This window comes from Elgaria multicarinata, chromosome 13 (assembly GCF_023053635.1).
Source record: "Elgaria multicarinata webbii isolate HBS135686 ecotype San Diego chromosome 13, rElgMul1.1.pri, whole genome shotgun sequence".
Classification (NCBI taxonomy): domain Eukaryota; kingdom Metazoa; phylum Chordata; class Lepidosauria; order Squamata; family Anguidae; genus Elgaria; species Elgaria multicarinata.
In genome coordinates this window covers 27,854,323-27,962,051 of record NC_086183.1, presented here as the reverse complement: position 1 = coordinate 27,962,051, position 107,729 = coordinate 27,854,323, and the positions used below count along the sequence as shown (strand labels likewise).

Genomic DNA, 107,729 nt, shown 5'->3' with positions numbered 1-107,729 from the left:
TCCTGGAGCTGCCACTCAGAAGGCATTGTGGGGCTGCTGCGACTTTTCCTCCTTGACAGATTTTGGGGGCGTTAAGAAAAAAAGAGAGCCAGTGTGGTGTAGTGGTTAGAGTGTTGGACTGGGAGTTGGGAGATCCAGGTTCTAGTCCCCCCCGCAGCCATGGAAACCCTCTGGGTGACTCTGGGCCAGTCACAGACTCTCAGCCCTGCCTACCTCACAGGGTTGTTGTTGTGAGGATGAAATGGAGAGGAGGAGGAGGATTATGTATGCTGCCTTGGGTTCCTTGGAGGGAAAAAGGCAGGATATAAATGCAATAATTAAATAAATAAATAAAAAAGATGGAAGGAAGCAATGGGAGGATTTCACATGTCATCTGGATCCTCTGAAAAATTCTATGAAAGGGGCAGGGAGCTTGCTCAATAAAAGACACCCGCCTCAACCATCTGGAAGCAGCCACAGAAGATCTGTTAATGGGGGAAAGAGGCAATGCTAGTAGCTGTTCATCTGGAAACACCAAATCTTGGTCCCCACACACCAATTCCTCATTTCTCAGGGCACACGCCCACCCAAGTTCTAACAGGCAACCCCCCTTGCTGCCCCATACTTATGTGCAACCTGGGGAAGGAGGCAAAGAATGCACCAACCGACATTCATTCTTCTCCTGAAGCTGCCTGCTGAATTCCTGTTCGGAAACTAGCAGAAATCATTTCACTCGACGCTGCTTCACACAAGATTAAATTTCCTGCATGGAAGATGCTTATGCTTAGGTAATTGGATGAATCCTACCCATCGTTTGCAATGTGAGATAGATGCACACCTGTTCCATTGTGTGCACGCATGGGGGGAAGCCACAGCTGATGGCACCTTCTCACCACTTGCCCCACGCAGGTCAATGTCGACACATGGGAGCATTCATCCAAAGGAGAGTTCAAGCATACCTTTACTGTCCGATTAACGGCAGTTCATAGATTCAGCAGTGCGACATTGAAAGATATCAAGCAATGGATACCTAGGTCAGAATTGGACATGATGAATGACATTTGCAATGCATAGGGCACTCTAGCCTAGCATTGTCTCTCCAGCAATGGGCACAGATACTTCCAAGAAGCCCACCACATAGGCATGATAAAGGCAAAACACTCCTTCTCTCCCTCTTGCCTCTAGCAAGTGCCATCTAAATCCGGAGGGGCCATTTTGCTCTGAGAGCTAATAGCAGCTGATAGAACAAGAAACACCCACACAGCATCTAAATCTCTCCCCACCCCCCAGCCTGATTTTGGGTGGACCAATGAGGAGGATCCTTTTGTGCATGTTCATTTTGCAGAGACTCTGGCAGCGCTGCTGATGTTGCAGCTGCAGAATTTTGCATTGCTGGAAGGTGCAGGAGGTTTCAGAGGTCATGGGGGGATGAGATGGGCATGGTGCTGGTCAGCCCCCAAGGAGAAGGACGGAGGGGTGAATTCCTCATGAAGGGATGGGCAGGATTCCCTAATGGGGAGGAGAAATAAACCTGTGGTACAGTGGCACAAACTCAAAATGCTGCAGTTAATGTCCTGTGGGGCCCTGCTCTTTAGAAGGTCATGTGTTGGCTCTTTCTACTGAGAAGATGCCCTGGCATTTGCCCAGATCTTGCCTTAATGGTGCTGCTGGGCAGAAGAAAGACAGGCCCCATACAAATATGTATGCGTGTGGGGTGGGGGTGGTGAGTGCATTACGACTACCTATGGCAGCCCATCAGTACAACTCTTTCCCATGCTGGTGGGTCTGGTTTGCTTCTTCATCCTCTTTTTGTCTCAGTCTGGGTGTTCCTCTTCCTTCACCTTGATTCGTCCTTCCCTCACTCCTGCGGTTGCAAAGCGAAATCAGGTGGCCAGCCGGAATCCCAGCCTCTCTTGGCTGGAAAAGGCAGAAAGGAAAACCAAATCTCTCAGAGGCACACAGCCCCCACGCAAACCATCACCTCTCCAAAATGGCACATTTGCAAGCTGCCAGTCAAACATACACACGCACATCTACACGCACGCGCCGTGGGTTTGCTTTCAGCCCTGGAAGCAGAACAGGGCTGGTGAAATCGTACTCCGCTGAGAGCATTATGCCTTGGTCTTTCTGTGCATAGCTTTGGAAAGGAACAGAAGGCAGTGTTCATCATCAGAAATGGTTATTGAATGGGGGTGGGACAAATCTGATCCTGAGGACGGATCCCAATGTGAACGTTGAAAGTGGAGGATCTGTCAAGCTAGGGGAGATCTGGATCAGAACTTTTAGATTCAGGACAAGGTTTCAAAGGTCCACTAGTGCAGTTAGGTCATGTTAGATTCTGGACTTAAGGTGTAAATCTACACATGTTTAGGCCGGAAAAATGCTCCCAGCATTCCCCAGCCAGTGATGCTAACTCAAGTTCCATTCATTTCAATGGATCTCCTCTTAAGTAGGACTAATATTGGATACATCACCAAGGTATTTAACTCTTCCCCCACAACACCTCCTGTGTATTTGTGTTGCTGTTTTTCCAGTGTTTAGTCGAGCTCACCAACAGCAGGAGAATCAATGAGGTCGACACCCAAGTAGAAAGTGGTGTGTCCTGATGGAAGCCTGGGACCAGGTCAGAGTATTTGTCCTTCTAGCTCAGCCTTCTCTAGCCTTGCTCTGCCTAATGGCAGAGCCGGCCCTGTCTGATGAGCAGCAGCTCTCAGGCATAGGTCTTTCACATAACCTGCACTGCTACCTCCCCCATGTATATTTTAAACTTTGTAAGGCCGCCTTGAGGCCCAGCATTGGGCAAAAGGCGGGATACAAATAAATAAATAAATAAATAAATAAATAAATAAATAAATAAATAAATAATAATACCTGACCCCTTTTTAAATGGGAAATCCTGGGAAGGGGCGTGTCAACCTTTTAGATCATCTTTCTCCAACCTGGCGCCCTTCCAGATATCTCAGGACGACAACACTGATAATCCCTGACCATTGGCCATGCTGGTGGGGGCTGGTGGGAGTTGTAGTCCAAAATCTCTGGAGGGCACAGCATGTGCTCTACCACAGAGCATGGTGTGCTTCCAGGCAGCCTGATGTGTGTGAGTGCGTGCATGTGGGGCAGGGAGGAAGGAAGGAGGGAGGCTCTCTGCAGCACCTTTCCTTTGCCAAGAGGATGACACAGGACGCAGCTGAGGAACCTATCTTCTTTGCTAATACCCCAGGGGAAGCAGCAAGGAGAATTATAAATAGTTGGTGATCCTAGTTCTTAGCCGCTGGGAGAGACGGAGTGGGACTGAGCTAAGGGCAGCGCTGCCGCCGCCACCAGCAACAACAGCTCCTTCCAAACATGAATGTTGCTTGATCCTCACTGGCCTTGGAAGACCTGCCTCCTAATCCCAGATGTGTGGGAAGAAGTCAGGGTTGCTTAGGGCCGAAAGACACTTTGCACAAGCCCAAGGACATTTCTGTTGATACTTTTCATTCCAGTGGGTATTCGGCCTGGGCACTGGGTGAGTCCTGCCACAGGTTAAGTCTGGGGTCTGCAGCGTGATGTCCATGGAGACTAACATGCCAGCAGTCCCCTGCCCCTTTTAAATTCTATTTTGTTTCTTAAGATTTTTTAACTGGGAGGCTGGTATGCTGCAAAGGGACAGACTGGCCTCCGGCACCATCCTTATTTAGGTTCAAAGCAGTGGTGTTTCAGAGCACTGTTCTGGTTCTTGTACTTAGTTCTTTGACAAGTTACTTTTCTTTTAGTCTCGCCAATTTGCCTTATGGGAAATGTGCTTTGTGACTAACCAAGCCTACCATGGCAGCAAAACACATGTTTGGTTGTTTATTAAGTTCTAGGAGAGCAGAAACTGCTGCAGCCAATGCAAGAGGGGAAACAGCATTCCCCAAAATGTCTACCATCTAGGGAAAACCTTTATTATTATTATTATTATTATTATTATTATTATTATTATTATTATTATTAATTATTTCTCTTGCTCATGGCAGTTTTTCAAGATGGACATGACGGGCTTTGCCAGGTCATGATGTCTTTTACAGATTCAGGAATTTCCTGACAATTGAGCATGTTTTAAGTACAGCTGCTTTCTGGATGTTGGCATGGATGTATTTTGCTAAGCCCAGTTTCTGAAGGTTTTCTGTATAGTTTTATGATGTGATACTGGTGACTGATGTGACTTATGGATGATGATGATGATAATGATGATGATTCTGCCCTTAATCCAAAGATATCAAGCAGTAAACAAAACAAGAACCCAAAATAATCATATAACACTAAAATACAATAAAGATGGACATATAACATTTTTTTAAAAAAAATACAATAAAAAAACCTAACCTGATAAAATGTCCAGACAAAACAAAGTTTTAACCTTCACCTTGTTCACACGATCCTAGTGCAAATGAGTTATATATATTGTAACCATCTTTTTATTCATATGATCAGGTTAAGCTTTCAATCCTACTGCAAAGACCTCCAACTCCCAGCCTGCCTCAGCCTGCATGGCCGGCCGAAGCCTTTATAAAAAATGCAGTGGGGTTCTTTTAATCTGTATTCAGCTGTCATAGTGACACACTAGGTTAATTATATTGAACAAAACAGCAACACTGGATCAACACGCACAGTAAGAACACTCTTCAGAACTGAACGTGGAAAGAATTGCAGTTGGGGAAATCCCCTGTTTAAAAATGCTTCAGGTGCCATGATTTGATTCTAGGAATAACCAGGTTTAAGGCTGCAATCCTGTGCTAATTTTCCTGAGAGTAAGCCCCATTGAACTCAATGAGATTTACATCTGAGTAGACATACTGATAAAGAAATCTGAAAAGTCCACCTGAAGCCCCTTATTCCAATGTGAATAAAAGTATAAACGGCTTGGGGCCAGGTTATCTGAAGGAACACCTCCTCCCATATGTACCTGCCAGGACCCTAAGGTCATCTTCAGGGGTCCTTCTCCGTGAGCCCCTGCCAAAGGAAGTGAGGCAGGTGGTTACCAGGAGGAGGGCCTTCTCTGCTGTGGCACCCCGGCTGTGGAATGAGCTCCCTAAGGAGGTTCGCTTGGCACCTACATTATATGCTTTTAGACGCCAGGTGAAGACCTTTTTATTCTCCCAACATTTTAACAATCTATAAATACATTTTAACATGGTGTTTTAAATTTGTAATTTTGTATTGCTGCTGTTTTTATCTGGTTGAGCTTTTTTATTGTATTTTATATTATGGTTTTATACTGTTGTTTTATATTATGGTTTTAATTTTTGTGAACCGCCCAGAGAGCTCCGGCTATTGGGCGGTATAGAAATGTAATAAATAAATAAATAAATAAATAAAAATACAAAAGCATGCACACTTCTGGCCCTGGTCCCCACATTCGTGTCTCCTCGTGGAGAATAATCAAGTTCCAAGTCTTCACTTGCGGCTCAAGGTTGCCCTACACCCTTTGCCCCACACCCGATAGCAAAACATATCAGAGAAAGAGGGCCTTGAGGACAGAAGCAAGTTTCCATATTCCCCAGACAAAAAGGCATCCAAGCCGTTGGAAGCCCTCTGACAAGGGATTTCTGAAGGGTCGGAATTCCTGTCTCTCCTTGTGGTGCTTATCAAGGAACAGAATGCAACATTTTGTACCGGTCTTAGGCTGCCAAAATATGGCATTGTTTATGTAAGAATGGGTTTCTGTTTCGGAACATGTATGGGACTTGTGATCAGTCAAAGGAGGGAGGAGGGAAAAGTATAACTTCATTAGAGCAACTTGGATGAAGTATACATGTATGCTGATGTGGCTGACGGGTAGAGAGCCTCTGCTGTCAGTTTGTATGAGGTATGGGGCTTTTCTCCTGTGTGCACAGTAAATAAAGTCTCTCTGTTTCTGGACCGGTTGTGAAGTCGTCCTTTCCCTACCAGGTTAGGGGAATTTCCCTAACAATACATAAGACTGAACTGTTTGACCCAACAGTGACAGTGAGGCAAATGATGGATATGCATACAAGAAATGGCCTGTATCCCTGTGGTAGAGCAGATGCTTTGCATGCAGAAGGTTCAATCTCTGGCATTATTAATTACAAGAATCAGGTACCAGGTGATATGAAAGTCTCTTTGGCCTAGACCCCAGGATGCTTCTGGCAATCCTAGCAGACAATACCGGGCCAGATAAATAAACAGACCTGGTATAACAATAAGCAATGTCTCTTGCCTTTGGCTCTCTTAAAAGCTATGATCTATCTCTGACCTCCAAAGAGAGATGAACTGAAAGGAGAAAGGGAGGCTAAAATCCATTCTTTAACCACCCTGGACGAGTTAACAGAAGAGATAACCAGCCAGGCTCATATGGTCTTCCCTTTTGTGTCCAAAGGATGTCTTTTACCGGGGTTTCCCCCCCCCCGCCCCCATCCCCAACCCCGCCCAATTAATCCCATCTTCTGTGTCCTTGGCCTATTTTTGTTAGCTGAAGGTCACTTGTCCTATATCTGGTTTCTATGGCAACCATTGATTGGCAGCCGGATTTCAAGCCATTCAGGTCAGGGGTATTATATGCCACAGACTGCACTGATGACGGATGAAGCTTTGCAGGGAATCACAGGATTTCTTTCACCAGGCAGGTCACAAAAAGGGGAAAGGCAGCGATGGGGTGGTGATCCAGACACACTCCTGGCTTTCCTTGATTGTCTTCACTCTGGGACGCCTGGATTTCCTCCTTTCCAGGACATGAGATGTGGGAACGGAGAAAAGAGGGGAGAGAAACACGTCTCATATATATATATATATATATATATACAGAATATATATATATATATATATATACAGAATATATTCTGTAATATATATATATATTACAGAAAAAAACCAGCTGAGAGACTGAAGGGGATATATATATATATATATATATATATATATATATATATATCCCCTTCAGTCTCTCAGCTGGTTTTTTTCTGTCCTAGATAGAAGACTGGTGGGTGGGGGAGGAGGAAGAAGAGGAGGAGGGAATCCCACAGATTGGCTGTTTGCCTGGCTTCTTCAGCAGCTGACGTAGGGATGTTAATGCATTTCTCTGGGCAACGGCTCCCTGAAAAGTGGGGAGGGGTGGGGGAGCCCCCTCCTGGTTGGAGGAAGAGGAGGAGGAGGAGGAGCTGCGTGGGTGGAGAAGAAAGGGGACAGGTGGTGTGGGCAGTGGGCTATTTCTGGAAAGAGACAGAGAGAGACAGTTATTGAATGATGGGGCCAGGAAAATATGCACAAAACCATGCAAGTCATCACCTAGACAGTTCTGGGGTAGATCCAGGCTTCAGAGCCACATCCCTTCTAAGTTGTCTTTCTGCCCTTCCGTCTTGACCCATGTCGCTTCTGCTCCCCCCAATAACAAACCCTAGGCACCCCTCAATGCTTTCATTCTAAAAGGATCTTTCTCTCTCTCTTAACTTAGCAGTGAAGTGTGAATTGCTTTTGCTCCACAAGCCACTATGAACCACTATACAAATCCTGTCCGCTTTGGAAAACAAGCATCCTAGGAGGTGGAGAAATTGGCAAGGATTCGAGATTCCCGAACAGAGCTTAGAGGTGGAGGAGAAGGGGCTCCCGTCTCCAGGGTTGCCACTGAACAGAAAACCACCCAGGCCTGGCCTGCTCTTGCGCCTTTAACAGGAGCTTGACACTAATACAGAAATCAGTAGAAGAAGCTCTTTTGCAGACCGGAGGTAAAACATTCGCTTCTCTTGCTTATATGTTCCAATCAGGGTGCTGTTAAACGCACACCAACAATGGCAACCATACATATTCCCCCACCCCATCCCACCCACAGCTACAAGGTGGGAGGGGGGGTCAGTGAGGCGAGTAAGGAGCTACTGGGCTAGGATATCCAACCGATTCCTCGTCCCATAATGATCCTGCATTCTTATTTATTCATTTATTACATTTATATCCTGCCTTCCCCACCCCCCTTGCAAGGAACCCAAAACAGCTTACATGGTCCTCCTCTCCGCTTTATCCTCACAACAACCCTGTGAGGTAGGTTAGAGTGAGAGTCAGTGGCTGGCCCAAAGTCACCCAGTGAACTTCAGAGCTGAGTGGGGCCTAGAAGTTGGATGTCCCGAGTCCCAGTCCAACACTCTATTCAATACACCACACTGGCTCTTCTTCTTAAAACCAGTGAGATTCTCTTTTGCCTTTCGGAGGGGAGCTCAGGACCCCTGGGTCCCAAATGGGAGAGTGTGTCTGGGGGCGGAGGTGAACAGAAGGAGGGTCTAGCTGTTAGAACAGGTACCCTTCAGATCCAGTATCAAAGGCAGTAAGCCTATATACACCAGTTGCTGGGGGACATGGGCAGGAGGGTGCTATTTCACCATGCCCTACTCGTGGGTCTCAGCAGGTTGGCCACAGTGTGAACAGTGCTGGCCTAGATGGACCCTTGGTCTGATCCAGCATGGCTGATCCAAGCCTGGGGGTGGTGGGAGTTGCAGTTCGACCATGGCTGGGGTGGGTGGGAGCTGTAGTCCGACCCATATGAAGGGCGCTAGAGCGGGGAAGGCTGGCCTCTCCTTCCTCGCCAAACGTCTGGGCTCTTAGCCCGAGATGGCCTTTTACCTCCCCGCCTCCCCCCCCCCCCCCGCCTGCCTCTCGGACAGCAGCTGCTTCATCCATCGCCGCACGTGTCCCGTCTTGCCCAGAACAGGGAAGAGACTCCGGTTACATAAGCCTGGCATTGGCTGCCTGGCATTTTCCATTTCATGCTAGGACCTCAGGCGCGCGGCGGGCGCAGGCAGGCAGCTGTTATATGGGGAGGGAGGGGACACATGGCTCTCGCCCCCCCCCTCCAGATCTGCTGCATTCCGAGTTAGACCGCGCTGCATCCTTGGCCAAGATAAAGCATGCATTAAAAGGGAGGGGGTGCGTTTGTGCCGCAGGGTGTGGCTTTCTGGGGGGGGGGGGCTGCTGAGATTATGCTCCCCTCCCCTCCATGATCTTTCCACCTTTCTCATCCCGGCCCTGGTCCCGTTCACTGAATTCCTGGCCCTCTTTGGGTTGGGGTCTCCGAACAAGAAGGAGGGCAGAATTTGGATCAGGGTGGGGAGAAACTCCTGGGGGGAGGGGTGGTTTAAATTTTAATGTGGGTTTTTAATAGAAATTGTTTTATGTTGTGTTGTAAAGCGCCGCGATGCCTGAAATGGCGAGGTGGAGATATAATAAAAACGTTTCTCAATAATTCCTTGGGGAGGGGGGCTGATGCAAAGAACGGGGAGGGGTGTGAGAACGGCCCTTCCTACCTCTCCGGGGCGGGGGTCTCAGTCCGGGCTTCCAATCCCTCCCCCTTCCTCCTTCCTTCCACGGGGTAAGGCCTCTTCCTGAATAGGAAAATGAAAATCCCACGATTTGGCCACAAAATATAAAGGAGACTTCGCCACTCACCGGAGAGGTGATACAGATAAACCTCGCTCCTCCCAGCAACAAGGTATCTCTGCCCTGCCCCCCCCCCATATCAGCCAACCTCATCCCTTTATCTCCAACTCGTTATTGGGGTCCTTAGACATACCCCCCCCCCAAAAAAAAACCTAATACTCCAAATTAGGATCGCTCCTCCAGTTCATTATTTGCATCCTCCCCGTATCTACCCTCCCCCACACAAAAAACCCTCCTCCCTTTTTGGGGAGGGGGGAGTTCTCGCCTCCATTCCTGCACAACCAATTTCGGCCCCTTTTTTTCTCGCTGTTTCCGAAGCCCACCCGAGTCGATTGGAGGGCGGCGGTGGTCTCGACGCTGCCCCCGTGCGTTCATTACGAAAATTGCCTCGGTTCCTTCAAGGGTTGTTCTGTTGTCTGTCTCTCTCTCTCTCTCTCTCTCTCTCTCTCTCTCTCTCTCTCTCTCTCTCTCACACACACACACACACACACACACACACACACACACACACACACACACACACACGCCCATCTCTGAGAAATGAAATGAAATTTCAGGGAACGTGTATTATTTTTTTAAAAAGTGCATTAGTACTGTTCAGTTACCGGACACTAGAATAATCCAGTAATTATTTGAATTCTCAGCATTATTGAAGGAGTTGACTGAAAGAACTGGGCATGTTTAGCCCAGAGAAGAGAAGATTGAGGGGAGATATGATAGCACTCTTCAAAGACTTGAAAGGTTGTCACACAGAGGAGGGCCAGGATCTCTTCTCGATCCTCCCAGAGTGCAGGACACGGAATAACGGGCTCAAGTGACAGGAAGCCAGATTCCGGCTGGACGTCAAGAAAAACTTCCTGACTGTTAGAGCAGTATGACAATGAAATCAATGACCTAGGGGTGGGTGGGCTCTCCCACACTAGAGGTAGCTGGAAAACCATCTGTCAGGGATGCTTTAGGGTGGATTCCTGCATTGAGCAGGGGGTTGGATTTAATGGCCTTATAGGCCCCTTCCAATTCTACTATTCTATGATTCTATGAAGAGGCACAAAATCTAATTACTCGTCCCATTGCCACCTTTTGCAAGCATTTGGATAACCAAAAGTGATGCTGCACCTTACCAACTGAGAACATACATCTGAGATCAACACAACGTATGAATTCTGCTGGACCGGACCTAGACCAGCATCTTGATCCACACAGAGGCCAACCAGATGCCTCCACAAACAAGAGATGAACACAATGCCCCTATCATAAGAACACAACACTGGTCGTGATGGCTATATATTACCTCCAGTATAAGGGACAGTATGAATCTCAGTATCAGAGAACACAAGCGGGAGGGTGCTAATGCATTCGGTTTCTGCTTGTAAGCTTCCAGTAATCATGTGGTTGGCCACTGTAGGAACAGAATGCTGCATTAGACAGGCCTTTGACCTGATTCAGCATGGGTCTTCTTGTTTTTAAGAGGAAGCCCACCAGAGGCAGCCTTGGATCATAGAATCATAGAATAGCAGAGTTGGAAGGGGTCTGTAAGGCCATCGAGTCCAACCCCCTGCTCAATGCAGGAATCCACCCCAAAGCATACCTGACAGATGGTTGTCCAGCTGCCTCTTGAATTCCTCTAGTGTGGGAGAGCCCATAACCTCCCTAGGTAACTGGTTCCATTGTCGTACTGCTCTAACAGTCAGGAAGTTTTTCCTGATGTCCAGCCGGAATCTGGCTTCCTGTAATTTGAGCCTGTTATTCCGTGTTCTGCACTCTGGGAGGATCGAGAAGAGATCCTGGCCCTCTGTGTGGCAACCTTTTAAGTATTTGAAGAGTACTATCATGTCTCCCCTCAATCTTCTCTTCTCCAGGCTAAACATGCCCAGTTTTTTCAGTCTCTCCTCACAGGGTTTTGTTTCCAGACCCCTGGATCATCCTGTTACCCTCCTCCGAACACGCTCCAGCTTGTCTGCGTCCTTCTTGAAGTGTGGTGCCCAGAACTGGATGCAATACTCAAGATGAGGCCTAACCAGGGCCGAATAGAGAGGAACCAGTACTTCATGCGATTTGGAAGCTATACTTCTATTAATACAGCCCAAAATAGCATTTGCTTTTTTTGCAGCCACATCACACTGTTGGCTCATATTCAGTTGTGATCTACAACAATTCCAAGATCCTTCTCGTTTGAAGTATTGCTGAGCCAAGTATCCCCCATCTTGTAACTGTGCATTTGGTTTCTGTTTCCTAGATAGAACTTGGCATTTATCCCTATTAAATTTCATTCTGTTGTTTTCAGCCCAGCACTCCAGCCTATCAAGATCACTTTGAAGTTTGTTTCTGTCTTCCAGGGTATTAGCTATCCCACCCAATTTTGTGTCATCTGCAAATTTGATAAGCGTTCCCAGCACCTCTTCGTCCAAATCATTAATAAAAATGTTGAAGAGCACTGGGCCCTGTGGTACCCCACTCGTTACCTCCCTCCAGTTTGAGAAGGTTCCGTTGATAAGCACTCTTTGAGTCTGATTCTGTAGCCAACTGTGAATCCACCTAATAGTTGTTCCATCTAGCCCACTTTTAGCTAGTTTGTTAATCAGAATATCATGGGGCACTTTGTCAAAAGCTTTGCTGAAGTCAAGATATATTACGTCCACAGCGTTCCCACAGTCCACAAGGGAGGTTACCCAATCAAAAAATGAGATCATGAGCTGGCCCTGGACAGAGCTTTTCTCAAATCAGATTTGGAGAATCTGGCTTGACTCAATTATGTGAGTCACTTCTGCCAATATTGAATGCACCTACATTCTGCATGTTGCATCAAGCCTGGGTGTAGGTTGATCTGTGAAAGGCCTAAGGTGGATACCTCGCTGCTATGAGATGTGCATAATAAGGGCAGGCCCTTGCCATATCGGACCATCTCTTTTTAAAGGTAGGAAGTAGAAGGCATCGAGGCCTGCTAATCTCTGAGCTAGGAAGGGGCGGGGATCATGCTACAATTACAAAAGCAATATGCTCCGAGACTTGATCCTGCTATTGATCTGGCTGGTGGTGATTCAAGCCTTCCATCGCCTAGAGGCAGTAATCAGGTTCAAGAAGACGATGCCACCTGGTGCTAGAAAGTGGGAACTACAAGGTCTCCTTTTTCCAGGGAACGCTAAGTATGGATACATGTCTGTTTGAGATATCAAATTCTAGTTTGCAAAACTGTGAGCAAAACAATTTGGTTTCTTTACAATGTTGTTTTAAGAATAAACCTGTTTAAAAATCCATTCTACTTTTAAAACCAGTCAGTTCCTCATATACTATCAGGCTCAAATGTGACCAAGAGACAAAGAGTCCAGGATGGGTCTATACAGATTGGAGGAGTCTTGATTCCAGTTTAAGCTGGTGGCTCCGATGTCAGTGGGGCAGTGAATCCACACCGGGTTTCAGTCAAAACCAGTCAGAACTCTAAGCACCTTGGATAGCTCCTTTAGAGTTCTAACTGGGTCTGACTGAAGCCTGGAGCGGATTCACTGCCCACTGACATCAAAGCCTCCAACCTCCACTGCTTTAATCTAAATAGTTGCAGCCACCAGAGCAGGGAAATAAGTTTTGGCCATGCACCCCAGTGGTTGCCATTCACTCCTAGAGAGCGCGGATGGGAGATTGTGCATACAGCCCAAATCAAGGAGGGAGATCTGAGTTCAAATCCCCATAAAGCCCAGCAAGTGAGCATGTGCCTGCCACCATCTCTCAGCCTAGCCCAGCTGACTCCACAGGCTTGTTTTCAGGACAGGATGAAGACAATCAACATTTATCATGAGCTCCACGGAGGGAAAGCTATAAATACAAAAGTAGACCACTTTGCTTGAGGACACCATGAGGGGAAAGCAAAACCTTCTCTGTTCCCTCTATCACTGGGTGGCCTGACCCTTAATGATGGTTGATTTGTGAGGCAGAGGTAAGTCTCCAGCTACGCACCTGCATTGCTGTTTATAATGACTGGCATTTTGGCAGCCTAGTAGTCATTATCCATGGCACTAAAGGCACCTCCCACAAACTAAGGATCTTTACAACAACCTTGCAAAGTAGGCCAGTAATATCAGCCCCATTTTAGAGATGCATGAAGGTGCAGGGAGGTGGAGGAAGTAGAGCCAGGCCAGAGAGGTAATGGCTTTCTTAAACTTAGCTAGGATTAAGCTGAACTGAGATTTGAACCAATAAAAGTAGTGGCTCATAGCTCAAGCTCTTTACCACCACAGCACTGTCATGGCGAACTACACTGAATTCACAACTGAAGGTGTAGAAAGAAAATGGAAGCATGCATTTATGCCATATACCTTTCCTTATGGGATCAAATCAAATTTAGTTACAACATGCCCTCAAAAGCATAGGGGGTGGGGGATGTACTCTGTCTTGTATAGAAGCATTATTTAATTGCATATCAACATGATTTAATGGCAATGTCAATCAATAATAAGTGTGAATCCATAAAAATGTCCCTCTCGGTAGTAAAGAACATAAATGGGAACTGGCAAGCTGACTAAAATCAATGATTTAAATGGAGGTTTTCTTCTTGTTGATTGAAATCCTCTTAGACAAGATGTCTTGTTCGGAAGACTTCAAAAAAATGCTAAGATTTCCTTATAATCACATTTTGGACATTCTCCCATGAAATAACCCTCCAGTACACAGACTATATTGTCTTTGAGGGTGAGGCCAGAGAAAAGATTGCAGGAAGTAGCAAAACTGAGAGCCTTTTATACACAAGGCATTTATTGTTCACTCTGATCCCTCACTCATGGTAGTTTGAGGGTGGATTACATGACGTAATCATCCTCCAGGGCCTTTCCCGTTGCTTGAAATCATTATAGCATGTGTGTGTTTTTCTAAAAAGGAAAGTCTGGTGTTTCTGTGAATAGAAGCATGAAACCCTGGTGTATTTGTGCAATTCCACTATACCATAGCACCACCTAGTGGTTGTGTGTGGAACATAGAAAAAGGCAGAGAAACACATGAAAAGGAGCCAATCCTAATCCTGCAGAAGCCTCAGTAAAGCCTCATGTAGAAAAGCCCTAAGGGGCTGAAAGTCCAGAGACAAGATGGCTGAATGATGGAAGTAAAATCAGACTGGGGAAAATGCTCTCGGGGGAAGAATATGTGAAGGAAGTGGTAGAGAAGACAAGAAACTGATGGAAGGAGGAGATCAAGAAAAGGCAAATTGAAGAAATCACTCACTGCTTAAGATCAGTAAGGGCTTGTTCTACAGGAGAAGATGATGAGGCGTTGTGCTTCCTGCTTCTTTTGCACAATTGTAATGGGCTGAATTACATGGGCGGAGGGGGTAACCATGTAATGTGAATTGGTGACCATGTGGTCTGTAACTGAAAGCTTTCCCTTCTCTATGTGTTCATATACCTCTAGTGGGTGCTTTGTAGCAGAACTTTGACTGCACATGTTAGAAAATCCCACAATATTTCAGAAGAATGAGGATATCCAGGGGTTTTTTTTTAGAACAGGTAAGTGGGGTAAGATGCAGGAGACATGCAGGATGACAACATCATCTAAAGGACCCACAAACTTCCATGCATGTACATTAATGAATGAATGGGCAATCAGTGCAGCTGATTACCTTAGCCTATTTGGATGGTGAACACTCAGAATATTGTACTCACATGCAGGCTGGTAACAACAAAACTGGCTTGCACTGGCTTAATCCTGCAGCAACACCAGAAAAGAACGGCTTGGAATTTACATGACTGGCCCGATATTGGCATAGAATCATAGAATAGCAGAGTTGGAAAGGGCCTACAAGGCCATCAAGTCCAACCCCCTGCTCAATGCAGGAATCCACCCCAAAGCATCCCTGACAGATGGTTGTCCAGCTGCCTCTTGAAGGCCTCTAGTGTGGGAGAGCCCACAACCTCCCTAGGTAACTGATTCCATTGTCGTACTGCTCTAACAGTCAGGAAGTTTTTCCTGATGTCCGGCTGGAATCTGGCTTCCTTTAACTTGAGCCCGTTATTCCATGTCCTGCACTCTGGGAGGATCGAGAAGAGATCCTGGCCCTCCTCTGTGTGACAACCTTTTAAGTATTTGAAGAGTGCTATCCTGTCTCCCCTCAATCTTCGCTTCTCCAGGCTAAACATGCCCAGTTCTTTCAGTCTCTCTTCATAGGGCTTTGTTTCCAGACCCCTGATCATCATTCAGACTTATGCACCTGTTCTTGCACCCATGCAATACCTGCTGTTTCTGTACCTTTGTAAACAGCACATGTTTCCTCTCTAAAGGGAGCTGACCCAATAAAGGCCTTCATGAATTCTCACCACTGAAAGAAAAGGCAGGGAGAAACAGCATCGCTGGGACTCAGGAGCTGTGTCATTGTTATGCTTTGGCCTACAAAGCAGTGTCCATATTTAAACTGCTCCAATGCCAATCATCCTCCAACACTGGCTCAAGTGTAAAAGTAATCCAGGATGTTACTAGTGTAATAAGCTTGCATCTTGGAGTGTCATCAGACAAGCATTTTATTGGATGCTCGGCATTAGTGACCACTAAATTCAATTAGTGAATTTTTCAGAATTTTCAGATCTTCTCTCATTTTGTCTCAAAAAAAGACTCGGAAAATCTGAGTTTTTCAGCTGTAGCAAAACTTCCCAGCATTTCCTGCGTGTACAGGAGAAGCAGCAGGATAAAAGCGCCCACTGAATGGGCCACGTGGTCATTGTTTACTTCCTCTTCCCCGTGTGAAGGAAGAGGAAGTATTGTGGGACAGATGTGGGGGGAAAGCAATGGTAGGGAAATACGATTCCCCCCCCCCCAAATCTGATGATGCTCTTGGTTTCAGGGGATGACTCAGGGTCAAATTAGATACTATCTTGGTAAATATGTGGTCCCAACCCCACATTTGCCAAGGACTGAAGAAGAGAATCAGTACATTTAATGTGTCCAGCTTTCCTTTAAAAGTATCAGCTGCGTGGACCACCACCACCTCCCACACCATAGCCTTAATGAAAATAATGTGCGTGCCCCCTCAAAAAAAGCTGCTATTCACCCACAAAAGGAGGCTGCGATCTGTTGCACCTGAAAACACTTAAGTAGGGATTGGTGGTCAGGAAGGTAGTTGGCATTTTTGCCCAGCCTGGCTTGCTTCCAGTTTTGGAACCCAGCTGGTGGTGGAATAACTTTAAAACTTCAGGGATGAGGTTAAATTGGCAGGAGTGACACAGCCCCTACACCTGCTTTTTCCTATAAACCTCCATCTCTCCTATTAATACAAGGACAAATCAGGTTGGGGAATACACACATGCGTTTTCTGCACGATGTCTCTGGACGCCTTCAGATTTATGGAAGTAACCGCTACTGCAAAGGAACCTGCAGAGGCTTAGCACCCTACAACTGGGGCTGGAACCAGTTAAACATGGAGACTGTACAGTAGCGATTGTGTTGGGTGCTGTGCTGGAGGCAATGCTAGGACTTCAGGCAGTGGGTCTACAAGCAGCACAGCCACAGTGGCTGGAGAGGAGAACGGTTTCGCCCTCCAGGTGTGCTGGACTGCACTGAAGAAGCCTTGCCTAAATAAACCCTTGCCTCATTTCATGTTGTATCCTATTGGTTTTGTGTATATGTTACATTGGGTATATCATCTGGCACGTAGAATAGAAGTGTTATTTTTTTACCCAAAAAACGGATTGAATTTAAATGTTTCTCCTTAAGCATAAACACTGATTATATGGTAAATTGTTCCTAATACAATTTGGGATAAGAACTGTTAACTCCACTTCCGAAATCTCTTCATTGGCTTCCAATCCACTTCAGAATCCAATATAAACTTCTCCTGTCGACCTTCAAAGCTTTTCACGGTCTAGCTCCTTCCTATCTCTCCTCTCTCATCTCACACTATTGCCCCGCTCGTGCTCTTCGCTCCTCTGATGCCATGTTTCTCGCCTGCCCAAGGGTCTCTACTTCCCTTGCTCGGCTTTGTCCATTTTCTTCTGCTGCCCCTTATGCCTGGAACGCTCTTCCAGAACATTTGAGAACTACAAGTTCAACCGCAGCTTTTAAAGCTCAGCTAAAAACTTTTCTTTTTTCTAAAGCTTTTAAAACTTGATTTTGTTCTGACTTTATACTGTTAGTTTTACCCTACCCAGTGCCTGTTTACCCTACCCTGTGCCTGTTTGCATTCTCTTCCCCTCCTTATTGTTTTATTATGATTTTATTAGAATGTAAGCCTATGCGGCAGGGTCTTGCTATTAACTGTTTTACTCTGTACAGCACCATGTACATTGATGGTGCTATATAAATAATAATAATAATAATAATAATAATAATAATAATAATAATAATTTCTATGTATAGGTTTCAGGTATGTAGTGAGTCTCCTTTTGATTCACAGTGCATCCCTTTACATACCTATTCAAAGGTTAGCTCCACTGAGGTCAAAGTGTAACTTAAAACTCTACATTCTCATTTCTGAAATCAAATATGAGGCCAGAAACAGAGCAGGGCAGAAAATCCAAATGGTCTCTCCCTCCCCACAATCATGGTGGTGAACATACAGTACTACATTAATTGACTATTTGCTGCCCTTTATTAGTACTTCAAAATCAGCGGCCTGAGGGTGGCCCCCCCAACCTGCCTGTCTAATGGTGGGGCCAGCTCTATTTGACGTGCCTTTAATGTGTCCACCTACATACCACTCCGTTTCTTTCTTTTTAAAACAAAAACAATTAAATGTATTTTGTTACAACTGCTCTGTGGATCAGAAGAGAAGATATATTCTGTATTGTAATTCCCATGGCCATGAATCGATTCAGATGTTTAATTATGGTGTATTACTTTCAAGTTTTCCCCTGAAGAATGCAGATGTTTGAAGCACATTGGGAAATCTGAAAAAAACAGATTGTCAGTAGATCTTGGCACACCCACCACCTTTTGTTTTTTTCATCCTTTTTTCGTGTGTGATCAAGTAAAACAGTGATGGATTCAGGAAGTGTGTGTGCGTGTACACATGTCCAACAGTTGGTATCAGGGCATCCCCACCATTACCACAAAAAATAATCCTCTCCCATCGCTCACATAAAAGAATCAAGTATTTTCACGTTTATTTGGGGTTGCCACTAAAGTCTCCAGTTTTTGGCTTCTATAGAAATTTGTCCAAAAAAAGAAAAAAAATTAAAAGAACGAAACAAAAATTAAAAAAAGACAGACAAGACGTCGTGGGGAGGGGGCCCCCCCACAGTCCCATCCTTGCTCCCCACTCTTCTGCTTTTGGGGTCCTGTGCGGTTCGCTTCCCCCCCCCTTAAAAGTTGGGTCGGTTTGTTACCTCTCTTGTTTTCTTCCATTCGCCCCCTCCAGGTCTTGGTCCTGTGCATTCCAGTTTTGTTTGTTAAAAGTGTGGAACCCAACTGGCCCCACGATTCCTCCGAAGGCGGCTTAGTTGACCCTGAGTTCAGCCTCAAGTCCCCATGCGTAGTTTGACTACACCGCTCGGGTAGGGGGGTCCTCACTGTTGCGCATGTTTTCCAATGGGGGTTCCAACCTTCGCCCCACACATACTAAGAGGAAAAACCGCCCCCCCACCCCCCACAAAAGGCTGGGGTGTCATTTCCCAGCTTCCCCGAGGCACATGACAGGGGCAGTGTGGGATGCTCTACCCCCCCCTTTGGTGCATCTGTTTGAGCATGTCCCTCCCATAGGGTGAAGGCATGGGGGAACAGCACAAAGGGGGCTCTGAGGGGATGGGGAACAGCTGTACTGAAGAGCAAGGAGGAGCTGGAGGGGGCAAGGCCGATACTGGGAGGGAACGGTGGGGGAGCTGTCTGCAGGGACGTTCTTCCCACAAAAGTGGGCGCTGGTTCCGTTACCTCTTTACCTCTTTACTAAGAGACTGGCGCCTCTCTCCCCACAACGTCAGAGATAGGTGCCCACGGATCCATCACCCCAATGATGAAGTTCAGTAGCTGGGGGGGGGGTGTTGAGTGTGTCTCTTTCCCACAAGGAGGGGGGAGGAATCAGAAAGGGACTCCCTCTCGTGAATTTCGGGAAGAGTTGTGGACTTCTTTCTCCAGAGCAGTCAGGGAGCTGCAAGGATTTCCACACATCCCCAAGGGCAAGGGGACACTGTGCCGGGGTGGGGGTCCCCACAGGCCTGGTTCCCCAAGTCAGGGCATACGCATAGCGTACATGTCTAATAGCAGTCGCCTCCGCGGGAGAGCGAAGGCAGGGCCGAGGTGGGGAAGGGGCGATAAGCAAGTGGGGGCGTCACTCCTGCTCGCTGAGTTCGCGGGGGGGACCCCGTCGCGGAGTGCCCTCCTCAGGGGGCGGGGGCCCCCGTGGCGGCGGGGGGGCTCCCCGAAGAGTCTGGATGCGCCGGCACTCGTGGCAGATGCGGACGTGGGTGCAAGGCCGGGGGGGCTCCTCCAGGAGGCGCTGTGGGCCCGGCTCCGACACCAAAGTCCCCGAGTAGAGTTTGCCGTTGCTGAGGCGCATCTCGCGGACGGAGCGCAGCGACAGGGCTCCTCGGGTGGCATAGTGGCGGCGGCGGCGGCGGGAGCGGGTCGGCTTGCGGCAAGAAACGGCGTGGCGCAGCTCCCGGAGCATCTCCTGGCACACCGAGATCTGCAGGCAGAGGGTGGGTGGGAAAGAGCAGTGAGGAGACACGTAACCCGCGGGAGGTCTTGCTCCATCGCTGCTACACCAACTCCCTAGCAGGTGGGAAATCTAAAAAGATGGAAGATTGCGTTTTATTTTATTTTAGAAAAGCGAAAGGGACACATCCCTCTCCCAGATAAAGTATAGAGCTACTTAGAAGGGCCACAGCTAGAAGCAGACCTGCTTATCTGGTCCTTCATGTTTGCTGTTGGGGCCATTATATGACCATTCTGTCACTGTATTCCCACCCTAACTAGCGGGTTACCAACCAGCAAGTCTTTACTCATCCATCAGGTAAAATCCGCAATCCGTACGGAGGTCCCCAAAGTTAATGCACTTCACATTCTGCCAGGTTCCACCCATAACCCCAAACAGGTTCTACCTCAACCCCCGTTCCACACCTTCAAGATTCTTACAGGTTCTGCTCTGGTTCAACCTTCTAGGCCCACCCAGAAGAACAGAATTATTGCAATTGGAGAGGTTTTAGCAAACCTAACCCCACGTCCAGTGTACCAGAAACCGCCAGCTCACTTGAACTCTCACTTCTTAGAGAAGACAATGCTTCCAGGTGGAGGTTGTTCTAGGCTACCAGTAAGAGGGCATTGCTGCAGTTATTCGGTCTTTTTTAAATGGATTTTCCGCAGTAAAAAAAAACAGGTGGAGGAAGCAGTGGGAAAACACGGAAGGGAGGCAATATTGTTCGGACCCACCATCAAATTCTGTGAATGTGGCAGGGTTAGGCTAAAAGCCTCACCTGTAAGCACACAGTGTGTTTTAAGTCTCTAGGTTGCCTTCAAACCACAAGACCTAAGACCATAAAACTGCCTTCACTGGTGGCCCCACACCTTTGGAACTAACTCCCATCGGAGGTCTGCCATGCACCATCCTTGCAGGCTTTTAAGAAGGTCTTGGAATCATTTTATTTTCCCGTGGCCTTCTCATGACTGTTGTTGCTGCTATTGACAATGTTGTTCTTGCTGGCTTTATTGTTTTTAATGGCTATCTTATTGTGTTGATTTTTTAAAAAAATTCTTTTAAGATTTTAACTGTTTTGTGCATTTTATTGTTGTAAGCTGCCTTGTAAGGGATTCTGCCCTGAAAGGCAAACAGGAAATACTTTAAATAAGTAAATAAAATAAATAAATAAATAAATTCCTGCCAGGCTGGGTGAGACCAAAAACCCACTTCTGCACTTGGAATGCCCCAGACAATCCTACAGGGCAAGGGGGTGACACCCAATCCCTGCTGGACTCCCCAGTATCTGGTATTCATAGGTAAACTGCTCCTGAACATTGAAGCTTGACTCCTAACTATCACGACTAATAGTTTCAGTAGAATTAGCCTCAATTCATTTACTCCTTTTAAAAAAAAATCATTTCTGCAAATGGCCATCATAACAACCTGTAGCAATATAAGTTGACCAGGCATTCCTTGAAGAAATACTTCCTTCTATCCATACTGAACCATGCTGCCTTGCAGTTTCAATAAAGTACAAGCATTGGTGCCGTTCCAGAAATGTCAGCCATATTGTGATGTTATAACATGGCAGCCATTTTGGCTTGAGCAAAAAATGGGTGGGGAAACAGCAACACTCTGAGTCTCACAACAGAAAAATCTAAAAATATAAGACCCAGCGATATAAAAGCCAGGCTTTGGAGGGCTGCCACCCCACGCCACCCTGTTGCCAACCCTGAGGCAAAAGAGGGAGTGGCTTCAGTGAGAAAAGGCCTTGCTAGCAGGTCATTTGTGGCAGGTCTTAGCCATCACCTCCTCTTCAAACCTTCAGGAAAACTAGTGACTGATTAGGAACAGGGACATTTTCCCACACTCATTTTACACTTCCTTTTCATTTGTTCCACTTACAACTCAGCAACATTCCCTCGTTCGCTTTTGGTTCTCCTTGTCACCCACTGACGACTTTGGTGCCTTCATTCTTACTAATTCCATCTTATACTCCCACTGGGGTTAACAGAAACAGTCTTTCTCCCATCCCCATCTCCTGCCCTTCCTCCCCACTCCCCTCTGAGACCCATCTCCGCCCTCCCTCACCTCTTCGTGTTCAGCCGAGCGGCGTGTGGCCCATACAAACTCCATGACAGCCACGAAGACGGCAATGATGAGCCCACAGATCAGCACCACAAAAATGCCTCCAATGTTCTCCATGCCAAGCCCTGTTGGGGGGGGAAAAACGATGGGAGCCAACAGTTGCCCTGCTGTGGCCACCTGCAGAAAGTAGGTCAGCTTTTCCAACAAATTACCTTGTTTACACCCCACATACCCACCCATGAAAAGGCCCTTGCTCCACCGCTAACATTGCTTACTTGCCCAGCATCAGAGGTAAGCTGGGATGTATTAGACTGGAGCTGCATTGAATATTTGCTTGTAGACATCAGATGCCTCCCAAGAAAAAAACTCAAATATTGTTTGAAGATGTTTGCAGGTACTCTGTTTCTCCCTCTCTGCTGTTCCCTTGCTGGTTGGCATTCTTCAGCTCTTCTTCCTCTGAACATGATCCCAGTCAATCAGGGATCATGTTGTACATGTGATGATGTCATGGACAACAAAGGGAATCAGATTTGGCTATGGGGCAATGTTCCTCTGAACATAATCCCAGTCAATCAGGGATCATGTTGTAAATGTGATGATGTCACAGACAACAAAGGGAATCAGATTTGGCTATGGGGCAATGTTCCTCTGAACATAATCCCAGTCAATTAGGGATCATGCTGTAAATGTGATGATGTCACGGACAACAAAGGGAATCAGATTTGGCTATGGGGCAATGTTCCTCTGAACATAATCCCAGTCAATCAGGGATCATGTTGTAAATGTGATGATGTCACAGACAACAAAGGGAATCAGATTTGGCTATGGGGCAATGTTCCTCTGAACATAATCCCAGTCAATTAGGGATCATGTTGTAAATGTGATGATGTCACGGACAATAAAGGGAATCAGATTTGGCTATGAGGCAATGTTCCTCTGAACATAATTCTAGTCAATCAGGGATCATGTCGTATGTGATGATGTCACAGACAACAAAGGGAATCAGATTTGGCTGTGGGGCAATGGTATTGAGGGCAACTAAACCCTTACATCGCTCTCATACAGAAGGTGTGTGTGAATATGTGTGTGCGTGTGGAGGGAAACCATATATATCAGCTTTCTATCAATTCAACTGTTATGTTTTCCTCGCAAAAAACTGGGAATTGTAGTTTGGCTAGGACACTCAGAACTCTTAGAAAACCTCCACGCCACAGCAATACATTTCTCAGGGTTCCATGGGGAGAAAGAATGACTATTAAACCTCAGTTTAAGTTTGTGACAGATATAGGCCGGGTGAGACAGGCAAAAGCTGCAGTGGACGGACGGACACAATTCCTGTCAGCAATCTTAGTGGTTATGTTTTTTGCCTCTAGAAAAGTGTGTCACACAGAAACCCAGAAGGAAAAGCAGCAGGCAAAAACAATCAAGTGCAGTATTATTTAATAAATAATTCCTGGCGCGTTTCTCTGATCTTCATCGGGGGAATCTTAAAAATCAATAAAACACAGGCTGAGAATAAAATCCTTTGTATCCAAATCAAAAGCAGAGGTTCACTTGCTCAACAATTAGTTAGACACATGTTACATCTCCTTCCGACGGCATAAGGCATGTGTTATGGGGGGGGGGGGGGTATCTCTAGCTGTGCCTTATTAGATTTTCTTACAGCATCCAGTCTTTTCTGCCTGCAATCTTCCCTGTTGCCACAAGAGGCCGCTCCCCCAAAGCTTACTCCTAGCTTGGAAACAAACGTGAAACCAGAGTTCCAGACAAAGGCCGTAGCTACACAGGGCGTTATCCCAGGGCAATCCCCGGGATCGTCCCTGTGTGTTCACAGGATGCACAGGGGATCCCAGGATCAGGAAGAGATGATCCCAGGATATGGCCCTACCCTTTAGGCTCGCTTTTTCCAGTCTCGGGATGATCCCGAGACCACTGAAAGCGTGGCCCATCGTCACGGTTTGTCACAGCTCCTCACAGTTACTCGTGAGGAGCCGGGACCCGCGCATGGGGCGCAGAGCTCCTCAGGAGCTCTGCGCCCATCAGGGGTGGGGTGGGGGGAGCGGGGAAATGTTTTTTTAAAAAAACTTACCTTTTGCGCACGAGCGCTTGTGCGCTCCTTCCTCTTTAAAAAAATGGCAGACGCAACCTCCTCTCCCTCTGAGGTCATCGCGTGCTGCGTGTAAACAGAGGGGGAGATATCCCTCCGTCACGCTAGACCAGTAGGTCTAGCTGAGCCAAAGACAAAAATGGCCCCATAGAACTCCCAAAGACCAGACCTCAAATGCATATACTCTTGGAACCCCCAACAGCTCCAGAGCTTAATTGAGGCTTAGAACCATTTTCTCACCCTGCTGGTTTCTTTTTTCAACTCTAGTTTTAAAACTGGCATCCTTGTGTCTATTGGCAATCTCGGGCTAGGAACACCCATCACTTCCCCTCCTCTAAGCCTCAACCTCTCACCTTTGGCACGGTGGTCTTCCTCTTTAGGGCACTTGCTTCCTTCCCACCATTTGCGTTTCAGGATTTCCAGGCGATTGTTTTCCTGAAGCTGCAGAATGGCGAGAGTGATCTCATCCCGGAATGGGGAACCTACAGAATGTCAAGGAGGCAAATACGGCACAGGGTTCAACTCCAGCCTTTGTGAAATAGTTTACACCAATAAATCAGAAGGTGTCTGATATAGTTCCCTGCTGCCTTTAATTCTTATTTATTTCCTCCAAGTTAGCTTTTGGTTGCTCAAGGCTTGTCCATATTGAAGATAAGCAAAATATGCAACTCAACCTCCATGCAATAGCTCAGCTCCTCTGCAGTATATATATTTGCCTCAAGTCCATCACTTTTTTAAAAGTCCCCCTTAATACTGATCTCCTGATGAATTCCTTCCTTTTATTTGCCAAAGTTCATCCAAGTGAAAACCGACATGTCTAAAAAATCTAATGGCAGACCAGATCCATGCTGATGAAATCAGGGACACAAGCATTCTTGAGAGATTATTCCTCCCTGTTTGCGTATCACATTTTATGTTAATTGACATCCACTTCAATATATGCATGCCGGTGTGAAAAAAACAAGGGAGCATTCTCTCTTTTGTGCTGTAACTCACCAGCCAATAGAAAATGAACAATTGTGGCTCTCAACTAGAATTCCTTATGAACAGTTCAGAATGTCTTAAATTCCAAATGTGCTTCACAACTTGACACCCAGCAGACCCCACAGTTACTTGCATCTCCTTGCTTCCAATAACCATCCACGACCCAATCAAGAGGGTACATGACCGAGCCCTACAAAGGCCTTTTAAATTATAAGCCTGCATGATAGCACCTTGTCTTGATTTTTTTTGTACAGTACCTAATTGATTATACAGCCTTGAGTGCCATCTTTGTTGGAAATATGGGATATAAATCAAATTAAAAAATAACGCTGTAATGTTTGGTCCATGCTTATCTGTCCCCATGCTTTTCATCCTTTCAGTTTTCCTGGTCCTGGCACCTATGCCATTTGCAGATCTGTCCCACTTACTGCCACTCACCCAGCGGCATGCCAATGCCATAGCCCTTGGTATCGAGCAGCCCACCAATTTGTGTGAGGTTGCAGTTCAGCCTCCGGTGATACTCATTCATAGTGCTCTCAAGCAGGAAGGCATATTTTGAATTCAGCACCCGGGCGATTCCCTCTTCTGTGCTCTTTACAAAGACACTAGGTTGCTTCGAATGCATGTAATTCCACATCCGCTGATATGTCTGGTACCGAGAATTCTGGGTGGAAAGGGAGATGGGCAAAGAGGGAGGGCAAGAGGAAGTCAAGTCTTTACAAGCCATTCACAGTTTGGTGTTCTTCACTAGCAAAATGTCATTAGAACAAGCAGTGTGCGTATGGAAGTGGAGGGAGGACCTGTACATTTATTATTTATCTATTACATTGGTATCTCATACTTCCTCCATAGAGCTCAGGGCTATGTTCATGGTTCCCCCACCCCCATCCCTGTTTTATCCTCACAACTACTCTGATAGGTAGGCTAGACTGAGAGTTAGTGATTGATGGCAAGTGACTCAGAAAACTTTATGACTGATTCAGGACTTGAACTGGAATCTTTCTAGTTCAAGACTCTTAATAAGTACTGCATCATAATGGTTCACTAGTATGTTGCCGACACAAACTACACCAGGGCAACAGATCACATGTGGTCCCTGTGTATATACCCCAAATCAGTGGCAAGTTGCTACAGAAAGGTATAATGGCCAATTTTAGCTTGTTTTCAAGCTAAATTTCACCATAGCATTCCGCCCCATAAATTGGCAAAAAATATTTTTTTTATTACTTTATAGCATGTGGGGGGGAGGGGGGAGAGAGGATCAAGGGGGAGTACTTTTCCACCCACTCTTTCCAAAGCCTACCTATAACTCAAGGGGAGTTTTTAATATTCCCCCAACTTTAGGGTCTAACAAGTGCCGTTCATTGGCAGGAAGGTACGACATAAATTCAATAAATAAAACAGAGCCCTTTCCTGCTATTTTCCTCTAGTTCACACACACCACTGAGACCTCAACATTCTTTAGGTCCTGGAAGCTCACAAACCTTTATTGGGATCTTTTCGTTTTCAGCTTTTTCTTTTAATTTTGGAATGAATATATTTCTTCTGCATATTTGAATATGAAGAAACTGCTGCTTTGTTTTCACTTGGCCCCATTTTGCTTCCAAACTGAGAGGCACCAGGCCAACAGAGTTCGGAATCAGAGAGGGAATGAGATGGGCAACCCATCCTTTGGGAGAGGAAGGGGTTTGTTTTAACTAAAGCCAAGCTTCTCAATATATCTGAGGGCAGAAATGGACTCCATGTTGAAAACGAGTTTGCGGTGCAACTGCAGCCTTGGCAGCCCGCGGCAAGCCAGTGCCTACATGTGGCAAGGGCAGAGCTTCGACGTGAGGAGGCTTTGGGTCAGGATGGAAAAGAAATTGTAGGGCCCTGAGAAAAGCCAGACTGTAGACTACCAGACGGCCTGCCACCTTGTTTGCTGATTGATTTCCCTTCATTAACGTCTCCTGGAGCAGAGACTGCTGTTACTGTGGAGACAGGTTGCCAGAGCAACCAAGAGCAGGATGGAATTAGACAAAAAAGAGAGAGAGGCCTGAATAGACTGGTCACCGCCACCTTAGCTACTGTTGCCATGGAAACCTCCAGCCCTGACCACCACCACCATCCCTGGCCTAGTGCACTATGAATAGTAGCGAGGACCACATTCAGGCCGTTATGTCAGGCCTCGTGCCTCCGGTCTTCAGGGATGCACACTTTGAATATATTTTCTGAGGAACAGGCAGGCCTTCAGCCCAGTGCAAAATCAGAGAAGGAGCCAGGCCCTGAACAAGTCCCAGGAGACAGGAGAAGGCGGAGAGACCACTGAAGGTCAACTCAGCCAGGCATCCACCAAGTCACTGAAGTGGCTTTGTGCAGATTCTTCCCGCTCCCTGAGTATTTCAAGGAGGCAAATTTTTAAAAAATACTCAGCGACAGGAAGAGGAGAAGGAGAAAAAGGGAAGGCCTTCTTGTAGCATAAGATTTCCGGACACAAGATTGGACGGGGCCCCTGTACCTTTCACAGTGGTATGAAAGTGGTTGGCAGGGAGTTGCTTGTCTTGTAGGGATGAGAGAAGTGGCACCAACCCAAATTCCCTCTTTCTACATCATCCACTAAAGGCGTTGGCCATACTCACTGCACATCACCATGGCATCCACAAAAATGAATATATAAAATAAAATTAAAAAATAACAATAATATAAAAATAATGATTATCCTTCACACCTGGTTACATTTACAAAACAAAAGCTGCAGGGGCTCAAGCATTCTGCCCTGCAAGCCTCTCCCAATTCCAGGTGTGTGTAGAGATTAGCAATGGTTACTCAGTGGTGAGGGAGAAGGCACTCTCAACATGCTCTCTACTTCACTGTTTCTTCCTACGTACCGAAGCCTTGGTGTTGGAAGCGGAATTGCACTTTGTTGAATGCTGGTTTAAATTTACAATATAACTACGCATGTCTACGCAGAACTAAACCCTATTGAGTTCAATGGGACTTGCTTATGGGTAAGCATGCATAGGATTGCAGCCTCAGACTTGGAATGATTCCTGTGAAGCCAGAAAGGTGGAAAATGCTCCATTAGACCTGAATGTCTATCTGAGTCAAAGCCCAGCAGTCATCTAATATCCTGCTTCAAAGGATGTATACATTGCCTTCCTAGATCACAGCAAAAGTGGCTAGCCAGGTGTCCCCAAGAAGTTCACAGAAGTCATGGCAGAGATTGCCACCTGCTACTGTTTGCCCACAGCACTGGGCATTTAAGGGATATACTGCCTCTGAATAGAGAGGTTTGGCTATCAACAACAATATTTTATGCCTTTAAAAGCTTTACCTATATTATCTCTGCATCTAAAAGCTATCACTTATATTATCTCTGTAATCTTTACAAGAGGAAGGTCATTATTATTGTCCACACACTGCAAATTCAGGAGGGGAGGGGGTTCAAAGCTGAGGGAGAGCAGCTTGCTGAAGGTTCACCTAGTATATCCACAGCAGAGGGAAGATTTGAACGGAGGATTTTCTAGAAGCTTAGCCGCCACAGCCGTAGATGGATATACCTATCCTCTCTGCATTTTTCTAATGCTTAGACACATTTCATGGAAAAATCTCTTTGACTTTGAATTCAAACACAACATTTTCACATCTTCAGGGCCTGTTACAAATGCTCTGCCATCCACTGACACTGGAAGGGCAAAAATACAGCAGCTTAGAAAAGGCGGACATCTGGGAGAAGGGTATGTCTCTCACTTGGAAGAAGGTCATGGTGGAACCGGCATGGATAGTGCCATATTCAATGTTGGTTTGGTCAGCTAAGTCATCTGCTGATTCAATGGGCACCTCCATCCTCTGCACGGTGAGGAAGGCAGCAAGGTTGGCCGTATAGGAAGAAATGATGATCAGAGTGAACGCCCACCTACAACCGAAGCAAGATGAAACCCTCAAATCACACACAAAAGTACATGGAAAGGATGCAGAGGTGCCCTTTCCCCCGCCCCGCCCCGCCCCCCAGAGAAACAAAGAAAAAAACACATGTGATGGTTATAGCCATTGCTTAATTTATAAAAAGTGAGGTGCTGGGATTCAAAACCACTTGTAAGCTGTTATTCCTTCAATCTAGAAATGTGGCTGCTCTTTATGAAAAGGGACAGTGGAAAGAGAACGCCATCCTGAACATGCTCAGAGGCATTCCTCTCCACCTTTCCTGCAGATGCAAAGAAAAGCAAATTGAGACCGAATGCCAATTTCAGAAATAAATTCCAGGGTTGAACACCAACAGATCCCAGCCTGAAAAAAATCCCAAACAAACTTAAATCTGATTCATAGACTTGTTTGACAGTTCCCATTCCTTCACTTCCCCAAGCAGAAAGTTTACCCACATAGATAACCCTGCTCTTTAAAGTAAAAAAGCATGCATTCACAAGCCTCTGCAAAAAAAAAAAACCACCCAAAAAATTAAGAAAAAAGCTGCTTCTTGTCTGCCAGAGAGCTGCAAACAACCCAGGCTTCTTTCTCTTTTTCTGGCTACATGCCAACTGTCAAATGGTTGTCTCCCAACACCCACCCAAGCAGGTGGTGTATGTCAGGTAAGTAGTAGTCACCAGCCATTGAAATCCATCAATGTTCATTTAAGCACTGATGCTCATTTAAATCCACCTCAAAAACCATTAAAGAAACAATCTTTAGCTAGAGAGAAGGTCATCTCCTCACCTGACACAAGCCAAAAGCACGCCAGTTACACGACGAAGAAAAACATATCCTAGTCGCACATATTCAGATGAAGGATCTGTTGTGTTTCTCTGATGAGGACTAGCTTTAGGTAGGCTGACCATATGAAAAGGAGGACAGGGCTCCTGTATCTTTAACAGTTGTGATGAAGAGGGAATTTCAGCAGGTGTCATTTGTATGCATGCAGCACCTGGTGAAATTCCCTCTTCATTACAATACTTAAAGCTGCAGGAGCCCTGCCCCCTTTTGTATCTAGTCAGTCTAGTATATCTCCTGCAGCTTTAACTGTTGTGATGAAGAGGGAATTTCCCCAGGTGCTGCATGCAGACAAATGACACTGGCTGAAATTCCCTCTTGATCACAACTGTTAAAGATACAGAAGCCCTGTCCTCCTTTTCATATGGTCACCCTACTTTAGGACGTGTTAACTCTGTTTTATATTTTTGCAAAATCGGCTTAACAACCTCTAGAAAAGGTGGTAATGACAGCCGGGACCACACAAAAATGGATCCATTTTCAGGCTGGCAATTGATTCAATAATTTTTAGTTAATTAATAATCTGCTTTTTAACTGACGATTCAATTAATGAATCAAATAAACTTGTATATCATCAAACCTTTGAGTGCCTTTCTGAGATATTGAAGGAAGTATAAAACAACCTACAATTCAATAAACTCAAACAGCAACTCCTTGATAGAAGGAAAAGGCCATCTTTCTTATTATTTTCATTTTTATTCTCTATTACAGTAACATGCCAGAACCAAAGCAGCCTCCAAAGACAAACAAATATGCCCTTAATTCACAGTCCCACAGATTAAATGTTGTCTTCACCAATTAAAAATGCCCCCCACCGATTAATCAGCAGAAGCTTTAGTAGCAATTATGCTACCAATTAAGGGCTGTAGACCTAATTAATATCTCATCGAAATAATCAAATTGGTAGGAGCTAGCATCACATTTTTAAAGAGGCAGGGCTGGAACCCATTACTAAACTCCAGCAAAATGTTTCTATGTACCTGGTGGATGAGGTGCCTGGAATTTTTCCAGGCCTGCCCTAAATCTCAGTCAGATCAAATGGGGGGTGCTTCCTACCAGTGATCCCTACTCCCTACCCACCTCCCTTCCCCAAGCTCACATGGCGCACGCCCCATTGTTGCTCACCAGACTCCACTGACACAGCGGGTCGAGAGGGCCCGAGGCATGATCTCAGATCCCTGTTGCATGAAACCGCCAACGGGGAACCAGAGGCTGTTGCCAAGGGTGTACTGGTTTTCCAATATGTTGTGCCGCTCTCGGAGACAGGGGTGAGGGTTGTACCATTCATACGGGCTCAGCCTACAAAAAGAGGAGAAGGAGGAAAAAGAAGGACGGCTGACTTACTTCCAAGAAAACATGTGAGTGGGAATTCTCGACACCCTCACTAAACGACCAATTCCCAGAGTTAATTGGAGGAAGCCATGAAAGATACGCCAGTTTTGAAGTGATATTTTAGATCTAGCCCTAAACAGCTGTAGCTATGAACAACCATCACAGGGTTTCAACTATGACATGTGTTTACCCTAATCTGGTAGACCACAGAAGCTGCCTCATACCAGGTCAGACTGTTTGTCAATCTAGCCCAGGACTGTACTCTGGCTGGCAGGGTTTCTTCAGTCTTCTACATCACCTCCTACCTGATCTTCTTTTACCTGGAGATACCTTGGTCCGAACCTGGGACCATCTGCATACAAAGAATGGACTCTACCACTGAGCTATGGTCCCAACCCCAAGCATAACATATTAGCACTGTGGAGGAAGCATCACAGCTAACCTATCTCATAAAGTAGGTTAATAGCCTGTGGATCAGTTGCAATCCTCAAAACAATCTTTATCTTGCTACTGGCAGCACCAGCAGTTTTAATCAGGATATGGTAAAAAGTTTCACCCATAAGGAAAAAGGGGAAGAGAAATGTTTACAAGCTATAAGGAATTCAGATATTCCAAACTTGACTTTAACTCTTCTATATATCATGTATGTGATATGTGAATGTACATATTTACATGTTGGTGCTATGCCTGAGCACATGTGGTCCGTGACAATGAAATACTAATTGGTAGGTGATAACTTTATTAGGAGGCTGTATAGTTCTGCTCAAGGAAGAACACAGAAGCAAACTATCCCTCCTAGAGAGGACGCAGCAAAATGCACCATGTAAGCCATCCTAGAATGAATCCATACTTACCGGGCAGCTAGGAAGAGAACACAGCTGACAGCAAGGTAGGCCAGTAGCATGAAAAGCCAAACTGCTGGGGAAAAGGGATCCAGGAAGGAGAAATACCCTGGTTTGCGTCCCTGTAAGGAAAATCACCAGGACAGAAGAGAAGATACACTGAATGATTGCTCTCCAGCCCTAGCCAGCCCAAACATAGTTGAGCCATCCCAGTCTGGGGACAGGCAGTGTTCCACTAGGGCAGACTTCCCCAACGTGGTGCCCTCCAGATGTGTTGAACTGCAATGCCATCTTTCCCAACCAGTATGGCCACTTGGCTGGGGACGGCTGCACTAGGGCTAGGGAGCTGCCATAGCCAGCTACATGGCACTCTGATGACGTTGGCTCTATGCACCCTGCAGTTGATACCACACACTCTGCAGCGCATTCTGATGAAACGTTGCGGTGAGAATAAAGCGGGTGTGTGGAGGAGATCCGTGCATGGTTCCCTCAGTGTAATCTGTCCTTCTTCCAAGGAGCTATCACAAATACCCAGGGAATTGTGAAAGGCCTATAAATGGAGCAAGGGAATACATGGCTGAAACACTCCGGCATATCATGGATCAGCCAAAATTAAGCTAACAACCCTGAGACGTCCATTTATATGGGCCTTTCAGAAGTCACCGGGTATTTATGGCAACGTAATCTGTCTTTCCCTCAAGGAGCCGAGGGAACCCTGCCTAGATCTCCTCCACATACCCATTTTATCCTCATGATAACCCTGTGAGTTAATTAAGTTAGTGACCTGGTTCACATGACACAACAGCCCACTATGGCTTAATTTATTTATTGTGACTTGACGTAGCTTGTCATGTCATGTGAACTCAGGCAGTGGGGGTTATTGGAGGGTTAAATAACTCAAATAACTCACGGCTTGTTTTAGGGCTACTTAAGGGTTGTTTAACCATTGAACAACCCTTGCTGACTGGTTTTCATGACACAAATAAGCCAGGCACCCATGAGTGCCTAGCACAATAGCCTCCATGGGTAAATTAACCAACAGTGGGTTGTCATGACATGCGAACACACTCAGTGGCTTGCCCAAAGACACTCAGTGAGCTTCATGGCTGAACAAGGAACCTGAGCCGGGGTCTCTGCAGCCTAAATCCAACCATCTAACCCAGCTTTCCTCAACCCGGTGTCCTCTAGATGTTTTGAACCATAATTCCCAGGATTCCTTCCTATTGGCCATGCTGTCTGGGAATGGTGGGAGTTGAAGTCCAAAACACCTGAAGGGTGCCTGGCTGTGGAAAGCTGCTCTAACTACAACATCAAAGGAAAACACTGCGGCTGCCTCTGTATATGACAGATGATAAGCCTACTTCATGAGGACAAGCGCACAACTTGATCCATCAAGCTAAATGCAGCCAAGAGCCATGTATGGGCAGCCTTCCAGTATGATCAAATCTGACGGTTTTTTCTGCCTTCCCAGAAAATAAATGGGGGGGGGGGGGAACTGTGCTTGTGTCAAACATCTGGCAAGCCACAACATGCAGCTACACTCTGCAGAACTACCTGAGTGGAGGAGAGTATTCCTTTAACCAGTTTCCCAGGATCAAGTTTGTTTTTACAAGAGTGCACCACATGAGACGTCGCAAACTTCATCTTCATCTCAGCAATCCCTATTGATTCTCAGCATAGCTTGTGATCCATCAAGCTAACTGCAGCCAAGAGCCATGTATGCTACTGTGCCGTATGAAATGATAAACTGCTACGCTACCCTGTCCTGAGGACCGTCCACCCCTTTGGTCTAATCTCTCGGTCCTGTCCCCTCCCAATGTCACAAAACAGGGTACACATACCATGTGTACACGGTACAGGATGCTGATCCCCAGGGTCATGAAGGGCTTGGAGAAGTCGATGACCTTCTCCCGCTCAGCTGTGATGGTGAACGCAGCCACCGCCAGATCAGCTTTCTGCGGAGCAAAGCACAATGACCCCTGGCTGTCACTCAGAGAACTGAACATCCCAACCTGCACTGCTCTCTACATCGCCCTCTGCTGACTGGGTCCAGGAACAAAAAGCTGTGCCTTCCGCCGCCACCCTCCAACCACTCTAACTGCTCAGTGTGAAAGGCCTCAGCAACAGATCGTTGATGAACAGTGCAGCTCTTTTGAGAGAAATGAAAGATCTGTTTGGCAGTGAGGTGGGAACAAACCAAGAAAGAGGCAGATGGCTTCCTGCATTGAGCAGGGGGTTGGACTTGATGGCCTTAAAGGACCCTTCCAACTCTACTATTCTATGGTTCTACGAATGTACTGTGTACTTTGGCACACAATGTACAACAACAGGAAAAGTGAAAAGTATAACAATATTACTACAACTTAAAAGTGATTAATGCAATAAACTATAAATAGTGGGCACAAATTTTATTTAATCTGTGGGTGTAATTCCCAATTATTTAAAATAAAATAAACAAACAAACAAACAAAACCAATTCTGTGCAGCACCAAGTCATGAAAGACAAATTCTCATAGAGCCCACCACTGGCTACGTAGGAATGAAAAAGTTCAGTATATAGTCCATATGGTGGAGATGATGGAACAGTAATTCAAATCAGTCCTTGCCGGATACTCATAAAATTAAGAAAGAAAGAAAATGCACGACGATGTCAAAATAAAGCCCTAACCTGAGGACGAATGCTAATGAACCACTAAGACATCACTCCAACCACGAAAAATCAGAATGAAAGTCGTCCTGGAGGCCCACTCAGTCTGTCTGGCCCTGCTAGGCCCTAGTGCGGCCGCGGTTCTTGCAAGGCCTCCTCAACCCTAATACTAACTTACGGATTAAGCCTAACCCTAATATACTAATGAGACGTGACTCCTGCCACTAAAAGTTAGAATGCAAGCTGTCCTGGTGGCCCACTTAGTCTGGCTCTGCTAGGCTCTTCCATGGCCCTGGTCCTGCCTAGAGAGCCATCCCTCCTCATCCCTAACCCAATCCCCTGCTCAATGCAGGAACCCACCTTAAAGCATCCCTGACAGATGGTTGTCCAGCTGCATCTTGAATGCCTCTAGTGTGGGAGAGCCCACAACCTTGCTAGGTCTTTGGTTCCATTGTCCTACTGCTCTAACAGTCAGGAAGTTTTTCCTGATGTCCAGCCAGAAGCTGGCTTCCTGTGACTTGAGCCTGTTATTCCATGTTCTGCACTCTGGGAGGATCGAGAAGAGATCCTGGCCCTCCTCTGTGTGACAACCTTTTAAGTATTTGATGATAGCACTCTTCAAATACTTAAAAGGTTGTCACACAGAGGAGGGCCAGGATCTCTTCTCGATCCTCCCAGAGTGCAGGACATGGAACAATGGGCTCAAGTTAAAGGAAGCCAGATTCCAGCTGGACATCAGGAAAAACTTCCTGAGTGTTAGAGCAGTATGACAATGGAACCAACGCCCTAGGGAGGTGATGGGATCTCCCACTCTAGAGGCCTTCAAGAGGCAGATGGACAACCATCTGTCAGGGATGCTTTAAGGTGGATTCCTGCATTGAGCAGGGGGTTGGACTCGATGGCCTTGTAGGCCCCTTCCAACTCTGCTATTCTATGATTCTATGATTTATCACTGAGTCATGACTCCAGTCACTATAAGTCGGTATGCAAGCCCTCCTGATGGCCCACTCAGCCTGTCTGGCCCTGCTAGGCATTGGGCTCTCTGAGAATTTGTCATACATGACTTTGTACTGCACAGAATTTTTTTTTATTGTTTCATAGAATTGTAGAGTTGGAAGGGGCCTATAAGGCCACCGAATCCAACCCCCTGCTCAATGCAGGAATCCACCTCAAAGCAAACCTGAAAGATGGCTGTCCAGCTGCATCTTGAAGGCCTCTAGTGTGGAAGAGCCCACCACCTCCCTTCTTTATTGTTGTTTTTAAAACACAGGTTAAATCGAGTTTGTGCTCAGTATTTTTAGTTTATTGTATTAGTCACTTCAAAGTTGTAGTAATACTGTTATTCCTTTGACTTTTCCTGTTGTTGGCAATGAGGAGCGGGGGAGAGAGGACCTCAAACAAGACCTGGCAAGCAGGAAGGAAGACCGGGGGTCTGTGGACCAGCACGGCCAAGCTCATATGTGAAGGATGGGAGAGACATCAGATTTTACAGGTTGGTTTGAATTAACCAGCCAAATGTGCATCTGGAGGTCTCTAGTGATTCTATACAGAGAATGCATTGCTCACTTATGCAGCTGAAAATTAGGACGTTTACACATTCATTTTTAGAGTTTTCCAACCACCTTGTTAGCAAACCTTTATCCCTGTCCAAAATTCAACGTATAAAGTGTTCCCAAGCAGTGAAACAGTGGGGTTCCTTGTCCCCCTTTCTACAATACCCCCTGGTGGACTGTGGGAGCCAAACACCCATGGCACAGCTGGAGGTCGTGGTATCACCCTGCAGGAGAGGGGAGTTCTTTCTACAATTCGCTCTGGCTTTTTACTGCATGCTTTTCTCTTCTGTTCCCTTGCAGAGTAACTACCAGAGAGCCCTCTTGCAATGTCCCTTGCTGAAAAAGGATTACATATCCACAGAATCCAATGCTCAGATCATTAGTCCAACAAGTGTTAGTTCAAGACCTGGTCTACGCATGCAGCAAAATGAGGCAGCAAGGAGGTGATTATATTACTTCAGACACTGGGGCAAGGTTGTTATTTCTGAATGCTTTCTTGTAAAGAAAAAAAACATAAATAAATAACACCCTGCAAGAAGAAACTAGCACTATGACAGGAAAATATTCTGGCCAGATCCACTCCCTGTGGTGCTAGTTTTCTACTTGCAGGGTGTTTTCCTTATACAGCTTTCAGAAATCTGGCCCACCCACCCACCCAACTGTAGTCAGAAGTACTACAATCCATTCTGCCACCTTAGAATCCTGCCTACCTCATTCTGCTGCATGTGTAGACCAGATCTTTGGTGGGGTGGTGTAAGGTGGGATGTGGGGGGGGGGGGGCGGGGGAGGAAGCAGCATTTGGGCTTAAATTTTAAGAAACCCCAAACCCAATGAGCACATAGGAAGGCTGTAGCGACTCAACTGCAAAGGAAGGGCACTTGTCCTCTTTCAACCAGCCTGCACATCTTGCGGTGAGATTCTGATTCTGGCGCCTAAAATCAGCTGACAGAAGAGCCCCCGAAGTATGACGCCTGAGTCAGCACAGCCTGAGGCTACAGGAGTTCAGGGGAAGGACTGGGATGAGGAGATCCTGGGGTGCGGTAGGGGTGAGGGATTCCCAGCACCATACCCTATTGATGAGTTCTCCCACCATGCCCGTCCAAGATCCATTGGGTTCAGGTGCCCCGTAGAGCCCATCGTCCACCAGCTTAATCTGGAAGCGGAATTTAAGGATGTCGGCGAGTTCGTGGAGCATGTCCACGCAGAAACCCTCGTACTGCTCGGTGCCGGACAGCTCCTGGAAGTTGGCACGGCGCATCACGTAGGGGTTCTCCTGTCAGAGAGAGCGGGGAGCCAGTGGCAAAGGAGGAGTTTAAGCAGAAGGCTACATCCATATCTCTTGTCGAATCAAGGCCTTGTAGAAGTTTTGACCGGGCGGAGGGGGGGAAGGGGCAGATCGTTGTCCCAAGAGAGTACAAGAACAACCCCACTAAAAAAAAAAAAAACATCTCCAGGGCTGAAAGCCACATTCCCTCGTGGGTAATACATCAGGGGCCCTGTGCTGAGGTGGGCAGGGCCATCCCCCTTTCACTCTCTTTCTGCTCACTTTTTCCATCTCTAGGAAAGCTGCCTTATACTGAGTCAGACCCTTGGTGCATCTAACCCAGTATTGTTGACACTGACTGGCAGCAGCTGAGCTTGCTAAAATCCCCTCCCCTGTGCAAGTTCAGGAGACCAGTCCACCCCCAACCACCCCCACTTTGGATCTGGTCACCTAAGCCGCCTGCAAACCCCCTGGCCGCATTGCCCACCGGCCTCTTAATCTGAACTGCACTTCAAAAAGGCAGAGAGAAACCATCCAGGACTCTTGGGGCCTTAACAGATCAAGGCATAGGTCCACCAGAACAGGGAGTGTCCTTACCAAGATGGTGGTGACTATCAAAGTCTTGTTGACAAGACTTTCCGAGACGTTGATGTCCAACGTCGTGGCATTCATGGCAAGCGTCCTGTTGGAGTACCACACCCCGATCTGAAGAGAGGGGAGAGCATGCTACAGGATCTCACTAGGCCGGGGCGTTTCAAACCTCTTTCAACCGTGGGCTGGATTCCATTTCGGTAAAATACTTGGGGGCCAACTTCCAGAGGTAGCTTGGGCTTGGAAACTGGACTGAGAAAGAGGAGGCAGCAGGGCTGGCCCTAGGTAGTTGCTTCTGACAGCAAATGCTGGGAGGCAGCAGCAAGGTGTTGGAGAACATAAGAAGAGCGCTGCTGGATCAGACCAAGCGTCCATCTAGTCCAGCACTCTGTTCACACAGTGGCCAACGAGCTGTTGATCAGGAACCCACAAGGCAGGACATGGTGCAACAGCAGCTTCCCACCCATGTTCCCCAGCAACTGGTGCACACAAGCTTACTGCGCCTCAAGGAGAGAAGTGTGTGCAACATGGCAATTGCCCTGCATCCCCTAAGCTAGGTGTTACAGTAGAGGTAACTATCCCACCAGCATTGCTGAAGAAAGATTCAACGGATGGTCCAGTTGGCTTTTGTGCATTGAATGGGAGGGGACGCCATTTTGTTCTTCATTTCAGGCAGCAAAATGTCTCTGACCACCCCTGGGAGGGGTAGGGTCTGCACAGCCCCAATCTTACCTCCCGGTGTCCATGGCGGGCTTTTTCCAGGATTCGCAAGGTATAATTGGTTCTCTGGCCCTTGCTGTTGAACTCCACGCGCCCCGTCAGCCCATCATACTCTACCTGGCCAGGGATGGAGAGACAGAGATGGGGGTTGGAAGCAGGGGCAAAGACAGAGAAGGAAACAGGAGGAGATTGAGAAAGAGTGAGACATGACAAGATCAAGATCAAACGGAGGCCAATGCTGGACCTCTACATCCCCTAGGTCAGGGGTAAGCAACCTGGGGTTCTCTAGATGTTCTGGACTACAAATCCCATCAGCCCTAACCATTGGACTTGCTGGCTTAAGCTGATGGGAGCTGCAGTCCAAAACATCTGGAGGGCCCTAGTTCGCCTATCCCTGCCCTAGATTCATCTATATCCCTGTTTGTGAACTTGTGTGACTGCCACTTTAGGGAATCCACACACTGGCAATAGAACATCTGAAAGAAGTATCAGAGATGCAACATGCAGATTTACTCTTAAAAAAATGTTTTGCCCAAAGCCTTAAATTTAACTGAGCCTCCCTCGGACACTGGCTGAGTAGATGAAGGGTCAAAGAAGCCCTGAGATCAAAGTTGCCGGAGCAATAGCTTCAGTTTATGGAAATGGGCTCTTCCTCCCATTCACTGGCAAGGGTGTCACGGCGGTCATGGAATGTTCACGAACATTCTAAATGGCTCAGGGGCAACCTCTCAGCACAAAGGGCCAGCTTACAAAAAAAAGCTGTGTACTGTTAGCCGGAATGGGTACGGAAAGACAAGGAGGGGGTGTAGCAGCCACCTCTGGCAGTAGAAAAAAAGGGGGGCAAAGGGCTATAATGATGGGAGAGAAAGTTACAGGCATTCGGTTTGAGATTTTGAGAGGTTTGGCAATCCACATGGCCCATTAGCTCCCTACTGAGGAGCAGAGGCCTAACATTTGGAAGCTAAGCAGTATGCAACACTATCTTCCACAGGTCCAAAGTTTCTCTCAGGGAACATGTATGCAGTTCTCATCTTCTCAATGTCTGAGTGTGTTTCAGGACACTCTAATCGGCACGACATTTAGTCATAGCCAGGACACTCGTGCTCATGTGTCAACGGCTGCATAATTATAAGGAACGGAGCTTCCCCAATATGGGCATAGCCATATCTCACCATGCGCAGGTAGTTCATGAGGCTGGTCCCATGCTGCCAGATGTTCGCTGAAGTGCAGGCCAGGGGTTTGACCCCAATCTCCTGGCTACGGTTCAGCTCCCGTACGGCGCTCACCACCACATGGACCGCATCAAACATCAGCGCTGCTGACAGCTGCAAGTGGAGTGGAAGGCAGGGGAGGGGGAGGAAGCAAACAATTCAGAAAGTGTTAAAATGCACAGAGAGAGGGGGGGAGACATTTTCTTCCTTTCAGTTGAAAATAGTCTGTAAAATGATACATTTCAGGATACAGCGATTAACCATGATACTCTGGGTTCAGAGGCAATAAACCTCTAAACACTAGATAGGTGAGGGATAGTGCCTTCATTTCTTTTCATTTATTATATTTCTATACAGCCCAATAGCCAAAGTCCTCTGGACAGTTTACACGGACTATGCATGCCCTATGTGTGTGTGTGGGGGGGGGATTTCCTGTAGGCAAGTAGGAATCAGGAATACTTGGAGAACCCATGGCTTGATCCCTTGGGGCTCCTCTCACGTTCTTGTGCCTATTTCCCTAGTGAGTACCACTGATTTAAATAACCACTTGCTTGGTCGCCTAGGGCGTGAGACAAGCACCTCCAAGTGAGCAGACAGAAATACTTTTATCAACTGAAGAACAGTCTGGATTGCCTGCTTTCCCCCCTCTCTCCCTTCCTTCTGATGAGTTACAAATGATTAACACCCATGATAGGGTAAGCACTCAATGGAGTGGGCATTCAAATGCTTGTAACCCATTTTGAATCAGCTGGAGAATCACTCAAGTCTCGATCAGACTCACTTTCTGCAGCCTGTTTAATCAATCCAAATCAGCAAAGACACTGTTTCTACTGATTTCAAAAGGCAAAATTAAAGAGGCTGCGTGCCTCGAAACAGCTGGTGGGAGGGGTTGGGGAACATCAACCTACCACTGGGGACATCCTTGTCCTAAGAGACTTCAAGGGTGGGTTCATGATTGACCCCCAACCAGCCATTCTTAGGTAAGCAAACTCCTTTTAAACTCCCACTACTGAAATCAGTGGAGCCATCACATCTCCATTGATTTCAGCAGGCAAAGTGCAAAGTGTGTGTGTGTGTGTGTGCACCATCAAGGATCTCTAAGCACATTTGTTTCCAAATCCCTGGAAGTTTTGTAAGCGCTCGCAAACAATGCTCACAAATCCCCGATGGTTTGTGAAGTGAACAAATGAGTGCTTCCCCACCCGCAAACAGAAGACGTATATGTAGCGACCAGTAGAAGCTACCTGGATAGCTCCTTTAAAGTTCTGACAGGTTCTGAATCATAGAATCATAGAATAGTAGAGTTGGAAGGGGCCTAAAAGGCCATCGAGTCCAACCCCCTGCTCAATGCAGGAATCCACCTTAAAGCATCCCTGACAGATGGTTGTCCAGCTGCCTCTTGAAGGCCTCTAGTGTGGGAGAGCCCACAACCTCCCTAGGTAACTGGTTCCATTGTCGTACTGCTCTAACAGTCAGGAAGTTTTTCCTGATGTCCAGCAGGAATCTGGCTTCCTGTCACTTGAGCCTGCTATTCCGTGTCCTGCACTCTGGGTGGATCGAGAAGAGATCCTGGCCCTCCTCTGTGTGACAACCTTTTAAGTATTTGAAGAGTGCTATCATGTCTCCCCTCAATCTTCTCTTCTCCAGGCTAAACATGCCCGGTTCTTTAAGTCTCTTTGTTTCCAGACCCCTGATCACCCTCGTTGCCCTCCTCTGAACATGCTCCAGCTTGTCTGTGTCCTTTTTGAAGTGTGGCGCCCAGAACTGGATGTAATACTCTAGATGAGGCCTCACACAATTTGGAAGCTATACTTCTTGACTGGAACCCAGGGCGGATTCACTGCCTCACTGACATTGGAGACCCCAGCCTTCAATGGTAGCAACCAGGTAGCCGTTCCAAATGTGTGTGGCTGGTCATTCTGGTAGATTCACTTGCAAGGCTGAAGGCACCACTTTTTAAGACATGGGTGGGCAACCTCCGGCCCATGGAAGTTGCCCATCCAAGCCCACAGAAACCTAAGCTCCCTTTTGTGTACTCCCCACCCACTCCCCTCCCCTCCCCAAGCTCCAGCTTCTGGCCTGGAGACTACTGGGAGTAGGAGGAAGGCAAAGGATGAGCAAAGCTGAGCACCTAGCTTCACCTGCCCACATCCCAGATGGATGATCCACCTGGAGCATCAGGCAGGGACCAATTGTCGCCTGGGAGGTGTGGCCCCGGACATCCAGGCACATGATCATGCCCTCCATGACATCGTTCAGCCTGTAGGAGGGAGGTGATCCAGCTCTCTCACACACCCAAATTGTCACCCACCCCACTTTTCTGCACATTTTGGCAGGAGATTCCCATGCACACTCGTAGCACGCCTCCTCCCTTGCTCTGGGTGGCCACACTTACCGCAGGCCCGGGGTAAGGGTTGAGTTCACAGTTTTCCCGCCACGACATGTTGAGGCTACGGACAAACTCCATGTAGAAAGGGTGGCTGGTGTTAAACATGGAGAAGCCCAGGACGTTGGAGTGTTCGTCCACGATCCCATCCAGGTGCAAGATCGGGAAGTCCTGCAGGGGGTTGTGAGCACAGCAAGGTGGTTAAAAGGCGGTAATGGATCGTTTGTACTACGTACTCATCCTAACTGGGTGCAATTAAGGTCAAGCTGGAGAGCCTATGGAAGAGGAAGCAGAGGACCAAGGGAAAGAGAGAAGCAAAATGGGATGATCTGGACGTTGAACAGAGCTCAGGTATATTTGGCAAGCGGATCGTTAAAGACGGGTCATGAGACTAGAATACCGGAAGGCAGCTGTTGTGGTCAAGGGCCTTTCCTGTATCGGTTCAGCTACCTTTAGCTCTTTAAGTAGAGGTTTGATTTATCACATCCTTTGAAAGAGCCATCAGGCCAGCATAAATGTTTGTTTGTTTGTTTTTTGCATTGTAACCTCACACCAACCCTGTGAGGTAGGGAAGGCTGATAAGAAAGAGTGTGGGTTAACTAGGGCTACCCAGTAAGCATCACAACAGAGCGAAGACTGAACCCAGGATTCTTCAGTTCCGCTGTAACTCTCTATCCATTGTGCCTGAATGCTGAGTCTGAGACCTTATACCAACCTTTCCCAATCTGTTGTCCTCCAGATGTGTCTGACTACAAATCCCATTACACACAGCATGCATGGCACAGGATGATAGGAGTTGTAGTCTGACACATCTGGAGGGCACCAGTTGCAGAAGGCCCTCTCTCCCAACTTGAGCTACAATTCCCCTCTGGATGCTTGACCTGGAACAGATAATATCTGTATTCTTAGGGGTCATTCTGTATTGCAGGGGCTAAGAGTGTATTTGATGCATAAATTGAACCCCTCACAGGATATCCTATTATAGCAGGTGCATCTAACGTCGCAGTTGTGCAGCATACATGCTAAGGCATAGCATCAATTATTAAATTGGTAAGTTCGTATTTTATATACAAAATCCAAAATGAAAATGTGAGGCTGAGCTTTTCTTAGAGGGGGAGGGGAAGCAATCCTTCCTTTGCTGTCAAAGATTTTTCAGGGAGGCTGCAAATAGAATCAAGTGTTTGCAACATTGCTCTCTCCTTAACAACCATTCCGACTGAGGGCAATGCTACCTGTTCTCACTCTAAATTGTCTTTGTGATGTCATGTTATAGCCGGATCTGATTGGCTACATGGCACTGGCTACACAGTGATGTCACTGTGTTTATTCTGTGATTCTTGACTCATTGGATGTAAAATGGTGCCAAATGAAATAGCAGAGAAGGGGAAACACAACTGCAAAAACCAAAATAAATAAATAAAGGGGGCGGACTTTACAAGATTTGGCAGGAAGTTGGGGGGAAAGTGGTCACAATAACTTTAAAACAATTTCTTTAAAGCCATTGCACCAACGTTATATAACCCCTGTAATGTTTATTGGGTTTATGATTTATCACCTAATCAACATCAGCATTGAGGACAACCACATGGCGACTATTTACATACATTGTGGGAATGTGAGAAAATGAAAATATATTGCCTGCTCCATGTAATTGAGCAAATTATAGGGTACAAACTCCCAGATGAACCTTTAAGAATTTTGTTTGCAAGGACGTGCAAATAGTAATGATGTAGAAATTGTTATTACTCTGCTTACAGCTGCAAAAAAAACATTTTGAGGAGAAAAGGGTTGCTTCTCCATTATCTGACTGTTTTCTTCAGAACCCTGGAATGTAGCTATTATAACAAAATATACTTATAATACACATGCTAGAGACAAACGAACGTATGATACTAATTTTGTGCAAAAATGGATGGTACTCAAAATGGGTTGGTACCAGATTACGGAGCAGTCCTAAATGGTAGCTGTGGGAATGAAGTGGCAGGTGATCCACCGTTTGCAAAGCCTTGCTGACTCACTCCAGCCTCGGCAGGAGGGTTGGTGGTTTTATTTTCTTAAATTCTCTGGCAGGATTTTTTTTAATCCCTCACCTTCCATTGAAACCAGTGAGGGAGAAATTAACTATACTTGCTCCAGGCTGGTGTATGAAGAGCTTTTCTAAACAAGGCTATCAATCGCTGTATCTATTTTCCATTTTGCTGCAGAATTGAGATGCGAGTTCTACACAAAGAGTTTTTTCTTTCCTGCTTTTCCACTACATAACCTCTAGGTGGCACTGTGTTATAGCAGAACATCACAATTACACAAGGAGGAAAATACCTTTTCTTTCACTTTCAGAAATAATACTCCATTTTCCTCACTTTGAAAAAAAAGCCAGGAAAGTGCTCTTAAAAAACAAAGTGAAACTGAAGGATGGTGACTTCATCTAAAGAACCTGTAAACAACCCTGAGCAAGGAATCACGAGTCCACAATAAATGTTTGGATCTAGTGGAGACTAGATTGCTCCTGCTCTGCCCCTGGAACACTCCATTCCAGGGCAACTGCCTGCAGAAATACCACTGGTGGTACCCTTACTCCAGATCCCCCTAAGCTGGTGCCCTCCAGATGTTCTGGACTACAGCTCCTAGCAATCCTGACCATTGGTCATGCTGGCTGGGGTTCATGGGAGGTGCCATCCAAAACAATGTGAGGGCATCAGGTTCTCAGAGCTTTCAGCATGCAATCTGAGGGCCTCCATAGCAGCCGTACTAGCCTGCTGGTGGAGCCTCTCCATGGCAGAGAGGCTCTTCTGCCTTATCCTAATCCCCCAGCCGTTCTGGGAGGTTAGGATTGATCTGCCTTCTGCAACACTATTCCCTTAGCTGGGAGTAAGCCCAACTGAACTAAATGGAACATCTGAATGGACATATATAACCAGAATGTGCCGCTCATACTTACATAATTCTGGTTTCCTTTCCCTTTTCTTCTTTGTTAATGCGTTTACGTATTGTCAGTGGGCTTATTATTCTATGATAGTTTAATGTTATGATGCTAACATTATGAAGAGTATTACCAATGCTAATGGCTACTGATTTCTTTTATGTATCAGTGGGTTTTATACCTATTCTATTCCTATGTGTATTTTCCCTTTTTCTGCTGTTTGCAATAATAATTATCATGATGATGGGAACACCAAGAACAACAACAAATAAATAAATCTGCCCACCCCCACAAGGACAATTCATGGCTTTTGTGAAGAACATTTCAAGCTCTTATTCCTTCCCAAAATTTTCACAAGCAAATATTCAGATATTATTATTATTTATATACCGCCCCATAGCCAAAGCTCTCTGGGCAGTTTACAAGAGTTGCAGTCCAATACAAGGGTACCAGGTTGGGGAATCAGCCCTGTTGCTTATAGGTGAGATCTTTTTTCTTTCCATTTTGACTGAAAGTGTAATACACCTTTCTACTACACTTGAATAAAATTTGGTGAAGACACCAGAAGGACAGAGAGGATCACCTTGTTGAGCAGGGAGTAATCATTGCCCATCCCTTGGCTTAGACCACACCGCTCATTTCCAAAACTGCAGGCAGATTGCTGGCAATCAGGGCAGGGAGGCCTCAAAAAAGATCCTTCGCTCAGGATTTACAGCAATTGTTGCAGGAACGGGATCCCGATGCTCCTTGCACATGGTGCAGAGAATGTGGACAGGGAGACCTCTTTCTCCCGCTCTCATAATACTAGAACCCAGTGGGATCATCCCATGAAGTTGATTGGTGAGGGATTCAGGATAGAGAAAAGGAAGCAGAGCTAAACTATGGAATGGAGTGATGGCTGACAATTTCAATGGCTTTAAAAGGGGGTTCATCTTAGGGTGACCTTATGGAAAGGAGGACAGGGCTCCTGTATCTTTAACAGTTGCATAGAAAAGGGAATTTCAGCAGGTGTCCTTTGTATGCAGGCAGCACCTGGTGGAATTCCCTCTTCATCACAGCAGTTAAAGCTGCGGGAGCCCTGCCCTCTTTTGTGTCTGATCAAGAGAGCAGGGCTCCTGCAGCTTCAACTGTTGTGTTGAAGAGGGAATTTCACCAGGTGCTGCCTGCATACAAAGGACACCTGCTGAAATTCCCTTTTCCAGGCAATTGTTAAAGATACCTCCTTTCCATACGGTCACCCTAGGTTAGATAAATTCCTGGAAGAGAAGGCTATCAAACGGCTGCTAGTCCTGATCGCTATATGCTACCTCCAGCATCAGAGCAGTATGCCTATGTGCACCAGTTGTTGGGGAACATGTGCAGGAAGGTGTTGTGCTCATGTCCTACTTGTGGGTTTCCTGCGGGCAGCTGGTTGGCCACTGTGTGAACAGAATGCTGGACTAGATGGACCCTTGGTCTGATCCAGCAGGGCTCTTCTTATGTTCTTATGATAGAGCTCAGAGCAGCTAAGATCTGGAACGGCAGAAGCATCTGTAGGGAAGCTGCAGACTCACTCAGTCGCTCGCACTGTGCACGGCTGAGCTACGCGAGGAACATCTGGTGAGCCGTAAGCCTCCGGCTGGGATCTCGTCAAGTCTGATACAGTAAAAGCAGGGTCAGAGCCGGTCAGGCCCTGAATGGGTGAATAAGTTAATTGGCTCTCTTTTACAGGCAGTGGTTTTGAGCCGCCACTAGGTGGGGGAATTCCTTCTGAATCACCATCGTCATCACTACCACCGTCACAAGTGGCATAAAGAAAACTGTCCGTTAAACACTGGGGCAGGCTTAAACTGAGCTGGGTTTAGTTCCTGGTACCTCCTTTCTAAGCCAGACCTCAATCTTGGGACACACGAATGCATTTCCTTAAAGAAGGGCAACCTCCTAGTCTTTAACTTGCAATTTCAGGCAATCCTACTCTGCAAGGATAGGGTCCTATAGGGTGGTCCCCACACAAGGGAAATGTATTGTAATGCTTATGCTACAGTCAGGGCTGTGTGTAGTCCAAGATAACACCCTGCAAACGCAAGATTCTACACAGAACTCAGAACTGCATAGACAGAGAATCCGTGTCTGTGTGTGTGTGTGTGTGTTTTAAAAAGCTTTTGTTGATGATTTTTTTTAAAAAAAAAAACAACAACTCAGGTTTCTAGTCCTTAACACTGTATGTAAAAAAAAAACACCATTAAAAATACAAAATCACATTGTGGAAGCACACGACGGGGGAGCAAGTTAAATGACACAAAAGGTGAGCGGTTAGGAGCTTTCTTAGAAGAGAAGACAGAGGCTTCTTTTCTTTCCTTCTTTTTACCAAACTTCAGATCAAATGTGGTAACGGCTAAATTTTGCTGGTGGATCTGGTGCTCAGCCTGCTGGTTGGTGGCCCATCCCATCCCTACACTTTCACCTTGAATGGAAATTTATTTTTTAAAGAAACTGACAAGGAAACTGACCCTTTGAAAAGGCTGCACTGAGCATCCCATCGCTGGGAGAAGGAGTCGCACATTAAACATACAAAAAAAGCCAACGTCCCCTCCAGCTCGATTTCTATAGCAGGGTCACCTTTCATCACTGCCAAAACAACTGCTGAACCAGATCCAATGTTCCACTTCAGCCGGGGACACGGCATCCGTTTCTGAAGCGAGGGTCAGGCTTTAGATAGCGACGGCGGAACTAGATGAGAGTTCCGATGCCGGTTTTGCCGCTGGAAACATCATCCCCTCGTCCGTTCCGCCCTCTTCGCCCCCCCCCCAACGTTTAGTTCCTGCACCATCGCATGCCAGGAGCATGTCCCAGAGCGTGTTTCAAGAACTACAAGGGAGAAGGTAACAGGGTTGCCATTTTGTGGGGCATGACATCGAGTTAGGGGCTGTGGCTCAGTGGTAGAGGCCGTGCTTTGCATGCAGAAGGCCCCAGGTTCAATCCACAGCATCTCCGGGAAGGGCTGGAAAAATTGCCACCTGAAACCCAGGGGAGCTGCCAGTCAGTGTCGACAATACTGGGCTAGATGGTGCAGCTTCCTATGTTCTTAGTTCTGCCCACAGAACAAAAGACAAGAACAGCCCTGCCCTTCCCCACGACCCACATACACATTCCATGTACAGAAGCCGACCAGTCTGCCTTTTGAATCTGGTTTCAATCCTAGCAACTGGATAGCATATCCCCCCCCCGCCCTGCCCCCAGCAGCTGAAGGCAGCAGGGTGCAGGGAAGGCCACATAGCTGAAGGCACTGCCTGAAACAGCCGTCTCACTCTGCCTAAAAACAGGGCCGGCCCTGATCCCAAGTCTCCCGTTTTGTCTAAGGGAGCTGGTTTTACTGGGGGGGGGGGGGGCGGTTTCCCTGCTCTGACACATTGGCTGGAAATAAAAGTATCTGAAAGCATGTCCAGAAGGCCTCTCTCACAGCACTGGATAAGCAGCAGCGAGGGAGGGGGGAAACTATCAGGGATCCTGTTTAAGAGATCCCTCAGTGTGAACCAGTACCAGGTCCAGGTTTTTGAGGGCTCTCAGACTAAGACACCCTCAATGGGGTCCCTCCACTCAGTGAGTCTCACCAGCTGCCATTGATCCTCCTCCTCTTTCTCATCATCACTCTTCTTTATTTGACAGGCAGGGGAATCTTCTGCTGCTACGCCTCACCCCCATTGTTTGGGCCAGGGAGAGAGAGGGAGGTGGGTGAATACGTAGGTTGCAATGATGAAGAGGAGGAAGAACTCCAGGAGGCTCTTCTCAGTGGGCCCCTGCTGGTCCGTGGGCCCTCAGCAAATGCCTAATCATGCCCACCCTTGACACCGCCCCTCTCAGAGACGGCAGGCTGGCACTGAGGGTGAGAGTGGCGAAGTGATACAGGGACAAGAAACCATTGAACACACGTAGCCTCAGTATGAGAGCTGCCCATTGGTGCATGTAGCCCGGTATTGTGCACCTTGACTGGCAGCAGTGTTCCAGGCTGTGTCAAGCACAGATCTCTCCCAGCTCTGCACCCGGAGAGACTAGGGATCAGGCCCGCTTTCTTCAGCATACAAAGCAGGGGAGGCTGGCGACTCCGATGTCAGTGGGGCAGTAAATCCACCCCGACTTTCGGTCAGAACTCCAAGGTGCTTCCGCAATGTGCAGTGTACAACGAGGGTGAGCTCTGCATGTGCAAACGCACACACATGCTCCTTTGGCGGCATCCCAGTACTAACCATGGTGGTCAAGATGTACTTGTAGAAGGCGGATGTCATCCCCAGCTCTGAAGCCTGGAAAAAAGAGAATCAGTTTCATGAGGACTCTGTGCCCACTTTCCCCAGCAGCGATCCATCGGTGTTCACACACCCCTGCAAGAATTCCCTTCGAGTCCTCACGAGCCCCTGAGCACTTTTGCAAATGCTCAAAAATAATATTTGAAAACCTGACAATCCCTGTGCTGAAGGGCTGCTTGTAAAAAAAACGTCTACCTGGGGGGGAGCAGCCTCTCTTGGCCTAAGGGTGGGTTTTCCCCATGCCTGCAGCATTTTACTCATGAGGAGCCCTTCAAAGTGAGAGAGGCAAGGCCGACCCCAAAACATTTTACTGCCTGAGGCAGAGCAGCAAAAAGTTCATAGTATCCACTCAAGGTTTATAGTATCCAAAGCCAGCCAAGTTATTTTGGTACATAAGGCAGAACATCCCATAAATATCTTTCCTCACTCCTGGTAGTAGAAATACAACAACAACAAAGTAAATAACTAACCATTTGCTGCCCTTTTATGATACCTAAAATCTGCTGCCTGAGGCAACTGCCTCACTCTGCCTCAGAGTAGAGCCGGTCCTGGGGCAAGGTGAGCGTTTCTCTGCCTCCATCTGCCCCAGCATTCTTTTCCACAGCCTGCAAAAGCTCTCTAAGGATTGCACGTATTTGTTGGGGGTGCCCGCAAAAGCCCAAGCATTTCCAAGGCGAATTTGCCCATCCTTGGTTAAGAAACACTGTTGCCTTCTGGGTTATTAACCACCAGAATGTAATATTCGGAGAGTCATTTCAACCCCAGAATCACCTTTCAGCGGCTCTCAAAAGGCCTTTCTGAGGTTAGCATAGAGCATCCAAAACACTAGAGACGGCCGAAATTGTAAATCTTGATTTCTCTCCGTTTCTCGTCTTAAAGTCAGTTTGTCTCGAACTTTGAGAATTTCTTTCTTTTTAAGTTTGCAGGGAAATATGTAAGTGTCTTTATGCACATTTCTATTAATAAAAGCATTTTTGCCTAATATACACATTTTTTGGCAAGCAAACTTCCTATTGTAATGCATTATGGAACATTATTTCCCCGAATATATGCACCTTTGTACACATTTGTTGATCAGAGAACTCCATTGCAAAATTCGGAGAAATGCGAATTGCGAAAGATAAGTTTCGCTTCGCACAGTGGTTCGAAAGTGCAAAATTGGGAAAGTTCAGGTGAAAATACCAATTGAACAAATTCCTCTTCCGTCCCTACACAAGGTCACTGCCGCCCCGTCCATGGCATTGTATGTCCTGGAGGCTTGCAAACCACAGCTGCCCACAAAGGCTTCTGGGTGAATGGCTGCTTCCGCTTCTAAGCTAGCAAACTGTTATTGCCTTCTGTACCACTGAGCAACATTCCTTTGTATTATGGGAAAGATGGGTCAAAAGCACAATTACAGTGATCTCATGAGAACAGCAGGTGTGTTATCTATGTAGCCTGGTACTGTATCTGGAGGCTCTAATGAGCTGACATTCCAGTCTTGCCATCCAATTAGTAAATGCACCTGGGTGAAGGGGATGCGCTTGTGTGCCAAAGAAATGCCATTATCAACAACAATGTAGACTTATGCTATGGATTCTTATGATGAGAAGAGCTGCTTTGTTATTAAGCCCATGCAATTAATCACTTAAGCTTAACTTGGCAGCAGTGCCAAGTTCTGTTATGCTATAATTGTTCTTGTGCCCAGGGGTGGGGGGTCCAGACTCATTGAAGGGGCTTCTAAGCAGGAAGCTTTCGCAGTCTGGTCCACTTTTATTGGGATATGCCTGAATGTGCTGAAAATATGCCAATAAATTAGTCTCCTTGTAAGCAAACCTGCGAGTGTGACTACTTTTGTCTCCTTGGCGACCCTGAAAAACAACCTGAAGCTCACGGCCGGAGCTAGACAGATTGATACAGGCATCCAGGTTGGGCCTGAAAGTGGCATAAGCTTGCCCCGCCACGGCAGAGCCCTGCTCCTCACCTTCTTGAGGATGAGATAAGAGATGGAAGCATTGGCGTCGATGATGATGGTCGAGACCTTGTCATCTCGGATCTCCTTGAGCAGCGGTGTTGGATCGTTGGTGTCGTCCAGCATCCGGATTGACAGGGTCTCCTTGGAGATGAGAAATTGGCGCACTAACTCCTCCAATCGCAGCAGGCCTGGTGGGTGGGATTAGGAAAGGAACAGGGGGTTACGCCAACATTTTGTTCAAGCCAGAGCCCAGCCCAATCGTCTGGCTTCAGTGCCCAGGACTTGGCCCTGGAATAGTTCGATCAGGACACAAAGGCATTTGTGTTAATATATAAGGAGAACACCTCTCCTTATATATCTTTCTGTGGCCACTCAGATTAGTATACGAGGCTCTGCTTTGCATCCTAATTTTCAAGAGGGTTAAGAACGATGGGCAGTCAAAGCAGGGCCTTCTCAGTGGTGGCTCCAATATTATGGAGTGGGGTTTCCTGACCCCATCTGCAAGGCAGCTCAGCCAACTACCACATCTCTGGCATGACTATAAACTCTAGCTCAATAGTTTTTACAAAAGAACTTAATTGAGGGCAGGGCTGACCAACAGGGAGGCTGACATCCAGATCTGGTCCATTTTTTTAATTTATTTTTTACAAAACAGATCACCAACGAAACCAGATGTAGAAATTTCAGAACTGCACCTGCACGACTTATATCTCTACGAAGCCTGATTAGCTACTACTGGTGACTCCACTATAGAATTGCAGCACTGTATTTCCACCATCCAATCACACACATGCAGTATAATCCCAATTCCCTGTTCCCGCCGAACAGCACAGCCTTATTTTCTCACACTCAGCCTTGGCACAGATGAGGCTAGCTGAGGGGTAGTTGAAGGACTTGAGGATGCGAGACACGGCCAGGCTGACGTCCTCATTGCTGGGGTAGAGGCTGACGGAGGCAAAGCGCAAGTACTGCAGCTTGGGGGTCTCTTCAGGACCCACCTTAACATGGGGGATCTGTGGGAGAGAAAGAAGTCATTCATGTATGGCACAAATCACCCTTTCCTGCTCCCTTCTCCACAGCTGAGAAGTCTGGGATTCCTCATTTCGATCAGATTCTGCAAAACACAAAACTCCAGCATCATACTAAATGCGACAAATTTAGCACATTTTCATAACTTTGACTGCTTAAGGGCGCAATCCTACGCATGTTTAGACAGGGGGGGGAAGTCCTACAACTCCCAGCATTCCCCAGCCAGCCATGACTAGGGAATGCTGGAAGTTGTAGGACTTTTTTTTCCTGCCTAAACAAGCATAGGATTGCACCCTTCAGCATGCTTTTGGGGATGTGTATAATATACTGGGTGGGCTGCAAGCCTGTTTTTCCCCTTTGGATCAGTGGCTGGCCCAAAGTCACCCAGTGAGCTCCATAGCCGAGTGGGGACTAGAACCCAGGTCTCCCACATCCTGGTCCAACACTCTAACCACTACACCACACTGTCTACACTGGTAATGAGCGAACAGAGCATTTATCTCAACTGAAAGCTCCTCACATAGCTCCAACAGTTTCTAAGCTTTAAGAAGATTTTCTAGGCAGCTTCTATTCATTTCTACTTCCCACAACCACGCAGATGCCAAAACCTTTGCCTTCATCTTTGGAGCTGAGATCTTGCCCCAACTGCTAGTCAGATGTTTCTGTGTGCCATTTGTACTGTGGGACCCCAGTGTGAGATACAGGATCGGAGAACTAGCCCTGTACTAGGGTATATATGTGTTTATTGGGCCAGGGTGTAGAATTCAATTCCATGGCCTCCACTAGAAATGTGGGACAACATCCCAGAAACTATTCGTGTGCAGTAATGGAGGAGGTGGCATTACCTCTTTCTCCCCACAGATGTGGCTGACAATAGACGCGGAGGCGGGGCTGGAGGCCGGGCCCATCACCGAAACGACACCTTTGGGCAGGATCTGACACACTGTGTGAAAAAGAGAACAGGAAAAAGTTATGCAAACTCCCAGCTTGTGCCCAGATAACCAAAGGTAGCAGGCTATTCTCTCTCAGTCGTATGAAATCTGGTAGTAAGTATAATTTTATTCATATTACTACTGTATTTCTTTGATTGTAAGATGCCTTCGATTGTAAGACGCACCCTAATTTCAGTACCACCAAGAGGAAAAAAAAGCCGGGAGGAGGGTGCCTGCTGGGGGGCAGGGGCCGACCGGGGAGCACGTGCGTGGGCCCGGACCAAGCATCACCCCGGTGCGGCGGGCAGGGCCTACCAGAGGTCCGGAGCGGCGGTGTCGCCTGCCGGCCTGCACGGCCAGGAGTCGATCCAAAACGCGCGCAAGCGTTACCCTGGCGAGGCGGGCGGGGCCTACCAGAGGCCCAGAGCAGCAGCGGCGCACATGGGGGCTCAGTCGAGCCGCCGTCTTCCGGCCGCAGCCAACACGTCGCACGCAGAGGCGCTCGTGGGCCCAGTCGGGCCGCGCACCTTTGCGGCCCGCATTGCGTGACCTGCCCGAGCCGTGTGGGCATACTCGCTGGGCCCGACCCAGCAGAGCGTCTTTCCACTGTGGCAGGCAGGGCCCGCCCGGCACTTGGGGCCTCTTGGGGGGGGCGTGCTCAGGCAAGGTGAGCCGCGCGTCTTACGGGCGCAGCCCACGAGGCGCACCCGGATCCGCGTGGGGGTGCTAGGCTCAATCAGGCCGCACACCTTCCCAGCCTGCAGCACGTGACCCACGATTCTAAGACGCACCCCGTTTTTAACGATGTTTATATGGGGAAAAGGTGCGTCTTAGAATCGAAGAAATACAGTAATGGCCTACCTTACAGGGTTATTGTAAAGATTGCTGAGAAACACTACGGAAATGCCAGCATATTGCAACCACGGCAAGGCGCATTCTAGTACGTTAAAGACTAAGGGTGACATTAAACGTTATGTTAAACCACACTCCCCTAACATGGCACCTTCTGGCTGTGTTGGACTACAAATCACATCATCCTCAGACAGGGGAAGGCTTGTGGTAGAGCCCTTGCTTTGCATGCAGAAGATCCCATGTTCAATCCCTGGCATCGACAGGTAGAGCTGGGAAAGAATCCTGCCTGAAGCCCAACAGAGTCATGGCTGCCAGTCAGTGTCAACAATACTGGGCTAGATGGACCCAAGGCCTGACTCAGTACAATTATTATTATTATTATTTATTTATATAGCACCATCAGTGTATATGGTGCTGTACAGAGTAAAACAATAAAATAGCAAGACCCTGCCGCATAGGCTTACATTCTAATAGAATCATAATTAAACAATAAGAAGGGGAAGAGAATGCACCAAACAGGCACAGGGTAGAGTAAAACTAGCAGTATAAAAGTCAGATCAAAATCAAGTTTTAAAAGCTTTAGAAAAAAGAAAAGTTTTTAGCTGAGCTTTAAAAGCTGTGATTGAACTTGTAGTTCTCAAATGATCTGGAAGAGCGTTCCAGGCGTAAGGGGCAGCGGAAGGAAATGGACGAAGCCGAGCAAGGGAAGTAGAGACCCTTGGGCAGGTAAGAAACATGGCATCAGAGGAGCGAAGAGCACGAGCGGGGCAACAGTGTGAGATGAGAGAGGAAAGATAGGAAGGAGCTAGACAGTGAAAAGCTTTGTAGGTCAACAGGAGAAGTTTACATTGGATTCTGAAGTGAATTGGAAGCCAATGAAGGCCGCTTCCTGGGTTCCACAGGTTATCGCGGCTGGGGATGACACAAGAATTGCAGTCCCACACATCTAGAAGACACCAGGTTGGGGGAGGCTGTGTTCAACGTACAATTTGGTGCTACATGCTCTTTTAGCAGCAACTGGTATACAGATCAGGACAGTGTCATGCAGGAAGGGGAACAACTTTTCCCACCCCACCCCATTCCACACATACCGCTGCTTTTTACCCCAAAGCTGCTCTTGGCACAACGGCAGCTTCCCTCCCAAGTCAAAACACAGCTTTATGGGAAATCAGTGGAGTATGGCAGTTCCGATGTCAGTGGGGCAGTGAATCCACTCCGGGACTCGGTCAGAACTCTAAAGGAGCGATCCGAACCCCTTACATAAGAACGTAAGAAGAGCCCTGTTGGATCAGACCAAGAGTCCATCTAGTCCAGCATTCTGTTGGCACAGTGGCCATTAGCTGTTGACCAGGAACCCACAAGGAGGACATCAGTGCAACAGCACCCTCCTGCCCATGTTCCCCAGCAACTGGTGTACTCAGGCTTACTGCCTCTGATGCTGGAGAAAGTAAATAGTTATCATGACTAGTTGCCATTGTTAGCCTTCTCCTCCTGGAATTTCAATAACCCCCTTTTAAAGCCATCCAAATTGGTAGCCATTGTTACGTCTTGCAAATTCCATAGTTTAGCTATGCGATGTGTGAAGAAGTTCTTCCTTTTACCTGTCCTGAATCTCCCACCCTTTAATTTCATGGGAAGACCTAAGGTTTTAATGTTATAAGAGAGGGAGAAAAATGTCTCCCCATCCACATTCCCAACGCTACGCATAATTTTGTACACTTCTATCATGTCTCCTTTTACCCTATTTCATTCCAAGCTAAACTGTCTCAGCTGTTGTAACCTTCCCTCATAGAGGATTTGCTCCAGCCTCTTGAACTTTTCTGCCGTTTTTCCAATTTTACAATACCTTTTCTTAAGCATAGCTCCTTTAGAGTTCTGCCTGGTTCTGCCTGAAACCCAGAGCAGATTCACTGCCCCACTGACATTGCAGCCACCAGCCTCCACTGGTGGGAAGGATTTTCTCGGGAGCCACAACACCGGGGGACAGACTTTAACCCCCTTCCCCTCTTTAAAGTTTTGGGACCACAATACCTGAAGGAACGCCTCTCCCGACATAAATATACCCGGTGACTACGTTCAACATCTAAGGTCCTCCTCCAGGTGCCTACTCCGAGAGAGGCTCGGAGTGCGGCAATGAGGGACAGGGCCTTTTCGGTGGTGGCCCCCAGACTATGGAATAATCTCCCTGACAAGGCTCGCCTGGCGCCAACGCTGCTATCTTTCCGGTGCCAGGTTAAGACCTTCCTCTTTGCCCAGGCATATGGCAGCACATCTTAATCACCCACATGTTTAGTTTTTTAACGGTTTTTAACGCTTTATGTGTGTATGTTCTGTGTTTTAAAATTTTAAATTTTGTATATCTCAATTTTAGAATTTCTGTAAACCGCCCAGAGAGCTCTGGCTATGGGGGGCGGTATATAAGTGTAATAAATAAATAAATAAATAAATAGCAACCACATATCCTAAATAATATGTCTAATGTAGCACAGCATTTGGCCCTAACAAAATTTATTATGTAACCAGAGCCCACTTTGCTTGATGCATGAAGTCATCAAAATACTGGGCATTATTATTCTAACTGGCATGGGAGGAATCAGCAGGGTGATCACTCCATGGCACGCAAAGCTGCATCTGCTCATCCTCCCTTGAACCGCGCAGATCGTTTCACCCTCCCCCTTTTGCGCAGGGAGACACATCCCCTCCCCCGCACGAAACACACACACACACACACGCAGCAACGTACTGGTGTCGGTGGTCTCGTACTGGCTGTCCCGTTGCAGTTCAAAGATCTCCACTTCCACACGGGCTTTGGCGGGCACCTCGATGATGCTGTTGATGTGTTCACGGGCCAAGGCTAACGCCAATCGCTCCCCACGGCCACAAACCGTCTGGTCATCCAAAATAGCAGCTGGCCACAGGGGCAGGGAAGTGGGGAGGAAAAGAAAGACGTCAGCCACAACTCATCCCAACCATGGCAGAAAACCTCGGTAGGCAAATACCGTGAGAACATCAGAAGAGCCCTGCTGGATCAGACCGAGGATCCATCTAGTCCAGCACTCGATTCACACAGTGGCCAACAAGCTGTCGACCAGGGACCCACAAGCAGGATATGGGTGTGACGGCACCCTCCTGCCCATGTTCCCCAGCAGCTGGTGTATATAGGCTTACCACCATTACCTGAAGGGGGAGATTCTTCCCGGACATTTCTGGACTCCCACGCCGGCTTTCTCACTCTAGTGCCCCTAAATGTTAGGTATGCCTGATCTTAACCTCATTTTTGTAACCCTTTCATTCCCTTTATATATGCCCCCGGTGATCCTCGCCATGCTCACCTTGCAGTTGCCTGCCTAGTTGTCACATAACGCCTGCCCAAGGCCCATTGTGTCACCTGCCACCTGAAAGAGCAACGCTTCTTTCGACTTGGCCCAATTCTTTCTAGGGAGCACACGGAGCCAGGAGACGCTCCTTATTCCAAAACAGCCCTGTCCCCTGGAATCAAGCTCACTAGCTGCATAGCGAGGCAATGACAGCAGGTTGCATGTTTTGCCAGAACTCCAGTAACGACGGAGGAGAGGTCTATCAACGGCGATTAGTCGTGACAGCTAAACGGAAGCTCCGTCTATGCAGGCAGCCGCTTCTAAACACTAGACAAAAGAAGGAAGGCGCGGCGCTGTCAAGCCTTCCTTGAAAGCACCCAGGGGCAACTGCTACCACCGTTGACGATGGCACCTCCAATATGGCCACCGCATGCGCCCGGGCCTGGCTCACATTTCCTGCAGCAGAGGCAAGCAGCGGGCAAAGCTCTGCGTGATTTGCAATAGATTAGCAAGGCTCTCTAACTCCCGATGGTTGAATGATAGCCCTTTTTAGGTCTAAATTGGAGTGTTTGAATCCCTGGCCTATATTAATTCACCAGGCAATTTGAATTATGCAGGCCACCCTGGCGTGTATGGCTCATGGGGTGCAGTAAAGTTATTGGTTCTGCCCCCCCTACAACCCCTACACAAAGCCACCACTGTGAGTCTGGCTCCATTTGATGGACCACAGGATTCTATTAAAAAAAATAAAGCCAATTCTGCAAGCTGGAAGACTCTTATCCCTGGCCCAGGGCACTCACTTTGGGCAGTACAATCCGCTTCCCCCTACCACACCGCTGCAGATAATAATCATCATCATCATCATCATCATCATCATCATCATCATCATCATCATTTTATTTATTACCCACCTCTCCCTCTGGATTGAGGCAGGGAACAACATCAAATATAAAAATACTATAAAATATATTTTAATGCAAATGTAAAGGTGCCATTGAAACAGTTTCTGAATAGTCACCCATGGAGAAAGGAGGCAGTGGCCCTAGGAGAATGGTGGGCCATGTTTATTGTTCACATTACTCACTGATCATTGATTCAAATTCATCGATGAGTGAATTTATTCTGTTTATATCCTGCCTTCCCTCCAGGAGCTCAAGGGGACATACATCACACTTCCCACACGGTCTCGTACACATGCCCTGACCAGGCCTGCTTAGCTTTAGCCTGGACCTCCAGACCACCCTGTCTGCTCCCTAGAGCAACTGCACAGTCTTTGCCTGGGCATCCCAGCGCTGCCACCACCAGTGAACATTTGCCCACTGACCAGGAAAATAAAAACAGCTGTAACTATGGCAGCTTGGCTTTTAACAGCAGCTGGATTTGCCAAAATCGGCTGGTGATGCTCTTCACAGCAGGAAGCAGCCTTCCCCAAGCTGGGGCCAACCCGCAAAGACATGTCGGACTGTCTCCCATCTTCCCCAGCCAGGGGCTGATGGGAGCTGTAGTCCAACACACCTGGAGGGCACCAGGATGGAGAAGGCTGACAGAGAGTTAAACATGATGACGTTGTTTAAAATACAAGGCACTGCTGGTTGTTTAAAATACAAACTGCTGCTACCGCCAGGCATGTCCTGACCCCATCCTGCCAGGGAATAAGGTGCAGTGAGCAACCTGCGAGGGGTCTGCAGAGGAGAATCATCTGCTGCATCTTCCTTTGGGCAGCAAGTCTGGCTTATAACAGTCCTGGCGCTCCTTCCTTCTCCGACCTCCGTGCCTTTCTCCAACAGCAGAGGCAGGCATCCTCCCAGATCCCTACAGCCTTCCGGGAGGGGACAGAGCATTTAATCATCTCCTCCCGGCTGCGGAAGATTGAAAGGTACAGTAGCAGGGAGAAGCAGGGAGGCAGCGAGGTGAGCCCAGGCTCTTCCACATGGGTGGGCCCTGCCTTCACCCGCTCCAATCTGGGCACAAGAGTTCTCACCCCCGAGGGTGCAGTTCCTTTTCCATGACAGCCCTCCTGAGCGGGCTTCTGTGCATTCCCCAAAAAAAGCCCTTCCATTCCCTGCGCTCTGCAGCTCTCTCCATGCTCCGTCCGTGTCCTGATTTATTCCCCCTGCAGCCGCCTGGATGCTCGGATAACGGATGGAGCTGCCGAGCAGACCAGACACAGCCCCCGTCCCCGAGCCATTCATCATGTCCAGGACCCGGCTGCCCCCCGAATTCCCGGCTCCCTGCCCCCACCGGCTCTGCCGCCTCGGTTTCAACCACCTTCAGCAGCAGCTTCCGTGAAGTTTGGGCTCCGCTACGGGGAGTTTCCCTCTTACCCATGCGCAGAGACGACAGCACCGCTAGGCTCTTGTGGGCAAAGCCAAGCATCAGCAGCATCAGCAGCGCGGGCAAAGCCGGCATCTTCTACCCCTCCTCATGGAGAAAGTTCGGCCGTGGCCTCCGCACTGCCACCTGCAAGCAGGATGGAAAAATACCCCTGTGAGACTGGAACAGGACTGAAAGCCAAGCCAGGATTCGGAACACATTCTCCCCCTGCAAAAATGGGGAGCCCCGTTTTCTACTGTTTCGGGAGAGAGGAAGGGAAGAGAAATTTCGGTGAAATTTTCAGGGGTCAGATGAAAATTTACTTAATTTAATGAGGTGGCCGAGGGCTTTTTCTTCCCCCCTCCTTGCTTTTAAAACTTTTGTTTTAACTCACAGATTCCCACCAACTGCACTTCCCAGAATGCCATGGGAGGAATGCGCTCTGATGTAGTTTCACTCCCACTGCATGCCAGGAAGTGCAGGCCAGCAGGTAACCTCAGGAGACAGACAGAGAGAGTTGTGCCACTGTGAGAAAAATGAGTCCTTCTTAATTAAAAAAGCAAGAAAAAATGGAAAACCTTCAGCCGCCATGTAAAGTTGAGTAAATGGCAAAGACCAGCACCATTATTCAGATTTTCTTTTTCCTCCTAAGATATTTCATGTGGGATGCGGGGAGGTTCCATTTTGACCCTACCCACCTAATAGATGATTGAAAAAGAAATATTCAGCCCAATTTTAGACTATCATGTTGGGTTCAGCACAGTGCCCCCTACTGGACAGAACTATAAACCACCACCCCCTTGCAGTATCATGCCAGCCTTCAAAGGTAAAAACGGAGGCCCAATGCTCCATGAGGCTCTGGCATTTCCCCCCTATAGGATATTCAGCAGGTGAGATTGCCAGGACCTTGATCAAAGACTATGCCTACAATGGGGATGGAATGGGGAGAAGCCTGCGATCCACCAGGTGCTGTTGGACTTCAACTGCCATCATACTTGGCCATTGTCCATGATGCCTGGAGCTTCTGGGAGTTGAAGTCCCACATCTGGCAAGCCCTTAAATGCACTGAAGCCACCAGTGCTGCAGCTTTTGCCCGGTTCCTCTTGCCCCCTCCAGCACTGTCTTCCAGTACCAGCAAGACTTCTTTGGCTCCAGAAGATGGGAACTTAAGAATATAAGAAGAGCCCTGCTGGATCAGACCAAGGTCCATCTAGCCCAGCACTCTGTTCACACAGTGACCAGCCAGCCATCGGCCAGGGACCAACAAGCAGGACATGGTGCAACAGTACCCTTCCACCCATGTCCCCCAGCAACTGGTGAACACAGGCTTACTGCCTCTGATACTGGAAGTAGCACATAGCCATCAGGACTAGTAGCCATTGATAGTCTTTGCCTCCGGGAATTTATCCAACCCCCTTTTAAAACCGTCCAAATTGGCGGCCATCACTACATCTTGTATTAGTGAATTCCATAGCTTGACTATGTGCTGAATCTGTTATCTGTCCTGAATCTCCCACCAAGCAGCTTCATGGGATGATTCCAGGTTCTAGTATTATGGGAGAGGGAGAAAAATGTCTCCCTCTCCACATTCTCCACACCAGGCATAATGTTGTACACCTCTATCATGTCTCCCCTTAGCCTCCTTTTTTCCAAGCTAAACTATCCCAGCTGTTGTAACGTCCCCTCGTTGGTGAGATGCTCCAGCCCTTTTGGAAGAGGAAGATGGGCGAAAGGACCAGTGGAGGACAGGAGCAGCTGCACCTCAATGTCTTCTTGATGCCTTTCAAAGGGTAAAGAGAGAAGACCTTCCAACAGTGTCAACATGCAGCCAAGTCAAGCAGTTGACTTGGGGCCCAGGGATGTTTTTGAAGGGTCCACTGAGCTACAGGTGCCACAGAATCTCTAATCAGCCAGCCCAGCTGCTCTTGTGGAGATCAAGGAGGAGAGAGGATTAAACGTTGCAGAAGTCAACAGCCGTGCAGCGTCTTGCCCACCTCCGCCCTTCACAAAAGCCTGACACCAGACTGGGATTGTATATTCCATACAAGGAGGAACTCCAGGTTCTATCACCACCACCCTTCCCAGTAGTTCACTGCTTACATCTCCTCCCCTCATTTAATTTATTTCTTAAATGTTCTCCACACTCTTTTTCCAAGGAGCTCATAGAGACATGCATGGTCCTCCCCTACCCCCCCCCTTTTTATCCTCACAACAACCCTAAGAGGTAGGCTAGAATGAACTTCAGGTCAGGGATTTGAACCCAGGTCTCCATAGTTCCATCCTACCAGTCCAACTGCCTAACACCAGATCATGCTGGCATTTCATCAGCGCATAACCATCTGCTGCCATCAGCTTACACACACACACACACACACACACACACACACTCCACACACCAAAGAGCGCCCCCTAGTGAACCCTTTTGCTGGCTCCTTCCTACACTTTGCAGGATCTGCCTCCCCACCACTGCTGCTTAGCTCCACCTATGGATCTTTTTGCCATACTACACCCACACTGCAGCCTTCTCACAACCCTTTAACCATGCATGCATCGCCCTCCACATCTGGCACCGGACGGAAAGTGAGACCCTGCCAAGTTGCTCTCTGCAGCACAGCACCCCCTTGTGGCCGCTCAGCCCAACACTCCTCCAGCTCCAGGCATCCTTCCAACAGCTGGTGCGGCAGTGGGACCCAACGTCCTCCTCCCCCTTTGCACTTGACGCCCGTCCTGCTTTGAGCTGAGCCAGCAACATTCACCCGTCCTCGAGCCGCGTTCACCTTGAGCATTAATATTTATTTTCCCCTCAGCTACAACCAGGGAAGCACAACGCATACCAGGATCTACCGAAAGAGGGGAGAAGTGTCCGATACGGACACCTTGCGGCCTTTTTGTCTGAGGACGGAGTGGGGAAGGCGGTTAGGAGGGTCAAGGCTCGCAAGGAGCTGCCACACTTCCAAACCACACTAAAATGTCTTTCATTACATCATTCCAAATAAATGCTATCAATTAATTTTCAGATTATATCCATTCATAAATAAAAACATTAACGAAGGCCAATAAACCTAATATCTATTCATAAATTAAAAATATTAACAAAAATGGTCTATAAACATAATCATTGCAGTCAAATAGCCCCTAATAGTAAATAAGGTTGTATTGAATCCTGAATTTGCTCGTTCCAACATAAAATAAAAAGAGACTCCATCTTTCTATAAAATATTTATTTGCTAACTGTCCTTCACATTTTGAGGGGGGAATTATTCTTGTAGATAAGAAATGACAGCTCTGCTCAGGGGCTTCCCGGAGGCATCTGGCTGACTGAAAAAGGATCTTCTTCTGTTCTTGTGTGAGATGCCAGGGCTCAAGCGGTCTAGGGGCTAAGAGACACAGCATCTCACCAGGGCCCAAGTTCAACTTCTCCCATCACTGCAGTACCATGGCAGGAAAAGCAGCATTTTGTGAAATTCTCCCATCTGTGCTGCCCTTAAAGCAACCTTCCCTAACCTGGTGCCCTCCAAATGGGATGGACTGCAAATCCTAACCTACCCAGCCAGTACGGCCATCGGGATCTTCCCCAGGTTGGCGAAAGCTGCCTTAAAAATACAGAAGCCTCTGCAATAAACTGGCCAGTAACAAAGATGGACTTTGATATTTTCACTATGTATCCTTATTTCAAAATAAACATGACGTGGGAATTCCAGGATTGGAACCCCAAACGTCTTTGTCATTTACAAAAAGCTGTGGGGGGCAGGGTGAGGTGAATGGGAAGGGGTTTAAATTCTTTATCCCTAAGCCTTAACAGAAATTGGTCCCAATCCAGATCGCTTGCTCTCATCCTCCCACTGGCTGCTTTTTGCAAAAGAAAAGGACATCCAGACTTCCTTTTCCTGTGAGACAAAAAGTCAAAATGACTTCCATGCCTCCTTCTCCCTCCTCAGGACTAGAGATGTCTTTTGCTTTGATTTGAATGGCAAACAGAAATGGAGGATGAGGCCACAAAATGGCAGTCTTCTGGAATCTCAAAGCTAGCGCTTCACGTTGCTTCGTGGAACAGCCAACCTTTGACTGGCAAGCTCTAACTCAAATGATCACCTCAAACTTGCGATAGATAAGATAGTACCTTTACACTGCTAGATAAGAGAGTGCCTTCTCCTTCTTTCCTTTTTTAAACACAAATTAATTTTAGCAAAAGCTTTTGAGCTGAGTCCCAGAAACAACCTTTGGCTCCAGCGGCTTTCAACCTCAGGTCTTTTTTAATTTCCTACATTCGCTGGACGGAGAGAAGAGTGCCTCAGAGCAAAGCCCGTAGTTGGGCTGGCGTCAAGGACTGGCATTGCTGGGCACCCTGGCATGAGACCCACTGTTGACCCCAGGCCGAAACCACGTTTCCTGCTACCCCTCCTTTCTCTGGCTGCTTCTTCGTGCCCTGAGTGAGCAGGCAATGAGAAGAGTGACAAGAAGAAGCAACAACCTCCACTCTCCCTTTGAGCATTTGCACAGATTGGGCTGCTCAAAACAAAACAAACACCTCTCTAGTCCTCAGGAGGGAGAAGGAAAATAAGGAGGGGGACAGTGGCAAGGGGATGGGACCACTCAGAGAGGAGGACGCCACTAACAACATCTTGGCCAAGACACCCCCTTCCGCCCCAAATCTGCAGCCAGATCTGACCTGTAGCCAAATGTTTTGTGGTGAGGGAGGGCCTAAAGCCATTGCAGGATCATTTCGGAACAGACAGAACATACATTTAGGTAGCCAGATTAGTTTAAAGTTATGTAATTTTATTACTCTTTACTGAGCCATCGGGCAAAATCCTGTCTAAATACTTGCCCTTCCATGACTACAATCAAAAGGTGTTGAGAGATTTAGGGCGCAATCCTATGCATGTTTTGACAGGGGGAAAAGTCATACAACTCCCAGCATTCCCCAGGCAGTCTGGCTGGCTGGAGCATGGTGGGAGTTGTAGGCCTTTTTTTCTATCTAAACATACATAGGATTGCACCCTTGGAAGGAAGGAAGGAAGGAAGGAAGGAAGGAAGGAAGGAAGGAAGGAAGGAAGGAAAGGGTTCACCTTTAAAAGGAGTATAGAAATAATTTTAGATAGATAGATAGATAGATAGATAGATAGATAGATAGACGAACATTCAGTGAAGAGGTTCTGGAATGTCCCTAAAGGAGGCTGAACCCCATAGACTTCAGCCCTGCCCTGAGCATGTGCAGAGCGCCTTCTTTTCGTCACCAGGAAGTCACAGCCAATCCCCACATATTTACAGTGAGAAGGCCTGGCTCCCAGCAGCAAACACCTAAAGGGCCTGACAGGAAAGGCCGCCTTAGCGCTACCAGGCGCCAGCAGCAGGGGCATTCCCTCATGCCAAGGCACCCTGCTAGGCCCTGCTGTGGGGAAACTCGCAGCACACCTACTGGTTTAGATTAATGAGGGAAACAGCTCTGGTATACCATGTGGTAACTGTTGCCAGGCAACAGGAAGCTGCTAAGAAGGATGCCGCCGTTGCTAGGCGAAGCCATCTGCAACTCTGCTGCCCTTCTAAAACTTGTTGCCCCTTTCCTCTTCCGAACAGACGCGGTTTCCTCCAAGGACGGAAAAAGGGCTCCACCACAAGTTGGCACATGAAAGTAGTTTTACTACAACACACACTCAAACGCTCCTTTCTAAGCCTGTCACCCCACACACTCTTGCTGTCTAAGGGACGTTAGGGAGGAATGGTGAGCAGACAGGGATGCTTTGTGGAATAAACATATATGGGTTTTTTTCTCATTTGCCGTACATGCTCTCTAGTGGTGTAAGTAGAAGATACGTACTATATCTTACTGATACAGTTGGAGTCCTAATCCTTTTGCCCGAACAAAGCCCATTTGGTATCTACAATCTGCTCTACGGCCAACGCCAGGACACCCTCTTTAAAGTAATACGCTAGAGAAAACAGACACAAACAATAAAAGGAGTTCTGTGGCACCTTAAAAGGCTAAGAGCGTTTCTACATGAGGCATTTATTGTGTGCTCATCATTGCCTATTTATTGTGGTTAAGGGGTTCTTTAGACGATGTCATGACCCTCCAGTTTCACTTCTGTATCTTAACCAGCACTTTTTTTTAGAGCAGGGAAAATACAGCCTTTAGGAAGCAATCCTACTATCCCAGAACAAGCATCCCAGGTACTATAGGATTGTTCGAAGCTTCCTTTCTGAGGTTGGAGGGAGCACTTCAACCTCAGAAGGGAAAGTCAGAGATCTGACCCCTTGCAGACAGCCGCACTAGCTGCCTTCTGAGATCGGAAAATCAACCTCAGAGAGAAAGGAAAGGGGGTGTTCCAGTTGGTGGGGAGGGGAAGAGACTGGAGAAGCCAGGATATGAGTTATCCTGAGCCTCTTCCAGCCTCCTTCCCTCCCCCTCCAAAGTGCCCTCACTAGACAGGCTAAAAAGCCAGTCTAGCAAAATCTGCAGAGTGGGAGAATGGGGAGGCAAAAATCACTTCTGCTGCACCTCCTGCCCTGCATTGGATTATCGGACACCTCCGAGTTCAGAGGCTTCCAATTCCCAAGGGTGTAATCGATAGCATTGTGCCCTTAATTGTGAAAGCAAAAGAAAGTGTGTCTTCCTCTTGTGCATTTGTGCTAGTCTGCTATACTATAGTGCCACCTAGAGGTGATGTAGCAGAAAAGCAAGAAAGGAAACACTCCTCATGCAGTGCTCGGATCTCAGTTCTGCGACAAAACCAAAAGTAGATACAATCTTGTGTAAAAAAGCTGTAAGATTTATTCTGGCATATGTCACAATAATTCTGTTAGCCATTTAAGGTACCACACGACTCCCTTTTGTGTTTGTTGTAGCAAACCAAGATGGATACCCCTCAGAATAAACAAATGGGGACCTGAGCACGCACAATGAGCACAATCTTTCCCTCTCTACTGAGCAACTGCTAGCCACTTTCCACAAACCCAGAATGAAGTTTCTTAGGTAGGGCCATGAATTGCCTTCTTTCTCTTACTACAGTCTATGAATCCTGACCAAAGTTTACAGCTTATAGCTCATGATAGTATTCCTGTACTGCCACTAAATCTCCGTACCAGACTGGATGCACTCACTTTTACCTCAACTTCTAAAGTTATGGGAACCCCATCCTCTGTATATTGCCTCTGGCCAACCTCTGCCAGCAGACTTGAATTCTTGGACTGTGTTCTGAAGTACTGCTTAACAGAATATTTAATGCCAAATTCTTCCTCATTGACTTGCATGAGTGTCATTCATATTCACAGCACATTTGGGGGAAAAGATTTGCATCGAAGTTCAAACTGCAACCGACACGTTTCTTCTCCTCCCCTACCTCCCAACACACACACACACATCAAACACAGAGAGAGATTCTAAAACTGCCTTAACTAAGGGCATGTAAGCAGGACTATATAGAAGATTTATGGGGCAAATACGAAGCATCTTACATCTTATCCCTACAAATTCTGAAACTTCAGTCAAACCTTCCTCAGTCCTACTTTGAGCAAATACAGTTTCTTCGCCTCAGGTCTAGTCATCAGGACCAGAGAGCTTTGGCTATTGGGCAGTATAGAAATGCATTAAATAAATAAAGTGTTGCCAATTTTTGTTTTCTAGGACAGAATCGTAGGTTTTTATGGTAGAGCCCTGCTCTAAAACTGACCTTGCTGGATCAGAACAAATTGCCCCCAAACTGTGTTCCCAGGAACACTGGAGGTTCCTCAAAAGCTCTTTGGGGATTCCTCGAGGAAAAGATCAGTAACAGCGGGCAAATTTCCATGAAAGCCAGCTCATCCACATTACTGATCTTCCTGAAATGCCACTGTGGCAGGGAAGTATATTCCAGGGCACACTTTCAGTTTTTTGTGAGGTAAAACCAGTAAGAGGCAAAACAACTAAGAGGCTTGCCCAGTGTCACATGGGAACAGAATGCACCCAGAATCCTTTACAATGTAAAAGGAATCCACGGCAGACATGCAGCTGCTTCTAGATAGGGAAAACAAGGTGGAAAAAGTTCCTTGAGGGCAAGAATTTTGAAAACTAACAAAAGTGCACTATGGTATTTCCAATGTCATCCTACCACCCACCCCAAAGATGGTATTCACACTGGAATAGAACAGCATGTAGTGCAGCCAGCCACCTACCCAAGATTCATAGTATCCAAAACCTGCCAAGTTATTTTGGTATGTGATGCAAAAGTTCCCATGAGCACCTTCACCCATCCCTGGCAGCAGAAATACGATAAATAATTTGCTGCCCTTTTATGACACCCAAAATCTGCTGCCTGAGGCAACTGCTTCATTCTGTGTAATGGTAGGGCCAGCCCAATGGTATCAGTGTCCCCTACATCAATGCAGGGCTCAATTCAGCAACTAGAATCTGCATGGTGCTGACAGAACTACCCCAAGCTCACATTGCTACCTTGTGTCTCCCTCAGATGCTACTAAGCAGCAACCTGGCCCAGTGCCACCTTGTGGGGTCCAGAGATACCTGTCCTAAGGGCCCCTGGCAGCTAAGTCTGGGGAGATGCCATTTTAATTTCCCACAATGCCCCTGGTGTAGTATTGCTTAGGAGAATTGGGTGAAATTAAAATGGCAGTTACAAGCTACCTGAGACTACCAGGTAAACCCAAGGGGACTCACCACAGGGCACTTTGCCAGTCCTGCTGATAACAATCAAATACTGCCTCAGGCCCCAGCCACATGAAAGGGAAAACTAATTTCAGCAGCTATAATTCAAGAAATATCTTGCTGCTGTAAAAGCACAGGATTCCTGCATTGAGCAGGGGGTTGGACTCGATGGCCTTATAGGCCCCTTCCAACTCTACTATTCTATGGTTCTAGAGGAGAAGGGTCTAGGACTGCCAACTATCCAAAAAAACCAGCAGCCTAGCTTGCTCCTGTGCCTTTAACAGAAGCATGATCTGCAGTCATCCGTAGATGAAGATCCACGTTATCACCTGCTAATGCCTGCATATCGAGCTGCCGTTAGAAGGCACAGCTATAGCGGTTGGTTGACAAATTGGCAACCTGCGTCAGTCAACTTTGATAAGAGGCAGAATCAGGTCTGCTCTTGTAGGAGTAATCATATCACAGCATTTTAGTTCTTCCTCAGTTTCACCAGGGCCTGGCGGGGTAGGCTCAATTGTTTGTTTTCTTGACCTCCACAGATTTCCTTGAGAAGCAAATTGAGAATTCAGCCTTAAAGGCCTTTAAATTGTAGCACTTCATCCTTTAAAAAAACACCCAACTACAATTTAAAGTGCTGTTTTAAAAAAGACCTTCTATGAAGGCTCCCCAGGTGAGATTCAAGCTGAGGCCGCAGCAAGAAGGATGAGGCCTAGGTTTACCGGGTTGAATGCAGGACACAGGGCTCCCGTGACTTTAATAGAAGGAAAAGGAAGTGTGCATGTAAAGTTGTCAGCTTCTCTTCTGGGAGGGATCTTTTGCCTTCAGAAGTTGTGTGACAAACAAACAAATCAACAGGTAAACCTTTTACTGGCAGGGAAATGCAGTGAGAAGGAAAGCTGTGTGCTTCATATTCGCCAGTTATACAAGTATTAAATGCACAAGAATTGCTGCAGGGGCAAAGGGACCTCAGCAACTCCATTGCACACGAGGAATAAGACTTGTACACAAATGCTGTTGAATAGGAACCCACAAGCAACAGCACTCATGTACCCCAGCAACTAGTGTATGTAGGCTCCAGGGATTTATCCAACCCCCTTCTAAAGCCATCCAAATTAGTGGCCATCACTACATCTTGTGGTAGCGAATTCCATCCTTTATGTGCTGTTTAAAGAAAGACTTTGTTTTATCTGTCCTGAATCTCCCATCAATCAGCTTCATGGGATGACCCCATTGCATTCTAGTATTATGAGAGAGGGAGAAAAAATGTCTCCCTATCCACTTTCTCCACACCATGCATAATTTTGTACACCTCTATCATGTCTCCCCTTACTCACCCATTTTCTAGGCTAAACAAGCCCAGATATTGTAACCTTTCTTCATAGGGGAGTTGTTCCAGCCCCTTGATCATTTATGAGCCTTTCTACACAAGACTTTTGTCATGCACTCATGATTCCTCACTCGTGGTACTTTGTCGGTCTTTTTCACAACATCATCATATTCCAGGGCCTCTCCTGTGCTTTACAACCATTATTGCAGCCTTTTCTTTTTCTAACAAGGAAAGTCTGGCATTTTTTTCAATGGCATTATAGAAGCCTCATATATTTGCACAATTATTATAGCACCACCTAGTAGTTGTGTAATGGAACATTCAGAAAGGCAGAGAAAGAAAACCCCTGCCCCCCCAAAAAAGTGTAAAGGAGCCAATCTTAATGCCACTAAGAACCCGGAAGCAGAAGCCTCAGTAAAACAATAGGTTAAATGCCTCATGTTAAAAAGCCCTTAGTTGCCCTTTTCTGCTCTTTTTCCCACTCTACAATATCCTTTTTTAGGTGCAATGACCAGAGCTGTACACAGTACAGTAAGTGTGGTTGCATCATAGATTTGTATAAGAGCAGTATGATCTGGGCAGTTTTATTTTCACTTCCTTCCCGATTATGCTCAACATGGAATTTGCCTTTTTCACAGCTGCTGCACAGTGGGTTGACATTTTCATTGATCTGTCCACCACAACCCCAAGATCTCTTTCTTGGTCAGTCACTGCTTGCCCAGGCCATGCTCTACCACCTGTTTGCATAAACTAGACCTCAGAAAGGTCGAGGCAGTAAGAGCAAAAAAGATTATAATTTATGTGTGTATAGGATTAACCACCCTCAGTTCAGAAAGGAGATATAGAAGATGGTAGATAAAACAAAAAACAAAGCACGGAGCTGAACTTTAATGTGAGTAGGTGGGAATGAATTAGGATTCTCTGACATGTTTGTTTTCTATTTATAATGCACTGTTTAAATTCTCTATTTGTTGTTCACCAGCCTTTCCCTCCTCTCCGCCCTTCCACTCCAAACGAAACGTTCTGTATCTATCTATATAACGCATTTTCAGCTCAAGTGTTCCAGGGCAGTTCACAACAAGAAAACAAAACAGTACAATAAATCCCCAAGTTATCAATAAATAGCAGGATAAAACAACATGGAACAGATATTAAAACACAGCAGATAAAGGACTTACACAGCAGCCTAAAAGGTTAAAGAAAAGCCTGGGAGAATAAAAAGGTCTTTGCCTGGCACTGAAATCATATCAACATAGGTGCCAGGAAAGCCTCCCTGAGGATAACATTTCAAAGACCGGGTGCCACAAGCAAAAAGCTTCTCTCCACAATACATTTGACTGTGAGCCCTTCAGAGACAGGAATATGCTTCTGTCCTTTGGCAGAATAATAGTTTCCAAATGTTTTGCTTTCATGAAACATTTTCCCTATTGGTTTGTCTGCTGAGGAACCTATGACTGCTGCAGAGAATTCTGGGACACAACAGCCATTTTCAGATTATTGTATCTTGGTTTACTAAGCTATGAAGGAGCCTTCTGACTGCTTCATTCCTTCCTTTGCGCAAGCCAGGAAACAAACCAGGAAGTCTTCAGTTCACTGTAGTTTTTGTTTAATGTCCTGGCTTGTTCAAAAGCTATTAATCTTAGTTTCCTGGTTCGGACATAACCATAGTTAATGGCTTTTGAACAAGCCAGGCTATTAAGACAACTTCAAACCATAGCTTAATATGCAAGTTTGTTCAGAAACCATTAACCTTAGTTTCCCACTTTGGACATAATGGAAAATTATAGTTAATTGACGACTTCCTGGCTAGTTTATCACGTGTCCACAAGGCCCATTTATACCTCGACTTTTAAAGCCAAGATACGATCATCCAAACGCAGCCATTCTAATGGCACTCTTAGTTCATGCAAAGTATCAGCCAAACCTGTGGGGATTTGGCATTGGCCGATAACAAATGAGTGCATGTCCCACCTAGAGTTCACCTAACACTCTCCTGAGGGCAGCAATGCAAAAACATGGCACTAAAGGCACTACTAGGAGGAGGGCTTTCTCCGCTGTGGCACCCCAGTTGTGGAACGAGCTCCCCAGAGAGGTCCGCCTGGCGCCTACACTGTACTGCTTTCGTCGCCAGCTGAAGACCTTTTTATTCACTCAGTATTTTAACACTTAATTTTAACTTAAATTTAAATTTTACTGTTTTAACTCTGTATGTGTGTGTGGGGGGGTGCGGCACATACCACAGTAAACTGAGGAGAATTAATATTATTTAGTGCATTTTTATCCAGCCAGCCAGCCAAGGAGCTCTGGGGAGCATTCATGTTGTTCCCACCGCATGTTTATCCTTACAACAGCCCTGTGAGGCAGGCTAGTGTGAAAAAGAGTGTTTCGCCTATAGTTACCCAGCTTCATTGCCAGGTGGGAGTTTGAACCCAGTTCACCCTGGACCTAGGCTGACAGGAGTAAACCTTTTGTGGTAGGGGGTTGATGAAAAAGAGAGAGGGGCTGGAGAAAGGCGGCATCCCATAGGAGCAAAAAAGTACTTTTAATAATAATACTTGTTTTAAAAATACTTGTTCTAAAAATGCTGTCCAATTCATCTGAAGCACATTTCTAATTTTTCAAATGATTTTAACATTGTACAATCTAACTTAGTTCTGTTGTTTTAAATCTGTTTTTTTTTAAATCTCTGCATTGCTGCGATGTTTTATTTTTATACTGTAGTTTTAAACTTTTAATTTTTATATTATATTCCAACCACACGGTCCCGCACAGGTCCTAGATCAATGGAGGCTAGTGGCTCTGATATCAGTGAGATGGTGAATCTGCTCTGGGTTTTAGTCAGAACTCTAAAGGAGCTATCTAGGGTGCACCTTGGCTAGACTGACACCTGGAGCCAATTTACTGCCCCACTGTCATCGGAGCCACCAGCCTCCACTGTCCTAGATTGTTGCTGATTCTCACAGCACTCAACCACATCAGCAAGTAGTAGCTGCAAGGGGTGGGGGGAACCCTCACCCATGTCTGTTTGCAGCTGCTTCAGCCCACAGACAAGGCAAACGTGGGTTCTGCACTTTCTCCGCTATGAGCACGAACCCCTCTTTCAGCGCTCTGCAAATGCCAAACCGGTTGTGAGAAAAAGGACCTTAAGCCTGGCTCATTTCCTCTGTCAGATGTTAGGAGGTAAGTTGTATTACAGCAGTTCTTAGTAGGAAGTCCCTGATTAGCTGCGGGCAAAGCCCTGGTAAGAGTTTAATGGGATCAAAGGCCTCCTGCGCATATAGCTGCAATCCCAGCAAGAAGAGGGCTGCGGAGATAATCAGCTTACCGAGATGCTGGTAGTGGCTGTGTCCCCTGCACAGAGTCATTGCCTAAACTGGTGGCCTTCACCCTTTCCAGACCCAACACACACCTGTAACTCCCACCCAGCAACACAGATGGTTACTTATAAATATACCATGCTGCCTTTATGTTGAATCAGACCATTGGTCTATCAAGCCAGTGCTATCTATCTATCCATCTATCTTAATCCTAGGTATTCACCTGGCATTAAGGCATACCTGGGACCACTTTGCCAATGCTGTTCTCATTTGCTCCAGCTCTTACAGAGCAGCTCAAGTCTTGCACAGAGGTTGGAACAGACTAGCAACTCGAGTCTTGCAAAACATGCTCCTCTTTAATAGCCAGTACTGTCCCAAAACACTTAAGGCAAAAAGCAAACACTTACTAAGTGGCCTAATTCTCATGAAAGCAATAAACCCCTGCCAGGGCTCTAGCCACAGGGGTGAGACCAGAAAAGCTAGTTTTGGTGGAGCAATGTCATGCAAAAGGCCATTCAGAGGAGTGAATCCATGCTACATAGGACATTTACTGTGTCTGAAAGCTGGAGCAGAAAATATTTTGAGGGAGCATCTGCTACACCTCACTACCTTTTGAAGTTATTCCTGCCACTTCAGACTGGGCTGTACCGCTTGAAACTGGATGTGGGCTCACATAGAGCATAGGAAACTGTCTTATACAGTCCAATCCTTAGTCCTTCTAGCTCAGGACTGTCACTGACCAACAGTGATTCTCTCCCCCACTGAGCGAAGGCCCTTCCAAAAGGACATGATTGCAAGTTCCTCTACATAAATCAATTCCTTCTGCATAGAAAACTAGCATGTCAAACTAGATGGCTTTAACTCCCCCAAACTTGCTGGTTTTCTTCATGCAAGAATGGAGGAATACGCAGTCACGCCAGACCCCACCTCAGTTCCAAACTTTAGACCAGCACAGGTTTACCACCTCGGTGGAAATTAAACATCTGTTGTAAACTCAAGTAGCTCACCCCCACTCTAGGGGAATAAGGGATGTAGTGCTTGATTTCTAAAAGGAGAGGTACTAAGACTGAGGGCTGGTTTGAAAATCCAGAAACGTTCTTGTCTGTACTCTGATCTCTTTGCAGTGAAAGAGTGTTCTGTACAACTCTTTTTTTAAAAAAAATACTTATGGTTCATTCAAGCAGAAATGCCTGGCATTAAAAACTGATTTGGAGGTTGAGCAAATTAAATCCTAACCCTAAAACACTACTGGTTAAATATAATTTTCTCTACAACACGTGGAGAAAAAACCTCAAAGCCGTCCATGACAACTCTCTCCTCTAGTAACTTCTCAGCATCCATCCATCCTACTACATCCAATCTCTGCCTCCAGGAAAAATAAATGTTAGGATCCAAGAAGCTACACACAAGTCTTCAAGCAAGCATTAAGCCACATCCAACTGTAGTCTGTATGTCCAAGGCAATATGACATCTGAGCCATCTCATTCTACCATCTATTTCTTGCAATCCAGGCAATAACCACTCAGGTCTATCACAATACCACTAACAGACCCTAAAACTTTGCAAGGCATAATGCAAAGCACATCATGGCACTTTGCACCGTTGAATATCACAGGAAACAAATACGTCCTTTTGTTATTTCCCTACTCGCAATCCCAGAGCTAATTGAGAATGTAGAGGATACAACTGTTATTTCACCTCTCCAGTGAAGAAATAAGATATATGTTCCAGATTTCCTTGTTCGTAGTCCGAATTTTTCTTTGATGAGTGCAATTGTTACATTTCTGAAATCTTTTCATCTTTTGAGTGGTTAAATGCTTATTATTTTGAACAATCTTATTTTTTTCTTAAAGCAAAAAAGTTTGTTTTAATAAAGGATTTTATTAATACATACAGGAACTCAGCTAATGCCCAGTTGAGCTGGAATTGTATTTGCAGGGAATTAAGGGAGCATTCACTACCTCCAGCCTGAAGTGAGAGAGCTTAGGCTATTGGGCGGTATAGAAATGTAATAAATAAATAAATAAATAAGTGGGAAATCCATTCTCCCACTCAAAAACTCATTCCGGTCTCATTGTGCTGTATGTGTAAACCAAAAAGGAGGGTCTTATTTTGTAGCACAACAAAACCAGCTCAGCCAAGAGAATCTCTGGGTGCTCCCATGCTCTTTTATGTTCAGGGATGCCACTGGGAATGCTTTCCCCAAAGTCGTCCCCAAATCCTGACATCACCACGGGGGTGAGCAATAGGAGGTAACTGACCCTCCATGAGCAGGGAACCAATGAGAAGGAATCCCCACCCAACGTACACCAATTGTCATATCATTAATTATTATTTATCATCAATGTACCTTCCAGAGTCATATAGGTCAGCCACCATAAAAAAACCCAAAAAATTGCCCCCAAGGAACTTACAACCAAGATATGTTGTTTTTGGGAGAGAAACAAAAGGAAAGAGGCAGGAGTAACAAAGGACAAATAGGAACACAGAAAGTTGTCCAATGTCAGGCTTCGCTGCTGTTTGGGATGAGGACTCAGAGCTTAAGTCAAAACCTCCAAGGCTTAAGGGAGGGATTTGCAAGAAGGAAGTGAGGCACATTACGCAGCAGGATCAGGAGAGCATTTTGGAGCATCCCTGGTAGCCCAATGCCCATATTGGTGTCTTACCTATGGGCCCTTTACTCACCCCCCAACATCCCGGGGCAAAGACACCGCTGTCCCACTATCTTCTTCTGCACAGCAAGGCACTCCCACCCCCAAACAGAATGTACACACATCCTTCTTCCAGATGATCAACAACCCCTGATGTGCAATCCCAGGCAGAAAGCAAAGACAGGAGGTCCCCCGGACCCTGATGGGGCGCTATGCACTTCTGAGAATCTGAAGTTATCTTGGTGCGAGCCTAGATCCTAGGAAGACCTCCTGGCCGTCAGGAGCAAGCCATACAACATGCCATACGTTCCAGGTCTTCATAACAGCCACACCAAGAAACATTCGCATCCCAGAAGCAAGTGCCACAAATAAGTTGACGCCCGAGACTCTACATTTCCATCCTCCAGGCTCAGACATGCTCTCATCTTCCTGGATACATCCATTCTCTTCTTCCCAGGGAACCCCTCCAGCACTCAAAATAACAGCCCCTTGGCTGGTCTGCATCAATACCAAGAGCTTGCAGAAGAAAGAAAACCCTCCAGCTTGCAACGTGTACCCCGTACAGGCACTTAGCCACTTCCCGGCCTACCTCACCATGCAGACATTAAAAGCCCACCCCACAAACCAAAGCATTACAGCTGCTCTCCCGCCTGCCCATCCCACCCTGCCTCTGCCCCACTCCCTCGAAGCCCCAGGAAGACTTCAACACCAAGGCCTCGGCGTAGCTGCGGTGGCTGTCACAGCAATTTGGTTCCTGACTCGGATCCGTTTCCGTCTCTGCCACAGAGCTTGGCGCAGCTGCCAGGGGGGCGGGGAGATGCTAACCGGGACTGGCAGGCCCAGAGTCCTACCCCTCTCCTCACCACCCGCCACCCGCGGCCCCAACAGCTGCTCAGCTCGGATGCTCTGCAGTGCCCTGCCTGAGATGGAAAGGGCCATAAGTCGGCAGACTCAGGCCACTGGGAGGTTTTTTTTTGGGGGGGGGGGATACTAGAAGGAAAAAGGATGCCAAAGACAAAATTCCCAGTAGTCCAAGAAGTCAGAGAGACATGGGAAGATGTCAAAGAAGAAAGAGATTGGAGAAGGAAAGGCAAATCGACTCTGGGGAGGTGAAACGAGGGGCTCTCATTTGGGATTGGGGGAGTTTTCATGTACAAAGCAGAAAATCCCACTCATGTTACCACTTGCTCATTGGTGATTTGCTATCGTTTAATAGCACACCCCTCCCAATTTGCCACCCGAGGTGGGCCACCTCTCCCTGTCTAGTGGTAGAGCCAGCTTTGCTTTAAGGAAAAGGAGAGGGTGTTGGAGGAAAGATTCAAGAAATGAGAGGAAGTCACGTCAAGAAGGCTATGGGAGTCAGGGGTCAGCAGAGGACAGACAATCACAGAGGAAGGCAAAGGTCACATCCGGAGAGTCTGGGAAGCAAATAAGACGGTGCATTTATTAGGGAGTTTGGGGACAGGTGTAACAAGCATTGCACAAGGAGTGGGGATAGAAGGTTGAAAGCAGGGTGGTGTTCAAAGCAAAGAACTACCCAGGTCAGTTTGGTTAGGAGCAAGGAAAAGGATTCAGGAAAAAGGAAACAGAGTCACCACTGGAAGAGGAACAAAGTTATATAGGAGTCCGGAAGAGGTTGCATGTGTAGGGTAGAAGGAAGATATGCAAGAATTGCATCTGGAGGGAAGGGTATGAGATGACAGCACCATGTACAGCACCATGTACATTGATGGCGCTATATAAATAAATAAATAAATAATAATAATAATATGACATGAGGGGATGATTCACCAGTTGGAGATTCCAAGCGTTTACACTTGGGGAGAGGGGTAGGGTGGAGATTCAGGGGAAAAGGGGCCCCAGCATGATGATCAGATGTGAAGGAGGACAAGGCTCCTGCTGAACCTTTAGCAGTTGTGCAAAAGAGGAAGCTTCAGCAGGTGCAACTTGTCCTGCAAGGCTGGTGGTGATGGTGATAGAAAAGCTACAGCAGCTGAAATGCCTTTCTACACAGCTCTTAGTTGTGCAAAAGCTGCCTCCTGTGCAGCTGGCTACCCCAGGTACATATGTGGGTTTGTAAGGATGGGAGGATCCCTAATTCGGTGGTAGAATATGCTTTGCAGGCAGAAGGTCCCAGATTCAATTCCCAGAATCTCCAGTCAAAAAAGGAAGAAGTCACACATGATAAGAAAGTCCTCAGCCTGAAACCTAGGAGAGCTCCTGCCACACTCAAAGAAGACAATGCTGGTCGAGATCAATGATCTTCAACCAGTGGGTCGTGACCCAAAAGCGGGTTGCGAGATCACTCTGGATAGGTAGCGGCAAAGCTGTTGCCACCATGTTGGGCAATTGTGAAAGTGGGTCCCATGTTGCAGGTTGGGAGTCTAAGGTGGGTCTGAGTTATGGACCAGTTGAAGGCCACTGGTCAAGATGATGGACAAGTTGGGTGATCTGGACTTGGGCAGGTTACTAGGTTTTAAAAGCAGCCCTGCGCTTTGCCTATGCAGGATTCAGAGAGGAAGATGGGACTGTAGGTCTGTTTTATGGGGGACTAAAGAAGGCAGGTTGCATATCCAGTATCTGGAGGTGGGGTGAAGGTGACGGTCACCCAAGAGGGTAAGTCATGGGCAGAAAGTCGGGACTGTGAAGATGAAGCTTGAGAAGATACATGAGGCCTTACTTGGGGGAATAACCAAGTAAGGTATCTAAGGGAGAAAGGAACCAAAGCTGCATGAGCTGAAGAAGCTGGAAAGAAAGAGGAAATGTTATGCGACTATACCTAAAGACTAACTTGAGAACCACTGATGTTTAAGACGATGGTGATGGTGATGATAATGGCCTACCTTACAGGGTCATTGTAGGGATTCTGAAGGTAATGTATGCTTCAACACTCCATAGTGGTACGCAAAGTTAAATATGATTGCTAGAAAGGTTCTAATAAGTTAAGTATCCAACCAGATGCAAAACGTGAGCATAAAAACACCCTTCCACTCAAGTTCCCCAACACCTGGTACCGAGAGGCATACTGCCTCAAACACTGGAAGTAATACATAGCCATCATAACTAGTAGCCATTAATAGCCGTATCCTCAAATTTATCCAACCCTCTTTTAAAACCTTCCAAAAGCCATCACTACACCTTATGGAAGCGAATTCCATAGTTTAACTATGCACTGTGTGAAGAAGTCCTTCCTTTTATCTGTCCTCAGTCTCCCACCATTCGATTTTACTTGATGATTCCAGGTTCTTGTATCATGCCCCTTGCTCACCCTTTTTCTAGATTAAATTGTAACCTTTCCTCATAGGGAAATCAATCCAATCCCTTGATCAAGTTGCCCCTTGATCAAGCCCCTTGATGGAGTTCCTGACCCAGAGAGGTTCTCAGAAGGGCTTACCACAGGCAGGAGAGATCATGGATGTGAAAGAGATCTTCCCCAAAATGCTTTGGAGAGTGAAAAAGCATTGCATAGGCAGAAGATTGGGTTTGTTGTAAACAGCAGTTTCTCTATAGCAAGCAAGAACAGCTCAGGGGCAACTGGGCGCAGAAGCTTTTGTAAACTGGAAGAGAGTTCTTTCTTTTCTCCTAAGACTACCATTGTGTCACTAAGGACTGACGTAAGAAGAGGAGAGCTAGTAAAGAACACACACACACACACACAAACAAACAAGCAAAATGAGGGCTGTAGAAGAACAAACAGACTGAGTGGGGGAAGAAGGGTAATAGAGAAAATAAGGCCCTAAGGCCTCTCTCATGATGCCTTAGACCTTCTGTGAACCGCCAAGAGAGCTTCAGCTATTGGTCAGTATAGAAATAAAATAAAATAAATAAATGAGGTTAACAAAAAGTGGGACTGGTGTGTGGATGTGTGTGTGGGTAGCGGGGGGAGATGCATTACTGCTCTTCAGAGAAGGAAAACATTCTAATTAGGCAAAGAACTGTGCTAAGAACATGCAAACTCATCGCCTACACATGAATTCTTCAACCATGCCCATTCTTCAATGGAGAGCCCGTGGGGGCAGCCTGCTTGGCTGGAAAGGCCTTGCATCTCTTCATATCCTTGCCCACCCCATTTTTCAAGATTCCCCTGTTTGGTTCTCATGATGCTAAAACCGAAGTTCCTATTTATTTCCACTACTATCACCCATCCCGAATGTATCCACCGGCCCCATCCCATCTGCCAGCAAGGCCAGGCAAGAGGATGGGAGAACGGAAGGCCCGGTTGTGTGCGAAGGAAGGCCCGGCAGATGGTGCCTGGGCAACAGATAGAGAGGGCCTGGGCCAACTGGGAGAGCAGAAGAGCTCCTTGGCCTAGTTCGAGGGAACGGAGAAGGCCAGGAGAGAAACGAGAGAGAGAGAGAGAGAGAGAGAGAGAGAGAGAGAGAGAGAGAGAGAGAGAGAAGGGGGAAAGGCCCTGGGGTATTTGGCTGCTGTAAATGAGTCTCCTCTAAAGCCATGGTGAACATGCAGCCCAAATGTAATAATTCATAGTTTTGTTCACTGGGGAGAAGAGAAGCGAGACAAGATTAGAAGAGGGAAAAGACATGATCTATGGGAAGTGATGGGGTGGATAGACAATTAGAGAGATGCTTCTAACTGTGTGACAACAACACCACACACACACACACACACACACACACACACAGACATACTCCCTACCCCCTCCAAAAAAGGCACATACCAACCAGTCCCACCAGCAACAATGTCGTAGCTACTAGGGCTTCAGACGCCATGCAGTTGTCTTCCACCATTCAGTCCAACCACAACATCTGAGAGGCAGCCCCCTCCCAAATCTGGCAGCCCCCTTCCGATCCCTGTCCTCCCCCTCCCCCGCAAGACCAAACCGAGCTGCACTCCCCCTCCCCCCCCACGGCCCATTTCCTCCTTACCCTCACATATACCTGTGCAGGCCTTCAGACAGAGACCACATGAGAATGGGGAGGAAAGGGGCTATAGTAAACACACAGGGACACCCCCCCACCCCACCCCCCAAAAAATGTAACAGTGAAGTATTTCAGACTTACGGAATCCGTGAACTGCGCCCCCCGGCCTCCTTCTCCTTGCAACTCCCCCTCTTTCAGAGGGGGGGAGCCCCCTTTTCTTCGTGATCTTCCTTGGGGGAGGACAGCCGGGTCGCCGTTCTCCCCTCCCCTCCGCTCTTTCTCTGGAAAATAAAACCGTAACAACCTCCCCCCCTCCCCACTCCCTCCCTCCGCTGCCTAGAAATCTCCCTTCAATGGAGAATCCGTAGAGAACTCTGGGATCACCTCCCCATCTGGAAACCCCAAATACCGCAAGGCTGAAGAGAAGGAAATGGGTGGGTTTGGGTGGGGGAGCTAAGCAAGAAGGGTCCTTTGCTCCCAGGGGGCCTCGCCCCCGCCCCTCGCAGCCGAACTGTGGTGCACAGCAAGTTCAGGGTCGTGTGAGGTTGGAGGGCCGGCGGGGGGGGGGGGGCTAATCAGATGTCTCAGGAGTCAAAACCCCAGAGGCCCCCGCAGGTCCAGGGGGGGAGAACTGTCCATAAAAGAGGAAACTCCCCATGTCCGCCTCTCCAAATGCTTCCCTCACCCCACCCCCCCTTTGCTGGGGGGGTGGAAACCCCCCTTTCTCCTCTCCCCCTCCAATTGAGCACGGTCGCCTTTTTCCTTTCCTCCTGGTTATGGGAGCAAACGTTGATCTTCCTTCTGCAAATTGGGTGGGAGCGACGCAGCCCCCCCTCTTTTTTTTCCTTTTCTTTCTTTCCTTCCTTCCTTCTCTCTCTCCCTACGGTTCTTCAACCATTCGACGGCGGCACTGGCGGTCGGCTGGGTGGATGGCGAAGATGCAATCCGTGGTCCACGTCTGGATCTTCTCGGGGCGGGCGGAGGAGGAACGACAGCTATCCGGTTGCCCCCCCCCTCCCTCCGTCCCTCCCAGTTGCCGCCACCCACCCCCCAAAGCCAGGCGGGGGAGGACAGAGGCTGCGATCTGGCGGTTGCCAAAGCCGCAGAAGCCCGGATCGCTCCTTTTCCTCCCTCCCCCGCGCCGCTTTTCCAACTACACCCCCGTGGCGAGTGGGGGTGGACGGTGCGCTCAACGTGGCCAACGGGGGTCCCGGGGGGGGAGGGTTGTCGAGGCTGGGAGGGGCGTTGGCCGGCGGCAGCGCTGCCTTTTTTCTCGCCCACCAGGCTCTCCCGCTGCCGGGGGGGGGGGAGGTGGACGGGGGGGGAGCGCGGCGGCGGCGGCGACGTCGGAGGAGGGGGGAGAGGGCGGGAGAAGGAGCGGAGCGCATTGGCATGCGCTGCAGCGCTTCGCCGGCGCGCACAGAATCTTGATGAAGCTCGCTGCAATCCGGACTCACTCCGGCGGCCCGAGAAGAACGCTGCGCCAGCGCGCTCGGTGCGAGTCGTGAGGGGTGTCCGGGCACCTGCTTGTTTGGTGTGTATGTGTGTGTTTTCTCCAGTAACGAAACTCCGCCATTGGGGGCGGGGGCGGAATCGTGAATAGCGCCTCTGAGCATGTGCAAACTGCCTCGGCTTTAATCCCACTCACCCCCGCCTGGCAAATGCCCATCTGCCTAGGGAAATGAAACCGCAGGACCCGTGAGCTTAAACTCTCACTCGGATTCTCTCCTAGTTCCCTATGGCGTCTCTCCGACCTCCCAACACGACGTTTTTCTCTCCACGCTTGTAGGCTCCTAGGGGCAGGGACCTGTATAAAAAGGCTCCCAATAGTGTGCCCCAGAACCTACCTTTTCAGAAACTGAGCACAGGCCCAGCGCTCAGCTCCTTGGGACATGTTATCAGTTGCAGAGTTCAATCCTGGAATGTGTGAAGTAAGGAAAAATAAACATCAGGGTCTCTGAGCATGTGCGAAGTGTCTTTCTCTCACTACCAAATTACCACAGACTGTCTCTACCCATTTTACATGTCAGAGATTCAAGGTTCTTCACCTATATTATCTCCATCAGCTAATTTTGTATGCCTCCTTTCCACAAAAGCAGGTTACCACACACACACAAAAACAGAATAACAATATAAAAAATCAACACATAGCATAATAATGTTCAGAGTGTCCATTTAACTTCACAACAACCTTGCAAGTTAATTTAGACTGAGAGTCCCTTGCTCCAGCCCAGTGAGCTTCATAGGAGAGCCAGGGTTTTGAGTGTGAATCCATCACAGCAGCTCCTGCCCCATACCTTGCTTCTGGGTGACTTCCTCATGGCTATACAATGTCCTTGTTTGCCAGAGCAGCGCTTAAAGCAAGGAGGGGAAGACTTCTGCCCCATGATGTTTTGGCCTACAACTCCCATAATCCATCACCATTGGTTATGCTGGTTATGGTTTGTCGGGAGTTGTCAGGCAAAATAATTGGAGAGCTACAGGGTCCCACCCACGCCACGCCCGTTTGACTAGAAGCAATAGGTTGGCTTTTGATGACTGGGAATTATATTCAAAGCGCTAGTCTTCGGCTGTAAAGGCCTACATTGTACGGCTTTTGGCTATCTAAACATGCATAGGATTCTGCTCTAACATGTTTAAAAAGATATTCACTCATAGAATTCAGTTGTACTTTAAGATCTCATTCATGGATCCTTCTTGGAAACCTGCAATTAAGATATTAGGTTCCATTCTCAAGTATAGGAGAGCATTTACGCTTGCTTGCTTTAATGTGTTGCCATCAGCATTACTAGAAGGACGATTTAGTAAGATCCCGGTTAATGAATGGATATGTCCCTGTGGTTCTGGAGCGATAGAATCTGTTGAACATGTCATTTTGCATTGTAACATGTATGAATGCAAAAAAAGGTTAATCTTTCCTTTATTAACAGCCTTTTCTGGATATAGCCCCACAACGTTGGTATTCATCTGTTTAAGGGATGTGTCCTCCCATATTACTGAAAGGGTCTCTAAGTTTCTCATGACCTCAATGCAAATTAGAAAAATAACATTGCAATCCTTCTGAGAGAAGCAACTCACCAAGCTGTATTTTGTTTTTATGTCACTTTTTATCTATCTTTTGTATGTTTTGGTGTTGATTTTGCTGGTCTGTGACCGTAATAAATAACAATTAATGTTATTATTAGGTTGGTATGCTTATTATTATTAGGTTGGTATGGAGAGCTCCGGCTTTTGGGCGGTATAGAAATGTAATAAATAAATAAATAAATATTAGGTTGGTATGTTATTAGGTTGGTATGCTCGACCGACGGGTAGGGCCTTGTCGGTGCTGGGCCCCAACCGTGGAACCCTTCCTACTGCCAAACACCTCGCCTCTCCCTTCTGTACAAGCATTCAGGCGAGCCTTGAAAACCTTCCTTTCTATTGTTGCCTTTAAATGAGATTGTGATTTGCATGTATTTGTGAGGGCATAGGCCTAAAAAGCAGCTAAGAAATAATTCAGATGAGTAACAATTAAATAAATTATAGCAGTCCAGGGCAGAGTAATTGGTTCTATTTTTATTTGAGTGTGTGTTATGTGTGTGGACTTCATATATATATTTAATTTTTGTGAACCGTCCAGAGAGCTCTGGCTATTGGGCGGTATAGAAATGTAATATATATTTCTTGATCATTTCACTGCTGGAATGTATATTCCAGCAGTGAAATGATCAAGAAAGGTCAGATCACAACCTATAACAGAATTAAAGCACTTTCCACATTCTGTGAAGCTCAAACATCTGGGCTTTTTCAGTTTAGAAAGCAGAAGACAGAATCAGGATTATAAAATGACAAACTATGTGAAGGTGGAAAGAGAGAGAATCATCACCCCTCCGCTGATGCTAGAAGTTGGGGTCACCCAGTGAAATTGATGGGCAGGAGATCTAGGGCAGATAAAAGAAACTACTTCTCACAGCGCATCACTAATGTATGGAATTCACTGCCACTCAAGAGATGGGGAAAGCCACAAGCTTAGATAGCTCTACAAAAGGCTAACACACAAAACTATGTCTATTAGCCATGATAATTACTTGGAAACACCATGGTTAAATATAGCATATCTCTAAATAAAGGCTATTGTAGACATGTTTGGCCACTCTAGGAAGGATACTGGACTGGATAAGGATAGGATGGGAAATCTATCACCCTCCAGGATTTATTGGACTGCACTCCCCATCATCCCAAGCCAACAGAGTCAACGGTGAAGGATGCTGGGAGTTTTAGTCCATCAACAGGAGAGCCACAACTTCCCTATCGCTGAGACAGACCTTTGGTCTGAGCTAGTAGAGCTCTCATTCAGTATTTATCATCCCATTCTTTCCCTTCAAGGAAATCAAAGCTAGCATATGTCAGGGGTGGGGAATTTCAGGCCCAGGCCCAGGCCCAGATCCAGCTTTCCTAGGGTGCCCCAGATGGCCACACCCATTCTTCATGGCTCCACCTTCTTTTCCCCAACCACCAATTATAGGGTGCAATCCCCAATTTTGGGCACCTCCCCACATTCTAAAATCTTGAAATGCCTCTCCAAGGGCTTAGTTTGTTTGTTTATTTATTACATTTATATACCGCCCCATAGCTGAAGCTCTCTAGGCAGTTTACAACAGTTGTAAATAAGAGTCGCTTGCAATAAGAGCTTTAAGCTACAGTATGTTGTCATGTCTGTATTTCCGCTTTTGACTTTGGTCCCACCCACCAATAGAATGTGGCTTCCAAGAGCTTGTCCAAAATTGAATTCGGCCTTCAGGCTGAAAGAGGTTTTCCACCCCTGGCGTATATGGCTCTCTTCCCGCTCCAACTCCCATTATCCTCACAGCAAACTTATTAGGTAATTTAGGCCAAACGCTGGCAGCGAGACCAAAATCACCTTGTGAGTTTCACAGCTAAGTGGGGATTTGAACCTGAGTCTCAGCAGGCCTAGTCCCACCTAACACATAGTGCTGTGGCTTTCTAAGGCACAGAGTACTGGCAAAAGGTGGAGGGTTGAAATGAGAACGACAGTGTGGTCTTTAGAACAAACAAATTTGGCCGTAGAAAAATAGCTCTGTTGTTAGGCAGGTTAGGCAGTGGCCTCTGTAGTGTTGTTGGTGGTGGGGTGTTGTGGAGGAGGGGCAGCGGCTTCCCTGGCTATTCCTTCTGCTGGAGGACAGAATTGTGTGTGCCACATGGGCCTGCAGTGCACCCTCTAAACTAGCCTACAATTTTTAGGTATTTATTGCATTTATTATTGCATTTATATCCCACCTTTTTTTCCTCCAAGTAACCCAAGGCTGTGTACATAATCCTCCTCATCCTCTCCATTTTATCCTCACAACAACAACCCTATGAGGTAGGTTGGGCTGAGAGTCTGTGACTGGCCCAAAGTCACCCAGTGGGTTTCCATGGCTGAGTGGGGACTAGAACCCAGATCTCCCGACTCCCAGTCCAACACTTTAAAGATCCCATTGCCAGTCCAGTTGGCTTTCATATGTGGAACATGGGAGGTTTGGCTTTTGCCTAAGGCTGCAAATGGTCTTGAGCCAGCCCTGGGAGCAATGCCTCATTGCTGTCTGTTGTTGCCGGTTTTTAAAGCGGTGCTGGATTCACACTGACATGGCACACCACTATCTGTCTTGCTGCCTTATTTTAAGGGTATGAAGACAAGCTGCAGTTGCTCATTGATAATAGATATGCATTCTGTCTCTACCCAGCGGTACATCTGTTACATATCACTTCATCCTCATTTCATTAAAGAAAGAGCAGAGGTGGAGGCCATGGTGCAATCAGGTCATTTTAGACCCTGAATTGTAATGATCATACAGTGCAGCAAGGGAGCTTTAAACAGTCCTGCGTATTAAACGACTAACCCATCTCCCACCCAACTGTCATTCCATGCTTAACAACTGTTTCTAGGTTCCTGTTGTGTTAGAAGAGGGGTGCAGAATTTCAGGCCAAATTCAGTCCTTCCGGGGGATCTCCGCCCCTGCTGCCAAATTCATCCCTCTGGAGTTCCCAAGATGACGCACCCTTTCACCCAATGACTGTTGGTTTCCTGGCTTTCATGCAAGCTTTCCCCCCATTTTAAAAGGTGGAACTGCCTCTCCTAGGGGTTAGCTACTGGCGGTAAGAGCTTTAAGTTAAAACATGCTGGTATTTTTCATGCGTTGAGCCTGCCCCATTTGCCTTGCCCACCACTGGAACACAGCCCCCCTCCCTCCCCGAGAGCGTCTCTAAAACAGAAATTGGCCGTCGGGGCTGAAAGAGGTTCTGCCCCCTTCTGATAGAACAAAACTGTCTGCCAACCTTGATTTTTTTAAAAAAATACTCTGAGCATGTCCAGTTTGGGATTTTAAACTCAATTAAATCACAGCACAGCTACAGGTTTAAAATGGAGCTTGCTTCTTCTGCTTTCATCAACTACCCACTCTCTGGGTGGTCATTTGGAGAGCCCCTCTGGGCTGCAGGACCCTGGACACGGGCCTCAAGGTCCAGCACTGAGTGGGAGCCAAAGCTCAAGGGAATGGACTCCTACATAGGTGAGGTTAAATTAAAGGAAGAGAGGTGATGCTTCAAGATCAGCGCCTGCAAGAGATCCCTCGCCCTGCTCTACTACTTTCACTACTAATTATCTGTTTAAAAATTGATCTGCCCTGAACCATTCAGAATAAAGCAGGTTACCAACTTGATTTAAAAAAAAAACACCACATACTTATTTGCACAGAATGGGAACAGGGGTTGCAATTCCTCCAATTTCTGTCCCAGGGCTCTGCAGACAGTGGCAGCTTCCAAACTCCGATCGGAAATCCCATTTGCACAGGTTGCAACAGGAGGAGAGGACAGTGTTTTGAGGAAGAAGAAGAAAAGGAAGGAACCAAGAGATGGCAGCAAGGAAGCCAAGCGAGAAGAAAGGGATGGAAAAAACAAGTTAAAAGGAGGGGAATGTTCGTTCTGCTTCCCTGTCACTGCATGAGATTCTTTTAAGGCATAGCCAGCAAAGGGATTAGCTACTGTCAACGTGTATCTAGGATACACAAGAGAAAGAGACAGACAGATAGGACACGGCTGGATCTGCAGTAGAAAGAAGATGCAAAGATTAAAACAGGAGATATGTATTGGTACTATCCGAGAACATTTAAGAACCCTCTCCACCTAGTTAACACAGTCTCATATGGGGGAACTCTTAGACACTTTTCCCTCCACTCCATCCCCTCTATACCCAAAGCTGCCTCTAGAAACTCATCTGCTATCAGGTCAATTGATACCCCTCACAGCAGAAAATCTCTGAGCCACTATCAAGGAGCCACTACCAAGCTTGTCTCCTAGATGAGCACTCCTGTGTGATACAGCTATTCGTCACATTCACATTTGATACATCTAGGAGTACATGTTAGAACATCTACCACTGAGAGCCAGCATTGGTATAGCGGGTTAGATTACGACTGGAGAGATCCAGGTTCAAATCCCCACTCGGCTGATTGGGTGATCTAAGGCCAGTTACAACTTCACAAACTAACCTAGCTGGAGAATATTGTGCACTGCCCTGAGGGTCTTGAAAGAAAAGTGGGATAACATTGTAATGAATTGTAATTATGCAGCAACCCTCTAGTAAAATGGCCAGCCCAGCTAAACTCAGCTATTTTTGAGTCGGTATCCTATAGATAGCAGATAAAGTTCATTAGGTTTCAATAGGTGCACTCATCATTTGGTTAAATGGGGATAAGGGTTAGTTAGTCGGCCAATATAACATCTGAACTTTTGCTTCTTATGGTGATGCGCTTTCATTCAATGAGTTTTAGTTCAGCTGCTGTCATCTCTCGTCATTTGTATTTTGTGCTGTATTGTATTTTTATGATTTGTTAAGCCACCTTGGGTACAATTTGTAGAAGGCAGCACAGAATAAGTAGTATAAAAACAGAGGAGGTAAATGTAGCAGAGGGGAACCACTTGTTTAATTTCTGGTCCCTTATGAAAATAACCGTATAGGGAGGAACAGTTAAAAGCAAAGACAACAGCTATAGAATGCTGAACATGGAAGAAGAGAGTGAAGGAAGGAATAGGTACATTTACTCTAAAGAAGAGATTAAGACAGGATGCAATAAGAATCCACACGTATTTTAAAGGTCTGGCATTTACAAAAAATCTTCTCACTGCTGCTGATGTTTTCACACATCCTTGCTCTATTCTTGCACTCACTACTGTATGTATTTGCAGGTGTCTGGTAAGAATTTGGTAGTCAGACCATAGAAATTAATACTTCTTCGCATAACACATAATCTACAGAATTTACTGCTGCTAGGGTTAAGAATGGCCATTGTCTTTAATGTCTGCCAGCAACTAAGGCCTTAGCTAGACCGAAGGTTTATCCCGGGGTCATCCCTGCCTGTTCCCAGGATCCTGTGTCATTTAGATGCACAGGGATGACCCCAGGACGATCCTGGGATAAACCTTAGGTCTAACTAAGGCCTTAGTGGCCTCTCTGTGTCCAGAGACTCAGCCAGCAGAACTCTGAGCAACATTGGAGCTTCAGTTAGCTGCCATTCAAGAGGCAGCTGGACAGCTATCTGTCAGGTATGCTTTAAGTTAGATTCCTGCAATGAGCAGGGGGTTGGACTCGATGGCCTTGTAGGCCCCTTCCAACTCTATTCTATGGATCCATCCCTATCATTTTTAAATCATGATCAAAAAGAAAGTGCAAAAGTGGGCGTTCGTGTTTTTTTGATGAAATACAGGTTTGCCCTCATTCAGTTCCTTAATTTCATTTCCCCCATTTTCTTCTCATTCGTCTTTTATTAGCGCCTTGATTCTTGTGTCACTTAATTATCCTCTCACTTGATTTTATACGTGATAATCTATTATAATCCATTTCTAAGTGAACCTCCCCATTGTTAATATTGTATCCTTATATCAAGAGATATGGATTCTTAAAGCACAGGGAGTAGCCAAGAGAATTATTATATAACACTGGAAGGACAAATCTACTCCTGACGTACAATTGTGGGTAGCTGACATTATCTTCTTTGCCAACACTTGAGTTGGGCTTGGGTTTTTTTGTTTGTTTTTGCGGAGTGGTACAGAAGAGGATTTTAAAGCAATCCCAAGGCTATTTTCAAGGAGTCATTTGTGAGAAAATACTTTTATGCTTTTAAAAATGTACTACCTATCAGTTATTGGTTGGCATTCCTAGTTAACGGATGTTACTGTTACTTTCTATGTGTAATGTACTAGATTCGGTATATGTAATTTCCCTCCCCCTCTTTTTGCTGTTTGCAGAAGTTAAAATAAAGTTTGATAGTGTTTTCTAATGTATGCCAATGATTCTGCAATACTAGACATTCAGAAGGGCTTCTCCACCCCATCTTCATCCCAGAAGTCAGCTCTGGGGTGTGTATGTTTTCCCCTTGTCTCAAGCCCCCCTCCATCTCCACCAAATATACACACTGGACAAATTAAAAGAAAAATAGGAAATAAAATTAAGTCTAGACATGAGCAGAAAATAGTACCCCACTCCCATGATTCCTTAAGGGCACAAGAGTCCCTTTTCCCTGTGCTCCCAGACATCTGGCAAAGCTATCCCTGTTCAAGCTGGAGTGGAGCACCACAAAGGCAACAGGGCTTCCCCTCCCATGAAGTGAATGGAAAAGCTATTCCCACAGGAGCTCAATCCATGAACCAGTAGCTTTCTTTCAGTGACAAAATCTAAAGCAGACCCATCCAACTCTTTAAAAAACAACAACCCAGCTTCCAAATCTTGAACCACAGGAAAAAGGCCGCCGTGCTCCATACTTAATATAACATTAGCACATCTTTAATGTGTGTGCCACTGAACTGGAAGGTGAGCTGACGTGCCAGAGGTGGAAATCCAGAAGCACAGCTAAGCACAGGGAGTAGCATTAACACTGCAGCCAGCCAGAAAGATATGACCAGAATGAGATCCTTCCTCAAGCTGTCGTGACAACACTGAAAGAATCTATCAAAAAGCACAGGGGAAACTGCTCTGTGGCCTCAGGACAACGGAACACACGTACATATGAGCATGAAGGCAAATGTTCTTTGATCTGCCGCACATTTAAGTGACTGAACCTTCGCAGCTGATGTCTTCAGCACCACGGCCAGTTCCTTGGCCAGCAAAGCAGGGGAGATAGAGGCAAGAACTCTACCAAGGGCAGCCAAGTGGTATAATAATGCATTGCCCCACCACTCTTGCCCTCCAGGACCTACCTGCATTCACCCCATGCGTGACTGTGTGGAGGTGGCAGGTGGGCATGAATAAGAGAAACGAGAAAAGACACCTGGTCTGAGGGCCGTAGGCAGGCTGGGAAAGAAGATGCAGCTGGGACTCATTTGCTTCAGTGGTCAGAAAACAGCCAAGTGGAAGACTGGGCTAAAAGATACACCAAGGAGGGAGGGGGAAAAGCCATAATGGAGGAAGCCTCCAAATGTGCAATGCAATCTGTAGCAAACTCTCCATCAGCCCTGAAGACATTTAGCTTATATTTTAAGGTGGTGGTGGGGAAGCATTTCTGGTTCTCGTGGCATTTTATTCTTGATTAGAGTCTCTACTTGTCTGGGGATTGAATTTTACTCATCCCTTCCTCTCATTACCCATTTCTTTGGCGGCTCCCACTTGAGGGGAGGGGAGAGGAAATCTCTATTCCGCCACCCAGGTTTTGTGACTCAAGAAATATCATTTGATTCTCAGACGTTTCCTTTCCAAACGACCAGGCCATGAAAATATCAACATGATGGCTAAAATTGTGAGTACTAATGACAGCCAGAATGAAACCTCCACATTCAGAGATAGTAGAATACCCCTGATTAGCAGATGCCGGGGGCAGACACCAAGGGATGGTTATTTCTATTGTGTCCTTCTTGTCACATCCCCAGGGGCATCTGGCTGTCTGGTGTTGGAGACAGGTAGCTGGGCCAAGCAGATCTTTGGTCAAATTCAGCAAGGCATTTTTATGAACATCCCCACCCAGTGGAAATAACGCATAACTACAAGCTCCAGCCAAAGGAAGTTTGAACAGAGAAGCTGGCCTAGAAGGACTACACATAATTGATTAATCAGTGGGAAGGGGGCACTTTTATTTGGTTAAGTCAAGATTTAATGTCACACTTTATTTATTTAGAGTCTATTTCAGTTATCCTGTGACAATAACAGGGAATAAAAAGAAAATGTTAAAGCTATTATTTCCTTCCAACAAAGAGTGGTAGCTTTTGCTTATTACATTTTAAGTTATCCTCAAAAAGGGTTACATGAAAGTTTTAGGACTTGTTGTGCATTTCAAAACAACTCTGTCAGTTAATCATCATGTACATTTCTATTAATGTATGAAATCTGCACAGACTTCTAAATAAATAAAAGATTTCTTTCTTCCCAGATAAAATGCAACAGCAGTTTTAAAAGGTGTTTCCTCCTGCAAGAGGGAGATGAAGAAACGCCCCTTCCAAGGTAGAGTAAGCAATTTTATTACAAATTAAGATTGTTTTAATCTGCTTTCCAACTAATTAAGAAAACCTTTCTAACTAAACAGAAATTTCTAATCAGATTAACTTAGCTGAGTAATCAATTAAACATTGCTGCCATAGCAAACTTAACAGATCAGTCAAAGTAGATTAAAAAGTCACTAAGGGTGCATCTTATGCATGTTTAGACAGAAAAAAAGTTCTACAACTAGCATTCCCCAGCTAGCATGAATAGGGAATGGTGAGAGTTGTTGGAAGTTTTTCTTTGTACCCTAATGTGTTGACAGTCTTACTCAGTACCCAGCCCTACTCAAACACCACTGTCACATCCTGCCCACTCTGGAATTATCTCCTCTGCAATTAGAAACAAACCACACTTCAAAAAGCATGAGCACTTTGATTTCTGTTTAATTTTAATATGAAGTAACAAAACTCTCCCACAGCCATGGGGATGAATCCAGTTAGCAAGAAACCAAATTTAAAGAGCTGTTATGGATTACAGGGGAAGGGGTGGGGGAGTATCTGGGAGGTGAGGACCAACAGCAAACATGAAGAGAATCCCACAGTGAAGAGAGGAAACCCAGTCAAGAGGTATTTACAATCCAGACTGAACCCTAGACAGGAAGAGAAACAAAAAACCATTTAGCATTAGAGGGGAGAGGGGCTCAGCTGTAGAGACAGCTGCTGTTGGGCATTCCTGGGATTGGGGGCTGCCCAAGTCATAAAAGAAAAGCCAAGTTTCATACAGCTGAGTTGGAAAGAAAAGGCAACCCCAGGGGAGATGGGGGATCAGAGCCCACAACGTTGCGGAGTGCCCAAGCAGGTAGCACTACTGCTCTGGTGAAGTGTGTGCGTGTGCGCGCGTAGGACATGGCACCCAGTTCGTCACAGAATCAGGCAAGAAGAAAAATGATGATGCAACCACATTCCAGAATTGGCCAAGTTGTGGACACCAGAGCACATGGATAAAAGCCGGGGAGCAGGAGTTGTTGCAGCTACACCAGAGCCTCATAAGGGGGAGCCAGAGAGCAGCAGCTCTCAGTCCACACAGGCTGACCAGCTGCTGCTCCTTACTCCCCCCAGCCCAACTCAAACTCCCCCAATCTGGACATTCTCCACCTGGATGTTCTCAAAGTGAACACCCCCATCGGTCGGATAGATTTCAATGGTCTCCACCACAGGGATGGTCTCCATAATGGTAACAGTATTGCCATAGACCTGCTCACTAGGCACCGAGGAAGCCGACGACGTCGCTGTCGCCGCTGCGGCGGCGGCTGCAGCGGCCGCAGCAGCCGCAGCGACAGCCTCTGCCATGACCTCTTGCTCATGCTGCAGACGCTGCTGCTGGTGCATTTTGCGGTGTTTCCAGAGGTTGGAAAAAGAGCGGTAAGCCTTGCCGCAGGCATCGCAATGGTACGGGCGTTCCCCTGTGTGGATCCGCTTGTGCTCAGCCAGCCGCACCGCGATCGTAAACGCTTTCCCACACTCGTCACATTTAAAGGGTTTCTCCCCGGTGTGCAGGCGCCGGTGATCCTTGAGGTGGGTGGATTGCCGGAAGGCCTTCCCACAATCCGGGCAAGGATAGGGACGCTCGCCGGTGTGGATGCGGCGGTGAACCTGCAGCGACGTGTCTGTGCTGAACAGTTTCTTGCAATCGCTGCATTCAAAGGCCTTGGGGCAGGTGGGGCGGCGTGGCCGAGGTGGGGGTGGTTCGAGGACCGGAGGCTCTTCTTCCACGCCTTCAGGGACTTGGATGTCCCCGTGCAGCCGTTCGTGGGCTCTAAGCTGCGCAGTCGAGCCAACCTTCTTGCCGCAGACGGAACACTCGAAGTGGCGGCTCATTTTCCCACACTTGTGCTCCTTCAGCTGCTCAGCGGTAACAAAGGCCGCCCCACATCCAGATGTGCAGCGATGGGGCTGCTGACCAGTGTGGCTTAGCTGGTGGACCTCTAGCAGGCGGCGAAGCAAGAAGGAACGGCCGCAGGTCTGGCACTTGTAGGGATATTCCCCCGTGTGGTGGTAGCGGTGCATGAGCAGGCGGTAGGGCCGGTGGAAGACACTGCCACACTCCTGACATTTGTACGGGTAGTGGCGGCTGTGCACCAGGAGGTGCTGCTGTAGGGTGGACGACTGCGTGAAACACTTCTGGCAGATGTCGCAGCGGTAGGGCCGCTCACCCGTGTGCGTCAAGCGGTGGCGCTGCAAGTTGGCCGGCGAGTTGAAACTCTTGCCGCATTCCTTGCAGTGGTACGGCCTTTCCCCGGTGTGGGTCAAGAGGTGGTTGCGCATGTGGGACTTCTTCTTGAACATCTTGCCGCAAGTCAGGCATTTGTGGCGGCGCTCCATCTTGTGGGCAAAGCGCTGATGGCGTGACAGCTGCGTCTGCTTGGTAAAGGTCTTGTTACACATCGGGCACTGGAACACACTGGGGTTTTGTTCAAGAGCGCCGCCGTCGGCCGAGATGGCCGTGTTGTCCACGGCGCAGATGATGGCCAATGGGACCACTTCCTGCTGCTCTTCTGGTTGCTCCGGGGCGTCAGGGGGCTCTTCCTCAAGAGGCTGGTCCTCAGGAGGAGAGGCAGGCAATTCATCGGTCTGTGTTGAATTGGCACTGTGGGAGCGCCGGTGGTAGAGGAACTTGGTCATGTTGATGAAGGTCTTCCCACAAGTGCAGCGGTACAAGGGGTTTGAGGAGTGAGTACGCCGGTGGGACAACAGCACGGCCTCGGTACCAAAGCCCAAGCCGCAGTCCACACACAGAAAGCGCGACTCCCCGCTGTGCTCTTCCCGATGTTTTTCGAGTGCGGCTGGAGATGGCAGCACCTTGCTGCAGAGCGGGCATTTGAAGGCACCCTGCCGGTGGCTCCGCATGTGCAGCTGGAGCTTGTGAGCTGAAGGGAACGGCTGGTCACACTCAGTGCACAAGTGCTCCTTGGCAGCCTGCTTCGCTTTGCGGGACGGCTGCTCCCCAGGGTTGTTCTTCAGCTCGTAGCTGTGATCAGTGGCTGTAACACTGGTTGGGGCTGGAGGGGGAATGGCCCCATTATGCACACCCACCAAGCTTGGCGGCGTCAATTCCTTTGGCTCTGCAGGGCAAGGCGCAGGCAGCTCCCTGGTTCGCGTCCCTGGGGGTGGTTGTATTACCTGGTGCGTGGCCTGATGCTCCAAGAAATCTGCTGTTGACTGAAACAGCTGGAGACACTCGCCACACTCATAGAGCAGCAGTTGCACAGTTCCGCCAGAATCCGCCCCCTCCACTGGCTTACGATACGAATGCTCCAGGTTTACGAGCGCCCGGCTCTGCGGAGGCGGCGCTGGTGGCTCCGGTGGCTTGCGGTGGGTCTGACGATGGGCAAGCCACACATCCTGACTGGTGAACAGGGCCTTACACTCTATGCACTCATAGTGGATCTGACTGGAGCTCAGAGGTTTCAGCAAGGGTTCTGGCTCCTGGGTCACCATCTTGAGGTGCATCTCCTGGTGTTCCAGCAACTGACTCGGAGACATGAGGATCTGCCCACACTCCAAACACTGGTACTGGCTTTCCTGCACAGTCACGGTCTGATAGAGACCAGCCTCCCCACCTGTCACCAGCCCAGCTTCCGCCAGCCCAACCACTTCATACTGCTGCTCTTGCGAGCACATGTGGCTTTGCTGATGCACCAGCGCTTCCTCCAAGGTGCTGAACTGCTGGCTACACTCTGAGCAGACATAGCGATGCTCCACATATAACAGTGTTTCTTCAGCTGATTCGGCCATCATGAAAGAAGGCCCTCAGTCTGCTGGGAAGAACGAGAGAGAGAGAGAGAGAGACAAAATTAGGGAGCTGGATGCTCTAGACCAGCGGTTCTCAACCTGTGGGTCGGGACCCCTTTGGGGGTTGAATGACCCTTTCACAGGGGTCGCCTAAGACCATCGGAAAACACATATTTCCGATGGTCTTAGGAAACTGTATTGACTGAACTATGTCATGTATCATCTTTTGTATTATTAAAGCTATTGTTATGTATTATTTTCAATAGCAAACCATCCCATGACAATGGATCGTGTAGAGAAGTACGAAAATAATTTTATGGTTGGGGGTCACAACATGAGGGTCGCAGCATTAAGAAGGTTGAGAACCACTGCTCTAGACTAAGGCTGAAGTATTTGGTTGATTAATCAGATGGATTGAAATATGCACTTTTTTTAAAAAAAAAAATGCCCATAATGAATAAGGCAGATTTTTAATAAATAAAACAAATACATTTTATTTTTTAATACAAGTACTGCTAAATTTGTGACTTGCAGGTAGATACTTAGAAGCATTCCTCCTTCGCTCAACACAGAGGAAGAAATGCCTTCTCTGATATGATGCATGAATCCATTGTTTTAAAACAAAGAAAACTGCTTCCTTCCCCACTTCAAAACTATTTTATTTATATGCAAAATGATATATTTAAGTAATAAAGATACATTAAATTAAGATTTCTTTTCATTGACCGATCCTATCCTAAGCTATGCCTGCTGATGAAGCAGGCAGGACACAAGTCATTTACAAGTTCCTACAGCAATAATAAGAAATAAATCTGTAAGGTCAGTCCAATGCAGGTTTACCTAGAAGTATATCCCATTGAGTTCTATAGAGCTTACTCCCAGGTAGTTGTATATAAGATCATAACCTTCAACAGTATATCAGTCAACTATAGTGTCAGATGATTAACCAGCTGGGAACAAATTTTAAATTAGTGGGACAAAGTTACAGAGTACACTTGGATAATTTGGGAGGTTACTTGAATATTAGTGCATTACTGCAGCGGGGGAGTGACAAATTTAAAAAATGATTAAAGATGGCCTCTTGTGACAAGGAGTGATAGTTTTTGAGTATTAACATTTCATAAAGGTGCTTATACTTTAATTTTGGCAATACAACATAAGAGCATAGGAAGTTGTCATATCCTTAGTCAGATTGTATGTCCATCCAGTGATATGGGGCAGAAAATTTTCCAGTACTTTATTTCTCCCCAGAAAAAAAATCCATTTCATAAGTTCATTAGGAAAAAAAAGGAATGTATGCCAATTGCAAATACAATATTAGACTTAGCAGTCTCGAAGTTATAATTGTTTTTCAGGTGATTATCCCTATTATTGAAGCATGTCATTGAAATTATTATTTATTTCATTTCCATACTTCCCAATAGCCAAAGCTGTCTGGGCAGTTTACAAAAGATTAAAGCCTTAAAAATACAAAATAAACATTATACATAAACATTTACATACAAAACAATTCAAAACACTCAACAATAAACATTCCAAGACTGGTTAAAATCCTTATATGCTGTCAAATGCCTAGGAGTTGAGAAAAGTCTTAGCCTGATGCCAGGCAGACCTCAGTGGGGAAAGTGTTCCACAATTGAGGAGCCATCACTAAGATCCTCTTCCTTGTTGCCACACTCCAAACCTCCCTTGGAAAGTGGGCAGGGAAGGATGGAGGAGAAGCCCAAACTAAGTGGATTGTTAAGAGCTCCAAAAGAGGGTTTATTCTTAATATTTTTTTTTAAAAAAATGAAATGTAGGCTGTTTGCATTAAACTCCGATTTCATTTTAAACCAATTAATTTAAAGAGAAAAAATATTGTGTAAAAAACCCCCATGCATATATATATTCTTTTTTTAAAAAAACCACACACATTTCTCCCCATCAGCTGTCTGAGACTCTAACTGCATTTCCACTGGCTTCAGGGTGGATCTGGTTTCTCTCACATACCTTCCAGACTTAAGGCCAGCGAGCAGCCCCGGAAGGGCTTGCAGCCCTAGAAACACATCCAATCTGGCTTGCTTCAACATGCACCAAGTCTTGTAGAAGAATGTCCTTTCAAATCCCTGAAACTTGAGTTTAAAGTACTATAAACAAACAGAGAGCAGGCAAGGTTGCAGATCATTCATTCATCTCTCTTCAAAACGTATACCCCACGCTTGTTTCCCCATTATACATCTGAGGGTTCTCCTTATGGACTGACTAGCCCACCCAGAATCAGGCGATTCCCTCTTTTTATCAAGCCCTCATTTCTACACTATGGAGAAAAGCACAGACACCACACTTCTCTTCTCCTGTGCTGGAGAGCAGTTCTCATGCCTCCTTCTTCGCCCTCGTGGACTGTGTGTGCTTCCCTACACTCTTACTTTTGAAGACAGGCCTCCCCTCCTCGCCAACCTCCCACCACAATAAAGAACCTTGCAATAAAGGCAAACACGTGTATTGAAGCATGATTTCGTGAGCCAACGCTTACTTCCTCGGATGCATCTCCTGGACTCTTTCCACCACTGCCCTGCACTGGGTGTACCTCTACCTCCCTTTCTTCCCCTTCCATTCTACCTACCCATCCTCCTTTGCACAAGTGCAAGTGTTCCACCTGGCCCTGCCCTCCCCTTCGACTCTAACCCTCCACTCCCCTCCCCCTTCATAGAGGTCTGACTTTCCAATCCGTGCATGAAGGCTCCAACTCCCCCCACCCCTGCACACCTTTGAACGGGGAAGGGGAGAGAGGAGGAGGCGCCTCTATCTTTCTCTTACCCTCCATCCATTCCTCTCTCGCATGGAGCGCTTTAAGTTCCCCTCCCCCACCTTTGCAGGGAGGGTCTCGCCGGCTCTCCCTCCACCACACCCCCGCAGGGGGGGCTTACTCTCTCTTCTCTCTCCCCCCCCCCGGCCTTGGGCTCCCCCCTGCACTAGGGGCGCTCTCCCCCAGGCCCCCTCCCCTCACCTTTTTTTCTCCCTTCTGTCCCCCACAGCCCAGCCTTCTCTCTCACCCTCCTCCCAAAACAAACCGTCTCTCCATTGGATCGCAGCGCCGGGCCAATCGAGAGGCGCCTTACTCAAAGGCTCGCCCAATCGGCGCCTTCGTTCCTGCCCAACGCGCGAGACTTTGCCCGAACCCTTCGGGATCCGTATAGGGCGATTTCATAGTGACGTAGCGCCGAGGCTAAAACTGAGGCTGCGCGCGCGTGGCGTTAAGGAAGGGGGAGGGACGGGAAAGGAAAAGCGAGGGAACCTGCCGGCTGGGCTGTACCAGTACGAGATTTAAAGCGGGGGGAGAGAAAACGAATGGCACTTGGATCAAACCAAAATGATAGGCTCTTCCAGCGAGATTAAAGGAGAGCTGGGTGGCAGGTTATAGCAGGCTTGGGGAACCTGTAAGCCCTCAGATGTTGTTGGACTCCAACTTCCATCAGCCCCAGCCAGAATAGCCAATGTTCAAGGATGTTGGGAGCTGTAATCCGACAACATCTGAAGGCCCACAAGTTCCCCACCTCTGGGTTATAGGAATATCGATAAAGTATATATTATAAAGCATTCTATAAACATCAGTTTCTGCATTTGCTTGTACTGCTAGGTAGAGCAGGGTGTTTCCTCTGACACAATAGACTTGTGAGGATAGGACTGCAGTAGAATCATGGAATTCCCATGGGACTTGGAATCCTTATTTCTGAGTAAACGGGTAGGACCGGCAGGGCCGGCACTACCATTAGGCCAACTAGGCAGACACCTATGGTGCAGACCTCAGAGGGGCGCAGTACTGACCCTTAAGGGTCATAGTTTTATACAAATTAGCTGTTTTAAGAAAAAAACAAGTTCAAGTTTTGTACTTTGTATATTTTCTACAAAATATCTGTTCTTAAAAATCAAAGTTGGCAATTTTTTGCGGGGTGTGTGTGCAAGTAGCTCACCTTGCCTAGGGCACAAAATAGTCTGGCACCGGTCCTGAGGACCAGGTTGCATGAGACGACCAGTGTGGTGTTAGTGGCTTGAGTTGTTTCCTCACCTGGAAACTCAAATCAGCACTCAACTGCTAGGAAAGTCACTCTTTTGCTTAGGTGTGTGCAAGGGATGTGCTGGGTGTGCCCAGGCACACCCTAATGTCTCAAGCAATAAGTGCCGAATTGCGGGGGACACTGAAGGGGGATCCAGACGCAGTGGGAATGGTCCTCCAGCTGTTCCGCTGACATACTGAAGAACCGCTGCTTCCAAGAGAGCACCTTTGCTCCTGGCAGCAGGAGCGAAATGGAATCACTCTGCTGGGAGCCTCTTTGCTGGAAACCGTGCTTCAAAGAGGCCAGGAGGAGGACCCCGAAGGCTAATATCGCCTCATAAGCCCTCCAGCCAATGTCACCACAAAGTCCCAACAATGCTGGAGCTTGAGAAGTGTCTCCTCATCCCCTCCTCCAACCACCTGCAATGGCCCACCCGTGGTCAGGCAAGCCAAACATGGAGTAGGGCATCGGTGTCTACAGCATTTAGTAAATAAATAAATTAAAATAATGTCCTTTATGATTGAGGATTGTTGTAGAATTCAATAAATGTTCTCCTTTAAAAACAATTCCCTGGGTGCATACCCTAATGAAATGTGCTGTGCACGCCTGTGCTCTTTTGTCCATCTCAGGGTTGTTGAGAGGCTTTGACTTATAGCCATGATGGCTAAATGGAGCTCCAAATATTCAAAGGGCAAGAATATCTCTGACTATGAGTCGTGGGGAGGGACAAATGACAATGGTGAGCTGTTGTCCTTATGGCCAGCTTGGAAGGTTCTAGAAGCATCTGTCTGCCCACTGTTGGGAGCAGGATACTGGATCCTAAAAGGACCTTTGGTTTGTACCAGCAGGCTCTTGCTTTCTCATATTGCCACTCTGAACGTTTAGCAATAAAGGTGGGTTACAGGTAATAATGAATATTATGTTCGCATTTTATTATAATAAAAGAACTGGACATGAAGGATAGCAACGCTTGTCTGAGCTATGGTTAGAATCTACTATACCTGAGAGCTCATCCCTTTTTATGTTCCATTATGACTTGCAATGTCTACCAAAAGGGCTCTTAAATCTGTGTGCCCTGTTTAATGTTATTTCAAACTGTAAGGTTGCCAACTTCTGAACAGACCCCTGTAGATGTCCCTTTCTTCTGCTGAAGTTTAGCAGCAAGTGATTATATCTAGCCACCATGACATAGAAAAGCGTTTACAGGCTGATTTCTACATTTGAACTTCTGTGAAAGGGTTAGGAGCAAATCTGGCTGATTTCTTTTATCAGCCTGGTTGTAAACCTAGACCAAAGTTTCTCAAACTGTGGTCCACTGATAGTCTATAAACTGCATGTAGGAGCTCTGTGGAGAGATTGCAGAATAATCAAGGCTCGCACTCAAATTACCTTTTCGGATGATGAAGATTGAGGTTATTTTGACAGGTTGGATTCTTGAACAGGCTGAAAAGGCCCTGGCTTAATGTCATAATTTTCATAATATGGCAGTGATAGAGGCCTTAGCTAGACCTAAGGTTTATCCCGGGATCGTCCTGGGGTCATCCCTGCCTGCTCCCGGGATATCCTGTGTGTCATTTACATGAACAGGAATGACCCCAAGACAATCCCGGGATAAACCTTAGGTCTAGCTAAGGCCAGAGTCTACTAATTCTCCCTTAAAAAATTGCTGTTAATTCTCAGCAGCTGGCCTAAGGCCCTTCATTTTCATAATACAGTGTTAGTTTTGATTCTGATGCTACTGCTACAGAAATGTTTCTTCATAAAATGTGTTATCTATATGGTTTATTTGTAGAACAAACAAACAAAAAATGAAGTATTGACTCCTTTCCTTCAAATCCCTCTTTGAACCATACTTTTTCTGTGTTGTGAAGACTTTGGCTTGAGTCCTCATCCCCAACAGAAACAGCCTAAATATACAGAACTTTCTCCATCTGTTCTCTCTCCTCCCAACACACACAACCCAACCCTGCAGTTCCCTGGCTGATGGATGAGGCCAGACTGTGCATACCTTCAGCTATGAAGGGCGTCTGGCAGTTGTAACTCTGCGTTCCTTCTAGCGGTATTGATATTATGCTTTTGAAAATAACTAGTCAAGGATGGCAAGGTCACAAAGAGAGCTGGGTTTAGGGTCTGCCTATCAACTGTGAAATAGCCTTTCCAGGAGACTCACCAAGGCCCTTGTTTTCCATAAAGAGAATTGCCACCTTTTAGAGGGTGTTTCCAGATGAGGCTTTTATTGTGCAATCATACTGCCTCATTTTAGGAATTTTACCCAGGGGGTGGTGGTATCCTGAACATTGTTATCTTCCATTTGTACTCCTCCAATGTTTTCCCACTGCTTCTTCCATTTTTTGTACCATTAACCTGTTACAAAATGAAAGACAGAATAGCTGCACAATACCTTTTGATTTATAGCGCTAAGAGCCCTCCATCTGGAACCACCACTAGTGACTAAGTGGCTATGTAGGCTGGATAGACCATATAGGCACATGAGGCAACTCCTTGGATGGAACAAATCAAGATTAACAAACCATGCTAATAAAATGGTGAGAACCAGAACAGTAGTGGTGAAGGTGTGTCAACGTGTAGATGCACAGCAATAGGTTCATCTTATCACTTTGCACATCAGAAACATGCCTCTCAGAATAGCACTAAGAATGATCTTCATCTGTGGTGATTGCACTACTCAATACTGTGACCACTTCCAAAGGAAGTGAGGCAGGTGGCTACCAGGATGAGGGCCTTCTCTGCTGTGGCACCCCGGCTGTGGAATGAGCTCCCTAAGGTTTGCCTGGCAGCTACACTATATTCTTTCAGACACCAGGTGAAGACCTTTTTATTCTCTCAGTATTTTAACAGTTTATAAATTCAATTTTGACTTTGCTGTTTTAAATTTGAATTTTAAAATTGTATTTCTGCACTGCTGATTTTATCCTGGTTGTGTTTTCATATTGTATTTTATATCATGTTTTTATACTGTTTTATATTTTGAATGGATTTAGGTTGTGTGAACTGCCCAGGGCCAGATCTACATCAAGCAGGATATAACACTTTGAAAACGGTGTGTGTGGATGTGGGTGTGTCCTGGCCCCAAACAGTTGTCAAAACCATTATAAACTGTTATAAAGCAATAGTGTATATCCTGCCCAAAGAGCTTCAGCTATTGGGCAGTATAAAAATGCAATAAATAAGTAAATACTGTATCATCATCATCATCATCATCATTAGTATTATTACTATTATTACAAAAGGTATAATTTACTGTAGCCTAAAAGATGCAGGGGGAAAACACAGGAAGATGATTTGATGATTTCATACAGAGAACTCTTAGTGTTGCAATTCTAAATTTTGTGAACCGCCCAGAGAGCTTTTTGTGAACCGCCCCAAAAGCTTCGACTATTGGGCGGTATAAAAATGTAATACATAAATAAATCAATTCCTAATGCGGAAGTACCATAAGACTTTCTTTTGGTTTAGATTTCAGTAAGTTTTGATAGCCAGGAATAGGGCGCATACAATATGAGGTTTAGGCAATGGCGGCTGGTGACTCTGATGTCAGTGGGGTGCAAAATCTGCTGCAGGTTTCAGTCAGAACGCAAAAGGAGCTTGCACCTTGGATTCACTGCCCCACTGACATCGGAGTCACCAGCCTCCATTGGATTGCGGATGCTTCAGGTGAGGTTTTTTCATACCATCGCCACATCTCAGAATTTTACAGGGGCTCCAGATGATATTGTTGTCCACTCATAACCTTTCTGTGCTTTCCCGACATGTGTTCTATTTTTTTTCTTACTACAAAAAATCCATTGAGGAGAAAAGGATGGAATACTTGCACAATGCCTTGTTATTGGCAGTGCTAGTAGCCCTCCATTTGGAAGAACTCTGAGACATTTGAATAGCCAGTTTGGTTAGCCTCCAAATCAACTATGAAGTGATCCCAAACGTAATTGTATCAATTTGTCTGTTCTTCAGTTTGTGACCTTAACGTTACGTTGAAGAGAGAACTTCAACCACTTTTTTTTTCCTGCGCAGCTATTAACGTGGACAAGTTCCAGCTTGAATGTGTTTTAACTTAGCTTTCAGGGATGTAAACATTTAATGGGTAAAATCTATTTGCACTAGAAATGGTAAAATCTACATAATGTTCAGGAACACACCATACTCCCATAATTTTATTCCATGATGGCATTTAAAATGCATCAGGTATTGATACATAGGAATTTGCTGATGCACAGTGCAACTTAATTTATCTGATTAGCCTCTCAACTGCAGAAAATGTATGGTTAATTACACATTCAGCTAAACGAGATGCCATTTATATAGGATTGAACTGGCACTGAGCTGCAAAGAATATAATTAATTCAGGAACAGAGTTTGTGATAGCTGACTTTTGGATAGAGGGGATTCCATAATCCTTCCAAAAGGCAGAGTGATAACATTTAGTGGGTTGCAACTAATGTTCAAACTATTGAAAGATGACACCAAGCATTAGCTGTTTTGTTGCTGCTTCTTTTGGTCTGCAAACCTGTCAATCTTTTTTTAAAAAAAGAATATTGTGGTTTTGAAGGTGTGTAACTGTGGCTCCCCCATTAACAGTACAACCAATATTTTGCAGTAACGTAATGCTGAACAATTAAGCCAGAACGGTCTTATAGCACAAGCTATAGAACAGCTATAGCACAAGAATCTGACTGGAGATACCTTCCCATTCCTTATGTTCACCAATCCATTTCAAACACAAACACACACACACACACACACACACACACACACACACCATATTGTTAACCAGTCTGAGATAATTTTTTCAACAGCTTTGATTCCTTAGAATCAAGCGTTTCCATTTCTTCACATAACCCACAGCAGCTTTGCCACCATGACAGACTTTTGATTCCCTTTGAACTCATCTTTGGTTGCAAGATTTTTATTTTGTTTTTTGTTTTTTTTAATTTAAAAAAAAAGACAGGGAAAAAAACACAAAACCACGACAGAACCAAATAAAAGAACAAATTAAAAAATCACTCAGAATATTTGTTACATTATCATCATCATCATCATCATCATTATTAATTTTTTTTTTCAAGTCACTTCTAAGCCCCACAGTTACAAATAAATTAACGAGACAGGATCAGACCCCGGAAGATTAAAAATTAAAAAAAAAAATTGAATACTAGGAACTAACTACCTTTGGCAAAGTTATCACACGATTTTTCCACTGCTCCCGGGTCGGCTACAGCAACAGGCCAGTCATGTTGGGGTGGTGGTGGTGAGGAGTCAGGGGCTGGTGCAGCATCCGTCATGCAAAGGCCAGCCCATTGGACCCACTCTTCTGGGACTACCAAACCGTGACAGACACCCTCCCTGATGTAGAAGTATCATATGGGATTCCCTTTTCTCACGACCCAGGTACAGGCCAGCGATGACAAAGAAAGCACCCAGGAGAAGAAGTCAGAAGGGCAAGAAGGGAGGGAAACTCTGAGGAGCCTTAAGTGGGATCTATGGTCAAGATTTCTAAAGGACGTTTGTGTTGATGTGGAACAATGCGCAGGTGTGGCTTTCTTTGACACTGGCATGCTCTTGCACCATCGTAGTAGTAGTACAGATGCCCTGCAATTTACACTGGTGTAAAAAGTGCCCAGTACATTACGGCAGAATCCCCTTTATGTAAACAAGGCTCGTCGTGTTTCATCCAGCTCCCAGGGACACTCTCTGACTTCTCATGGGTCCAGTCTTCTGTCCTTTACCCAACCACTAGAGTCTCTTTTTCCAAGATGATAGTGAAAGAGTCCCCATGGCATAGAAGGATGCAATAAATTTAATGGAAGGGATCACAATTCCTGGGACCAGGGCTGCCCTACTGATTTCCCTTCATGGGGGTGAAAAAGGATGCTGCACCTGATCCCCACCGCCCCAAACAGACCCGTCCGGCACACACCCTTAATAAAGCTTTTCTATTTGGTTTATCATTAAAGTATATGAGGTATATGGCGGGCTATCTCCAAAGAACCTTGTGGTGGATGTCTTGGCACTATTAAGGGGAGGGAGGGGGTCTAACCTGCCCCCTCTCCCTTGTGCCCTCCCAACCCTGGGTCGGGCACCGGCACGGAGGCGTGTGAGCAAATATTTGGTTTTACAGCTGTACTTTAAAGCTTGTTTCCCTTCCTCCTTCTAAAACTCCTAGGAGTGGGGGAGGTTGGCGGAACAGAGACGCGACTGCTTTTCAAAGAGAGGGATGTAGCATCTGCCAAAACTTGTTTGTTTTATCAGCCACTTGGGGAAATATATGGACCAGTTATGGATAATGAACCATTCTGCCACATAAAAAGAGCGGCCAAATTAGAAACAAGTACCAGGTAGTTTTGTTCTGGACGCCAATCAATGCCAACATTTCCCTTCCCAAGCCAAGAATCGCTTTAGCGCTACATCTAGCCCTGAAGAAACTCTTATGAAATACAGTCGCCAATTTGGCGGGGGGAGGGAAATGGGTCTGGCTTGTCCGCAATCGCAAAATTCATAACCTCCCATATCTCCATCCATAAAGCTGGAGACAGATAATCGCTATTAAGAGTTGGAAGTGATTTGAAACAGACATTGCTTCCTTTGGTTTACACCCACCTATTCTTTTGTTCTATTGCCACTTCTGGTCAAATAGTTGGCTGGTATTTGAAAGCAAAAACGGAGAATGAGTGCCCTCACCACCACTGTTCCAAACTACTTTCAACTCTCTGAAGAAACAAATGTCCATCTCCAGCTTGTAGTAACCTTTCCTACTTCCCATCTTCTTTACTTGCCCTATAAATCTTGACTGTTCCCCTCCTCCATGCCATTCACCCACCACTCAGGTTCACACATGGAGATAGGGTCATTTTTGGTCTAGAATCAATTTTTTAAAAAAACACGTTTTGGTTTTTGTTTCTTTTTTTGTTGATTTTTTGTTTAGTTTTTTTTCCTTTTTTATCTTTTTTTGTTGCAAACCTTTAGCGTTTGTTTGTTTTTTGTCTTTTTTTTTTAATACAGTAAGAAGCGATAAAGCGGAACATAGAATTTTTCTCTATAAAAAAAAAAAAATAGAAGATACCCCCCAAAAGAAGTTCTTTTAAAAAAAGAAAAGAAAGAAAAATAAAAAGAAAGAATAACAAATATCACTAAAACAGTTACATTCCACCTAGTAACACGTTCAGTAGCACATGAGAGAGAGAGAGAGAGAAAGAGAAATTGGACTTCCCAAATGTTTTTCTTTTTCAGATGTCCACCATAATAGCATGATTGGAATCTTAAAATTGACGGATAATCACGTGTTGGTTCTCTCTCACTCACGCACATAATGGGATGAAAAACCTTTTTTCAAGTCAGTCTTTTAAAACTAGGTGTTTCCTGTTTTTTTGTTTGTTTCATTTTTGGAAAGTTTCACAGTATTTTTTTCTTTTGTTATCTCAAACCCACCTGAACGCTATAACACAGCAAAAGCAGGAGATAAAATGAGGTCGAGGTTTTTTTTTCCTTTAAGAAAGGTTTCAAAGTCCTTTTTTATGTTTGTTTGCTTGTTTTATCTTTTTTTCACTCTGTCCTTTTGGTTTGGTTTTTTTGTTTTCTACCAGATCGCAGTATGCCATGGCTAAC

The 107,729-nt window shown here is 46.6% G+C and overlaps 2 protein-coding genes across 9 annotated transcripts; both read right to left on the bottom strand.

Annotated features, from left to right (window-relative positions):
* Positions 1 to 19,251: 19,251 nt before the first annotated feature.
* GRIK5 (glutamate ionotropic receptor kainate type subunit 5) lies at positions 19,252 to 81,034 on the bottom strand. 2 transcript variants are annotated; one of them, XM_063140777.1, is made up of 20 exons: positions 80,980 to 81,034; positions 60,037 to 60,172; positions 57,139 to 57,303; positions 53,457 to 53,554; positions 52,430 to 52,595; positions 51,592 to 51,770; positions 49,572 to 49,625; positions 42,438 to 42,599; positions 40,004 to 40,156; positions 38,844 to 38,948; positions 38,118 to 38,225; positions 37,326 to 37,529; positions 33,898 to 34,011; positions 32,069 to 32,178; positions 31,008 to 31,181; positions 28,869 to 29,034; positions 25,578 to 25,803; positions 24,509 to 24,637; positions 22,052 to 22,173; positions 19,252 to 19,969 (listed from the first exon to the last, which is right to left on the bottom strand). In XM_063140777.1, exons 2-20 carry the CDS (start codon positions 60,119 to 60,121, stop codon positions 19,613 to 19,615), a joined length of 2,877 nt encoding a protein of 958 aa, XP_062996847.1. In that variant the 5' UTR covers positions 60,122 to 60,172; positions 80,980 to 81,034; the 3' UTR covers positions 19,252 to 19,612. The 2 variants fall into 2 exon arrangements, with proteins under 2 accessions (XP_062996847.1, XP_062996848.1); XM_063140778.1 differs by lacking the exon at positions 80,980 to 81,034 and adding an exon at positions 60,420 to 60,498.
* Positions 81,035 to 92,711: 11,677 nt separating this feature from the next.
* On the bottom strand, positions 92,712 to 99,125 carry ZNF574 (zinc finger protein 574). Of its 7 annotated transcripts, none has more exons than XM_063140010.1 (3): positions 98,065 to 98,538; positions 93,546 to 96,101; positions 92,712 to 92,933 (listed from the first exon to the last, which is right to left on the bottom strand). In XM_063140010.1, exons 2-3 carry the CDS (start codon positions 96,079 to 96,081, stop codon positions 92,809 to 92,811), a joined length of 2,661 nt encoding a protein of 886 aa, XP_062996080.1. In that variant the 5' UTR covers positions 96,082 to 96,101; positions 98,065 to 98,538; the 3' UTR covers positions 92,712 to 92,808. The 7 variants fall into 7 exon arrangements, with proteins under 7 accessions (XP_062996080.1, XP_062996079.1, XP_062996076.1 ...); XM_063140009.1 differs by adding an exon at positions 99,062 to 99,125 and having other exon boundaries at positions 92,840 to 96,101; positions 98,065 to 98,186; XM_063140006.1 differs by adding an exon at positions 99,062 to 99,087 and having other exon boundaries at positions 92,840 to 96,101; positions 98,065 to 98,201.
* Between the last annotated feature and the right edge of the window lie 8,604 nt (positions 99,126 to 107,729).

Bases quoted from the DNA above. Each gene is read 5' to 3' on its own strand.
- ZNF574 (XM_063140009.1), bottom strand. From the start codon at position 96,081: ATGATGGCCGAATCAGCTGAAGAAACACTGTTATATGTGGAGCATCGC.
- GRIK5 (XM_063140777.1), bottom strand. From the start codon at position 60,121: ATGCCGGCTTTGCCCGCGCTGCTGATGCTGCTGATGCTTGGCTTTGCC. The intron at 38,949-40,003 runs GTGAGATATGGC...ATCCCTGGCCAG, and splicing joins TCATGAACTACCTGCGCATG to GTAGAGTATGATGGGCTGAC. The intron at 24,638-25,577 runs GTGAGTGGCAGT...GACATTCTGTAG, and splicing joins TGGCATTGGCATGCCGCTGG to GTTCCCCATTCCGGGATGAG.